At 46.5% G+C, this 144,179-nt stretch overlaps 5 long non-coding RNA genes across 7 annotated transcripts; 3 read left to right on the forward strand and 2 right to left on the reverse strand.

Annotated features, from left to right (window-relative positions):
- Positions 1 to 29,794: 29,794 nt before the first annotated feature.
- LOC311605440 lies at positions 29,795 to 38,663 on the reverse strand. 2 transcript variants are annotated; one of them, XR_014781941.1, is made up of 4 exons: positions 37,577 to 38,663; positions 37,267 to 37,343; positions 32,975 to 33,341; positions 29,795 to 30,687 (listed from the first exon to the last, which is right to left on the reverse strand). It is a non-coding gene; the product is annotated as an uncharacterized lncRNA (long non-coding RNA). The 2 variants fall into 2 exon arrangements; XR_014781942.1 differs by having other exon boundaries at positions 29,795 to 33,341.
- On the forward strand, positions 37,382 to 53,337 carry LOC311605442. 2 transcript variants are annotated; one of them, XR_014781944.1, is made up of 4 exons: positions 37,385 to 37,412; positions 38,659 to 38,829; positions 47,113 to 47,208; positions 50,522 to 53,337. It is a non-coding gene; the product is annotated as an uncharacterized lncRNA (long non-coding RNA). The 2 variants fall into 2 exon arrangements; XR_014781943.1 differs by lacking the exon at positions 38,659 to 38,829 and having other exon boundaries at positions 37,382 to 37,412.
- Positions 53,338 to 61,760: 8,423 nt separating this feature from the next.
- LOC311605612 lies at positions 61,761 to 70,671 on the forward strand. The gene is made up of 3 exons (XR_014782029.1): positions 61,761 to 61,904; positions 62,593 to 62,825; positions 69,836 to 70,671. It is a non-coding gene; the product is annotated as an uncharacterized lncRNA (long non-coding RNA).
- A 2,094-nt stretch (positions 70,672 to 72,765) lies between these two features.
- Positions 72,766 to 88,392, forward strand: LOC311605610. The gene is made up of 5 exons (XR_014782027.1): positions 72,766 to 72,904; positions 73,127 to 73,686; positions 81,838 to 82,003; positions 85,005 to 85,274; positions 87,959 to 88,392. It is a non-coding gene; the product is annotated as an uncharacterized lncRNA (long non-coding RNA).
- Positions 82,876 to 91,192, reverse strand: LOC311605611. Its single transcript, XR_014782028.1, has 4 exons — positions 90,167 to 91,192; positions 88,383 to 88,731; positions 83,669 to 84,517; positions 82,876 to 83,179 (listed from the first exon to the last, which is right to left on the reverse strand). It is a non-coding gene; the product is annotated as an uncharacterized lncRNA (long non-coding RNA).
- Between the last annotated feature and the right edge of the window lie 52,987 nt (positions 91,193 to 144,179).

A 144,179-nucleotide genomic window follows, 5' to 3' on the forward strand; every position in this document is an offset into this window, starting at 1 on the left:
CTCCTTCAGCAGGCCCAGTGGATTTTTATGACAACCTGAGTGTGAAGCTTTCCCGGTGTTAACAGAAATATGGCTGCTTTGCAGCTGGGCCTCCCGTTTAGCCCCGCCTCTGTCTCCTTAACCCTCCCATTATTTGGGCTGTCAAGGTATCAGGAAAAAGAGAGGTAGACCAAGAGACAAGGGAGGGAGATTGGGGGGAGGGGAGAGAGGGGGACCCCAAGGTGCTGTTGGTTTTCATTTCCGCTGTCCTTTCAATCCTGTCCCTAGCAACCTCTAAGCCCTTGTGTGACTGGTGCCTTCCTGCCTCAAAATTCCTAACACTAGTCTTATTTTATCGTTTGAAAACATCACTAACAGCAGCAATTATGTAGTAAGACTGGTTACATAATCACATGAGCCCGGAAATACTGAGACCCGACATTGCATACCTTGCTTACTCGTCACAGCAAGCTGTAAAGAGCTGTTACGGAATTGACACAAGATAAGGGAGACGTTCACTAAGTAAGAAGGAGTGCTGGAGCCTGGATTTGAACCCACGTATCTTTAGTGTAGGCTCTAGGTATATGAGCTCTGAAGCTGAGTATCAGCCCTGGGGCAGGGGCCTAAGTGACAGAACCACAGAATATTAAATCGCATTGTACCTCCTCCAGGTATTTCAGCTTTTCCTGCTTTTCATCTCTGCACACTTGAGCACGTGTACACACACACACACACACACACACACACACACACACACACACACACTTCATAATCACTCATCACCCCTGCCCTCCCCTGATTCACCTGCATTCCACTCTGGCTCTGTCGTTTCTTGTTTACTGTCTGATTTTGGCCCTATTTCTATCAGTCCCGCTCGGGCCTCCTGGTGATGTTGAAACCGCAGGGATGCTGGTAGCTTGGTGTTTCTAAGTGTGAGGCCCAGAGGCGATCCAGGTACACGCACAGGAGGGGCAGAGAATCCAGTCCGAAGGAATTCGGGAAGTGCTTTGTGTGGTTAGTGGTTTAGTCCACGGAGCCTAGAATTTCCCGGCATCCTCTCCCACACAAGATGCTTGACAGAGTGTTCTGCTTAGGAAGGGCCTTTGTGAGGGATTTGCTGACATGTTTTATGAATAAAACTAAGCAGCGTATGGGGCTGGGCATAGCTATGTTTCATAGCAAAGTAAGGAAAGGACCACTGAGTGTCCTGAGAATATCCAGAGGCAGGACTGATCAAAGATAGATAGATATCTCACTTGCAAATATCTTATAAATAAAAAGTCAATCAATGGACGTGGTAGAATCGCGAGGAAAAACTTCCAGGTTCACGACTGAGGCCAAACCGCTCACAGATAGAGCAAGCTCTCATACACACTAACTCCAAAATGCTTCAGCGAGCACAGGCTCTTTGTACAGCCATGGCGTGCCACCAGAAGCGCTCATTCCTTTGAGTGATTTGGCGTTGTCAGGGCCAACACAAAGCATCTTACTGCGGGGGTCACACCGAGATGCAGCTCAAAAGTGATTGAAACCTCAGCCAGCTCCACAGCAGAAGGCTGTGGCCGGCTCGGGGCCAGGAGATATTATTAGCCTGGAGTTTTGTCAGCCCTTAAATTCAACCAGCTGTAGTTCTTTTTAAAGTACCATCCTATTCAAGCTTTTGAATTAAAGAATCCACCATGTAGTGGGATTTGATTACAGACGGAACACAATGTCCCTGGCGCGGTTCCTCCTTTCTTATAGTGAGATGTCCACCACAGCCCCGGACATCTGCAGTCTGTGTCAGCCCAGGGCCTGTGGGCGGATGTGCTTGCTCAGCAAAGATCTCCCAAATTGACTTCTCTTGAGGTGACACTGCTAAGCTTGTAGCTCAAAGCCATCCAAAGAGAAGAAAGAGCTGAACGTGGGAGTGAGAGGAATTAAGACTAGCAGGAGGATGCTAGGGTGTAGGAACAGTGGCTGGAGTGGGCTTACAGGGCACACATGCCTTCCTCTACTACGCGAGGCCTGTGATAATTAACACTTGCTAACACCAACTTCAGGAAAGAACTTGAGTCCCACAAACAGCTATCCTTGGCTTCCATTGCATGCACTTTTTTTTTCTCCTATTGCTTGATTCACAAAAGGAAATTGATGGACTCTAAAGTGGACATTAGAATGACAGGGCGGGGATGGAGAGATGGCGCAGAGGTTAAGAGCACTGTCTGCTCTTCCAAAGGTCCTGAGTTCAATTCCCAGCAACCACATGGTGGCTTACAACCATCTATAATGAGATCTGATGCCCTCTTCTGGAGTGAAGATACACATGCAGGCAGAACACTATATAGATCTAATAAATAAATAAACCAAAAAAAAGAATGACAGGGCGTACAACAGTCCTGTCTTGGGCACCTGCTACACCCCTTTACACATGCTATATAATTCTAGAAGGATGTGTACTATCAAGGTGTTGGCTGTGAGCACTCTACAGGGCAGAGGAAGGAATATTCTAAATGCACTGTATCCTGATTTTTCTTGTTTTTATTAAAAATACCTTCATAAGTGAACATGGGTTAGTTGCTGTTCTAAGTAAACGTTTGGAAAAGTCTATCCGTGTTGCTAGATGAAATGAATTGAGTTATTTACTCTTCAAAAAAATGTGTGTCAAAGGCAAGGGGGATGGAGGTCAAAGGTAGAAGTTGGGGTTGTGTATTCGATAACCAATGAGAGAAATGCAGAACCCTCCTGGGTATGAGTCCTTTGAACTGCTTTGTGAGCAGATCCAGAGTTTCACAGTATTATATGCTCAGGGGATTTTTCCAGACAACACTGTTCTGATATGCAAATGGACTGTAGCATAGCCTCACACACTGCCTGCAGAGGACATTTTAGAAATAAATATGCATTTACTATTAATTATTGCCACCAAATACTCAATTCCACAATATCAGCTGTGGGACAACTGTATGTGATGGATGGATGGATGGATGAATGAATGAATGAATGAATGAATGAATGAGCAAAATCAGTAACAGACATAGCCCTTCCCTGATGAGATTTTTAACTTAGGGACATAGACATAAATAAACAAATAAAACAAATGAAAGATGGAATTCCCTATGAAATTAAGTAAGGAGAGATGCCAAGTTTCTAGCATGATAGTAAAATGCCTGAGACAAGTTATAAAGAAGAAAAGGTTTGCGTTGGCTCACAGTTTGGGAGATTTCATTCCCTGGCCTACTCTGTGTTTTCAGCACATCATGGTGGGAGCCTGTATTACAACAAGCCCATTCATCTTATTTACAGGAAGCAAAAAGAGTGGAAGAGGAAGGGTCCAAAGCGCCATAATGTATTTTGAAGGTATGGTTCCCATGACCTAAAGATCTCCCAATACACTTCTCCCACCTCAAGTCCCACCATCTCCTAACAGTGATTTCCTGAGGACCAAATTTTTAACTTGTGGTTCTCTGAAAAATATTTAATATTCAAATTAAAGGAGATGAAGTGAAATTAACAGTTATCAAATATCCATCCTGTGTACTTTGTGTTTTGTTTCCTCTACTGAATCCCATTTAGTACCCTTAGTAACCTATAGAGCACGGATCACTTTCTCTACTGATAACTGAGCTGAGTTCAGAGACATTAACTTGGTACTGCTGAATGCCAGAGCTAGGAGCCTTCCAGACGCCACAGCCTATTAAGCCTGCTTGGACCCAACACTTCTTCCATGCTTCAGTTAGCAGAGAACTTACAGTGATGACATGGAGTATTCACCAAGTCCTAGAGAGATGGTGTACCCTTGGCGCCCATCCATATTTTCCCAATAACCCATGAAGGTATGTTCCCAAACCCAGGAATCTTCTTGCTCCTCCTCACCCCAACTCTTAATCCTTCTGGGACACTTACCCAAACCTATCCCAAGACCCTTTAGCCTCTGGTCCTGCATTGGTCCAAGGTATCGTATGCACATCCCCGTTTCTCCAGCATCCTCTTAGGCTGCCTCCTAAGAGGCACTGAACACTGCTGCTCAGCCTCTCCCTCTACTTGTTTTCTTTGGAGGGGTGGTTGAGATGATCATATATAGTTAATCTGGTTACACATAGTAAAGCACAGTAGACATGAAGTCAGTGTTAGTACAGGTTATATGGAAGGAAACACAACTGGGTCAACTCAGATGCAAGAGTCACCTGCATGGGCTGGAGAGATGGCTCAGCGGTTAAGAGCATTGACTGTTCTTCCAGAGGTCATGAGTTCAGTTCCCAGAAATCACATGGTGGCTCACAGCCATCTATAATGTGATCTGATGCCCTCCTCTGGCCTGCAGATGTACATGCAGGCAGAGCTCTGTATACATAATAATAAATAAATTTTTTTTTTAAAAAGTCACCTGCATTTGAATTCAGATTTTTACTTTAGCCTTTGATTAGCTGCTCCCTAACTCATACCCATTTCTCAAGTAGTCATTTGATCTTGAGCAAGATACCAAGTCCACCAGTGCTTCAGTTCCTTTATCTGGAAAAGAAGGTAGTGCTCTGTCTTCAGGGCACAAGAAGCACCTGGCATGATGCTAGTCAGTGAGTGGTGGAGCCACAAACGTGGTGACTGCCATTCATCTTCTTAGGAAGTACACAGTTATTGTTCATATGGAAGCATGGCCAATATCCGATACCTCAGCAAAGGCCCTGGGAGTAGCTCTCTCCCTGTGCTCACCAGGGCAAGCAATGGCTACAGTTTAGAGTTCAGGACTGAAAACATCACTCAATATAGCCTATTGGAACAGAAGGAAATAGGCAGCAACAGGAGTAGACATTAGGTATGTGCATAGCGGGGTTTACAACAGACACGGAAGGATTTCCAGATAGAAGAATTTAAAAACTGTTTCATCCATCAATCCATCCATCTGATCACACAATATATACAAGCAATTGGTGGGAATTAGAAGGTAAATATGACAGCGCTGGGGCTGATATGATGGCTCCATGGTTGTAAAGTGCTTGTGCAAGCAGGAGGACATGAGTTGAGGTCTCCAGTGCATATATATATATATATAATTTTTTTTAAAGAAGCATAGTGTATATACTCGTAACCCTGGTACTCAGTATGATACAGGCAAATCCAAGGGGCTCCCTGGCTGGCCAGACAAACCAAAACAGTGAGTTCCAAGTTCAGTAAGAGATCCTGTCTCAAAAAATAAGGCAGGAAGTCACCCAAGATTAATCTCTGGTTTCTGCATATGCTTCTGTACAGGCAAGTGCAGCCTCTATACAAAGATGTACACATGTATTCAAGAGAGGAATCAATGGATGGCTGGGTAGGTGGGTGGGTGGTGGATGGATAGATAGATAGATAGATAGATAGACAGATAGATGACAGATAGGTGGGTAGATAGATATTTGTAGCTTCCAACTGAATGGGAGAGATGTTTTCCTAACATGACCAGCTGTTGCAGTATGAAATAAGCCATGCTGTCATGGTTGGAGAATAGAGGAAAGGGTTTGATATGTGTTGGAATACTACTTTTTAATAATGTTCTTCAGGATGAAAGACATTTTTGAGGCACACAAGGGGAGCGTCCTGGGCAGGTGCTGCTCAGGCTTCGCTTCCCCATGGTGCAATCACCTCAAATCACAACTGGTGGGTCCTGGGGGGGGGGGGTTGGGGGGAGGGAGGAGGAAAATGGCTGGAGTTGAAAGAGACCTCAGGTGGCTGAAGAGAATGAACACGGGAGACAAGCAGCTGTGAGACAGGTCATTTAATGAGAGGAACAAAGGCTACTTAAACCTTTGCGGGGTGGGTATGGGTTTTCAGGGTGAGTGCACATCATTGGCTGGGGCCAAGGTGTTGGGGATCCCTCATTTGCATAAGGAGGAATTCTAGGTGCTGCCCTATATGACCTTATAAGGAGAAAGGAAATTTAACCTGGCTGCCAGGCTACATGACTTCCTCTGGAAGAGGGGGCCAAAGGTAGGGCCACAGGGCTACATTCTCCAAGACATGAACGCCAAGAGATTTCCAGGGTTTGGACACACCTCCATCACACTCTGATGTCCCACAGCTCCCCGACCCCACAGGTAGGGGGACATGTGTCAAAGCCATACAGAAAAGAACCTAAGAATGCTGAGCCAAAGGACATGTATATGGCATTAGATATTGAGATACCCTAATGTGAACGTAAGGTTACATTTCAGCTCAAAATGCTCTGGTTGAAAATTTGTTCATCAGCCAGGCATGGTGGCACACACCTTTAATCTCAGCACTCAGGGAGGCAGAGGCAGGTGGATTGCTGTGAGTTCAAGGCCAGTCTACAAAGCAAGTCTAGGAGAGCCAGGGCTGCTGCACAGAGAAACCCTGTCTCAAAAAATCAAAGAGACTGGGGAAAAGAAAACTTGGTCATTACATGAATCAGTGACCTTTTCCACAGTATTGTTTAAAAAGGCCTACTTAACTTCAAGATAAACTCTGAACTCTACGGAAAATACATCAACAGTGTTTCCTGCTTGCTCCTAGCACACTTCATTCCCAAGGCATCCCAGTCTCTTGCACTCTGAACACATCAACCCATGACTCTCCTTCATTCATGATACAATGACCAGGACACATTTTTCTGCCTTCTCTCTTATGTCCCCAGAAAATATTCTTGTTGACAGAGATAGCTAAATAGACAACATAGATAACTAGAAAGTTCTTCTCCTTCGCCATGTTGTCCTTACTATTTGCAAACCTTTGGAAATGATACCTCTCTCTCTTCTCCAATTAGCCTTTGGGATGACCATTGTGCTCCTGGTGGGACAGTTATAGGCTCCAAGAGGACAGCCTTCAGAAGCCCCTCCCCTGGCCCAGGAGTCAGTGAGGCTGCCCAGCAGGCTCAAGGCCCATATCATTCCAGCCAAGGTCGGCCTGTGGTCATCAGAGTCCACGCCTCCCCCTGCGTAAGTGTGCCACACTGCACAGGTGTGTGGTCCATGTCTGGCTCCTGGTAAGTTGATTTGGGCTCGTAGGGAAATGGCAGGAGTGCTGCAGAGTCAACGGAGCAAGTCCAGCCCGGAACGTAGTCTTAGTCCAAGAAGAGCAAGTCTGTAAGGTGTAGGCAACAGGAGAGATGAGAGAAAGGCTCTGGACTCGAGGTCTGAGGCTGATGTCCCTCCATCTTTCCTTAACCAGCCCTTCCACCCGTGTGAAGCTGCCAGCACACCAGAGCTGACCCCTTCTTTAAGGAACAGACACCAGCAAGACCACAGAAAGCTGCCAGAGCTACAGGACGTCTGTAGGTGCTGCTTCTCAGCTCTCTGGGGACCAAGCTGACCCACTCTCCAGCCAAGACCAAGTTCTTCCTTAGTTCCTTCCCATGCTTACACCTTCGACTTCATCACCAACCCCCCTAGAGCAATCCTCAGAAACTCCACTTCGATAGGCTGGAGAGATGGCTCAGGGGTTAAGGGCACTGACTGCTCTTCCAGAGGTCCTGAGTTCAATTCCCAGCAACTATAGATGGTGCCTCACAATCATCTATAATGTGATCCCGTGCCCTCCTCTGGCCTGCAAGTGTACATGCAGCCAGAGCACTGTATACGTAATAAATAAATAAATAAATCTAAAGTAAAAATAAAAACAAAAACCAAAAACTCCGCTTCAGAAGAATCCCCACCTTCGGCGCCAAAGCTAAGGGCAAATGTGAGGTCAATTTGGAAGAAGACAATGGTAAGGCAGGTGCCATGCACACCAAGGAGCCAGCACCCTCTGGGAGGCATCAACCTAATACTTGCTTTCCTGATTTTTCCTGGCTGCACAGTCACTCTTCCTAGAGCAGAAACAGTGTGCCAACTGGAAGTCTACCTACCCTCAGTAATTTCAAAGAGAAAAGAATTTTGAAGCAGACTTCTTTCTTTTTTTTTTAAGATTTATTTTTCATATACAGTATTCTGCCTGTATATGCCCCCACACGAGATCTCATTATAGATGGTTATGAGTCACCATGTGGTTGCTGGGAATTGAACTCAGGACCTTTGAAACAACAGACAGTGCTCTTAACCTCTGAGCCATTTCTCTAGCCCAGACTTCTTTCTTAAGGAACTTTGAACAGAGCAAATTATAAAGTAAGTAGTTTATGCTTACATTATGCAAAGCAAACAAACTTCTACATTCATTTTGGTGCTGTTGCCTCAAGTTTCATTATTGTACATAACTGAAACTACATTATATAGACAATGTGGTGGCATTATCTTTTCACTTAATATTCAGGGTAGGTGTTTTTCTTCATTTATTTAGAGCCTTCATGGTTTCTAATAGCTGCACACTATACTACCGTGTGTTTGTGTCATAGTTTACTTGAAGTCTGGCTTGCTGCTGATCAAATCTACAGAGAACTGTTTGTCCCCCCCCCACACCCCCGATTGTGAAGTACCCCTTTAGGATAGGAACTGTGTTAGCATCTGCTTGAGTCTGCCTACTAGTGATGTCATTGCTTACCTGCCATGGGGGCGTGACCCTGCCCAGGGCCAAATAAAAGGACAGGCCCTCCTTCCTCATGGTCTCTCTCTCTCTCTACCCCCTTCCTCTCTCTTACTCTGTCTCTCTCTCCCCCCCTTCCCCCCTTCCCCCCCTCCCCTCTTACACACACTCTCTCTCTCTCTCTCTCTCTCTCTCTCTCTCTCTCTCTCTCTCTCTCTCTCTCCCCTCCCCTCTTCTTCTCTCTCCCTGGGGTACCCCTCCCTCCTTTTCCTCCCCCCCATGCTCATTTAATAAACTCTTCTGTAGCATAATATCTGCTGCCTGGTGCCTTCTTACGTCTTCTCACCTTATACCCACTGCGTTACTCTTTACGTATAACATGAGTGCCACATGACTCAGATACGAAACTCAGAGGACCATTCCGTCTGCTCTCCCACTTCCTGCGCTTGCTGTGACCAAGTCTTCCAGACAGCTTCTCAAGACTGCCACCGTTTCCCACGATTCTAAGCTGAGAGATTCCCAGATCTTAACAGTCTCAGGTCTCAGAAGGCTTGGATACAAGGGCAGGTGATTCCAAACTGGATTGTGGTTTCTGGTCATGGAGCAACACTGCTCCCAATGTCTGCTATGGATCAGGCTGTGGACAAACTGAACACCTGGAGAGTCATTGTCTCATGTGCTGAACACAAGTATCCTGCCCGACCTCCTACATCTGAGACATCGTCAAAGCAGCCACCCACAAATGCTCCCGCCCAACCTCAGAAATCATGCCAGCTGGACCTGCATTGTTTCTCCTAGCTGGACCTGCACTGCCCTTCCCAGCTGCAGATGTTCTCAGACCCTGGACAGCAAATCTAAAGCCTGTTCTTCCAGAACCTGGCCAACATTTCAGCCTTTTCAACCCTTTATTGCTGCCCTACTGTCAGCAGGAAGTAGTTAACATGATTAATTGACCCCTTATCCATTTGCAAAAGGTTGAAATGCTGTGCTCCAGGCCCTGGACAAACAGCTCCAGGTTCCCCCAGCACTCCTCGGTCCCTATCTGCTGCAGGACATGGCGGGGGTGGGGGGTGGGGTCATAGCCTGCCCTCCACCTTGAACTTTCAGGGCAAAACTTTTCCTTCCCCTTCGCTATATAATCTGGACATTTTGTTGCTACTGTTTTTTCTATCTCTTTTCTCCCTCATCTACATTTATAACCTTTAACTTACCTTATATAAAAAAACAATCCAACATTCCTCATTTTTTAATAATAGGAAAAGGCAGGAATGTTAGGATTCTGCCGCAGTCGGCCTACTTGTGATGTCATCGCTTACCTGCCATGGGGGCGTGGCCCTGCCCAGGCCTGTATAAAAGGACAGGCCCTCCAGGTGGTGCCTCTGCCTCTGCCTCTGCCTCTGCCTCTGCCTCTGCCTCTGCCTCCACCCCCTCTCACCCACCTCTACTTCCGCTGCTTGCCACCTTCTTATATCTTATCACTTTACACCTTACTGTGTTATTCTTTAAACATTACATAGGTGCCGAAACAAATATAAAACTGGTGCTGAATTACCTTACTATACCTTACCTTACCGCCTTAATTTTTAGCTATAACAAACTGCACACAGGAAATCACCAGGTTAGAAGACAATGTATAGAAAGGCCCATAAGCAGAACTGTCAATTTTACTCCCCTAAGAATTACATATTTACCATTTCACCAATGATGTGTACGTTTTTCAGTCCCTATGACCTACTAATGGTCTAATGAATGATTTAGGACCTAAATATGGTTGAAATTTTGTCATATGGCCTCCCCTGGTTTGTTTGTTTATGTTTATTGATATTTTTCCTTTGACATTCATGTCTGGTGGTTTTAAACTCACTAAGTGTAGAGCTGTTTGAGTTTGTAAGAATGTAAACACGCCCGGCGTGGTGATGCTCACCTTTAATCCCAGCACTCTGGGAGGCAGAAGCAGGCAGAGGTAGTGAGTTGAGGCCATCCTGGTCTACAAAGCGAGTCCAGGACAGCCAGGGCTTGTTACCTTGTTACAAAGTGAAACAAAACAAAAACAAACAAACAAAGAATGTAAATGTCTAAATGTCAGAAGATATTAATTTCCTCAGGAAATATTTAACTGGTTTTTTTTTTCTCATTTTTCCTCTCTTCCTCTCCCTCCTTGCCTCTCTCCCTCTCTATGAGAACAGAGCTCTGTGTATACTAAGAAAACACTGTACTGTGTACATACCTCCAGGCCTTTCTTATATTTTTTCAGAATTCCAAAATTAATTTTCTATAATAAAGAAAACGCTCATATATTTCTTAACATATCTTCTTTTGGGCCAGTGAGATGGTTCAGCTGTAAAGTCGTTTTCCTCCAGGCCGGAAGACCTGTGTTCAAACCCCAGAATCCACATGATTCGAGCAAAGAACTCACTCCGGAAAGCTGTCCTATGACCTCCACGTGTGTATCCCGCCCCGCCCCACCCGGGGCACACAGTAGATAAATAGAGCCCAATAAAGAAAATAAGCTAAACCTCCGCTTTTGTAGCATTGCATTTATAACAAAGAAAGTTGGATCCTTTGATCTTTCAGGCGTGAGATATCGGCAATCCCTTCATCAGCAAATCATTCTGAAGACCACTGCCTGAAGCCGCAGGCACTTATTTTTTCCAGCTCATGTGTCCTCTGGGGATTGGCTGGGCTTTCTTGGTCGGTCTCTGCAGGTGAACAGAGCTTGCTTTGGGACTAGTGAGTCACAAGAATTTTACTAGTCCTGACCCACCACCAGCTGACAGAGAGGGAGAGGAGGGACAGAGGGAGGGGGGAGGGAAAGAAAGACAGCTGGCGGGGGGGGGGGGGGCGGGGGGGGGCGGGGGGGGCGTAAGGAGATCCGGTTGCATCTCAAGTCCCCAAATCTAAGAGGCTCTGTATCCTCAAGGTGTTTGATCATCAGTGAGACACCACGGTGGAAAAATCCTACGTCTGACCTCACGTTAAGGGGTCACGTCAGAACGCAGACACACCAACAGCAGTGCGCGAAATGACCCGCACGCAGGCTATACGAATAAGATCTGTGTGAAATATTAAACACCTAAACATATCCCTCCTCCCCGGAGCTCACTGTGTATCTGAGCGTCTTCTGAAATCAGGAGAATTCAGAATGTGAAACCCTTCTGCTTTCAAGTTACAGTGTATTAGAGGGGATCGATCCGGCTTAAACATTTCGCCGAAGGGAACACCCAGCCGGTTCAGATCAAGGAACTACATAACACAATAATAATAAGACAGCCTCCAGCTCAGATAGGAGATACTAGGGAACTCCAAGAGGGTGAGAGACGGTAGAGCAAGCTGGGCGTTCCAAGCCCTCTTGTTTCTGCCATCAGCAGTCCCTGGGGTCCCTCAGTGCAGATGGCAAATGGGCCCCAGGGAAGGCCTTGCTTTTTTTGTGCCACAGGCTCTGATCACAGTAAGTGGGACCCTGCAGGTGCACTGATAAAAGTGATTCTCCAGAGAGGTTTGTTTACCCTGATGTCTGACTGGTGTGTGGGAACAAAAAGAAGCAGGCAGGAAGCTCTCCTGGGCCTCTCTGCCAGCCCTGACAGCAGGTGCCTAGTGTGGAGCCCTTTCACTGAGACTATCTCTTTCTTCATCTTAGACACCTGCACTAAGAATGGCTAAGGTTGCAATGCTAATATCCCCATCCATTGAAAAACATGTCACAGGCTATAATGCTTTTTCTGGACACTGAGAGAGTTGTACACTAATCATCAAACGCATAGCAATGCCTGCCCGCTCCCTTTTATGGACGAAATAGAAGCTTGGGGTGATAACTGCTTTTTAACTAATTAATTGAAATGTATGTGCAATATATTTGCAAGAACACACTGTAGTGATTTTAAAATAAGATGATAAGATAATAAGATACCAGATGCCACATATATGAGGTTTATTAAATGAGCATGGGGAGAAAAAGAAAAAAAAGGAAGGAGTACCCCAGAGAGAGAGAGAAAGAGAGAGAGACAGAGAGAGAGAGACAGACAGACAGACAGAGACAGACAGACAGAAATAGAAACCGAGGAAGAGAGAAAGGAGGTAAGGGGGTAAGATAGAGAAGATCTGAGTTATGGCACCAATGTAATGATTTAAAATAAGATGATACGATAAGATGCCAGGCAACAGATATTATATTATATGAGGTTTATTAACCATGGGGAGAGAAGGAAAGGGGAGAGGGGTACCCCAGAGAGAAGGGGGGGCGGGACAGAGACAGAGACAGAGGAAGAGAGAGAAGAGAAGGGAAGAGAGAGGGAAAAGGAGTAAGGGTGTAAGAGAGGTAAGAGAGAGAGGGGGCAAGGTAGGCAATGACATCACAGGTAGGCAATGACATCACAGGTAGGCAATGACAACACAGGTAGGCAATGATATCACAAGTAGGCAATGACATCACAGGTAGGCAATGACATCACAGGTAGGCAATTACATCATAGGTAGGCGGACTGACGCAGAATCCTAACACACATGTCTATGCATGGAGAGCAGAGGAAGCCACACGATGTTCTCTCCTATCTCCCACTATTTCATTTCCCTGAGATAGGGTCTCTTGCTGAACCTGGGGCTAGCCTGGCATTGAGCAAGCCCCAGCAATTCTCCTATCTCTGCCATCCATAATGCTGGGGCTACCAGGGCCTTGGGGTCGTGTCCATGCCCAACTTTCTACATGGATGCTGAGGTTTTGAACATACAACCTCATGGTTGCTCAGCAAATGTTCTCGCTCCCTGAGCCGTCTCTCCAGCGCCATTAGGAAGACGCGCTCACACCTGCCCACTGGGAAGACAGTTTGAGTCGCAACAGCTGAAGTTCTTCACGTGACTTTTCTGTAGAGAAGATACAAGGCCCCTGTGTTAGCTCACAAGCTGACCCACTAGTCCACTCCTAGGTTGCCTAGCAGCCTGATGTCATCACCTGCCACCCCTTGGTGTGCATCAGATTCACTTCAGATATAAGGAAGCTGCTTGTCAATTCTCGCTCTCTTCTCTCTCTCTCTCTCTCTCTCTCTCTCTCTCTCTCTCTCCCTCTGTTTCTCTTCCCATCTCTGCGTCTGGGCACCCCTCTTCCTCTGTCTCTTTCCCTACTCTCTTTCTCTGTCCGGGGTCTCTCCCAGTTGCTCTCTCATTGCCTCTCTGTCCATCTCTCTGTCTCTCTCTCCCTCCATCTATGCTTTCCTACCCCCTTCCACCCCCCCACCATCACCCCCACCTCCACCTTCATACAATAAATCTCTTCACACCACAAATGTTCCATGTCCTCTATATTTATATATTATAATACCCTGTGCTCCAAAAATCCTTAGCTAAGTAAGTATGAGTTTATGAAGGTATTGCCAGCAGTGGGCTTCAGAATATGATAGGGGATGGTGTTAGAGAAAGGACCAGGCTCTCAAGAGACCCCTGGGGTAACACTGCCTTCCCTCCTTCTGAGGGAGCAGCCTAGCTGGTACCTAGGGGTTGGGAAGTGAGGCTACAGAGAAACCACCTTTCAACCTGGCTCTTCTCTTCCCTACAAAGCCCATGCTCAGGTCTGGAGGTCAAAGGTCTGCCTTATTACTTGCCGATCTTCCCAGATAGCTAATGGGCTCCTTGAAGAGCTGACTTGCTAAAAAAAAAAAAACAAAACAAAAAACAGAGCTGCTGTTTTTGGAAAAAGCTTTTAAAGCGGGGGGGGGGGGGGGGGGGCTGGCTAAGTGGCAGCTCTGGAATTCGCCATTTACATTAAAAGGGAATTTGATACTCAAGAGGGTAGTTGTCATTTTGGGGGAAAGGTTAAGCCAATTACTGTGTCTGGAGATGAAAAAGATGGGGAGTCGGTTTAATAACAAGCTTTCAGGTCTGTGGAGGGCCACTCCCGAGGAAGATGGCGACCACCTGTCTAAGCTCTAGATCTGAAGAATAGGGCTTTTGTGGCAGGAAGAGCCGAGAGGGGGAAACGGGAGGACAGTTGGGCAGCAACACTCCCTGCTGTGGGCAGACGACTGACCAACCAACCCCCACCCCTGACAGGAAGGCATTAGAAGGTCAATGTGGCCAATACCCACCCCCCCACACACACACAGAAGGCTCTTCCTCTTCACAGCTGTGATTTGATGTCTGGCTGTAGTTCTAAAGGTACGACCCAGGCAGCATAGTGACCTAGCTCTGAAGGTCTTGCCTATGGCTTGTTGAATGAGTGTGGGTGGCTTAACTTCCCTGGACTCTGTTTCCTCCTTTGACCCCCTGTGATAGTTACTTCGCTGCTTTCTTCAACAACAAAAGCGGTTTGACGGAAAGTGTCCAGTCCCAAGGTGCAGTCCACCGCAGCAGGCAAGCCATGGAGGCGGAAGCAGGAGGTGGTCATGTGGTATCTAATGGGTTTTACCTCCACCAATGACATAAGCCAATTCAAGCTGAATTGAGACCAAAGAAAAGAGAGGTCAAGTTTATTTGGGAACAGCTCTCAGGTGGATTCACCAGTCTCAAGGAGTTGGGGGTCAGGGAAATCATCACTCAGACAGGGAGACAGAAGGGGTTTGCAGGAAGGAGAGAGAGAGAGAGAGAGAGAGAGAGAGAGAGAGAGAGAGAGAGAGAGAGAGAGAGAGAGAGAGAGAGAGAGAAATGTGTGGATTATATAGGGAAGAGCAGCCTTTGGGTGGAAAAGTTCAAGGTGGGACATGCCAACCTTACCCTATAACAGGTAGGAACTGAGGGATGCTGGGAGAGCCTAGAGGCCAGGACCACTTTAATATGTTAAATAGGCACCTTAGCTCTTGTCTCGGGTCTGAAACCCAACAGTATCCGCAACCAGGTACTGGACAGCTGAAGATCTGTGCTCAGTTTGTTTTCGCCGGTCCATCCACTCCAGACCCCAGGCCCTGGAATGATGCCGTCCACGTTTAGGGTTGGCGTCTCCACCTCAATTAATTGAATCTAGCAAACGTCTTCACCCAGCATGCCTAGAGGTGTGTCTCGTCAGTAGTTCTAGACCCTTGCAAGTTGACAATGGATGCCAACTGCCAAAAGCCAGGTCTCTGATAACCATCTGCCTTTCCTGTCTCAGAGTCACAAAGTAGGAGCAGGCTAGTGAGAAAGTACACTTTAAACCACGAGGTGCTGAGCAAATGAAAGGAATGATTTTTCCTGGACTAGGTGGGGATTGTTTGGCAAGTGTGGTGTGCACTACAATTTTTCTGCCTGCTCTGGTGAAAGCTGCCAGATTGCTTTGGACCTGACCTTGAGATCGTGTTCCAGTTGTTTTCTTTCAGCCTTTCCCTGCCTGGTCTTCCTCCAACAAGTGTGCTCTGTGCTTACTCCCTGCTGTAGACAACGTGGTGTGGGCTAGAGAGCGAGGGTGGAGTCTTAAAGAATGTGGTTTACTCCTGTCCTGGCCACGAGCTAGGCTCCTCACCAGAGGCATTGGAGACACTCATTACCTCTTTTTTTTTAAAGCTACTCCACTTAAAATTTCAATTTGTTGCCGGGTGGTGGTGGCGGTGGCGCACACCTTTAATCCCACCACTTGGGAGGCAGAGGCAGGCGGATCATTGTGAGTTCGAGGCCAGCCTGGTCTACAAAGTGAGTCCAGCCCAGCCAAAACTACACAAAGAAAGCCTGTCTCAAAAAAAAAAAATTCAATTTGTTGACTTTTTTTTCCCTGAAGGAAGCCAAAATCTATTTCTCTGTAAGACAGCTCAAACCACACACACACACACACACACAAAGGCAGGTAAAATCCATGAGTGATATGGCCTGGGTTAAGGTCGTGAAGGCTGGAGGTGAGCCAGGGGTGTAGTGCCCTTCAAGGACACCCGTGGTTCCCCACACTGATAACTAGCACTGCAGTGTGGTTCAGAGTGAGATCCGGGGCTTGTTGGACACCATAGCTGAAGTTGACTGTAGTCCATCCAGAAGTTACACTTTAAAGAAAGCTGTCCTCTGAATATTGTTGGAGACTAAAATTAGAGGTTTAATTTTAGTATTATTCAGAGGAAGGAGGGGTATTTTTTAATACATTTTTTGAATCTCTTCTAACTTCTTGAGAATTTAATTGTTTATTTACTTATTTCTTAGTAAAGGTTGATGTTTATCTCTTTTTCCCCTTTATTTATTTAATCATATTACAGCTTGATCACAGTCTCATCTTGTGCCCTGTTCCTTCCTTTTCTCCATGGAGGCCCCCACAGGAACCAACCCACCCTGGTACATCAAGTCTCTCCCAGTGTTGCTAGACAAGGCATCCCAGCTAGGGGAAAGGAATGCAAAGGCAGGCGACAGAGTCAGAGACAGCCCCCTCTTCCGTTGTTAGGGGACCCACATGATGACCAAGCTACACATCTGCTATGTATGTGGGGGGGGGAGGCGGGGGGACTGGGTCCAGCCCATGCATGCTCTTTGGTTGGTGGTTCAGTCTCTGTGAGGCCCCTATAGGTCCAAGTTAGTTTACTCTGTAGGTCTTTTTGTGGTGTTCTTGGTCCCTCTGGCTCCCTCAATCCTTCCCCCAACTCTTTCACCAAACTCCCTGAGCTTGACCTATTGTCTGGTTGTGGGTCTCAGCATCTGTTTCCATCATCTGCTGCCTGGGGCCTCTCAGAAGATGATGTTTCTCTTTAATCAACTTTTAAGAAATAAAAGTGATCTAGCAAGCTTTCTTTTTCTTTTTTCTTCTTTTTTTTTTTTTTTTGATTTGAGACAGGGTTTCTCTGTGTAGCCTTGGTTGTCTGGGACCTGCCTTGTAGACCAGGCTGGCCTTGAACTCACAGCGATCCACCTGCTTCTTTATTCCTGAGTGCTAAGCAACCTAGAGGCAGGCTAGCCGGGGCTATTACATGTTAACACTGGGGACTTGCAACTTGTGTCCCCATGCTTATAAGATAAGCACTTTATCATTGAGCCATCCTCCAAGCCCTTGATTCCTTCTTCAAAATTTAAGTTATCATATGAAATGCTGGGAAATACAAAGAAAAAAGAGAGATTAACACCCCACAATTCTTTTTAAGGGCATGCCATCACCCAGTAACTCAAAACTTCCTACTAGGCCCTTTATTTTGAAGCTTTCCAACTCTAATAGTCCCAAGCTGAGGAACAAGCCGTTAACACATAGGCCTTGGGAGACATTCAGACATTCTTCAGACATTCAGATTCAAGCTGTAGCAGTCTGCCAGGACACGCAGCCTTTCCAGTTGTAGTAGTACAATGGGTCCCCCACAACGTGGGGGTTTTCATGCTAGCTGTGGGGAAGTGCCAGACAAACTGGGGTGAGTCCCTTAGGTTCTCTCTTCACAGTCACCTAGCTAACAGGTCTCCTTTTACTCTCTCTCTCTCTCTCTCTCTCTCTCTCTCTCTCTCTCTCTCTCTTTAAAACACTTTTATTGAATGTCTATGATTTACACATCATACACCAAAATCCCTCTCCTCCCTCCAGTAAAATAAAACAAACAAACAAAAAAAACTTGTCACAGAAGCTGTAGTGTGTCACACAGTATAGCCTTTTGTCCACTTATGTTTACTTTCAAATGTTCATTGCTACGAGCCATGGGTCTGGTTTGAGGCCTACACTATTGTTACCGGATCCTCACTGGGACTGCTGTTGCTGTGTGTCAAGGAGATTCTCACTCTCTTTGAATCAGTAGGTCCGGCCCCTGATCCTGTGTCCTCAGGGAAGGGCCCGCTCTCCTGCTCCCATGTCATCAGGGCAGGGCCGGCTTACCCACTTTCTCTTATGACGTCACTCCTTTAAAGTGCCAATTCACTTCCTATTGTATTTCACTGAACAGAACCAAGTCACGTGCTCACTCATAGGGCAAAGAATGGCTCATAACAACCATCACTTATCCCTGCAGGCCCAGGATAATGGAGGAGGAGGTGGAGGAGAGGGGAAGGTTGTGAGTGGGCAACTCGTAGTACACCCCACAAATGCATGCTGGAGGTTTGGGAGTCAGTCCTGGAGACGAGAGGCGCCTCTAGGTGCTACACAGGAGACCATCATCTCAGTGGATATTTTAAATGCAGAAGGAACGACGTGCTTGTGTTAAAAGGATTATGTGCACAACACTAAAAGCAAGAAAGACTTGGTAGATTACTGCAGTAATCCAGACATGGGATACAATCTAAACAGAGACTGTTTGGGCTGAATTTCAAAGCTGTGGGACATTTTTTTTTTACCACGTGATCTAAATGAAGACCGGGTGCTGTGGCCAGCATCGACCCAGACAATTCTCACCTGGGAAGGAGAAAACAGCAAACTAGACATGAGAGGAGACCTGTCCACGTTTCATCCCGCTGCCAAATATTACCTGCCTAGCAAAGCTAACATCTCATGAGATCAGGGTGAGATCTCTTTCTCATTCTTTGGCTCTTCGACATGTCTGACACCAGCTGGCATGCTCCCCTAGAGCCCCCGCATCTACCTGGCGCCAGGTGGGTGTAGACTGGGCAGGAAGCCTTCATTCTTTGTATTTGGCTTTGGGTGGGGGGGGGCGGTGACGACCAACTACAGCAGGATGTGTTGATTCATCAAGTCCACTTCCAGCAGGGATGAGCAATCAGGAGCTTGGCAGGATCCATTAGAAGGCTGGCTTCTCGCTTCCAGGAGTCTTGAGTTAGCCTGTGAAAGATCTTCCAAAGGTCATGAGTTCAATTCCCAGCAACCGCATGATGGCTCACAACCATCTATAATGAGATCTGGTATCCTTTTCTGGTGTGCAGTCTTTACATGCAGACAGAACACTGTATACATAATAAATAAATAAATAAATCTTTAAAAAAAAAAGATTTACCACTGAGATAAAAGCGAAGCCTCCCAAGGCCTTTGTTACTAAAAACTCAGCTTGGTAGAAGCATGGTTTGGGAGTGCTGAATTCTCACTAATGAGCTAGGAGAAATGCTGTACAAGAAACAGTTGGAGAATGGTGCCTTTGGAAGGCAAGAAGAAGTGAGAGAGCAAGCGTTAGCCTTCGTCGTTTCTGTTATACAAGCATCCTACTGCTGTCCTCCTTGGCTCTTCGTTCATCTGACAATGATGCATTCTTGAATGAGACTCTAAGGCTTTAACTACATGCTCTGAGAGGACAGAGGCTGCAGATTCCTGGTCCATCTTCCCCCCCACCCCACCCCCACCCCCCAGTGCACCTCCCAAAGCTAATGCAGCACACAGCATGGAGTACACCATTAAGTGTTGACTTGTATTTGTTTGTGTGTGTGTGCAGGAGCACACAGAGGCCAGAAGGCAACCGTGTCTGCCATCCTTCAGGCTCTATCCACCTTGTTTGTTGAGTAGGGCTTTCTTATCAGCCCAAAAAGATGCATTTCAGCTGGGCTAGCTGGCCTTTAAACCCCAAGGATTTGCCTCTCCCCCATTTTCCTAGCACAAGGATTATAAGCATAATCCTTATAACTCACACACCTCGCATTTTAGATGTGAGTTTTGAGGGTCAAACTCAGGGGTCCTCATAAGCGTGAGACAAGCGCCCTACCGACTGAGCCATCTCCCATCCCCTCTTTTGTATTCATTAAGCCATCCTTTGGTGCCAGTTCGTTTTGCCCACATCAACTTCTGGAACCCCTCTACAACTCCCCAAACCGGTTCTTAGGAGCTCTCTTTTTATTGACGATGAACCAATGGCCAGAACTGAATAGTGAATTAACAAAAGCCATGCATTTAGTGAGTGGCAGAGCTGGGATTCAAACCAAAGGCTGTTCCCGCGGTCTTTTTTTTTTTTTTTCCCCACATAGCATTGGGATTTCCATCCCACAGAATGATGTTTCAAACACAAAGCGCCCCAGTGTTAGTTTAGTTGGGGGTCCCCACCAACCTACTTTATAGACGAGATGAATGTAGGCTCAGAGAGAAGGCCAAGCATCTTAGGGTTTGGCCAAGTTAAATTTGTGCTCAAGTTAAATGCGACCCAGTGGGGGTCCCCCCCACCCCCCCCCACCAGACCTTAAAGCTCTTTCAAGATAAGCTAATTCAGCAAGAGCCTGTCCCCCTGATGGGCTGGACGTGATCTATCTCCACAGCCTTGCTGGATGTCTGCAGAGCAGAAAGGCATGAAACAAACCTCACCCAATAGAAGCTTCCAAATCTGCACGGTTGTTTTCTGGTTCTCAGCTTTAACGGACACAGCCTGCCTCTCTTGACTGAAGCTCGGGCAAGCCTCAAGCTCTTGGAAAGCCCCTGCCAGTTCACCGTTGAAAGCATCTAGCTTTGGATGTAATGTAGACTCTGGTAAAATACTTAAGCTAATAAACGGCTAAAGCTTCCTCCACAGTCCCTGGAAGTACCTCACCGTCTCAGTGTGCGCCAGCCCGCAGGAGAGAGGCTATGTCCGTGGCTTGGACGATCTTACACATGTGACTCTGGCCGGGGGCACTGTGCCAAACTCAGGCCTGCTGCTGCGTTCCCTCGCTCCTCTTCTGTCTTTCCGCGTGCTACCCAAATCTTTATTTGGAGCGTCGCTCTCTGTGTCCCTATATTTTTGGCTTAGAAAATAGATGGCTTGTTCCCATGTTAAGCTTGCAGCCAGAAACATGGAGAGAAACCCCAGAATTCGTTGCCATCTCTTTCCTCATTCTTTTCTCTTTGGGTTGAGTTCCTTTGCTTTTTGCATTGCAGTCCTGATGTGAACATGCCTGTGAGCATCTTGTCTCCAGCTGGTGGCGCTGTTCCGGGAGGACATAGAACCATTCAGAGATGGGGCCAAACTTGAAGAAGATATCTACTCATGGCTCAGGCCCAATGTCTCTGCTTCCTGATCTACCGAGCTAGGAGGGGCCTCCATGGCACACTCCCACTACTGTGGATCCCTCCAGGCCTTCCCTGATTTGATGGCGCAGAACTGTGAGCCAGAAGAAACCCGTTGTCCCCTATCTGACTTCTATCAGGTGTTCTGTCACAGTGACAAGAAAAGTAAACAAAGCACCGTGTCAGATGTACACGTGGGACATCCACCCCTGTCCTGAAAACACTGGCCCTCCAGTGAGGGAAGGGGTCACACACAGCAAGGGCCTGCCATAGATCTGAGTCTTCTGTTTATTTTATTTTAGTTTTTTTGTTGTTTTGAAACTCACTGGAAGCCAGCCGTGGTGGCAAAAGCATGTAACCCCAGCACTTGGAGGCAGAGGCAGATGGATTTCTGTGAGTTCGAGGCCAGCCTGGTCTACAAAGCAAGTCCAGGACAGCCAAGGCTACACAGAGAAACCCTGTCTCAAAAACAAACAGAAGAAACTTAGTGGACTCCTGTGGCCCAGCTAGGACTAAGGTGGTTACCTGTCCTCCTTCTTGACAGTCCTAGAGACCAGAAGCCATCTCTTCTAGAAGCTTCCCTTAACTGCAGCACATTTTTCTTCCCAGAATCCTCAGTAACATATCCCCTAAACTCTCATTGACCTGACTGGGGAGACACAGGTCCACTCTGAGCCCAGACCAAAGGCTGAGAGTTGACAAAGATGTTTGATTCGGACTTGACCCCTTTAAGTGAAATTTTTCTTTAAAGACAGACATTCTCCTTTACAACTCCAAAAGCCAGAAACTCCTAGTAAAAGCTATTTTCATACCGGGGAATTGTGGCTTTTCTTAATCGATTTTCCTCCCGTTTTTACCATAATTGTCATTATTAGGAAGGTGGATATTTAAAACTGTCATAAAGGAGAGAATGGATGAATTTAACCACCAGGCGCTGGATTTCTTGCTGCCTCTTGCTGCTTTTACATTTCAAGCTTCCTCGTTTTCATCTCTTTGGAACTTCCTTGCCGGGCCAGAGGGATCACCTTACCCACGTGTAAGCAGAAAACGATGGGTTCCCACTTATGTCGGGTGACCGACTACGAGTCAAATCCGCTGGAGGCTGATCCAGCACTGATGACTGCCTGGAGCAGCAACTGAAGTCCCCGTGAGACTTCTGAGTCGGCCGGCCCTGTTGGATGTGTGAGCTTGTTGACGGCCCCTATGGACAGCTACCCTGTCCCAGGCGTAGCGTCTGCCTCTGGTTCACACACTGGGCACTTGGAGTACAGTGGCCATAGCAGCCGCAGCTCACAACCGTATAGCAAAAGGACAGAGCGTGCTTCTCTTTCGCGCTTCTTACCGGACTGTGCCGGGGGGGTGGGGGGGGGTGGGGGGGGTTGAGTACCGGAGATGGATGGGAACTGTACCCGGGAAGGATACTTCCCAAAGCAGAAGATCCAACTAACTTCACGTGGAAAGGCGCCACCCCATGCATTAAGGACCTGATGGAGCAGGAAGTCTCACTCCCTCCCCAACCCCGCCCCGCCCCCACCATTACCCGCCTCAGCTGGGATGCCAATTTCCTCTGCCCTTGGGCATTAGGATTCTGAGTTCTCTGGCTCTTTGACTATGGGGACTTTTATCAGTGGCCCCTGACGTCCCTAGGCTTTCTACTTCAGGCGAGGACTCACACCAGCCGTCAGCAACTGTGGTCTCCAGCTTGCAGAGGTACACCGTGAGGTGTCTTGGCACAACAGCGGTCCCTTAATAAACCCCGGCCTTTATGTGTATGTTGTCCTGTGGGGCCCATTTCTCTGGAGCGCCTTGGCTTATGTGTTGCAAATAAAATGAATTTTAGCTAAGCACTTATTTGTAAGTGGTTTGGGGAATGCATATGAGGGCTGTGGTGCCTCTTGGCTAGGCTAATGTAGAGTACCCGTAGCTCACCTGGGGAGCAGGGCTTGGCCTTGGGAGCTGTGGTTTTGAGTATCTCCAAACTTTATGATTTTGAATGTTACTTCTGCACTGTAGATGTCAGCTCTCTCAACTGTGAAGTAGAAAGTGTTGTTGTTGTTGTTGTTGTTGTTGTTGTTGTTGTTGTTGTTAATTATCTGAAAGACATAAACACATCTATCCCCATCTTTTTAATACCTGAAAGGGGGCTGGAGAGATGGCTCAGAGGTTAAGAGCACTCACTGTTCTTCCAAAGGTCCTGAGTTCAATTCCCAGCAACCGTAAGGTGGCTCACAGCCATCTATAATGTGATCTGATGCCCTCTTCTGGCCTGTGGGTGTATATGCAGGCAGAGCACTGTATACATAATAATAAAGAAAGAAACCTTTTTAAAAAAAAAATACCAGAAAGGCTCACATTTCTCTGGTGTGCTTCTTAGTTTTCCCACTTGTGAAATGAAAATGATGACAATTCTAATTGATGCAGAGTTAACTAGATAAAGACAACGAATTGCTTGTGTGCTTATATAAGCACAGGTGCGGGGACTACTTACTTGGTTATACATACATGTGTAGGAGCTAGAGGTCAAATGTCACGGGTCTTCTTGTCATTTTCTACCTGATTCTTTGAGACAGAGTCACTGAACCAGGACCTCATCGGTTCAGCTAGACTGCCAGGCCAACAAGCCTCTCCCCTCCTCCCCAAGGCTGGGACTACAGGAACTGCCTCCTTGCCCAGGTTTAACTTCAGTGCCGGAAATCCAAACTTATTCCCCATGACTTATTTCCTGAGCCCTCCGAATGCCTTTTGTAGGCTGTAGATTCTATAGACCCAGCAACATTTGATCACCAGTGCAACAGTCTGAGAGGATCTGTCTGAGGCACATCGATGAGCCTCAGTGATGAGAGTGCTCCTGAAGTCTTGCCAAGGAGCCAGGTGACACTGCAAAGGGCCTGTGGCTAAAAGCAGAATCCTGAGCACCACTGTTGTCTGTACTCATCCTGAGGGGACTCTGAGGGGCCTCTGCAACTGTGTCTGAGGGGACAGTGCCTGTGGCCCCATGGATAGGGTTCCCCTTCTCAGATGGGGACATGTCTACCTCTGATGCCTGCTGGTGCCTCCTCAGAGTAGTGCCTTTTCTCTTCCAAAGAACAAAAAAAAAAAAAAAAAAAAAAGGTAGGGGACATGGTTTTAAAGACTGGAGTCAAAATTTTCCTCCCTCAAGACTTCCTGCTCATAACTGAAGCCGTCATCTTAAAAATTAGCAGAGCATTCCTTTCACCGCAAGACAACAGCCCCTTTAAAAAAAAATGAAAAGATGATTTCTCTTTTGGACAAGAGTTTATATGAGAGGCTAAGACAGAAAATTTGAGTTTCCGTCCAACTTCAGCAATAGCTTCCCCGTCAGCTTAAATCCCGCCTGTGACTAGGATCAGTCTCCAGTCACTTCAGCAGAGAGCTGTTCAGAGGCAAAAGTTTAGATCAGTTGAAACCAGATCTTCAACCCAATGATTTTCAGACATGTTGTATGCCTCAGAACCTTCTGGAAGGTGTGTTCAAAGACAAACCGTTGGGCTCTTCGCCCAACAGTTTCTGTCAGTAGGTCTGGAACGGTGCCTAAAGTTTGCACTTCCAACAAGTTTCCAACTGATGTCTTCGGTGACTGAGGGCTCAGGTGTGGGGACCACTGCTCTATGCTGAACAGTTTCCCATCTGCTGAGCCTGTGAGGGAAGAAACCATTACGTCTGGAATCACTGCTGCTGCTGCTGGGCTTCTGGGCTTCAGTGTCACGGCTATGCAGTCTGCGAGTCTGCATCTGTTCTTGACTTGCTAACTTCAGTCCATGTAGGAGATTCAAGCCCCTTCTCTGGTTGTTTTTTCTGTGTCCCAGTTTTGATGACACTTTGTGGACTATATTTGCCTCTCTTTCGTTTTCTGTTTAAGAGGCTGCAGAATTGAAAATACAAGTTTAGTGCGGGGTGTCTGTCTGCCTGACTCTGTGTGTGTGTGTGTGTGTGTGTGTGTGTGTGTGTGTGTGTGTGTGTACCTGTGTGTCTGTCTGTCTGTCTGTGTATATGTCTTTGTGTGTGCCTGTGTGTCTATCTGTGTATGTGTGTGTCTGTATCTGTGTCTCTGTGTGTGTCTGCATGCATGTCTGTGTGTCTGCATATATGTCTGTATGTGTGTGTCTGTGTGTCTATCTGTGTATGTGTGTCTCTGTGTATATCTGTTTCTGTGTATATCTGTCTGTCTGTGTGTGTTTGTTTGTGTCTGTGTGTGTGTGTATACCTGTCCGTGTATGTCTGTCTCTCTGTGTGTCTGTGTGTGTGTCTGTCTCTCTGTGTCTCTGTGTATATCTGTGTGTGTGTGTGTGTGTGTGTGTGTGTGTGTTTGCTTGTGTCTGTGTGTGTGTACCTGTCTGTGTATATCTGTCTCTCTGTGTGGAGTGTGAGGCAGCCACTTATACTGTGTCCAATATGAACAGCTTATAAACAGAAATAGACTTTATCTTGGAAAAAGAATCAGCACCTGGTGTGTGGGAAGACTGCAACAGTGGGGGATGGTAGGTAACCACAGCCTCAGCTCCTGAGTTCAAATCCTGATGCTGCCAGCTAGTTATAGGTGCAAATTCAAGCAGGAAGCAGGTAGATAAAGGCTGCTCACCTTTTTGCTCCCCTTGGTCCCCAGCCCACAGAGGATGCTTAAGGTGGCTCTTTCCTCCTCAGCTAACCCTTCCTGGAAATGACATCACACGTGGCTCTCAAGCATCCTCAAAAGAGAATGGGGTCCAAGCGTTGTCCTCAGCTGATAAGGTCACCTCAGCTCTCATTCATATTTTACACAATTTATCCTTTATTCTCTGGACCTTAGATGCCCCCCTCACCCACCCACCCACCCCCTCCTCTCCGCACGTCCTTTTCCTCGTCTTCTTTTGCTTTGCTTGTTTGTTTGTTTGTTTCTCCCTGCTTATTCCTTTCCTGTCTCTCTCCTCCTATTGCAAATAGACACTTGGTGAGTCCCCACAAGCCACAAGAACGCCAATGCTTCCCCAATTCAATGTCCTGGTGCACATGGACTTATTCAAATAGAACATGTTACCTTTTATCCCATGTCACCCCCCCCCCCACCAGAGGGGATTTTAGTCCTGACTTCATGATAAACACCACAGGGCACGGGAAATCACCCTGCTGTATAACCATGTGCTTGCTGAGGACGTTGACTTTGTCATCCATCAATGTAAACAATAAGATGAAGTGTTCAATTTAACTATGATCCTAGTTGATTTACTGTCATTTCTAAGTAATGAGAGGTATCAATTGTGTATCACACAGAATGAAGGAGGCGGGGATGGTGGGGGGCGGAGATCATTGGGGAGGCTCATAGCAAGAAGATCTGCCTACGGTTATAACTAGCCACAAACTCAACATTCATTTTATATCTATCTGTATCTATATCTATAGCTATAGATATATCAATATATATAAATATCTATAGATAGATATAAATATAGATATAGATATAGAAAATTAAGACAGTTAGTTAGAAATTCCATAAGGATATAAGAATTATTCCTAATCACTTTCTCATTTCTAAGCATTTGAATGTTTTCTCTCTTTTCCTTGACTGCCATTCAAATCTTACTTAAGGAGGGTTGTGAGCCTAGGAAAATCTGTGGAGTTTAGTCACTAGAAAAATAGCCAGTGTGCTTTTCAAAAGTTTGCAAAGGAACAAAGGTGACCAGAATCCAGAGATGGAAGTGTGCGGACTGGAGAGGCGCCTCGGTTGGTAGATGGTATGGTATGCAGTAATAAGGACTTTGGTTTGATCCCCAAAACCCATATACAAAGCTGGGCACTCACCAGAGACGCACATCCTTACAATCCTAGATGGGGGGCAGAGCGCAGAAGCAGGTGGATCCCTGGGACTCACTGGCCAACCCACTTGACCTGATCAGTGACCCCAGGTCCAGTCAAAGAACTTGTCTTAATAGTACAAGGTAGGCTGCTACTGAGAAACAGCACTGGAGGTTGACCTTGGACCTCCACATGTACCTTCATACACCCAAAGGTGCATACATATGTCACACACACACACACACACACACACACACACACACACACACACTGGTATGAGCCTTGGAAATAGATACATCTGAAAAAATCCTTTGCTGCTTTGTAGTAATGGGACCTAGAAATAGTTACAATGCTAGTTCATGAAGCCAAGAAAATCAAGAGACAAAGTGTTTATCTGGAGCCTATTCTAGACCTAGGAGTGCTGACTCCGTTTCCTCTGTCTGTCATTCCGCTGTCCTTCTGTCACTTCCTCTCTGCATGAAATGGATTCTAGAAATGCCCAATGGGATTTGAGCCCCAGGTTCTGTGAGGAGCTTACGGACAGAAATTGACTTCATCCCAGAAAAACCAGCACCTGGGTGTGGGAAGACTGCTACAGTGGGGGATGGGAGGTCACTACAGCCTCAGCTCCTGAGCTCGAATCCCAGCTCTGCCAGCTACTTATTATATGTGCAAATTCCAGAGACTTGCTCTCATCCATAAAAGCAAGATGATCATGAATTCTATGGGGTGGCTGAAATGATGCGAACAAAGTACATTATACGTGTGTGTGTGTGTGTGTGTGTGTGTGTGTGTGTGTGTGTGTGTGTACACATAAGCACATGTCATATTGTGGTAAACCAGTACAATGACCCATTGGTGACCAATATAATGTGAAGGGAGGATCCCGTTGATCAAGGTGAATCTCATTCTTGGGTTATGCTGTTGTGCAGGCAATTCAACTGGCCTGCTCTCAGGGCCCTTTAGGGTCCTGACAACATCCTATGTCACCACCTTCATCCTATGTCACCACCTACGTCCTGTGTCATCACCTGTGCCTGATGCTCAGGATATGCCACCCTGGCCCCTCTCTCTATCTTTCTTTTGGTTTCTCTCCCTCTCTCTCTGTCCCCCTGGGGTACCACCCACCTCTCTCTCTCTCTCTCTCTCTCTCTCTCTCTCTCTCTCTCTCTCTCTCTCTCTTGCTCTCTCCCAGGTCTTGCCAATGTGTTCTGCCCCCCTCCTCCCCTCATGTCCCACTCAGGCCCTAATTTCTCTCCCCTTCCTTTCCCCCAAATAAATCTCTTCACCTAAGATCTGTTGCGGGGCATCTCTATATAGCTATATCTATATACTTATATCTATATCTGTATCTATATTTTTCAGCACTTGGTGGGCCTCAGACACATTCAGGCTCTCAAGTTTGAAAAATGAACGTAAGTGAGGCATATCAGTCTGGTCCCCCCCAGCCCCACCATCCCCACGGGAAAAAGCCATGTCAGGCCAATCATGAAGGTCACTGAGTACAGATGTCCCAAAGCCTTTGAAGGCCAGAGCGGAAAGCCTCGGCATCCCACTGGGCAACAGTTCAGCCCAAAGTTCAACCTGCCGCACATCTAAGAGCTCCCTGAGTAGCTGCTCCCTTGTCACAGGGAGCCGAACCTCCTCCGTCTCCAGCCCTGACACAAATGCCACCGTTCACAAGACAGCGGGGACAAAAGGCGTCAATGGGCTGATTGTGTTGAGCCATTTGAAGCTAAAGCGAAAGGGAACTTCAAAAGACGCAGGAAGGCCCAGGGTTCTCCTTTCGGAAGCCAGTAGGTTCCACTGCTGATTAAAAAAAAATCCCCCAATTGGGTGGAAATCTTAGTTTTGAAATTTATGACACACGACGCCTTTAATGTATGTAATGTTTTGCTTAAGCATCTTCTGTGACTCTAGCTGTAAATGACACTGTTTTTTTCAAGGAAGTTTGCCTTCTCAGTACTGAGGCACACACTTTGCCTTCATAAATACATGTATTTGTTTGTTTACAGAGAGAGTCCATCTAATCTTATTCCACCCCTCTCTAAAATTGGCAGAGAATTAGAAGTTGAATTCTTCTTTTTAATTATGCGGAGGATGGAATGTTCCTTGGATTTTGAAGAGAAAAAATGTTTTCTCACCATTACATATGGCTGCACTGAACTCAAGCACTGAGCAAGCACCCAGCCAATGGGCCTCTCTGCTCTCTATGTTAAACTGCACCTTAGCCCTTTAGTTGGGTCACAAGAAGAAGCAGGGACTGTCATTACGTTGGGGAAGTGACGGCTGCTGAGGTTTAGAATGGGGATATTCTAAGTTGCCTCAGCCATTGGATCGCCAGCCAGAATCATGTGTAGCAAAGACGCATCCTTCATACACTGCTCAGTGAGTCGGCCGTGCGGTTTGTGCGTAAAAGGTGAGACAAATGCCTGCCTTGCTCCATTCACCTGGTTTTCAAGGCAGTGAACTGTTTCTGTCACCAGTCAGATTTTAAAAAGAAAGATGCTACCCAAATTGTTACGAGTTCATGAACGCTAACAGTTAATAAAGCTATCACATAGAATTCTTCATCTCCATTGAACTGAAGCTTGTATCGCCGGTATCTTTCCATTTTGTAGGGCAGATGTTCTAGGCTTATCTCACATTGTTCCATGCATGGAGTTAGTTCTTTCTGGGGGAAGCTATGGCTCCTGATAGTTAAAGCCAGCCAGCCACCTGTTGCTTATGGCAACCGAATGAGTCTTTGTAGCTATTGTAATATAGATAAATAGGCCTCCACGCAATAGATTTGGTATAAGGAGATTTATTGTAGAAGGAAGGAGAGGATAGAAAGAAAAAAAGAAAGGGACACCCCTCGGGAACAGGGGAGGGGAGGGAAGAAGCCAAAGAAGTGACACAGAGAGAGGACAGGCAGGGGTGGCAGGAGGCTTATATCCCACACAGGTGATGACATAGGGCAGGCCAGCTGAATTGCTTGCCCATCAACATACTAGTAGCTAGTCATCCTTAGTAAACTAGGGAGTCTGCCGTTGCCTTTTTCCAGGTCAGATCGAGAGCTGTGGGATTTTCGCTTCTCCTGTTCGTATCATATATGCGTCTCCTTCTTCTACACCAAATACCTCGGCTCTTGAGGGCACAGGAGACACTTCATACCTCTCACCACTGCTCACCGGCTTCATCTCACACCGCGGAGAACCAGAGTCAACACTGCAGCTGATAGCTTACGGTCACTGTATTTCTCGGGGCTCTCTTAGAGCAGTGGTTCTCAACCGCCTTGGGCTTGCATGTCAGAGATTTACATGACCACTCACAACAGTTGCGAAATTACAGCTATTGGAGGAGCAACAAAATAATTTTACGCTTGGGGTCAGCACAAATGTGAGGAACTGTATTAAAAGGGCGCGGCATTGGGAAGGTTGAGAGCCACTGCTCCAGAGGAACAGAACTGATAGGAGACACACACACACACACACACACACACACACACACACACACACACATCCCCAATGGAGAGATGGCTTGGGATGTAGGAGTTATTCCATCTACAAGGTGGGATGTCTTCAGTATACATCAGAATCCCGAAGAAGTGGGCTCTGATGCCAATGGAGGGATGGACTTGTTAGTGAGGGTGAGGACAAGCAGGCGAAGAGCAAAAGCTTCCCTCTTCCTTGTCCTTTCTATGGGCTGCCAGCAGAGGGTGTGGCCCAGATTTAAGGTGGTTCTTCCCACTGTTAATCCTGCAATTCGCCAGTAAAACCAACTAAACCGTTTTGGGCCAAACTTAAGGCAAGCGTTTATTAAGTATCAAATGATGACCAAACACTGACTTTGGTCAGGAGCGTTGGCTAGAACATCCTAACTGGAATGGCCCTGAGCCATGCATTGCAGGGCCTTGTAAGGACAACTGATCAGCCACTGTGCTTTCCCATGAGGCTTTGCCATTTCCCAAAGAACTACAATTCCCAGCATTCCAGGAAGTTATCTGGTTCCTGGGCAGGCGGGGCTTATGGGTTAATTTTGAGGAATCGAACCACTTCAAAAGATCTGGATTTAGAGTGGGTCATCCCACTTCAAATGAGTTAATAAAGAAAGATTCCTCACAGGTGTGCTCAGATGCTTCCAGTTTAGTTAATTCCAACCAAACCTAGACATCACAGTTACTTTTTAAAAAAAATCACTTTTTAAAGTGTCGGAGTTTCACTTGCATATCAAATGGAGAAATTCATTAAAAAGTAACACCCCACTGCTCAGCAAGGAAGCCAAATAGTTCATAAATTACCACTGTTTTAGCCCACTGGAAATGGGATGTCTTGTGTGGCCTTACACTACTATGGAGCACTTCTGACGCCTGAAATCAAAATCTCAACACAACAACAAAGTCAAAGAACTTGGGTGGGGTGGATTTCTTATCCAACACTTTTCCTGAACAGAGAGGTTATGGCCAAAGCAGAGATTCTGTGTTCTTTCCTCTGACTATGTATGGCACTTCTGAATAGGAATGGCTTCCACTATCTCATGTGTTCAACTGCTTGGCCCATGGGGCACAGTTAGGAGGCGTGGCCTTGTTGGAGGAAGTGTGTCACTGTGTGGGTGGGCTTTGAGGTCTCCTATGCTCAAGCTACGGCCAGTGTGGCACACAGTCTCCTGCTGCCTTCGGATCAAAATGTAGAACTCCCGACCCCTTCTCCAGCACCATGTCTGTATGCCACCTGTCTGCAGGCAGCCATGTTCCCACCATGAGGACAATGGACCACACTTCTAAAACCGTAAGCCAGCCCCAATGAAATGTTTACCTTTCTAAGAGTTGTGTGCTCATGGTGCCTCTTCGCAGCGATGAAGCCCTGACTAAGACACCGTGGTAACCAGCCTTTGCAATAGCGCTATCGTAGCCAAGGAAATAGTGGGTCAAAGAGAAGTGACCGCTTTGGCTGTTTTAGCGAGCAGAGGACAGAGCTGGGACCTAAACTACTGTGGCTCTAACTTTGAAGTCTTCCCACCTTCCATAAGCTGCTTGCCCCTGTTGCTGTCAGTGGTCAGTTCAGAGATTGGCTGCAGGCCGATGAAGGTTTTATGAGATTCATGATGGCAGACACAGGCCACTGTCTGAACCAACACCCATCTGCACCACTTCTTGCCCTGTCCGTCCACTACAGAGGCTGGAATGGTGACAACATCATTGTCTGCAAGCTCCCTTTACAGATAGAGATGACCCACACTATAGCTATGGTCACGAGATGTGAGTGCTCAGGGATTCAGCCTTCCTGGGAACATGTCTAGAATTTTCTGACTAAAAACAAAAGGGGGAGGGAAGGGCACTTACATCATGTAGCGGCTCCCGCCTCCTACTCTTGCCGTGCGGACTTAATGCCTGTGGGCCCAGTTACCTTCTACAAAAGTGACAAAAAGACTGAGAGACTCATTGGGATCCTGGCCCTGAATTAGGGTTTCTACTTGAGAAGAACAACCAAATAGTCCCCAAGTAATTGAATCCACTGGGAGGTAAGTGTATTGATACCAACAGCCAGTTGTGCTGCTGACTGGTAAACTTGCCTTTCATACAAATCAGAACCCTGGAGGCTCAATTTTTCCATTGTTCTAGGTAGTCGGCAAAGGTTAAACACATTATATTCACTAAGAGAAGTGATTCAAATGCATTTGGGGGGTGAGAAGGCCGCTTAGGTTGGGACCATTTTTCCCCCACTCCTACAACGTTGAGCCGTACATTGCACCTCGCTCGGGGCCGATCAGCAGCTACTGTATTTGAACAGTCAACATTCATGTGGTTTCTGTTTGCTGAAGCATTAGCAGAAACATAGGCTGAAATATATACCACCGTGTAATAGGTCCCAGATGTGCGGGCGATTTGGAAGAATAAGTCTCACCAAAGGGAACCTTCCGTCAGTTTGATTGGCTTTGGTAAGAACTTCAAACCAAGTCGGAGTTAAAATGTAGTGGGATTAAGATCTGGTGCAGTTTGTCTAAACTCGACGAATGGACCCTGAGACTTATTTGGGCCAGGTTCACCTGTGCTCCGAGCTCTGGATGGTTCTGTCCCTTCCTAGTTTTTATCCCAGCTGCAACGACAACCAAAGGGAGGCTAGCAGGCTGCATGAGCTTGGATTCAGCATGGTAAAATTGGGATCCTCTCCGACTGGCTCCGCTTAATGTGTACAGGGCTGCTGCTTCAAGTATTTTTCAAAAGCAACTGTGAGGGCTATAAACACAGGAGGAAAGAAAAAAAAATGACTCTCGAGCTAAGAGTGTGTGGAAGACAGACACCATTTCTGCTAACACTGAGTGGATTGTTGGGGCCATTTTGAATATAGCTGAAGACAGATTTTTCGTTCCTCTTCCTTCCAGTTGCTCAGCGGGTGGCACGGTTGATGTGTCTCTAGAGGAAAGAAGCAAAAATAAATGGCTTGGTTCTACAGAGAGAGCTTAGTCACGAAAAATGCCTGCTGTGCAGACATGAGGATTGGCACCCGACTCCTGGGATGCACATCTTAAAAGCAGGCATGAGGACGCGTGTTTGGAGTCCACGCACTGTGGAGGCAAAGAGAGAGGTAGATGCCTGGCGCTCCCTGACCGGCAAGTGTAGCCTAATCAATGAGTTGCAGGACAGCTAGAGACTGCCTCAAAACAACAGTGTGGACAGTACCCAAGGAATGGCACCTGAGATTGACCTCTGACCTCAACATATTGCATGTATACCTACACACACAAGAACACGCACATATGCACATAGACAAATAAGTGAATGAATGAATGAATGAATGAATGAATGAATGAATGAATTCATATGCTGGAAGGAAAAACAATCTCACTGGTGTTGGGGGTTGGTCTGGGGATGTGTATTCTGATGCTAATTGCTGGCTCCTAAGGTCTAGTTGCTGCCCAGATGAGCACATTCTCACGGTGCTATACTTGTCCTTGTGTAGACATTGCCTTAAAATTAGTCCTGTTTGACCAGTAAAAAGGCAACACCTGGGCAGGGCTGGAAGGGGGCAGGCATGGCGAAGGTTCACAGGCTTGGGGAGAGAAGGCTCTTGGGGGAAGCAGACAGGTACCAGAGGAGGAAGAAAAAGAGGACCGCCATGGGATAGGAAAGAGCCAAGTGGGTCCAGAGGAGGAACCCAGAAGTACTACATAGAAAGAAGTGGCCCAGATGAGCAACACTAGAAAGTATTTTAGGATTATGGATGGGAGGTAGCCCAGATAGAAATTGTTAGAACAGATGGCATGGGATAGAGGCTGAGAGATAATGGGAGGCAGTTTAGGGGGTTAATATCTGTCCTGCCCCAGGTGAAATAAGGCTATTCTAAAATATATCAGGTGTCTGTGTCTTTATTGATTGTGAAAGCAGGTTAGATAACACTGCCATAATAATTATAAGCATATGAATAAACATCTTTAGGCGATGCACTGGGGAATGGAAGATACACATTCCAAAGGGATGATTTGTTTATGATATTCCCTAGTTCTGGGTCAATGTCTAAGTGACCAAGGTCACCTGACTTCTACATAATTCAGTGAATGAGGAGAGGGATGAAGGTCCAGCCAGACTTATCGAATCAAGGCACCCCAGCCATCCTTCAAACCCTACCAAAACCAACTACATAGATTTGCAACCATAAGATCATGCCTAAGGGGTGGCCACAACAGATGCCTGCGATAGTCTTTAGAATTTCCCAAGAGGGAGCAACATATCTGCCTTATTCTCTAGGTTACTTCCTTCTGAGACTCCTGTAGGGTTCTGTGGATTTGGGCTGTAGCATCTTCCCATTGCCTTCAGTCTTGGGTCCTGTGAAAGGACTAGGTGAATAGATAACAACAAAGAAAAGCATCCTCAGATTGCTACATATGCGTTTTGATGGCAGGGAGTAGTCGCTGGCAATATCCCCAGGCCTAAAATGCACATACTGCTCAGAATGCAATCAGTCAGCCTCAGTACCCTCCCATCAGCCATACTGGCAACCCTTCAGGCCCGCAGAGGAAATCTGCACAGCTAACTCTGTTCCAAAAAGGACAGCTTGTCGGAAGGACACTGAGGCCTTGCGGTTGCTATGAAAAACAATTCCATCCTACTTGTGCAGATGTGGATATTGTCCAACAGAAGGGTGCAAAGTGGTTGGGGTAAATCCTGAAACCAAATCAGAGACACAGCATGAACTCATACAGAAAGGCACTCTCCAGACATTGAGGTGAGCAGAATCCCATCTCTGGGGTAACAAAAAGCCTCGCCAGGACAGCGGGTCCCCTACTGAGGTGGTCTGGGAGAGGCAACCATGAAGCACACACAGGCCCAAAAGCAGAGAGAATGTAAAGACGGCCCCATGGGCTTAGACCTGCTTAGGGGCTGGGAGAAGTAAGTCGGAGATATCATGGCTTCCTCTGGGCAGAAAAGTTCTCAGTAGACTCGGCAAGGAGGGTCACAGGGTTCGAGGGAGCTAAGCAGCCATGGTCCTGTCCTCAAGTCCTGGGATTGGGACAATGAGGCCATCCCAAGTCCAACTACCATAGAGACCATTGATGTAGCTTTTTACTCAAGGGGTTGATGTCCCCTTGTCTGTCCCTGCCACCCCCAACCCCATCCTTAAGGTTTTGTCTTGATTAAGTAGAAACAGCCTGGGTTTGGGCCCATGCCCTCGCTGGTCAGAAAGTCTGCTTAATGGCATCGTGCCTAAAAGCAAAAAAATGCCACATGGACCTCAAGACAAAGAGCTCCAAACCATGGCTTCATGGTGTCTCATGAACTCTTGGAAGCAGCTGAGTGGGTCGCTTTCATTTTTTAAATGAGCCAAAAGACCACATAGTTACCAAATGGGAGAGCCCACTCCAGCCCCATCTCTGATGGATATGCAGTACCGTACTGCCTCTTAATGTATACACTGCAGGACCAGGTCAGGCTTTGGAAACTAGCTGTCCCTATGAGAATTCTCCAGAAAAAGGTAGCCAACTGTGCGTGCGTGCGTGCGTGTGTGTGTGTGTGTGTGTGTGTGTGTGTGTGTGTGTGTGTTTATATATATAAGTATACTTGTATATATGTGTGTTTGTATGTATGTATACACGTGCATGTCTGTATGTATATATGTGTGTATATAACATATTTGTGTGTATGTACACTGGTGTGTGTGTGTGTAGCAGGTAGGTCAATCTATCTGTAAAGATGCTTGCTGTAAGGAACTGTCTCATGTGACTACAGAGGATAAGACATCTCATCATCGGAGATTGCAAGCTAAAGAGCCGGAGGAGGAGAAGGTGAGGCTCCCGTCTGCTATAAGCCAGCCAAGCAGATACACAAAATTAGCCATTTCTCTGCTCTGCGTGAAGATGACCCATTTCTGCACGCAACAGCCAACCCTCTCTCTTTCTGACTTAATAATCAGAGGCCATAGTTAAGGCAGAGGGCCCGGCTCTCTTGCTGGCTCTGTTAGAAAGTTTATAGGAGACTTTTGACCTCTTGTTCTCTAACCTTTGCTTCCTAGACCATAGGAGATGACACAGTCTCCACCAGCTGGTGTTTGGGGTCCCGGTCTGTACAGTTTTAGCACAATAATGAAGTTAAGCCAGAGTCAGGACATAACGTCCGTCCTTAGACAAAATGCGCTATCTGTCCACACCTTTTGACGTACTTGCTGAAAACAGCTGCACAGAGTGCAAAAGAACTTGTCACCCAGAGGGACATGAGACCAGCGCTGGACTTCCTTCCTAAGTTGCATGAGCGAGCCTGCTTGCAGAGTGCGGCGGAGAGAAGACTGACAGCTCCCAGCTCAGCTCTCCACTCAGCCCGAGGCTTGTCCATGTTCAGAGAAGCTTGGTAGCCACACACCAGCAGGGGCGCATGGGGAGATGGGTTTTCCGCTTCCTGGTACCACTGATAAATATCCCCTAACTCACCAAGATAGATGCTGCTGCTATCTCGCAGAAATAAAGCCAACCGCTGCTGCTACCAGATCTCCGCGTTGCCTCCGATCACCCTAAGTCATTTCTGGAAATTCTAGGGCAGCTGCACCACAGAAGACGTTCTGCCTATGAAAATCACTTAGGCGGACAACATCTGCCTTCCCTTGGGGAGCTGAACAGAGAGGTATTTTCATGGCTTTCAATTCTGCCTCCGGGGATAAGGCTTGAAACTAGCTTAAGGACTTAGATGAGGGGAAATCTGCACGCTGCAGCTGAGACGTGGGAGCAGGTAATGGACCATCTGGAGTACCCAGCCACTCCAGGGAAGCAAGTGCATTTTCATCCTTCTGAAAACTGGGCCGACCTTCCAAAGGAGGAGGGGGAGGACGCCAGCGGGGCTTTGTGATGCTTACAGCTCAGTTCCGGTGGGGTGGTCCTCGGTCTCAAGCAGGTCTGCTGAGCTCCCGAGATGCCGCTTGTAGAAGCCGCGCTATAAATATGAACAGTAATAATAACATGTGATAGTATCCACGCTGGAGCTCCCCCGCCCCCACTCCAGGTAACTTCCAGCGTTTTCAGGCTTTCTGATTATCCATTCTGTACTTGCATCTGCCTGGCAGTCTACTGTGCTAAACGTCTTTTTCCAGCAGCTTGAATTCCCCGCACTTAACATTTCACTCCCCAAATCTCTGCAAATTCTGTTTTTCTCTTCTTTATACTCACTGATCCTGTGCCCCTGCCTCCACCCAAGCAAATCCAACGCAAGGACAGGCAGGTGGCACAGAGGCATTTTCGAGGTCACGTTTGCTGGGGAGGGCTACAACAGACTGGAGGTCTGTTTCCCTTCAGCGTTGCCCATCCCCTGACCTGATGAACAGGGTGGGACGTTTGGGCAGGGAAATGGGTCAAGGAGGTGGATGCTCATGACTGGTATCATTGCCTTTATTAAAGGGACCTGTTCTAGTCTTTGTTTCTGTTGCTAGGATACAGCGCCAGGACCAAAAGTAACTTAGAGGAAGGAAGGGCTATTGCTTAACAAAAATCCATGTTTCAGCCCGTTGTCAAGGGGCTAGGGAAGAAGGGACTCAAAGCGGCCAGTCATACATATTTATAGTCAAAACCAGAAGGAAAAAACAATGGATCCTTGCTTGCTTTTCTTCAGCTAGATTTTTCTATTTTTCTATACATCAGGGGCCCTGCCTAGGGAATGGTGCCACCCACAGTGGGGTGAGCCAATTAACAATTATGACAATGCTTCCCACAGACTTGTTCACAGGCCAAGCTGACCTCTAAAACGTCACATTATGATTCCCTCCCCCTAGATGACTGTAGTTCATGACAGGTTGATAATAAAAACCAACCAACCTAGGACCTCAGAGCACCCTCTTGCCTCCTTCCCCCACCACAAGGACACAATAAGTGGGCTGTATGCAAGCCAGAGTGGAGCTCTTGCCAGAATGGTCTGGCTTTCAAGCCCCTCAGAACAGTGGAGAACAGACTCTGGTCATTCATGAGCCGCCCAGTCTGTGGTATCGTGTTACTGTAGCCTGAGCTAAGACAGAGGAAAAATGTAATCAAGGTAGTGGCAAAGCAGTAGCAACCCTCTATCACACACACACACACACACCTGATAAAAACAGTACTTGCAAGAACTCGGTACCAATTCCGCCGAGAGGCATTTTGGCTTCTAGCGTTCTGATGGTTCGGGGCCATCAGTGTCAAATCCTGTTTCTCTGTCCTCAAGTGCATGGACTGAAATCTGAATTTTACCTCCACGTAATATGGTTTTCTTCTACCATGAAAAGACAAGAGTCAACAACAACAACAACATGGATTCTACCTTACTTCACTCTTGGAACTCCTTGTTGTCACAATAACTGAGGCCTCCTACCAGCATCTTGGAGGCGGGAAACAACCAGGGATTTCAAGCTTCAGGATGGGTTCGTGCCCCTGACGTATCCCCATATGTTTAGCAGGTGTGTTTCTGTATACAAGAAGAAGCAGGGCCACCATTGTCCTTTTCAAGGTGTCCTTTGTCAGGAGACTGACGTGAGGATGGGTCAGCCATTCTACAAGTGAGGTGATTTCCTCCCAAAAGGTCAACACCTGGAGAGCTGCAGAGGTGGCTTAGCAGTTAAAGCTCATACTGTTCTTGCAGAGACTCTCGAGCTCAGTTCCCAGACGCCAGGTCAGGCAACTCGTAACTGCCTATAACTCCAACTCTAGGGGGGAATCCGATGTCCTCCTTGGGCCTCCTCAGGGTACTGCACTCGTTGCCACATCCCTATACAGACAAACATTTGATTGGGTCAGGGTGGGGAGTCTGGTTTGGCTAACTATATGTGCCCGAGAGAGCATATTTGTGTAAGCAGGTATTTGTACTCACGCGTGCACGTGTATGTGGAAGGCAGAGGTTGAGCGCCTTCCTCAATTCCTTTCCGTCTCATTTCTTGATACAGGGTCCCTCTCTGAGCCTGCTGGGCACTGATATGGCTAGACTGGCTGGCCAGCAAGGCCCAGGGACCCTCCTGTCTCTGCTTCCCCCGAGCTGGGATCACAAACACGTTTGTGCACCGCACCTGAAGTTTCTAAGTGGGTAATAGTGATAGAACCTGGGTCTTGGTGCTTGTGAAGGAAGCACTTTACTCCATGAGCTGTCTCTACAACTGTGCTAAACTGAATTATTTCCTTCCTCCTCCTTCCCACCTCCCCTCCCCCCAACTCCCACAGCCCAGGCCATTCCACCATGCGAGGGACCAAACCCAAGACCTCACACATGCACTGTACCAACTAAACTCCTTGCCCAGCTTGGCCTGGGGCTTACGGGACCCCCTGGACATATGTTCTTTGCTCCTCTTCACCAAGATTATCAATAGCATTCTGAGCTACCATAACAAACAGCACATACTTTGTGTCTGAACAAACAAAACATCTCACAACTCTGGTGGTGTGGGGTCCACTTAAATCCAACATAACTCAAACACCAGGTCGATGACAAAAATGTATTGTAATGAAGCCACTACTGATGGATCAGGGCCACAGAACAGACTTAGGAGCTGAACTGGGACCTTGATGGGACATTGTACAGCATATTTAAAGGATCAAGCCATAAATCGAGGGCTAGAGTAATGTCCAATCATATTTTGACATAAGAGGTTGAGCAAGGAACCATCAATCAGGATAGAAGTAGATCCCTGTGCTTGGGAGCATGACCTAAGTTTGACCCAGCCAGCAAGACTGAGTTGTCCTTGAAATGTCTGGACTCAGACAATGGCATCCTTACAAGTTGTCCCTGAGATGGCTGGACTCAGACAACCGTTTCCTTACAACAGAAGCTGTTTAGCTATTGGGAAGTCCCCAGCTCCCCTAGGGCCTGGAACCTTGAACTTCGTTTCTCCCTATAACTAAATGGGGTCTGAAACAATAATGGTAGAACTTAGTTAAGTTTCTTTTACTCGTTCCCAACATTCGAGGCTGGGTGTCTGAATGGCTGGTGGCAATGCGAACCGGTCTGTCCTTGGATTTGTAGATAGCTGTTTCCTATCTGAGTCTGAACACGTTTCTTCTGAGCATGTCTGTGTCTCCATCTCCTCTTCTTATTGCTATACTGGGTTAAGCCCCTGCAGTCCCTCCCTGCCCTCTGGGACCTATTTTAGCTTTAGAGACCTCCTCAAGCCCTCTATCCAAGTACAAACATATTATGAGGTATTTGGAAGGCAGTACTTCAACACACAACAACAAAATTCAGTACCCAACAAGCTAGCTTCTAAGTAGCACAGACTCCAAATAACCAGTCAGGAGGACCAAAGACCAACAGACCTCATTTAACAATGGCGAGGGTCTCGTCAACAGGTCAGTCTTTACAAACGTATTCTTTGCTCACCCTCCCATCTCTTCAGAAACGCAGGGAGTGGTGGAAACATCCAACCAACTCCCATCACGCAGACTCCATCCATAGAGAGGGCAGGTGAGGAGCGATAAAGATATGGGCCCGTAACAGACCAGATCTGAGTCATGCCTGTACCCTCATCCCCTAGCAGAGACTCTCACAAGAGGCGTGGCAGGGCATAATGGTCTCCTTGGTGGCTTTTCTTAGTTACACCGCTGTGTGCCGTGTTCTTATTCCACGTGGTCGTGTCTACCCACACCGCTCAACTATCCTAGCCCTTTAACTACCCCTGCCTCTTACCATGGCAGCCCCCTAGCAGGGCAGTAACTGAACTCAACTCTGGCTGTCTCAAGGTCGTGCAAACACAGCCAAGAAGCAAGACTGTGGCCAAGGAGAGTCTCTCTGGCTCAGGATACAGCAAGAGGGTCTTTCAGGAGCAGGGCTGACAACTAGTCCCCTCTGTAAAGGCCAGCCACCATGGGTGCCAGCCACAGGCCCTGCAATCATAGTGAGTTAATTGGGTCAGTTTGCCAAATGCCACCGCCTTTAGGAAGGAAAAATGAGAGAGCAAAGCCAATGGGCCCAGTATTGTCTGAAGAAGCCAAAGTGGCCTTTGGAATAGATTAATGGGACATTTGTCTCTCAGCTTCTTAACAAGGGAGAAGGGGAAAGCTTTCTGAAAACCAGAGCCAGCTTCGGCATCTATTCTGGAGGATCAAGCCCTCTCAGTAGGATTGGCCCTTGCCGCTTCCTGTTTTAGCATCCCCCATGGTCTCTCTCCCACCTGGCCTCTCCTTCTTCCTCTTCTCGTCTCTTCCTTGGTGTCACAACCTCCTAGAGCAATTTCTGCCTTTCATTCCCTTTCCACTGCTATTCTGCCTTCCTTTTCCCATTCTGCAGGGATGAGAGAGTGCTCTGCTTTACAGAGAGGAAAAGCATAGACTTGGAGATACAGCCTGGCCTCTGGCCTCTGGCTATTGGTCCTTGCCTGTGGGTTTTTGTTTTTTGTTTTTTAATGTGTGGGAAGGATGTGGAGTGTGTCTCCTCTTTTCAGGGGACAGCGCCTATGTACTTCACTGGTGAAGTCATCCTCCCTGTTGAAGAGACTCTGTGTGTCATGTGTTGCTACCCCCTGTCCCATCCAGAGCAGCAGGCAGAGGATCAGAGCTTGCAATCCCAACCGACACAGTAATTGGTTCACCAAGGCCACAATGCAGGGGCAATTGGAATCTTTCTAGGGATGGTATGGGCCACTAGCTAGAAAGAGCGTGGCTGCCTGTGGTGCCCAGGAGACCTTGTTTCCCCCAGCAGAGGAGATACTTCAAGAACAGGAAACAGTACAGAGCAATATAAAATAGCACACAAATGGGCCAGGTGGATCCAGCTAAGATGCCTGATCAACTCCTGCACCCTGCGATGCCCAGTGACATGAGCCACTGTGGTTTGAAAGGGGGACTTTAGAAGTCTAGCCACACACTGTATAATGGTAGTTCCATCTAGGGAGAACTACGTGTTAACAGCAAAGTCCCCATCATTGCCAGGCTACTGTTTGGGTGTAAGGAGATGTTCACTTGTTTTGGGGGTGCTGGCGCGCCCCTACCAGCCATTCTGCTAGTCACATCCAACTTATATACAGTGCACGTTTCTTGATGGTGATGACAAATGATGATATGACTGGTTCATGTAGTTAACTAAAATTATTATTTTATGGTGTCTTTCTACTTACAAAAGATTTTTCATGTAAAGCAGTCTAACATATACTATGCTAGTATAAACTATATAGACATACACATACTTACATACATATACATATATATATACTTGCAAAAGATTTTTCATGTAAAGCATCTAACATAATCACGCTAGTATAACATGTACTATATACATATATATCCATATACATATATACATATGCTAGTGTAACATATACTATATATATACATATACTATAGACATATAGACATATGCTAGTGTAACATATACTAGCAGCCCTCTAGGCTATGTTCACCACATCAAGATTACATAGAGAGTGTCTATACACCTTGCTTTGTGTGAGTACACACTACAGTGGCCACACAATGATGAAGCAAGACGTTTCTCTCTTTTTAAAAGTAATTTATTTTTATGTGCATTGGTATTTTGCCTGCATGTATGTCTGTCGGAGGGTGTCAGATCTTGGAGTTACAGACAGTGGTAAGCTGCCATGTGGGTGCTGGGAATTGAACCTGGATCCTCTGGAAGAGCAGCCAGTGCTCTTAACCACCGTGCCAACTTACCCATCCTTCAGCTACAGGTGGCTATAGCTTGAGTCTGTCCTGTGTGGCCAGTGGGATCCTGATAAGCCTAGAGGACCATGTGAGGTAACTGTTTTAACTTATGGACACTTCAGCTTCCTTACCCATGGACCCATGACCTTTGCACTTCCAGTCAAGTGGGAAAACCTCCCTAAAAAAAAAAACATGCTCCTCCCTTGCAGCACGCAGAATGCCCTCATCCTCTCATTTCTAGACTTGGGTTCTCTCCTGCTGAGAGCTGGATGACACAGTCCTCTGCAAATCAATAGTCTCAACATTTATCCTTGCTAGGGTTCATCCCTGGACAAATGGATGAGGTGCCTATTTCACCCATCAAAGCAGACTTGGCCACCAGGTTCTCCCAGCATCCCTCAGTCCCTACCTGTTATAGGGTTCTCCTGGCTGGCATACTCCGCCCTTACCCTGAATGCTCCAGCCTAGGGGGCTGTGTCTATCTTCCCTAATATAGTCTGACCATTTTGTTTGCCTGTTCTCTTTGTACCTTTGGGCCTCCTGGGTTACGTACCGCGTTCCCCTCTCTTCCTTCCCCTCCTCATCTCTCCACATGGCCCAGTTCAGTCTGGTCATGACCTCTCCAGACTCTCCCAGATGTTCCTGCCTCTGGCTGTGCTCTCCCACATATCTATATAATACACTTTCTCCTCCCCATACCCAGGAGCAGCCATTTTCTTTCCTTCTTATTTCCTTTTTATTTTTCACTCACTCCTTGAACACAGAAGGGGCTCAATCACAGTTGATCCACGGCCCTACTTTCTTTCCTTGCCTTCTTTCAAAAATGTCCTTTTAGTTTCTTCTTGTACTTCTTACTTCGATTTCCTTTCTGGGCCAAGTTTCTAGTCAGTTTCCACTAACTCTCCTGCAAGAAGATGCTCTTGCCTAGGTACCCACTGCGTGTGCATAAGTTATGGTCGGTGAGTTCCAGCAAGCCTGGCCAAGGATGGGACCACTAACCCACTACACCAACAAGTGGCTAGTTGCCCCAAGTACAGCAGAACCGTGCTGCCTAGAAACTATAGCTGGTGCACAAATTACATCAAGCTAAGGAGGATCTTGGTTTAGCATTGGAGCAATGACCCACAACACTACTCCCGTGCAGATTATTAATTCAGCTCCCCTAAGCTTGAGTGATAACCATATTCCATCCATACAAGAGATGGTTTGTATATTGCTGTTTCCTTCCCCATCCCTATCTCACGTGTGTACCAGGAGCAGTCATGTTAGCACACAGCACAGTGGCAGCCATCTACAAGCAAGAGAGAGAGAGCTATGACCGGAGTCTAGACATGATGGCTTTCCTGACTGTAGTCTTTTGTCCTGCAGAACTATGAGAAAAATAAATCTTTGTGATTGAAACCACCCAGTCCATCGTGGTTTGTGATAGCATCCTGACCTATGTCCCAGTTAGCATACAGTGAATAGATAAGAACTATTGTCACGGGGCTGGAGAGATGGCTCAGGGGTTAAGAGCATCGCCTGCTCTTCCAGAGGTCCTGAATTCAATTCCCAGCAACCACATGGTGGCTCAAAACCATCTATAATGAGATCTGGTGCCCCCTTTTGGTATACAGGTGTATATGCAAGCAGAACATTGTATATATAATAAAGAAATCTTGAAGAAGAAGAAGGAGAAGGAGAAGAAGAAGGAGAAGAAGAAGAAGAAGAAGAAGAAGAAGAAGAAGAAGAAGAAGAAGAAGAAGAAGAAGAAGAAGAAGAAGAAAAAGAAGAAGAAGAAAAAGAAGGAGGAGGAGGAAAAGGAAAAGGAGGAGGAGAACCATTGTCACAGTTGCTTTTGGAGGGACATATACAATATGTCATACTATTTTCTGTTCACAAATTGCTGTTTTACTTTGCTGCTTAAAGGTTTGATTTATAGTGATGGCCGGGGTCTCCTAGAGTTCATTGGCTAGCTGATCTTGCCAGGCTGTGAGGCCCAGGTTCACTGAGAGATCCTGTCTCAAAAGATAAAATGGAGGCACACGCCTTTAATCCCAGGACTCGGGAGGCAGAGGCAGGTGAATCGCTGTGAGTTCGAGGCCAGCCTGGTCTACAAAGTGAGTCCAGGACAGCCAAGGCTACATAGAGAAAGCCTGTCTTGGAGAAAAAAAAAGACTCTCGACATTGGTTTCTGGCCTCCACACACTTGTGCACACATGTGTGTATACACAGACACATTACAGAGAAAGTAAAAGTTATGTATGGTCCCTTCATCCTGGGCCTTTTAGAAACTGTAGCAAGAGGAGACACAGAAAAGCACTAAGGAGGAGAGAGAGCAGCTGCATCCTGGTTCATTTGGTTTAAATGTCATTGGCAGTCTATCTGAAATTCATATTTGTATCCATCTTACAGACAGTAAGAAATGGTTTCTGTTGTTCATTGGCTTTTTTGTTGGGTTGGTTTGAAATGTATGTAGACCAGGCTGGCCCAGAACTCACAGAGTTCCGCCTTCCTTTGCTTCCCAAGCACTGAGATTCAAGGTGTAGACCACCGCTCCCCCTCAGTAAGACCTTCTCAAAGAGCACCACAGAGGTGGCTGGCTCCCTGCATTCCTATGCCAACTATCCCATTAGCTAACCTATCACCTCCTCCGCTTGCCCAACTTTGCTTCTGACTCTCAGAGGAGGGTTAACTCACATCCTTTGCCTAGTTACTGCGAAACTCAAACTAGGTGTCAGAAATGCGTATCAAAGCTCTTGGCTTCTAGCGCCAATGAGTTGGCTGAATGAAAATCCATGAGCAAATTAACTGGGTCCTATTTAATCTACGAGAAACTGTGAGCCGCATATTAACGCAAGAGCGGTGCAGAAGGCAGGGTCTCTTTCCATCAGTCAGAATGCCATGGCTGATAAATTTCATTCACACGTGTAAACGTTTTACAATGCAGACAGCTTTTATTCTATCCCACTAAACTATTCTGGAACTCAAATTCAATTATCTGTGCAAGGCCTAGGCAAACCATAAATGCCACAGCCATGTCAAATGTTGACAGTAGTCATAGTGAGACCAGGGATGGCTCTACAGGTGTTGAGACCTGGAGCAAGGTCACGGTTGGTTCGCGGTCTGCTCTTCCATCCTGATTCTTAATGATTTTTAGACAAGGAACTACACACTTCATTGTAACCTAGCATAAGAACTTTTTTAGCTGATCCTGGTGGTGACTCCAAGAGATTTTGAGAGGTATTTGTTTGGTTGGTTTGTTTCGTTCATTTGCTTTGGTTTGGTTTTTTTCCTGGTCCTTTTTAGTCCTAAAATTTATGATTCTAAAAAGATATTCCCAAAATGGCAATATAGTTTTTATTATACACTAATTTAAAAACTCTTGTACTTTCATATTGTATTTCCAACACACACACACACACACACATACACACACACACACAAAGACACATACACACACACAAAGTATGTGCTATTTCTCACAAGCTCTCAATCAGTTTCCACTCCTGCAAAGCCCCGTGAAAAGATTCCATTTCCCAACTTAGTTCAACCCATTTAGCTAAAACCCTGGGAGACAGATTCAACTTTGCATTTTATGAGGCCTCTTTCCAAGTCTGCCCCGCTGCACACTTAATGGTCTGGATTCTAGAGCGGAGACTCCTGTTGGTACTGAGTCATATATTTTCCCCTCAAAAGAACACATTTGAAAAGTATCGACACTAGAGAGAGAACTCTGGGGTTACAGCACGCTTTCTGAACAGAGATGTTGAGTCGTAGCAGAAAATGTTGACGACTGGCCATAAGCAGACGGATGTTTTCAGTCCTTAGCCTGTTATTTTCACCGTGCATGAGCCTAATTCAGTGTTTAAGTCTCTTGAAGATGAGGGTCAGGGGTAGGTCTTATCCACTTATGGGATTCTGGGGGAGGAGATATTGGAAATGACTCTCCTGAAACTCTTTTTAGGGTGCAATATATCCATAAAAGGGACAAATATGCTATAGAGTTTAAACATTTTTTTTATTACACTAGACAATGTCATCCTGTGGGTGCATGATCCATCCCATAGATGAGGGCCCAGTGAACAAGGGAGACTGAGCATCCATGTTTTTTCTCTCAACAGTTAGTTCCTGAGAGTTCTGGAAGTCAAAATCCTCAGGACATCACAGCAGTGTACCAGCATGGGGCGTTTCAGTTAAGTGTGCCTCCTGGACCAGAGGTGGGACACTTGGAAAAGAGAAGTAGGAAGTGACAAGTAGACTGTCAGAGGGCAAGGATGGGGAAACAGAGAGACGGTGGCATAAAGATGCAGGAGGCTGAGCCCCAGGAAAAAGAGGTGGCCAGTGAGAAGCCCTGGGTGATGGGAACGGCTGCCCCTTACATAAGGTTGTGGCATTTTGCACAATCCCAGAGAGAAACATCAACTTCCAGCATCAGGGGTTTTTCTAAAACACTTTCTCAGCAGACGAACACACACACACACACACACACACACACACACACACACACACACACACACACAAAAAGCTTGAGAAAGGCATGCTTGCATCCCAGTAAACACAGGGCTCTCGTTTGGACTGGGGCTGCAGTAGCCTTGGGACCATGCAGGCTGGGAGACAGGACTGTTGGTTCTGTTTCTTAACAATTAGACTTTATTACACAACCCAGCTATCCTATACAAGAGAGAAAAAATGTTAAGGGAAACAAGAGTAAGCTTTCCGCTGTCTGTTCCATGGGACAGATGCCTAGGTGTCTCTGGCCTATGACGCTGGTCGTCTCCCCATCCACATGCGCTCCTGCTCTGAACCTGCAGCCTTCTCCTGTCCTCTTTGCCTGCTGTCTCTCTCTAACCTGCAAAGGGCGGTCTCCTCCCAGGATCTCTTCTCCCATAGATGTTCAATTACACAATCGTCTGGCTAGAATCTCCAGTCCGGTCTCCTGAACTCTAGACCCAGGATGGTTCCTCCCAGCCTTCAACAATGTCTGTCTCAGTGGGGTATCGATGGTGTTTCTAAGCAGTGGAGCCCAACGCAAGACCCGCCTAGACTGCCTTCACCTGCATGATGTCTACAGTCCTTCCACACAGCACAGTCAGTGTTGCCGTGTAACAGGAGGGCCTGAGTTTGGATCTCCAGCCCCCATTAACTTGTAGTTGCATGCTTGTTGTGCTAGCTCTGGGGGAGTGAAGGAAGGCAGATGGATCCTGCAGTTTGCTGTCCAGCCAGATTGGCCAAATCAATGAGCTTTAAGTTCAGGAAGACACCCTGTTTCAAAAAATAAAGGGACCTGGTCTCCACAAGCAGACCAATGAAGCCAACACATCTGGGCCAGAGGTTGGGGTGGGCTAGAAGGGGGGGGGGGTGACAGCAGAGACCGATGCACCAACCAAGGGCCAAGCATGGTGAGGACCTAGTTTTATGTATAATATATAAGATATAAGGCAATAAAATAATAAGATACTAGATACCAGAGATATTATGTTGTAGAGAAGTTTATTAAGTGAGCATCGGAGGGAGAAGGAAAAGGGGGAGGGGTACCCCAGAGAGACAGACAGAGGTAGAGAGGGAATGAGGAGTAAGAAAAAGAGAGGGAGGGTAGAGAGAGAGTAGAGAGAGAGCCATGAGGAGGGTTTGTGCTTTTATACAGCTCTGGGCAGGGCCACACCCCTGTGGCATGTAGGCAATGACATCATAGGTAGGCAGACTGCGCAGAATCCTAACACCAAGACCCGGCTCAGATGTAGTCCACAGGCAGCCCAGTCTCCTTGTGGCTCCCATAATAAGGGGGGTAGGGCTGGCCCTGACGCGGACTCTGGTGCCCACTCGGTGATCACTTCCCCCTGGCAGGGGTGGTCTTGCTACAGAGGAAGAAGATGCAGGCGGGGTTCAGACGAGACTTGAAAGGCTGGGGTCAGATAACAGGGGAGGAGGGCTCCCCCTTTCTGAGGACTAGAGGAGGGGGGGGATGAGGGAAGGAGAGTGGGACAGGGAGGAGACTACAGTCAGAATAGAAAGTGAATATATTATAATTTTAAAAATTAAATAAAAAGAAATAAAGTGAACATGGGGATGGAGAGACAGCTCATCGGTTAAGAGAACCCACGCTTGCAAAGAGCCTGAGCTCAGTTCCTGGCACCCCCACAAGTGCCCACACGGCGCAACTTATAACCACCTATAATGCCAGTTTCAAGAGATCTGATCCCCTCTTCTGGCCATCCTGGCCACCTTCACGCACACGCTGTACATGCAGGCAAGAACATATGGGTAAATACAAGGAATAATTAGAAACAAGATGAATAATGATTGAGGAAGACATCCCACCACTGACCTTTGGTTTCTACACAGGTGTCCATGTCCATGGGCACACATGAACACATCACACACTCACACATACATACACACACGCACACACACACATACACACATACACATATACACACACATATACACGCATACACACATATACACACATGCATACACATATATACACATATACACACATACACATATACACACATACACACATATACATACACACACACACACACACACACACACACACACACACACACACCAAAAACAAAACCACCTGTTACGTCTCATTCCTTGCTTGTAATCCAAACAGCACTAAGGTTTCCAGGCTCCAAGCTTGGGCAACGCAAAGGGGCCATAGACTAATAGGATGTTACTGGTACACGTTTTCTTTTTTTCTTTTCTTTTTTTTTTAAATTTTATTCTATATTCTATATGGTATGGAGGTGTCAGAATCCCTGGAACTGGAATTACAGAATTATAGAATTACAGGTTGTAAGCTGACATGTGGGTGCTGGGACTTGAACCCGGGTCCTTTGGAAAAGCAGACAGTGCTTTTAACCACTGAGCCATCTCACGAGGCCCTGGTACACGTTTTCTTACAGCTTGTGTGAGGCCCTGTGCAGACTTCAGGAGACCAGGTCTTTCTCCGGAAGGGAAGAAACAGCCACTCTAAGTGTTTGCAGCTGTTCAGAAGTGGCTCTCGCCCAGGACCCAGAGATGTCCTGGTGTTCCACGGCAGCACAGGTTCTCATTTCACTGGAAAGCGGGGCTCCCTCCCCCCCCAACCTCACCGCCCCCAGAATTTGTAATCTAGATTCTAAACCACATGTAGTCATGCCGAACATTTTTTTCTGCGTTTGTCAAACTTTTGTGGCTAATTATCAGTTGGAGTCAGTGTAAGGAAACCTGCCTCTGTGGGCTGAAACTGATTAAAATGCCTGTGCTATCAGCCAGGGGCTGTGGGAAGTGGGCTGCTAGTCCAAGAAATGGGGTTTTTCCTTCTCCTCCAAGGAAAGCACTAGGGACAGGAATGGCAGAAACTTGTGGGAAGTGTGTGCTATCATGCCCGCTTTTAGGAGAGAACAGGATATTTCCTGACTTGTCAACGGGGAAGACTTGGGAGTGGCGCACAGCACAGTACATGACATAAGGAACATCACAAGGACCTAACACGAAGAATAATGATTATAGCTCAAGCCTCTATTTACTCCTCAACAGAAAGTCTAGCATACGAGAACGCAACAGCAAACGCACAGAGGGGGCCGGAAACACACCGAGCATCTTCCTCGGTGTGACAACTTCATCATCGCTCCAGTTTCCTGGCAAGCCACCCCTCAGCTGTCCTAAGGATGAAAGCAAGGATTCTTTACTTTTTCAATCACTGCTGAACCCCAGAGATGTGATTGGCCAGCACCCTTCACCGATTTAGGGTCCATGTTCCCTGTTCCGTGTCAATGTCAAGAACATTGCATTGGCCGCTGTAAAGTAGAGTCTTTCAATACTTAGAGTAGTTTACCTTCCCTGATGTTTGACATGTTGTTCCTGCCTGCTGTTTGATCCACTTTTGGTCTCCAGATACTCCAAGCTGCTCCTCTCCAATTTCCCCTGTCAAGTTTGTTTGCTTATTTGGTGTTTGGTGTTTTCAGTTGTTTTGTGGCCCATCCGTCACATTGCTGTTGGATCTCTTCTTTGTTTCCTCTGAGTTTCCTCACTCAAAAAAAAAAAGGGGCAAAAAGAAGGGCTGATGTTGCTGGTGGAAACGTGAAAGGGCAGCCACTTTAGGAATCAGACGTAACACAAAATTACCATTTGACAATGCATTTCAACCTCGAGATATTTACCAGGGGAGACTGAAAAATAAACGTATGTTAGCCCAATCATTTGTGCACATATTCGGAGAAACCTGACATAGGCCAAAAAGTAGAAACCGCATGATGAATAGACAAACAAAACCTGATATGTCCATACAGGGGAGGCTAAGTCATTCACAAAAAGACATGGAATGCCAGTGCCTGCTGCAGCATGAATGAACCATGAAAACAGGCAGAGCCTGGACGAACGCAGTCACAGTCTATGACTTCACTTTCATAAAATGTCTAGAACTGGAAACTCTACAGAGACGTAAAGTAGATTAGCGGTTTTGTAGGAATGAGGGAGACAGACTTGAGACTACAGCTAAGAGGTAAGGGGCTTCTCTCTGAGTGAAAAAAATAGCCTGCGCTTGACTGTGATGCATGAGCACTCTGCATCGATGCAGAAAGCATTTAACTGGGGGCTGCAGAGATGGCTCTGCGGGTAAGAGCATTGGATGCCCTTCCAGAGGATTTAGGTTTGATTTCTAGCACCCCACATAGTAGCTCACAGCAACCTGTAACTGCAGTCTCACGGAGTCCAATGCTGGCAACGCTGGCCTGTGGTGCACACATATATATGCAGGGGAAAGACTTGTTTGTACGTACAAGATTTAAAATAATTTTAAAAAATAAACCATTTAATTGTTAAGCAGGAGATTGCACGATGTGTGGGTTTCATATCAATAAGGCTTTTCCAGAACAATAGAAGGTGCCACCCCTATCTTCTGAAGAATAGAAGGTGCCTCATGTATTTTGGAGATTTACGAATGCTTGAAGTTGCTATTCTCGAATGTTCTCTAGTTATGCCCAAAGTTCCTTCCACTCCAAGAAGCAGAAACATCCACAAACCACAGCAGTAGCGGCGGCGGTGGCGGCGGCGGCAGCAGCAGCAGCAGCGTGAGAGTCAGAGCACCGCAGAACTCCAGGACCCTGCTGCTCAGTGTGCAGCATCCACCCATGGCTAAGCCCAGAGTCACTGTTGGAGTGAGAGGCTTACTCTGGGCTTCACCGCTAAGGAGCGGTAATTCAAACTAACAGAACCTATAGAGAAGAAAAGGAACTGATGGAAATGTTTGTCCCCTAAAGGTGTGATTGGAATGTGAAACATCCCTCACAGGATTTTTTTTTTAATTTGAACATTGGGTCCCCAGAGGGGCCGTGCTATTTTGAGAGGGTTGGAACCTTTAGCATGGGATGCATTAGCTGATGGCTGGGAGCCGCTAGAGCTGGGCTTTGGAGGGTAATAACTTGGCCTTGCTGACAAGCCTCACCACAGGCTATTCGAGAATATACTGTAGGCAGAGCCCCCATGCTACCATGCACCATGATGGACTGATACCTCCAAAATCAGGAGCCAAAATTAAGCCTCCCTCCCTTAAGTTGCTTTCGCTAGATATTCTATTACAGTGACAAGAAAAGTAACAAATACATCTTCTTTCTGGGTAATTTTTCTTTGACATCTTCTCTTACAGCCTACTGTGAAACTCTGTTTCCATCTGTCTTAGGGTTTCTATTGCTGTGAAGAGACACGTGATCACAGCAACTCTTATAGAGGAAACCATTTCATAGGGACTGACTTACAATTTCAGAAGTTTAGTCCAATATCATCATGGTAGAAAGCATGGCAGCATGCAGGCAGACATGGTACTGATGAAAGAGTTGAGGGTTCTGCATCTGGATCCACAGGCAGCAGGAGGTGAACTGGCTTGAACCTCTGAGACTTCAAAGCCCATCCCTTAGTCACACACTTCCTCCAGCAAAGCCACGCCCACTCCAAGGCCACGCCCCCTAACAGTGCCACTCCCTATGGGGGCCATGTTCTTTCAAACTACCACACCATTTTTAAAAACAACAGCTGCGATTAGCCCCAGGAGAGCCTCCACATGGTGAGGCCTGTTGGTGATGACCTGCTTTTGTAGGAGGAGCAAGTGGAGAGTAAATCATCAAAGCCTGCTCCCTCCCGTGCAGCCCTTTAAGTTGTATAACGTGATTCTTCCCAGGCTATGTGTGGTTTCAGGAGGTGCCACTAGAGAGGTGGGGAGTGTCCGTCTATGCAACTTTCAGGAGATCTTCATCCCAAGGCAGAGTGGGACTTTTCTGTAACGCAGCTATTTTGAAGTTATCCACACTCTCGCACGCTCTTGTGACTAAGCTCAATAAACTCATTAGTTCCTGCACGAAGCCGGACTTGGATGGGTCTGTTGCCTTGGTCATTCGTACCCTATCTGTATAGATGTCTGTTTACGTCTCCCCAGGAAAAGCCACCCAGCAGTGAATAATCCTGCTCGTGAGACTTCGGGCTTGGTGCCTTCTGTTTTGCTGGGCACTAGAAATATTCCACAGAGACAGGCGTTCAAATATGCCGAGAGAAAACACTGATGATACAGCAAGGAAACACAGCAGCTCAGAGAGGTATACCTTACTCTACTAGAAGACAGAGCTGAACAAAGTCAGGCAAAGAACAGATTTGCAGAGTGACACAGAGCATTTATCCCAACAGTCTTTATGAGATTTATAATACAGAGCTCTGAGGGACAAGGAAGCATGCTCACGCACATGTATATCTGTGTCTGCGTACGTGTGTACGCGCATGTGTGTGTGTATGCACACGTGTGTGCGCACGCGTGTGTGTGCATGCGTGTGTGAATCTGTGTGTGCATGCGTGTGCATCTGTGTTTGTGTGGATGTGTTGTGTGTGAGAGAAAAAACTGAAACACAGTATATATGTATGTATATCTTGTGAGTGTGTGTTTGTGGGCATTTGTGTATATACATACACTTGTGTGTGTCTCTCTGGGTATATCTGCATACATCTGCATGTGTGTATGCATGTGTATGTGCACATGTGTATATATGTGTATGCCAGTATGTATGTGTGCATGTGTGTAGGGTGTGTATGTGGGGTATGTGTGTGTACTTGTGTGCATGTGTGTGTGCATGTGATATATGTATCGATCTGTGTGCACTCACATGTGTGCATCCATGTGTATATATCTGTATGTGTGTGTGTTCCTATGTGTGTGGGTGGGTGGGTGGGTGTGTCTGTATGTATGTGTCACATGTGTGTGCGTGTGGTGTGTGTGTATCTCTATATGTATGTGTGTGTGCTAGTGTGTATGTGTGAATGTGAGAGTGTGTATAGATGTGTCTATATGTGTGTATGTGTGCATCAGGGGTGTGCAGATCTGGAGACAGTGTTTGTAAGACGCAGTCGGACAGGTATGTGAAAACCAGACATCACGAGGCTCTGGCTACCCACGTTAAACCGTTTCAGGCCCTCGGCACTCTGAAGCCCTCATTACCACGAGGGGGGTTGGTCCACAGAAGACTTCATCAGGGCCTCAGGGAGACCAGACGGGCTCGTTGCAGATCCTCGGTGTGGCTTGCCTCATTCCATTCCTGAAGCATGACTCAGTGCTTCCACACGTGTCCCCAGAGAGCAGCCCCTCCTCAGACACAGCGAGAGACGCAGGAGTTCTCTGCGTTTGTACAATGAAGGAACTCCAACAGGGCTGCAGAATCTGGAGGCTTCCTGTACAGAGTCCAAGAGGAAGTCACATCTCAGGGCCTACAGGATGCTTCCTCCTGAACTCCGCATTCCCCAGTCTCTCCATTGGCGGTTAGTTGGGTCCTCATCTTTTTCCTGCTCTGACTCTAGATCTTTCTTCGGGAATCAGGCCTCCCTCCTCCCATATTGCTCCAGTTCTTTCCCTCCGTCACGTAGACCAAGTAAGAACTGTTATAACATTTTGATTATTATCCCTTATCTCAACAAAGAAAGATCTATCAATGTTGCCATCTTTATAGAGTACCATAAGAGGCACTGGGGAATATCAATCACATAAATAAAATAACAGCATGTATCTGTAGACTATCTTTAAAATGCCCCCTTAGGATGCAAAGTGAAGAGCAGTCAGGTTGGAGACAGTAGGACTCAACACTCAAAGACCAATAAAGATGGATTACACAAGAAGTGCACAAACTGCACGGAAAGCCTGCCATGCCGCTGCTAAGTGGAGATTGACTTAAACTGACTCCTAATGACTTCTCGCTATACCCATAAGTCATTGCGTCTCTCCGCCCTCATCTGAGAAGCTTCTGCTTGCAGTAGATGGTGATTTACACAGAGACCACAACTGGCCACAGTGTGGAGAATAAGAGACTTCGAACTGATCATCCCTAAAATGAACATATATACATAGATATAATATGTTATACTATATATTATAAATATATTATATTTTTTTTCTGCACACAGGGAGCATTTCAGAAGAGGGGGAAGAAAAAGGTGTAAGAGTCAGATAAGGTGGACGATTGACTATAAGGAAATATCTCCTGGACACAGCAGAGCAACTGCACGTATGAGTTCACAGCAGTTGTGACAGTACGCACAAAACCTGTGAGAGCCCAAGCCAGTCCAAGTCCCGGCACGTAGAGAGGAGATGAGCACGGTATCCTACCCCTAGCCATGGAGTGGCAAGGTCACCAAGTTCAAGTCAGCTGAGAAGAAAGGTTCGTTTTTTTCTAAGGGTTAAGTCGACCATGCACCAGTGAAGGACCTCACATCTAAGGATATTTCGGGGCAGCACAAACTGGTCCTCGAAAAGTTTTGGTTTTGGTTTGTCTTGAAGACATGAAGTTGAGTGGATAGAGATGGGGAGGTGGATGTGGGAAGAGCTGGTGGGGGGGTGAGCGAACCTGCTCAAAGCACAGTGAATAAAATGCAAAGCTGCTAAAGAAACAAACGCAAACATAGACAAGAGTGTGGAGACCTTGAGATCGAGTCTCGGATATAGCAGGAAGGGGCAGCTATGACTGTAACCGGGGCGGGATCAAACAGACTTTGGCGTTAACGCAGATCATTAAAAAATAGAGGTGTTAGCTGGGTGCCGGGATGCACATGTAATCCCAGCACTCGGGAGGCAGAGGCAGGCAGATCTCTGTGAGTTCGAGGCCAGCCTGATCTACAAAATGAGTCCAGGACAGCCAAGGCTACACAGAGAAACCCTGTCTCGAAAAACAAAAACAAAACACACACACACACACACACACACACACACACACACACACACACACACACAAAACAGAGGTGTTTCCCCCTCAAGTAGAATACAATTTGTTAGGATTTGGCATTGTTTGCTGAGTCCATCTCGAGAAGAGATGTGACAGCAGGTAGGAGAGATTGAGTGACATGTTGCTATGCGCTCAGCTGGCATGGGGGTGGACAGGGGGGCTGGCAGGGTGGGACTAGCGGTTTTAGGGGGTGTGGCTCATCAGTTAGGAGCACTGGCTGCTCTTGCAGTGCACCTGGGTTATTCTCGTGGCAATTCACAACAGTCCCAAGTGATCTGACTGCTTCTTCTGGTCTCCTCAGGCACTGCGTGCACACGGTGTACAGACACACACTCAGGCAAACCCTCACACACATAAAGTTAAAAATAATAAAGATAAATACAATTTCAAGCAAATTAATAAGCCAATCTGAGGTGTGGTAGCCGAGAGTGAAATAGACACAAATCTACCAGGTCTCACAAACAAGGACCGGCTCCTCTTAGTCTACTTCCTGGTTACACAACCCAGGACAGGCTTACTTGGCTCTTGATTCTGCAAGGTCCGTGGGCACGGTGCCAGTGGCCTCCAAGAACCTTCCTGCTGCATCGGAGCATGGCAGAGCCAGAACACCGAATGGCAAGACAGAGCAACCTCCCTTGATTATTTCTCTTCTTAGAAAGCTGTTAATGCTGTCGTGGGGGGCCACCCTCAAGATTCCATCTCAGCTCAATGGCTCTACTGTCACACGCATTAACATTCCACACTGGGGATTGAATTTCAGCAGGAGTCTGGGAGGGGGCAAAGATGTAGAGGATGATAACATGAACAACTTCACTTATTTCTACCCTGTTGTTTTGTTAATTTTTCCCCCCTCTAAATCTTTGGTGTTTAGAGTCAGAATATGGAAGGGCCCCATAGACGGGTCTCGTTACTTGATGGCAACTTTCTGTTTTTCCCGCTGGGACAACTTTCACCACTTTGTGCATCCAAATTGCTTTCCAGACACTGAGAGCAAGGCCGCAACCTAGGAAAATAAAACCGGACCTGAACGAGGCGAAGAGCCTCATGTGGCTCTCTCGGTCAGAGGAAGGGCCACATGCCTCCAGGGGCGCTTGTCATGGAAAGATGCTGGACAGAGTCACTCTGCCTTACTGTGTTCCAGTGTCCTCGGTGCCACACATCATCAGAATGTGGTCTGGGCACCATGCGACACTTCATTCCCAGGATGCGAGAAGCAGGAGGCTCTCATAGAGAGTAAATAGGGAACCTGGGGACCTGGAAACGAGCCTTGTCTGTAAGAGTGATTCAGAGCATCCCATGCACGCGAAATGTGCGCACACAGCCAGACAAATACAGTTTGCTCAGCAAGGTGTGAATGTGTGGTGGGGAAAGCCCCGAGGACTTGCTGTTCACTTAGGAGAACAATAGAACAATACAGTAGAAAAATTGATGGTAGCTGAACGCCCACACGCTGACCGCTAATTGTATAGCTTCCGTCTTGAATGTTGACTTGAGATAATTTGTTGTTACATCCACACAGACAGATGTAGGACTGACCATACCCACTGCTGTTGAAAGCACTGGGGAAGCACTCATTTGTTTAATCCAGGTCACAGTTTTCTGATGTTGGCATCCTTATTTTCATCTCAATTTAACAGATGAAAAAAAAACGGGGGGAGAAAAACGGGACTAGAAAAGCTGGGTTTCTTCCTTTGAGTCACCCAGCTAGTAACTGATTCAAACTGCCCTTAGTCACCATAATTTTCTGCCCTTTCACATTCGACCCTGACAGCTGTTCTAGAACTTTCTGGTGCCACAGCTTAGACTTTGAGATTTTTAGAATAGACAGAGAAATTTCCTAGACAGAACAGTCAAAACAGAGCTAAATGGAACCAAACAAAAAACTTTTTTTAAAAAACATAGTTTACAGTTTATTAAAGCTAGAGAGACCTTGGTGATTGTTAGCCTGGTCAGTGCTAACATTTTAAAAATCGTATTCTGTATTTCTGTCATGATTCTGGACTCATGAACCAAAGGCCTTTTTGGAACTGTTTCCCAACTATTGAGCCCAACATGCCCAAAGCCAAAGTTTTATCATCCCTCTCTGACCTCTCTCTCTCTCTCTCTCTCTCTCTCTCTCTCTCTCTCTCTCTCTCTCTCTCCTCTTCCAGGCCTTAAGCCTAGTCTCCTTTTCTCCTACACCACATTTATTCTGCCAGAAATCCTGTCAGTGTTTCTCCAACCCTGACCTTTCATCTGTTACAGGTCACCCTGGTCCAGGGTGCCACCAGATCTGATCGAAGAAGCAGAATCAACAGAATGTGCAAGCGTGTGCATGCATGCATGAGTGGGTGTGTATCGTGTGCACGCGCACATACACGCACACAAGCGTACACACATGAGGACTCGTCGGGAACTTGCTGACATGATTACAGCAGCTTCAAATTCATGATGGCTTTCTATAAGCTGCAGGACCTTAGAAGCCAGTGGCATAGTTCGGACCGAGAAACTGGAAGCTTCCATCCCAAGGAGGCCACTGGCTTATCTCTCCATCCAATGTTAAAGGTTCACAGGACCACTGGTGCAAGTCTCACAGTCACATTGAATACAGTGAATGGGAAAACAGGGTAAAAACTACATTGCTTTCCAGGAGAGAGGTACCCAACTAACTCAACTTGGTACCGTTCATGTAATACCCAACTTAGAGTGGGTCACCCTAAGTAGGAATGCTGGTGACGGTAATGAGAAACACCAGGAGGATCCTGGCCCAGATGTGCAGAGTCTCGCTCTCCAGCTGTGGTGAGCAAGACTTCAACCCAGCACTCAGATACGCCTCAGCCGGTGCTCACCTTATTTCCTCTCCCCGACTCTTAATGCTATCCTCGTCTCCAAATGTGGGTAGTGACGGGGTGGATATGTTCAGATTACTGTTTGCCTAGCTCAGTGCACGGCGCAGGTGGCGCCCTCAGTCAGTCCTCATCCTTGCTCCCTATACTATTAGCTCATCTCTTCTCCTGAAGCTCAGAACTGGTCCCATTCTGAGCCTGCCAGCCTCGGAGGTTAAATCTCAAAGACTAAAGGAAAGTGGGGGCTGGAAGGATTTTTGGAGGGAGTCCAGAACTGTCTGGGCAAGCCAACCCAAATAAGTCAAGCCAGCAAAAAGAAGAAAATGTGCTTAGACCTGAGCTGACTGTCTAGACGGCTGTGATTTTGCACAGGTAGCTGTGTGACCTTGCACTTCATTTGGCCCGTGTGAAACTCGCTCAGAGGCACTTGTCGATGAGTGGCTCGGTTCGGGTTCCCCAGAAACAGACGGAAAATGAAGTCTTCTGTGAAACCAGTTTTCTTGAGATCCTAGGGTCTACTGGACAGGGAAACGGGGGTGTCAGGGGGGTGCGTGAGAGAGAAGGGGAAACGATAAGCGGTGCAGCCAGCAAGTACCACGGGCAACTGGACCTTTACACTGAAGTGTGGCAGTGCTGGTTTAAATGTGAATGTGTCCTATAGGCTCGTGGGCTTGGGAACTTGAGTCCTAGCCAGTAGCACTACTGGGGAAAGGTGTGGACCCTTTAGTTAGGTGAGGTCTCACTGGAGGAAGTAGGTCATGGTGGCCTGGGCCTTGAGGTTTTGTAGCTGGGACCCACTTTTATGCCTGTCCTTTGACTTCTGACTATGGATGGATGGAGTCTGACCAGAATCCTCCCACCACTGCCACTGTGCGCCATGGTGGACTGCATCCCCTCGAACTGTAAGCCACAACCTCTCCCCCACCCCCTCCCCCTCCCCCACCCCCGTTTCTTCCTTCAAGTTGCTTCCTGTCCACTGTGTTTTGTAACAAGAAAGCAACTGAGCCAATGACCATCCCATAATTTTATCTAACACAAGGGAATGGAAGCTAGGACCCTAATCTATCTTCTCCCCCTTTCATCAGTGAAGGGTTGATTTGGAAGTCAGGTATGCCGATCAAGTTCACATCCTCTTAGGCGGAGAACGGCATGTATGTACAGCAGAGTCTTTGGATGTGGAGAGGAAAGTCCAAGGTACATAGGCCAGGCACTGTTCTCCATGTCTCTCTAGGTCTCTGTCTTGACCATCACACTCAACCCTAGATTGTAGACCGACAGCCTTCAAGGCATGCAAGTCAGGAGCCTTGCCAGAGAATGCATCCTGTTGAGGGTCTCTTCAAAATAATTACTGCATGTGTTGGGTGCGTCCTGTGGGCAGAGGCCTAAAATTACCTCTTGTCATTCTCAAAGCACTAGGATGTAGAAATGATGGACATTATCGCTCCTGTCGCACGGATGGATCAGCTGAAACTCACACAGTGAATGAGCAATGAAGCCAATATTTAGGCTCAGGCTATCTGACCCCAGAGTTCATGCCTTCAACTGGTGTCCCCACACAGCCTGTGGCAAGGGTCCTTTGGGTGAGGTGCTGGCTTTGCTGTCTACACTGTGTGTTACCAACCCCAGTGGTCGTTATGATAAGAAAGTGGTTTGCCTAGCCGCCTTTTTGCTTATTTTGAGTTGATCTCATGAGGGAGATGAGGGGGGAAGCAGTTTGGGGAGGAGCCATGGCCGGCCTGACTCTTCTGTTAGAATCAGGAGCCTCCTCCTGTTCAGATGAAAACCCAAGTTGAAAGAAATTAAATAACGTTCCCATGTCTCGCCTCCAGGGGGCGAGATGGAGTCAAGTTGGTGCACTCCAGGCTATAGGGCCCATCGTCAAAATGTCAACCAGAAGTCCTTCTTCCTGGTGCAGGACCAGCTACCTCTTGGGGTGGACCCGTCGTGCCGAACACACATGTTCCACCAAAGCACTTGCAATATCTGACGGCATGCGATTGTTTTATGAGTATGTTCTCTTCCACTGGAACCTTCCATTCACCTTTGAAACCGTAAACGTGCAATGTGTTTAACAAATGCACCAAAATGATCAGCTGACCATGGTGTCGCTTCTCTTTTTAGGGGTCTTAGGGCTCAGACAAGTCTAAATCCATCAGTGCTAGGCTTGACTTGACACCAAAAAGCCTAGAGTCGTATAGGACAGACCCTATTGACCAGGAGGGCTTCTGGGAATATCCCAGAGTGCCAACTCCCCTGCTCCCTACCTCGATCAGCTCTTGCTCCTCCTCGACCCACTGCACACTCTACTTTGCTTTGTCCTGTGCCTTTAAGGCCTGGCATTGTGACTAAAGCTCTTCCTAGCAGCGGCTGGACGGGTTGCCTTTGCCTGGGAACTATCTTTTAACAAGGAACCGCCAAACATCCCATGCCTTAGCTCATCACAATAATAGATATAATAGCTAATAATTACTTAGTTGCTACTATATGCCAGACACTAATTTCAACGTTTTACAAGTTTGAGCCTCGCACTGATTCTATGATGTAAGTTGTTACACTAGACTCACAAACTTGCATCTGGTGTCTTCCCACCAGCCTTTCACTGGTGCCTGAAATCTCAGACAGTGCCCGGCTCAGTTGATACCTGGCTTTCCCAGAAGTAGTACGGTACAGGGAACAGCAGGGGAGTCAGAAGGTAGGAAGGGAAGAGATGGTGACTTGTCACTGTGTCATCAGACCAGCTACTGCTATGGGCCCGTGGAGCTTAGTCTCACAGGGACCCTGTGAACCAACAACAGAGACACAGTTCAGGGTTTCCTTCGCCACAGTGAGGGAACTGGACAATCTTATTAGGTAATTCCTCGTTACCATGGCAAAATACATGACGAAGCCAGCTTAAGGAAGGGAAGATTCTGGTTTGTCTCCACTTTTGGGGTACAGTTCTTCATGGCAAAGCAGCCATGGCAGCTAGGAGTATGAGGCAGCTGGTCACAATGTGTCAGCAGCAGTCAGGAAGCAGACAGACAAGGAGGCTAGTGCCTGGCTCGCTGGTGGAATGGTATTGTCCATGTTTAGGGTGGGTCTTCCCACCTTAGGTAAGTGTGCCTAGACACCCCTTCACAGATATGCCCCCAAGGTTCTGCTCCACGTTGGTCCTGGATTCTATCAATCACAGCATCCTTAAGGGAACCGGCCCCTGTCCTGAAGTGGACTATTCCTGGGGAACTGTGACTCCATAGTGCTCCATCTGGCAGTGGGCCGGGCAGGCCGGCTGTGGAGAAATGCCGCAGGTAAAGACACACAGATGCTGCAGAATGGGTGGGCTCCCACGGCAGGGGTGACGCCCCAGAAGTACGAGCAGTGTCGTCTGCTGCAACGTTCTACCAAATACCTGCGACAGGTGATATGGTGCTGGTGATGGTGGCCCGAGCGCTCGGGATAGTGCTGCTTTGGGGGTGACTGCTGGGATCCCCTGCAGTCCTTGGGATTTGTCGCTGTGCAGGACAGCGCAGGCATTAACCGCCCAGCGTGTGTGATCTAGTCCGCAGCAAGAAGAAACCGCTTCAGAAGGATCTTCATGTTTTTGGTCGCTCAGCCACCACGATGACGCAGCCCATCTTTCGCTGAATCGTCCATCACAGAATGAGAGGGCAGAGGTCACCAACCCTTTTGTGTCTTCTCACTGGTGAAGTCTACCAGGACTCTAACCTTGGTAACGCAAGCCCAATGGAAACTCCGTGAAGAGCATGCCTGGCTTGCGAATGTCTCTTGACGGTACATGTTGAAACTCAGCCAATGCAAATCTTGCCCCCAACTCCCTTCCCAATTTCTGTCATGAACTGAGTGCTCGATATTTCACCAAACTATATTTTTATTACTTTTAAGTCTTATAAAGATCATTTCTTAAAAATACACTCTGTACAAAGTTGGAGAATATTTTTTCTGTTGTGTTTCCAAAATTATTTCTCAGTTTTGAAATCACAGAGCTACAGGCCCCAGAAATCACGTGACCTCACTGCTCTTCCATGTGGGTTGCTCGGGTTGTTTGTTTTTTGTTTGTTTGGTTGGTTTTGTTTTTTTTTTAATTTACATAACACGAAATCAGAAAAGAGCTTTAGCTCAATGCGCTACATGAATGGGGGCTGCCAGAGGGCCTAGGACAAGAAGCTTCTTCAATACAATTTCCTGGAAACACACACACACACACACACACACACACACACACACACATCTATCTTCTTCCTTCTTCTCCCTTTCCTCTTCCCACCTATTTTCTCTTTCCATTCTTCCTTTGGTTCCCAAGTGGAACATTTTTACAGGGGATTGAGGATGAGAGATCTAACATGCCTTGAATTCTGAGACCATGTCTCAGGGAGAATTGGGAAGCTGCTCAAAAAGAAAATCCACAAAGATTGCCTGTGGCTTTGAGAAAATGTGAGCAGCTTGTGGGGTGATCTTGACAGGGAATTCAGGGCAGGGAAGACAAGGGTTCTCTTAGCTTTGCACTGTTGCCCCCACCTGGACCCCTGAGTGGCTGGGGCAACTGACCTTAGCAAAGAGGTGTGATCATGGGAAGCAGTGATATCCTGAGGACAAATGGATTGATGCTCATGCATCATCTAGGAGAGGGCTAGCCTGATCTCGTGCATTATCTAGGAGGGGGCTAGCCTGATCTCATTTGACAGTTATGTTAAACACAGCAAGTAAGAATGTACCCTGTTGGGGCTGGAGAGACAGCTAAGCAGCTGAAAATGTTCACTGTGTTTGGAGAGGACTACAGTTTTCAGGGTTTTTGCCTCCATGGGTACCTGTACACACACACACACACACACACACACACACACACACACACACACACACCTCTCTCTGTCTCTCTCTCTGTCTCTCTCTCTCTCTCTCTCTCTCTCTCTCTGTCTCTCTCTCTGTGTCTCTCTCTCTCTCTCTCTCTCTCTCTCTCTCTCTCTCACCTTTCTTTTAATGTGTTAATTAAAAGGTGTAGCAAACTAATATGATATTAATCTGGCTCACTCCACTGTCAACTCAGTGGTGCTCTAAGCACTCACAGGACCCCGTCTCCTTCCCTCTACAGCCTGCATTCCAGTTCAGAGCTGGACCAAAGATGTTGGAGGTAGAAGTCAAGCCGGGGCCATCCCTCTCAGCAGGTCACCATCATAGTCAGTCAGATACAGTGCTAGACAGGTATCCCCAATGAGTCGAAGCTTGCCCTTGTCACCAGCCAGCTCTTATTTACTCTTCATCTGGTCTTGTTCTTGAGTGCTAACCTCTTTAACAACCACCTGTTCATTCACGGACTCACAGGTCAGTAGCTACCCAGAGGTACCACTTTTCTGCAGATCCTTGCATGAACCAGGGACCTATTGCCGCCCATCACAAAGCATGAATGAATGAATGAATGAATGAATGAATGAATGAATGTCCCTGTTTCAGAAGGTCTGGGTAATGACTCTCTTTATTCCTATTACTCCCCACCACACGCACGCACGCACGCACGCACGCACACGCACACACACATACACACACACACACATACACACACACACATCCCTTCTGTTTTCTGCTCTCTCCCACACCTGTGGAAGGGCTAATTCCTGTTCTGTTCCTTTTGATTCTACTGTCCTGGTTGACCCTTGACTGGTATAACCAACAATGTGAATAAAATTACCAAATAAGTAAGCTAGAATTAGTCATCTGAGGTTCCTGGGTCTGCAGAGCAAAACCAAAGGTGTCTGCAGTGGGAATGCACAACACGGCGACTTTCTACAGGGAAGTGGAAGAGAAGGCAGATGTAAGCAGAATCCTCCAGGTCCTCATTTTAAAAAGTTGCTTCTCTTAAACATTGTTCCAGCATTTATGAGTACCTTCTGGATGGGTTTGCTTTTTGGTTTTTTGTTTGTTTGTTTGTTTTGTTTTGTTTTTTTTAGCATTCTGAAGGATGCTAATGATGCCAGCACTTGCCAAGCACAGACACAATGTAATGGCCAAGACACGGGTTTCATAACCAGCCACCCACGAACCCAAAGTGGACCCACGTGGACCATGAACTTGGCTCCTTCTGCATGGTCACAGGTGACCTCTGACCCTTCTCACTGTAGCCTTTCCAGCTCTGGCCAAGGCACTCACATTTCTGGTTTGATCTGGTTTACAGATTTCCACATGACCTTAACTCTATGCGATCCTCCTTCCCTGCTGGCTACTTTTCATTTCTCGACTCGAAAACTAGCTGGCTTGTCTTGCAGCACGTTCTGCCACTGTCCAAGGACATGCACTCTACACCAAAGACTGAGAAGCTAATTTGTAAAGGCAAAGCACGGATAGGCTTGCAAGCCTTCCATTCCTGAACTACACATACACGGTGAGCTTTCAGGACGTAAATGTTCCACACACGACGTCAAGGATATGGGTGGCTAAGTTGGTTCTACTATAACGACAGAAAAAAAACTTAAAAATTCTATGTTCAGCTAGAAATAGTCTTGAACACACAGCTTTTCTCTTTATTATCTGCCAGTCTTGCGGATGAGGGGGTGGGGAGATCAAAGGGCAATTAATTATTTGTCACGTTTCTGAAATAGAACCCTATATACATTACAGTCCATCCCAGCCATTGTTACAACTTCCTGGTGTCACCCATTGTTTTCTTTAAAAAACAAACAAAGCACACCACAAGAAATGGGCTTTTGCCCTCTGTGGTGGGTTGGAAGACAGACAGAAGCAGATACACTCCCGACTCCCCAATGGAATAGAATGAATACTTGTTACAAAGCAAACCTAGTATGTTGGCTCACATGACTCAGCCTGGGTGGTCCAACAAGTAGGCTGGGAACCCAGCAGCGGCTCAGGCTGAAGTCTACATGCGCTGGGGAAGATGGCTTCCCCCCAAAAGAAATCAGGGTGTTCCCTTCTGATCCTGAGGTCTCTGTGACTGCCTCCTGTTGGGATTTTTTGTCCAGACATCATATGTCCCTGTCTAGAACAAGAGATAGGGTGGCCCAAGGTCAAAGGCCTCATCTCAGAGTACTGGATCTATCTCGCCTCCACCACGTCAGCATCTGTATCAGTTACCTGCCTCATCGCTATGAGGGGTTTATTCAGGGATACAGTTCCTGGGGGACACCGTCCAGCAAGGCAGGGAGGTAAGGCACCACAAGCAGGAGGGGGTAGGTCGCCTTGAGTCCAGTCAGAAAGCTAAGACTGCTCACACTCAGCTCATCCCTCTCCTTACTCAGCCCACGGCATGGCATGGTGCCACCCACATTTCCAGTAGTCTCCGGACTTGAATTAACCTAATCTAGAAAAACCTCTTACCCCTATGCACAGATTTGTTTCCATGGCGACTCTAAGTTCCAACCAGTTGACGCTGAGATGAAGGACCTCCAGCATCCTTTGTTTGGGTGGGGCCATCCAGGCTCAAGAGGCATCTCCTAACTTCCCAAAGACCCAGCTATTCACAATCTGACATGCACGCCGCCGTGCTTAGGGAGCCAAACAACATTGGGATAAATTTTCCCAGACAGCTCTCTGGCTATAGAGCCCAGTTAGAAGGCGCCTGAAAAGCAGTATTATCTAAGTAGGAAAAAAAAATCGCCCTCAGGAGGTTTTCCTAGGCTGTTTAATTTCCTTGCTGACAACAACTGTTCGAACCTTGTACCAAATCCCTTCTCTCCAGTCAAATGCATCTTCTGGCCCAAATCTATACGTAGTTCCTCTGATGCGGCATCGCTTCCACGGCCAAGGCAATGAGTCAGTTTTTAAGTCTTGTCCGATCCAAAGAGATGTGCTTCCAGAAGCCTCCAACAACACCCTTAGGATGTGTAGATGTGTCCAAATATCCAGCTAAGCATACACTAGAGGGGACTAGCATAGAGATATGTTTGTCTTCACTTTAGCTCAGACACGTGAGGGAGGAGGATTCTGTCCAGAAGGTTCTCCAGTCCCTCCCTCCCCCAAGGGCACTTAACAAAGCTCTCACTTCGCTAAGAAAAAAGATAACAAACTTGCGTAAAGAACATGCTGAAAAGGTACCGTGACAAGGAAGAGAGAGGCAGGCTCCAGGTTCAGTTTTATTGTTGTTATCACCGTCAACATTTTTATTTTGCTGTGCACGTGTTATGTGTGCATACGGGCCACGTGTATGGATGTGCATAAGTACACTTGGATGTGCATGTGTGTGCAAACCAGAGGTTGAAGTCATTGTTTTCCTCTGTCTTTCTCCACTACTTAGTGATGCAGGATCTACCAATTCTGCTCAATGACCTTTCCCCTGAGGTTTCTCTGTCCTGGCCTCCTCCAAGGGCTGGGATTATAGGCAGGTTGCCATGCTCACCTGCCTGTTATGTAGGCGCCGGGAATCTTCAGTCTTCACACATGGGCTGCAAAGTGCTTTGCCTACTGCAGTCTCGGTTTCATAAATCACTGACTGAGTGGCCGTGAGCAGCCAGCCAGGCAGCCGCCCAAATTCCAGCTTCTCCTGCTTGCTGCAGTGAGCAGACCTCATGGCACGCTCACACCACAGAGCTAGCCCTGAGCAAGCACACCTGAGGGCGGCGGCTGCGGATGCAGTAATGTATATTGTCTCAGCAACATGTACACACCGCTGAGACCGGGGGACCCTTCCATGCCAGAGAAAATAGGAATGAAGCCGCCGGAAATGTCCTGCCAGCCTGGCTGGCTGTCACTCCACTTCTCCCTGCACTGTCTTGTGTTTGTGCCAGCGAGGTCACATTGAAGCCATGTGTCTGATGAACAGAAGTCGTGCATACAGGGACCCGTCCCCAGACGTGATGCGAGGCTTAGCGGAGGACAAAGGAGGCGGGTTCTTCTTTTCTCAGCAGCTTTGCTCTGAAGTCTCTTTTTCCATCTGTCCCTGCCATAAAGACACTTGTTCACACCCAGCCTGCTTCCTGCCTGGATCCTTGCCACTTCATGTTGTTGTCTGACTTCCTGTCCCCTGTCTGTTGATCCCCACAGCGCCAGAGAGGCAGGGACATGGCTTCTCAATTCCACGTAGAACAGCCTCTGTTCTGTATACCCAGCCTTTCTGTGGAGGGAAGAGGGGAGGGAGTCCTCCCTTTAAAAAAAATTTTTTTTTTGCCTTCTGTACTGAGCCTTGCTTCCTCCATCTTTGCTTCCCAGATCTTGCCATTTGTTTTCTTTCTTCATAACATTTCCGGCTGAAAGCAAACACCCAAAGCATCTGCTTCAACTCCCTGCCCTCCCTCTCCCGCCCCGCCCCTCCCCCCCATTGTCATTTAACATAAATCAGTGTGCTCTCTTTCTCAAAACTAAGAGCCATAGATAATTAAAACTCCAGCACAGGAAAAAAAATGATTTTGAGGTTTGGCACCAAGTCCTGGGAGATCAATGCAGAAGGGTGCGCTCACCCTAGGCGCCCCTGCAGGAGAGTGCTGCACCTCAGGACTGCATGTTCTGATATTTGCTCAAAAGCCACGCAGGAGTCTTGTCTTGCCCTCCTGCACACACACACACACACACACACACACACACACACAGAGAGAGAGAGAGAGAGAGAGAGAGAGAGAGAGAGAGAGAGAGAGAGAGAGAGATCCCGAACCTGGACCCAAATTCCTTTCTTTCTGACCATCTGGTCTCCTCATTTTAGCTTGGCCAAGCACAGCTTGGCAAGTCCCCCCTCCCACTGTGAGGGCACAAAAGAAGAAAAAAGGACTCGAAATGGGCCTGCTCTAGTCCCAGACTTCAATTCTATGCTACTTAATGTGCAATAAACCATCAAAGTGATGGATTCGGGGGATATGTGCCCCAAGTCACACTTGTTCAAAACTAAAGGCAGAAGAGAAAAAAATTGAGAATAAATAATCTTGGTGCTTTGCGGGGAAGTGACTGGAAATTGTTTCCCACCATTCCCCACTGTCATGGCTGGCGGCACTTGCTTTATTTTCAGCTAACCAGACAGGCGCTGACTAGCCGCTGGCTGAACCCCATCACCTCTTCCTTTGTCAGAAGCCCTTTTAGATTTGATACCTGGTGCGTTCTCTCTTCTGATTTGGGATAGAAAGGGAGCAAGAACTTATTCAGCCTGTCGTTGATCTCTAGGGCACACACAATGTCCCTGCCAGTGCTCGAATTTTCCACAGCTTTAAACAGGATGAAGTCCTCTAATGTCATTAAATGTCTGATGGTAAAAGGCAAGTGTTAAGAAAGTGTCCCAGGCAGAGCAGAGGTGTGACAGCAGCCAGTAAGAGGGGATCCAGGTCAGGGATGCAGAGTCCCGAGAGAGGGAACTACTGTTTCTGCAGGGCTGTCCCTGCTTAAGTGATGTTTGAGCTGTTTTAGCTAAGGGCTGAGATGAACAGATTCCTGGAGTCACAACCTGAGGAAGGCTAGAGACCCAGCTGAGGAATCCAGGAAGGATGGTAAGAAGTGAGGTAAGAGGGGGAGCAAGGACCAGGCCATCAGAGTTTGGGGGATGCTTTGGGGTTTTAGTGTGCATGGGAGTAATACACAGTTTAAAGCTGTGTAGATTAGAGCTGATTTATATTGTGAAAGAGTTGTTCTGGCCAAGAAGACATGCTGTTTCCTCACATCCATTTCTTCCCTCTTCTTTATAACAGAAAATCCACACTTTTAGCTGGACACATGGCATCATTAAAGAAAAAAAACTGTATGTCCCGGCTCATTATACCGATAGGCATAAGCCATGTAACTAAGTTTAGCCAGTGGTACGTGCTCCAAAAACTTCAATGCAGCTTTTGGTATCTTTCTCCTTTGTTTTTGCTCCTCATCTACAGCCTGGAATGCAGATGTGACAGCTGGATCTTTACCTGTTATGCTGGACACTGAAAGCAAGGCTCACCTCCATGGATGGACTGGACCAGAGGTCCTTGGGAGCAGAGTCATGCCAGCCCCGTGAAAGCTGTCTCCGGGCAGTCATCTCTGTTTCTGGTGGTTAAGTAGAATCCTAATTGGTGTAATTTTCCTGGCTACCATTTAGAGAATAAAATATAGGGATAGCAAAGGGAAAAAAAAAAAACATAAACGGCTAATCTCTAATTTGTGACTAAGAACACCAAAGGTTGAAAAGTTAAATGAAGCATATTAAGATTGTGGTTTCAGATACTGGCGTGTCTGTATTTAAACCCCACCTCTCAAACATTCTAAATGTGTGATTTCTTAGCTTGCCTGACTGGCTTGCTCCTGGGTGGGGCAGTGATGCCGACACCACCTGCCTCCAATGACTGTGGGTGCCTGAAATGGGCTCTGGAAAGTCAGCGTGGCCTGCCACAGTTGTAGCCATCCACCTTTGGGGATGCCCTCCCTGCCCTCCTCTCTGGACTTACCCCATCCCTGCTCCCGCCATGCACAGTAGACAATGCCAGTCCTTCTACCTGGAGCAGACAGAGGACATCATGGTCCTTTGAGGAAAAGAGGGAAGGCAGAAAGAAACTTCAGGCCGTGAATGGACCTTCCAAGTCCCTGGGTTTGCTTTGCAGGGCGAGATGTGTGTAGTAGCCTGGAGTCCTGAGAGACCTCAGGCAAGGAGGAAGGCAAAGCCCCCTCTGTGGACCACGTGAGGATGAAGATGCTCAGGCCTCCAAGATGCCTGTTTCTGTGATTGCCCTTTCTCCTTTCCTCTTTGCTTTGCCTCCCAAAAACAAAAAATCCAAAATGAAAGCCTTGGTTAGTCACTTAGTGTTCAAACTATTTTTTTTTCCCTTGGAGCGATTTTACATTTTATTGCCCTGGCAGGATGCTCGGACACTGTGTAGGGAGAATTTCTCTGGGTGTGTGAGGGTGTGTGCCCACAATGTGTGAGTGGTATATATGTGTGTGGCGTGTATATGTTGTCTTTTTGTGGTGTATGTAATGCTGTGTGTGGTACATGTTGTATGTGCACATAATGTGTGCATAGTATGCATATGGTCTGTATGTATGTGTGTGCACATCATATGATGAGGTGTATGCTGTATGTGGGATGCGGTGTATGGAGGATGTATGTGTGTTGTATGGAAGGAGTGTGTGTGTATGTGTGTGTGTGTGTGTGTTGTATGGAAGAAGTGTGTGTGAGTGTGTGTGTGTGTGTGTGTGTGTGTGTGTGTGTGTGTGTGTGTGTGTGTCAGGGGAGGTGCTCTGCCTGCCATTCCTCTGGTCTCACTTGCTGGTCTGTGTTGTTTATTTGAGCTCAGGCTTTGGAATGCAAAGCAGCTGTGTGTGTTCTATGTTTCCGTTTTGGTAGCAGATTCTTTTCCTGATTATGCTTTGCTCCGGCTAATATGAAAATGAATTGGCTTCCTCTGACAACAGTAAGTGCAATAATAACAGGAAGTGGCCCAGAATCACCCAATAATAAAAATAGACCAGGAAGGGAAGCAACAAGGCCCGAGAACAGTGTGCTGAGAGACTTTTCCATCCCATCGCACCCTTCTGCCCATCCACCCCCTGGCTCAGAAGCAAAGAAGTTTGACTCAGAGAGCTGCATTCATCTCTGGTGGGGCTGATGGGAGCCTGAGAACAGTCAGCTTTTTTTTCCTTCTTATATTAGAGACTCATAAAACTCTAAGTATCAAGATTTACAGAGAAAAAAACAAGTTTCTTCTCAAAGAGCAACTATATTCTGCACAATACCATTATTTTATTATTTTATTAGCGTTGGTGGGTTGAACTAACACCATACATTGCACTGACGACTCTGATTAGCTCCAAAGAAAACTGACTTGGCCAAAATTCTCTGACTTAGCGAGGCCCTAATTGGTTTGTCCCGGGAACTTGTTTCTCTCTTTGCTGTCTACTCGGGGGCTTTCGAACTGGGATGGCAGGGTAGAGACCTCTCTAAATATTGTCCCCGTTTGTGTTTCAGTGTCTTCTCCTGAGCCTCCAGCCTCAATCTTTATTCTGAAGGCTGCCACGATGATGCTTTTCATGACCGCCCCTGCTGGTCACTGGTGTCACTCTAGAACAGGAATTTCTTTGCCTTTGCAAGCCGATAGCCATGACCTTGGGGTTGCCTAAAGGCGACACATCAGCAGAAAGGAAGAGAGGACATTTCTCTCTCTCCCTAAGCTCCTTCCTCCCCATCTGCACAAACATGGGATGCCTGTGGACTCATTTCCATGACAGACAGACCCTCAGACCAGTTCACACACACATCCCCTGTTGCTAAGAATGGAAGGTCAGAGGCAGAGATCCAGCTTTAGTGTGGGGAACTGTCAAAACCACCAGGGACTCATGGGAACGTGAGCGGGTGAAGAGTCTAGCTACTAGAATTAGTCAGGCATGGATGCACATAAAGCTCTTGATTTTCACGTGTGTGTATTTGTGTGTGTGTGTGTGTGTGTGTATGTGTGTGTGTGTGTGTATGCATGTATGCATGCCTTTGTGTTTAATGGGAGACAGGAACACAGGGCCAAAGCAAGCCAGTAGGAGCATGCTTCGTTGGCCTATTTATCCAGTAGACTTGCTACACTCAATGAACATGTTTGATTAATGGCAGCCTCCCACAGGGTCACACACAGTACTGAAACTAAGCCCCAAAGGGGTCAGCCCTGAACATAAAGGCTTGTTATTAGGTGAGCCATCTGCTCCTGTCTCTGTGGCCAATGAGGTCATCATTAAACCCCGTTAGCAAGTAAGGATAGAAGAGAGGCCGCCGCCCCCCCCCCCCAGAGGAGACATTAACACCTTCATCACTGCCTGTAAATCAGGGCTGCCTCGCTTGTGAGAGTCCATCTGAGCAAACAGCTCCCTCTGGGTTTCCAGCCAGGGATCTTTCTCTTTCTGGAATGAGACGTAGCCATGGTGGCTGTCCAAACACCCTGGCACCTGGCATCAGTGGGTGTTGACATCTTCAGGGGAAAGGTAATGTGGTCTGGGGAAAGCTTTATACCAAAACGTGTGTGTGTGTGTGTGTGTGTGTGTGTGTGTGTGTGTGTGTGTGTGTGTGTTGTTTTCTTCCTAAGATAATAAATGTAGTAGAGAGTTGTTATTCGGATAACAGGGCAGAAGAGAATGAAGATGCGTTATACAGTCCCAATCCCGCCAATCTACAGAGACACTTTGCTCTGACTTGCGTTTTATGTTCACAGAGGCGGCACTGTCCTGGTGTCGGAGCCCTTGCCAGCTCTACACCGCTCAAGCTACTCTGGCCCCTTGAGATTCTCTATACACCCAGGCAACATCCCACCTCATGTCCCCTGCACCGGATGCTCTCTCTCTCTCACCACGCAATCTTCTCCCCAGGGTTCCTCCAACCACAAGCATTCTCACTGGAATCCAGGCATTGTTCAAGTGCTGTGACCGTGGAGACCCTGCTGACAGGAGGGGTTGCCATGGTTAATCTCAATTGTCAACTCCATGAGATCCAGAACGGCCTGGAAGAAGAGGCTCTGGGCCTACCAGAGGGAGGGTATCTTTACTGGATTGATTGACATGGGAAGACCGGCTTCCCCGCAACTGGCACAATTCCTTGGGATAAGAGCCCGGACTGTAGAAAAAGGAGCCCACGAGCTGAGCACCCAAACTCACCACTCAGGTTCCAGCTGCGTCACTTCGCTGCCAGGAGAGGCTACGCCCCCTGAACAACCAGTCGGAATCAACCTTTTCTCCCTCAAGTGGCTTCTGGTATTTTTGTCATAGCAGCAGAAAGGTAACTGACAGAAGCTAAAACCCTTGCTCTTCCTTCTTCCGTCCTGTTCTTTGCTTGCTTTGCTTTGCTTCAGTCCTCCACACTAGCTGGGTGTCTCTTCTTTGTTATCAGTATTTCTCAGTGCAGCTCAGAACCCACGATGGCAGCCATCTTTCAGTGTCTACTACCAAATCCGCATAACCTAAAGCTATGTCTGGCGCTGGATGAACACTTACTAAATACATCCATGTAATTTTTATATTGAAACTTGCGTTCTTTCCTCCCTCCCCCATTAGAAACATCACACAGAGCCTCCAGAATTACCAAATATTATTCCATTGTTGTGCTTTGAATGTGAGATGCCCTCCACAGACCTACAGATTTGAACAATCGGTCCCCACTTGACCGATTTGGGAGTGTTGTGGATATTTTAGGGCAGGGGTCTAGCTAATACTAGGAAACTTCTGGGGGGGGGCACTGAGAGTTTTATGCAGCTCGGCTACTGCCTGTAGCTTTCTGTTTCCTCTCTGCCGTGGGAGTGTACCCAGCCGCACCATGTCGCCACTACCACAAACCAAGTGAATCCAACCACTGGGATTCCTCACCGTGCTGGGCTGTGTTCCTTTAAACTGTAAGCTAAAAAAAAATCCTTCCTCTCCTAAGTTGTTTCTGTCACCAGGTCTAGAAAAGTAACTGATGCATCAGCAGACCTTGGGGGAAAAAAAAAGATTGTGTCATAGGGATTTCTGGGTAAGACTCGGTGATGTGACTGTGAAGGGGACTAGTCAGAATAAGATAAACAAAACAACAAACAAACAAACAAAAACAGACTGTATCCCAAAGAGAGAAAGAGACAGAAAGTCTAGAGATTCACAAAGGCAGCAATGAAAGAGCTGAGAAGCACAGAAAGACAGGTGAGGTGCTAAAAAGAACTCAGCTGAGGCAAACTCAGCTGGAACTGTAGCTTCCTGGGGGCAAGGGGGTGGGGGGCCTGGGGGGATGGGGGGGTATGGGGATGGGGGGATGGCAGGGGGAGAGAAACAGAGCTTTCCTTAAGGGAGCCAAGCACCGCCATTGACAAGAGCCCTGCAGTGCTACCCTCGGCGTAAGCCCCGCAACCCCCTCGTAAGCCTCAAAGCCTGTTGCCAGTCATTGTGGCGAAACAGATGAGTCCATAGCAGGCAGACACCTCACGCTGTCACTCAGTAGAGCTCAGAGGGCCAGAGGCACCATCTTGAGAGGGAACCTGCTGTTTACAGCTGAGCTGTCCTGGGTACCAGCGAAGGCGGAGGGACTATTTTCAGGGATCTTGACTATAACCTACCACAGTCTGAGGATGAGACAGCTGAGAGGCAACCGGGAGATGAGGACCGGGTACTGACACACCAAAAAGTCACTGACATGGAGGGGGCTCTTGACTCAAGTAGTTAAGTGCACATGGGAAGATCTTTCCCTGAATGGCTAGGAATAAGTCTCCTCTGCTAAAATTAACCTTGGAGTTTGCTCGGCATGAACGTGAGGTCACCAAGTGGGTCAAGGCTAGAAGCACCTGTGGTCTGTGGTCCGCTGCCATAAAGCACAAGGGCTCACGACATCTCCAGATGCCTCTCTTCCGCACGATGAACAACAGAGAGTTCGGAAAGTGCAAAGACAGGTGTCCAGCCTCCCCACCCCCAACCTGGATAGATCTCTGAGCTGTGGCTGCTTCTTCAACTCCCAGTATGCTTCTGAAAACACCCTTCAGCTAGAGCCCTAGCTAACCCAAGGGGTAGGCATCATCTGGGGGAGACCAGCAGGTCGGAGAAGCTGTCTCACAGACTGGAAAGCAAAGCGCGCCTCTCAGAGACCTCGATACGCAAAGGAGGATGCTACTAAAAGGAAGAGAACTCAGGTGGGCATCGGGCACTTGACCAGCACAAGACCAGCAGCCCGCACACTCAGCGGCCGTGTCCCCTCGTCCCACACTGACAGCCGACAGTTTCCAATACTCAAAGGCCTAGAAATAAGCTGTTTCACGACTTTATCTGGATTTTTTCCCCCGTTACCATCACTCTTAATTTTTAAAAATTGTACTTTTAGTATTATTTTTACTTTATTGTGCTTTTAAAACTTTGAATGTTTTTTATCTTTTATTCCCTCCTAATAGTCATTTGCTTTTGCGCTGTGCTCATTGCTGGGTGCTGAGCAATCTTTTACCACCACCACCCATTTTTTTTATCTTTTTTTGCCTTGCCCCTCCTTTTTTCTTTCTTCTACACCTTTTTTTTCCTTAAAAAAAACATATTTATTTATTTATTTATTTATTTATTTATTTATTTATTCACTTTACATCCCGATCATAGCCCCGTCCCCTACTCTCCTCCTAGTCCCACCCTCCCTCTTCCCCTTTTCCCCCTCCCCTACTCCTCAGAAAAGGGAGCCCCCCCCCAACACAGCCTAGCACAGGAATCAGGCATGAGCGAATCTTCTTTCCCCTGTGACCTGGCGAGGCAGCCCCACCAGGAGGAAATGATGGAAAAGCAGGCAACAGAGTCCACGTCAAAGACAACCCCTTATGTTGGGACCCACATGAACCCTGAGCTGCCCAACGGCCACATCTGTGTAGGTGGCCTGATCCAATCCACGTGTGGTGCTTGGCTGGGGCTTCATTTCCCACAGTCCCTCTGGGCCCTGGTTAGTTGGCTCTGCTGGTCTTCTTGTGGAGCTCCTGTCCCTTCCGGGTCCTTCTATCCTTAGCCCGACTCTTCCATGAGACTCCTTGCGCTCCGGCCCAGGGTTCGGCTGTGAGTTTCAACAAGTGTTTTAATCCACTGCCGGGTGGAGCCTCTCAGATGACAGACATGCTAGGCTCCTGTCTGTGAGCACAGCAGAGGAGCGTTAATAGTGTCAGGGGTTGTCTCTCTCCCATGATGTGCATCTCAGGTTGGGCCAGGCACTGGTTGGTCACTCCCTCAATAACTGCTCTATTTTTAATCCCTGCACATCTCATAGGCAGGGTAAATTCTGGGTCGAGGTTTTTTTGTGGGTGGGTTGGTGTTCCCCTCTCCACTTGGAGTCCTGTCTACTTAGAGGGTGACCTCCTCGGTCTCCATGACTCCTGCTACTAGGAGTCTCAGCTAGAGTCGCCCCCATGTCCTCCCAGAAGCTTACCCTGTTGAAGGTCTCCAGCTTGTCACAGACCTTGAAAGAACAGTTCTAAATTTTTAATGGAAAAACAAAAAGCCCGGAATCGCTAAGACAGTTCTATACAATAAAAGATCTTTGGATCTTTGGAATTATCTCCATCCCTGGTCTCAAGCTATACCACACAGCAACAGTAATAAAAATGGCATAGTACTAACATAGAAACAGCCTGGTTGAGCAATGGAATTGAATTGAAGACCCAGAAATAAACCCACACACCTACACACACTTGATTTTTGACAAAGGAGCTAAAACCATACAATAGGAAAAACCATTCAACAAATGCTGCTGGTCTAACTGGATGTCTACATGTAGGAAAATGCAGACAAATCCATATTTATCAACCTGCACAAAATTCCAATCCAAGTGGATCAAAGACCTCAACACAAAACCTCACACACTCAGTCTGTTAGAAGATAAAAAATGGGGATCAGCCTTGAACTCATTGGCACAGGAAAACAATTTCCTGAACAGAACATGAACATCTCAAGCTCTAAGATCAACAATGAATAATAAGCAGGACCTCATGAAACTGAGAAGCTTCTGTAAGGCAAAGGACACCGTCAGCAGAACAAACTGACAGCCTACAGACTTGGAAAAGACCTTGCACCAATTCTTCTACACTTTTAGCAGTATTTTGTTGGCTACGATTCCTTAACGATCCTACTTTATTAGGGGTGTATTAAAGGCGTGTGCCTCCCTTACAACCCGACTACCCTAAATAGGAGGGAAAGGAGATTAAGGAGAGCAAGAATGAAACCTTCTGGGTGTCAGTTACATGGGGGCAATTCCCCTGGCGTAATTCTCAGGAGTCTTGCAGATCATCTATCCGACAGAAGAAGCTGCACTGGACCTAGAGGTCTCCACGGAGCTCGCCGCCGCTGCCAAATCCTCCAACTCGCCGCACCACGGGCTGGAACCTATACTGGCTGACGTTTCTTTTAAAAAGAGGAAATTCCATACTCATAGTTTGATACCCATAGAAACACCAGAGATGTTCAAAAGTGAGAGACAGAGAGAGTGAGAGAAAAGATGGTCATATGAAAACAACAGCAGGAGGTGCCAGGAAAAAACCTTGAACTTACCGACTCTGGAACTATGGAAAAATACATTTCTGATGTTTAAGCCAGCCAGTCTATGGTATTCTGCTATCGCATTCCTAGCAAACTAGTAAAACAGGTATAGACAATGACACTAATACTAATACTAATGGACAATGATGCTAAAATATTCTTTAAAATGTATTGGGGGTTGCTAAAATATTTTTAGAACATATCAGAGATTAAACTTTTCTATGGAGACACACTAAAGTAAAAATGGAATTCATTAAATACATATGAATCAGGAGTGAAACATTTATTTTTCCCTTTTTTAAAATTCATTCATTCATATTACATCTCAATAGTTATCCCACCCCTTGTGTCCTCCCATTCCTCCCTCCCTCCTGCTTTCCCCCTACTCCCTTCTCCTATGACTGTGACTGAGGGGGACCTCCTCCTCCTGTATATGCTCATAGGGTATGAAGTCTCTTCTTGTTAGCCTGCTATCCTTCCTCTGAGTGCCACCAGGCCTCCCCATCCAGGGGATGTGGTCAAATATGGGACACCAGAGTTCACGTGAAAGTGAGTCCCCACTCTCCACTCAACTGTGGAGAATGTCCTGTCCATTGGCTAGATCTGGATTGGGGTTCAATGGTGAAATATTTATTTAAGCATGTAATTGATAAGCCATGAGTGTTGGCACCTGCCTCCAATTCTAGCCCCAGGGATGCAGAGACCAGGAGTTCACAGACATCCTGGGCTACACAGTGAATAGAGCTCAACTTGTATCACATGAGACTCTATTATGAAAACAAGCAAACCAAAAATTTAATATATAAAAGCCAAAAGAAATTGACATGGATTTCAAAGGTCTGGTAATTTGGAAGTCTATCAAGGGCACATTTAATCACCAATCTTTTTCATCCCTTTTAAAATCTTAATTAATTTGACTGGTAGTTAGTAAGCACTTATTTTTATAGAAGTTCCTGGGGACCCAGCAATGAGTGAGCTAGATAGCCCAGCCATTGTGGAAGCAGTTAAAGATATGGTCAAAGGCAAGCTCTCTCTTAAAGGAACAGAGATTGAATATTCTGTTTTGTGGGCCATACACACTTTCAGCTACCCCGCCTGTGCCTCTGTAGCATGAAAACAGCCTTCGACAGACAAGTAAACAACTAGTTTGGCTGTATTTAAATCAAGCATTATTTATAAAAATTAAGATACATGCTGCCTTTGACCCAGGGGCTGGAGTTGGTAGCCATCTGCCCTGAATATCACACTGGAAACAGATTTGACCACGTCTGCAGGCCACGCCCCAGGACTCCTCAGCTTATGTGCAGAACTGGATAGAAGTAAGATCCTGAAATAGACAGACCATGCAATCGTTTGCTGCAGATGGCTCCACTGAAAACGCACAGCAGTCTGTTCACCATAAGCTCTGATGCAGAACAAAAGAAACCACCTTTCCATACAAGTCAAGCCCGCACTGCCTGGTGGCCGGCTGTGACTAAGGCTCGCAGAGAGGCTGGCAGCCTCTGGAGCATTACTGTCCCCGGCTGGAGTGTGCTCACGTTTCCTATCCAAGTTTCCAGGGCCTTCGCTCTCAAAACAGCACTTCTCAGAAACAGTGTTTTGTGGCCTAAACTGCATGAGCCACACCCCAAAGGAAAGCTTTCAGGCCACATTAAAACATGGGTGTGTACAATTTCCACATATTTTTATGGAGAGTTGATCCACCTGGGCACAGAAGCAGCCGAAAGCCTTCAATCTTATAATTATAGGCTAACTTAAGCCCTTCCCTTGCATTCCAGAGGGGGGGGGGAAGGGAAGAGAGAGAAGGGAGGAAAGGGATGGAGAGGAGGAGAGAGGAGAACCAAGTTCCAGAATCACTGGGAACTGGGTAGTGATTTGGACAGAATTGACTAACATGGCCTTACACAAATAGTCCCCCAATAGGAAACAGAGACACATGCGAGCTGTGGAGGGAGATTGTCCCTTGAAGACTGAGGCACTCATTTTTGCATCCGACATATAGTTACTGGTTGCTTGCTAAAAGCCAGCTCTGTTTTAGGTACCAAATGAAACCAAATCCCTGCCCCGTGAAGACAGGTCCACCTCCAGAAGAGCTTCCTGGTGCAGGAGACATCTGAGCATGGAAAGGCCCGTACACCTCATGACTCCATGGGAGCCGCCATTGACACAAAGTCTAGAACTGGGATACACATGACTCTTCTGGTCTTCCAGAGTGATTGCATCTAAAATCTTGAAGGACTGCCAGTTGGTAGACACAGGGGTAAAAGGCAGGCAGTCCCATGAGTGGAGATGCTGCCAAGATACCAAAGATCAGACTCTTACATGACTTTGGACGTGGAGCTGCTAAGAGAAGGACCCTTATTAGCTTCATTATACCATCATATCATTCAGTTAGAGAGCTTAAAAAACAACAACAACAAAACATCAGGCCCCTGTCATGTTCCAGGCTCTGCCATAAACCACGATGTAGCAGCGAGCAAGTCATAACTGGTCCTTCGCCTCATGCAAGTCACAATCCAGCACACAAGGCATGTCGAAGCAGGCTGGATCTCTGTGAGCTTAAGGATAGCCTGGTCTACAAATAGGGTTTCAGGCCAGCAGGGGCTACATTCTGCCCAAATAAAGACATAGGTAAGGTGAGCAATTCCAAATCAAGGTTGCCAAGCATTAGGAGAGCGTGCATCTAAGTAGTTAAGAGGCTGTCAGGATGGGAAGAAACGAATACAAACATGATTGAAGGGAATGGGTTTGAGTAATGTAAGGACCAGGCTCCAGTGAGTATACAGACAGCACAAGTCAGGCTTGCTCTTTGTTTGTTTGTTTGTTTGTTGTTGTTTTGTTGGGGGGAGGTCTCAAGGGTGGAGGGGCGATGGGGGCATGAAAGGCCTGGGAAGTGAGTTTGATCAGGGCCTATGATGTGAAATCCCCAAAGAACAGACAAAAACATTATGTTGGGAGAAAAACAAAAAAACAACAAAACAAAACAAAACAAAAAACAGCTGCAAGGACCACAGTAAAAAAGAAATCAAGTTGTGCCCTTGAGGAAAGGAGTTGAGTCAACAAATAGACTTGAATGGACCATTTGTCCAATCAAGCTAATCCTGTAAAGTCTTGATGACGTTGGGGAGGTGGGTTGACCTCAGAGTCCCTTCTGCAGACTGAAGACTGTGGGGTCATCAGTCAATCAACTGGTCAAGCACTGCTGCATACTGAAGGGGACCTCACACCCAACTCTGGGAACATAAACTATTCCTAACTGTCAGAATGTCTCTTCCTTTGGAAAAGCCAAGACAGAGGAGCCGCAGGGAGGGGTCAACTCTTCCCATTGATACACTTGGAAAGTGAAGAGGAGATGCAATGTCCCACTGTAGAAATCATGAGCCAAGGCTGAGTTTGAAGTCATTGCTCTCTGGAGCTGTCTGATGTATACGTCATACATACAAATATGTATCATTTACCTGGGAAAATTAACCTCAAAATACAGTGTACCCCTATGGAGAGTTGAGGAAGGTGTTCCATAGTGAATACCAGCAGCAATGGTAGCTTTGATTTACAAAGAATAACCTCAGTTGCGTTAGCAACCCTCAAACGCTAGCCCACATAAGAACCAAATTAGTTGGCCAGGGTTAGACCCTAAGAGTCTGCATTTCCCACAGATTTTCACAGGTCATGGTACAGGGGACTGTGGGTTTGTAGTCTGTGTTCCCGAGGTCCTGGTACTGTGGGCTGAGGGTTCATTGTCTGTGTTGCCGAGGTCCTGGTACCGTGAGCCACGGGTTCACGGTCTGTGTTCCTGGTATACTTTGAAGCTTTCCAGAGTCTTGCCCAAGTTTCCTAGGCTAACTTCCCTGTCACCATTTGTATTTTCATTGTGCTTCTGACTGCTTCAGAAAACTAAGCTTTCTTACATCTCCAGGACACTCCAGAAGTGTTGCTTCCACCACCTGTGCCTCTGCCTTCGCTGCCTCATCTGTCTGATGAAAGTCATGGGAGGCCAGCTTAAAGACCTCCCGATTCATCTGATCTCTGAACCTGGAATTAACATTTCAGTTCAACAGTGCACTATGCATTGTCCTTCCATGGTAAGTTATGATGCCCCTAAGAAGGGCACCTTACATTAGGCATCCAACCAATAAACAGGTATGGGGTATCACTGGGCCCACAGGTCTGGACCAAGTTACAAATTAAGGTTACGATGAGGATGATTATAAGCTCTACACCTTCCAGGAACTCGTTTCCTAGGAGATAGGACCGTTCAAAGGCAACAAGAGCACAAAGTGGTACCAAATGTTGGCAGGAAAGACACTCACCCCAGTACTGAGTCACCAAAAACCTCTCAAAAGAAATGGTTGCCCTCTGACGTGTAAAGAATGGAATGCATTCAATGACAAAGAGTTTATGAAAATAAAAGCAGAAACTACAAAAAGATGAGCCGGGCCAGAGATGAGAAGGAGCAGAACTGAAGAGTCAAGCTTGGAGAGAAAAGCGACGAAAAAGGACACTGGCATTTGGTCTGCACTGGTCCTTAAATCTCGAAGGCAGCAGGCTTGATCCAATCAGGAGGCAGAACTCACGTGTGCGTTAAGGAAGAGACAGCAGAAGTGACATGTCGATAACTGACCTTTCACACCAGAAGATGCAGACTATCTCCATGGCGGATTCTGGTCCAAGGAGAAAGAGATGCTCATTGGAGCGGAACTGAACTCCCACTTCCTTCTCAAGCCATGCCTAAGATTGAAAGCGTGCCCTCCCTGCGAATGATCTTCCATAGACTCAAACACACACACACACACACACACACACACACACACACACACACACACACACACACACAGTGCTTTTAGGTGCTAAATGAGTTTAGAGAATATTCATATTTATTTATTTAATCACTTCATAGCCTCATCCCAGCCCCTTCCCTTCTACCCTCCCAGCCCCACCCTCATGCACCCCTCTCTTTATCCCCCTTTAGAGAATATTTTCTTCTTACAGCCATTCACCAGACTCTGAACTGTGCAAAGAACGCTGGGCCTTCTTTACGCCAAGCCTCAAGGAAACCCATCCAACGTTCCTAGTTGCAAGAAACCCCAGACTTTTAAAAAAGGGTCATTTGTGCAGTGTCCGCTGTGGTTTTCGTGATGGAAGTTTCTGCACAGCTGTGGTCAGGGTCCTCCCAGGAAGTGATGAGTCAGATGGGGAGAGAGCTGCACCGTTCTTGCGGTACCTCTGAGACGTTTGAGGTGCTTCATGGTACGCATATGCTGCATTCAGACAGATAGAGGGGAGTTTGTGAAATGTTGAATGACCCCTCGTTATGTATTTCTTTAAGAGAAACCAATGGACTCCGTTGTGCCTCTGTACAATACTTGTTTGTATTATTACAGTAGCAATCAAGCTAATAGAAAATGGCATCTATCTTCAGTCTCTTCCACTGTGTTTGTCCATTTGTTTGCTTTGCTTTGGAGATAGGGTCTAATGCAGTACAGGCTGGCCTCAAATGCACTATGGAGATGAAGATAGCCTTGAACTCCTGATCCACCTGACTCTGCCTCTTGGAATGCTGGGACTCCTGGGGTACACCACTACCACACCCTGTCTTTGCAGCTTTAGGGATGAAGGCCAGGGTCTGGGCATGTGAAGCAAACTTCTGTCTTATGAGCTGCACCCCCCCCCCCAGCCCGCATTCTCTTGTTTGGTGGAGAAGAAAGGTAGAAAGTGAGACGTGAGGGGGAACCCCAGGAGATGCTTACTGTTCAGGCACGTCAACGCTCTTGGTGGCGCCCCTTCTTAGCTGAAGTCACTTAGACTTCTGATTGCAGCTTCCGCTTTTCTCCTCATTCGCTATGAGCTTCCCGGGTCCTTCAAAGTGGCATAATCTAAGGCTCCAGGGTCAGCCATGATATTCAATAATTCCCCTTTCTGCTTACTGCCAAATACACCCATAGCTTCTACTGTCTAGCGCGACTTCCTTATTTTTAAACTCCAATTGCACGTTTTCAATTTCTTATGTGGGGTACACTGGGTTGTTTGCCCCAACTCTTCACTCCTTTCCCTTAGAAATGCATCATCCGTAGCCTGTGCCATGTAATTATGTCAGGACTTACTACCTACTACATAGGCAGAGTACATGGTCCTACCACCTCCTGGTGGCTTTGCCGTGTAGCCTGTTTCTGCCAATGGGATGTTAACGGCCATGCAACAGGGAGCATTTATAAGTGAGCTGTGACGCCTGCCCTGGCTCCCTGTCCCTAACGCTATCACTATATAGGTAAAGCATAGACACTTTATGTGGTCGGCCATGTCAGAACAAGACCTCTTCAACCTAGAGGCAACCGGTTAACGGCAGCCACGACCAGATGACTTCAGCTAAACCCCAGATGACCCAGGAGTCTACACGTGAGGGAAATAAAAGTCAATTGTTTTAGGCCAGACATTTTGGCACTTTGACGCTGCAGCGTTGATCAGCATTCCGGAGCTGGCTAACACACGGTTGCAAATCCGCCATGGACCTCCGCCCCTTCCCTTCTTCGGCCACGCTTTGCTTTTCCCTATTGTTCCTTCGTCTTGTGTTCTATGTTTCTCGGACATTCCAGATACAGCTAGTGGATAGAATAAGAAGGAATTCATGACCGGTGATAGATATCAGTCCTTCAAATAAAAAAATCTAGAAGGTACCCATGATTCTTTTCCATTTAAGCCTTCTTTACCCTTCACATTTAGGTTCACCAGTCACACATATAATAAAAAGAAGGACATCGCTTCCTTCTATAGATTCTGGTTCCTGGATGGGCTCTTGTTTCATCCACAGTAAAATAAATGATGCTCTACCCGGAAGAGATGCCAGGAGGGTTTGGCTAAATAGTGAAAGACGGCAAGGCCCCAAGGACAGATGTGGGTGCTAAGAGGGTATGAGCTCCCGGCAAAGGAGAGCAGTTGAGAGTGAAGGAGGGGGGAGGAGCAGGCACATCCCGGAAGCAGGCACATCCCGGAAGGTGGGAAGAGGCAGGAAATGTGAATATCCACCCCTACAAGATCACCAGGAAGCTGGGGCTTTCTAACGCAGTGTGGTGTCGGGTTTCTTTCCAGAAAATGGAAATAAATACGAAATGGCCTCAAAATGGGGGAGAGTTCAGGAAGAGATAAGTAGTCTTGTGATATCAAGCGATGTAGAAGGAGCTGAAGTGTCGCTGCCTTCCTGCCGGCACCCTGACGTGGAGACTTCCAGCGCACATGGCTGACTCCCTGATGTGGAGACTTCCGGCGGACATGGTTCCCCCCCACTCCACCCCGCCCACCCCCTCACCCATGAACCAGTTATCTTCTTGAGATCCCACATCTCTGCAGCCATCTGTCTTGGTAATCTCTGCCTAGAATAACGCCCATGGTTTTGTTTGTTTCATCTCCCCCAAATCATAAAAATATGTTTTAACGTCCATTTGAGAGTAACCTGGGTTCTATTTTGGGGTGAGCAAAAGCGAGATCCAGAATAAAATGTATGCTCTAAATCCACCTTGTGGCCAGTAAAAAGAATGAGAAAGAATCCGCATTTGCAGGCACGGCAGAGGATGGTGTTTGAGTATTGTCCCATATTTAATAGTTTCAGATGCTGTGTTAAGACGCATATGTTACCCCAAAGCTAAAGACTACTTGTTTTTTTCCACCTCAGGAGATATTGGTGAGGGAGCTCCTTGCGAATCAGTCTGTTTTGCTGTCTTCTGCTCTCAGGTTTTTTTTCTCATGCAGCATGTCCATGTGGCTTTGAGCACAAGCAAGATGGTTCTCCTCAAGAAATGAAGATAACCTTCAGTCACTGGGATGAAGCATGTCCCCTGTGATGTTTTGGTTTTCTTAAGTCAATGTGACATCTAATCCTCCCGTAGTAAAAGTCACGGCCTTTTGAAAGTCAAGTACAAACTGTTGAGAGAGCTCACGTGAGCAAGCCACATAAGACAAGCTTTATCAAAGATATTTTGGTGTTAAGGGATAAAAAGAATTTTTGTATGTTTTATTTTGGCGAAAAAAAATTGTTGAAGTGCACATTTTTCCTCAGGAGCTAGCGCATACTTGAGCCTAAACCAGAAGGTTCTTTGATAAGGGGCCAGAAAGAACAGGTAGTATTCAGATATGTGCTGCCCGGGCTTGTGACTTATCCGGGAGCTGTCCTTTGGTGTCCACCATTTCAATCCTGAATCAGTAACAGGAAGCAGTGTCATGGCTGCTGTGTTGCATGGTTTTTGGGGTACCACCAAGCTTGTCTTTGTCTGTACCCCAATGACAGCATCATTCCTTAGGGGACTTTCTGGGCGTTCTCATTGAAACAGGCAGTATATGAAATGGCAGACAAGGCAAGCCCTTTGATTTGAAAGCATTAGTAATACTTCACTCTGGATTTTAGCCACCTCATGTAGCCTGCACATGAACCACAAAGTAATCATTAGCTTTGTGGAAACCATCCTCTTTGGTGGCAGGAGCCCTGAGCACTTAAACGGTACATCCCACTCAATGTCCTGTGTGTGGCTGAGAACAAATCCTTGCAACAGTAAGTCAAGAGAGTTTCTTGCCTCTACTTACTGCCACTAATGAGATTTACTGATTGTTTTCCACTGCCTCATAGTGTTTTCTTTTAGGGCATAATATTTCTGTATCAGCTTGAGGGCATTCTTTGAGTTGCCTTAGCCATAATAAGATAAGGATGTATTTGATTCTAGGAATATGAGTTTGTGTAATGCTGCAAGACCTTCTGTATCTTTGGTGACATTATTAGTTCACTGATTATGTATCTGAAAGCATAAGTTTGTCTTTGTCTTGGAAAAAAAATTAAAGGCTTAACAGTTTGGTCTTTAGCCTTTGTTAAAAGCTACATGAGAGGGCCAGAGAGACGGCTCAACTACTAAGAGTGGCAGTTGCTCTTTCAGGGGACCTGTGCTGGATTCCCAAGGCCCAGATGAAAGCAACTTATGGCAGGCTGTGCATCCATTCTCAAGGGGTTGGATTCCCTCTTCTGGCCTCCTCTGGCACCAGGCATGATGGAGTACACAGACATACATGCAGGCAAAACACATACATGTACACATGCATGCATACACACACAAATAAACCTGAGTTAAGGTGTTAATTGGGTTATGCTCTGCTCAACAAAATGCCAAGCCCCATAGTGGTCTGGCTGCTGGTGTCTAAGCTAACATAACTTGAATATCTATTCATTCATTTGTTTCTTCGTTCATTCGTTCACCCATTCATCCATTTCTTTCTAATGTCATAATGATTTAGCTGTGCTTTCCTCATGATGAAGTTAATGTTGATTCTTCCTGTGACTGTGCTGGGTAGGGGAGGGACTTCCAAACATGGATCACATTAAGGGACAGATCCGGCGGTCTCAGAACACACATACTCCACATTTACACTTGAGTCCTATCCCTTATTTATGTCTGTAACATCGTTTTGAGATGCAGTCATTACATGGCTATTTTCATCACTAACATTTTGCTCAGTAAATCATTTCTGAGCCACTGATCTATTTATGAAAACTATAAATCTGGCCTTGTGGTGCACACCCATAATCTCAGCATTTGAGGGCAACCCAGTCCACACAGTGAGCTCTAGGCTTGAGAAACTCTCTTTAAAAAAAAAAAAAAAGCAAAAAGAGAAAGCCAGACATACTAATGTTTGCCTGTGATCCCAGAACTTGGGCAGTGGACGCAGGATGCCTGGGTGTTCAAGGTCCTCCTTTGCTACTTAGGAAGTTCAAGACCAGCCTGGGCTATATGAAATATCACCTTTAAAAAATTGAGAGGGGGGCGGGAAGAAACTATAGCTAGAAACCACCAAAAAAAGGAGAGGAACTACAGGGTTCAGTGAATGTAAACGGTAATGCTCAAATGAGGCAAAAGTGTACTATTAAGTTAAATGAACAGTAGCAAAAACACTGTTGAAAATACTGTGGCACCTAATTATTTTACATCTCAAACTTGTGAATGACTATGAATTAACTTGAGTCATCATTTTTTTTCCTCCTCTGAAAATCATGACTCTGCTTCCAGCTGCTAACAAGACAGCACTCTGAGAAACACTGGCCCGGAAACATAGCACCCACTGCGCTGAATGAACGCACTGGACTGCCCGATGTGAAGAAACAAGCCAGCGGGTGTTAGCTCACACCACGCTCCGGATGAAGAAATACAGTCTCCTAAAGGCTGGGAACGTTCTATTCGCTCAGACTAAGGAGAGAGTTACAAGCCAGGGATGTCAGGTTGTGTCACATGACCGCCTGTGAGCCAAAGGATGCTGGGAAATAAATTCTTAATTTTTTTCATCTTGAGAGAAAGGAAAGCGGAGGAGAAGGTGCCTGGGAGGAGACAGAGGGACTTACAGTATTATAGTGCTCCTGAAATAAAAGACCCTGTCCAAAAGCAATGTGGTGGCAGTGGGAGAGGGAGGAGCTTATGATTCCAGGTGACAGCTCACCTTTGAGGAAGTCAGTGCAGGAACTTGAGGCAGGCTTGTTTGCTATTCCACGCTGCACTACTTCTGAGCAAGGAACTCAGCCATAGCTGTGCAGGTTAGCTTCACGTCATCTTGACACAAGCTAGTCATAATTGCAAAAAAATGCTTCCATAAGATTTTCCTGTAGACAAACCTGTAGTGTTTTCTTGACTAATGGTTTGTATGGGTTGGCTCAGCCTACCGGAGGTAGTAGCAACCCCTAAGTGGGTTGACCTGGATGATATGGAATAAAACAAACTGAGCAAGTCAGGAAGCAGCACTCCTCCATGGCCACTGCATCAGTTCCTGCCTCTGGGTCATGGACCACAAGCTGCAAGATAAAATAAACCCTTTTGTCCCCAAGTTTTGGTGGTGGTATTTTATCATGGCAATAGAATCCTAAGTCAACAGGCAAACAGTACAGCAGGGACCGTGGAGGACACTGCTTGCTACCAAGGTGGCTTATCCTCAGCAAGTTGTTTTTGTTTTTGTTTTTGTTTTTTTCCCATATAGTTAAGGGCCATCCATCTAGGGATGGTACTGGGTGCTCCTACAACAATTACCAGTCAACACAATCCCCAAAGACATACCCAGAGGCTAATCTGATCTGGACAGTTGCTCCTTGCAGGGAACTCCAGCATATACCAAGTTGACAGTTTAAGCTAATGGCCACGTAGCTACTATCAATGTGCCATGGAAGGGAAAGGAAGAGATGAAGCAGGAGAGAAATAGTCAGGAAAAGAAAAGGAAAGGAGGAGAGGAGAGAGGGTCAACAGGGGGTGTAGGGTGGAGAGATGGGCTACAGATGTCAGAAATGTCATCCAGCTCTGCTGTTTTCTAGCTGTGTGACCGTGAAGTGGGAATAGGTACCCAACAGAGAAGCTATGAGGTAAAAGGGATTCTTCCTAACTCTCCCTGTAGTGATCATGTCAGGTCCTCTGACTGTTCTTACTAGCCACGTGGCTACTAACGGTCTCCATTACCGCTGCATATAAAAATCTGCTTAGATAAGCCCTTCTATCAGCACTAAATTGCACTGGTTTTTTTATTTTTTACAATTCCCTTCATTCCTCTCTTTGCTTTTGATCATGTGCCACCAAGACAGCATTCCAAACGTACATGCAGAATTGTCTGTTAACCTTGAAATCTCATCCATGCATGCAAACAATGATTTACCAAACACCTGCTGTGTGCCAGACACCCTGCCAAGCACCAAAGATACAGTGCTGGGCACTGATCAAACAGAGCCAGGCTCCTCTCTCTATACTGGGGACAGTCAGATTCAGGAGGCAGATGTGACCCAGGCAACCAGAAACAGGAAAGCATAGTTAAGACCTTGATTGATAATTTAAAAACTCCAACAACAGGGACTCTCCTCTTTTAAGAACATAAATGCTTTTGAGAACTCCAGAAGTTGAGTAATTTTGAGACATCTATAAAAGTCACTCCAAAAGAACTTGAAACCCTCTGCTCGCATTTGCATCAAGGACACTTGGAAAATTAATTGCTGTGCCTTGCCGGGAATGTGCGCCTTTGTCTGAGAGCTATATTGTCTGCAACTGAAAATTAATGTAAGATGTTGGCTCCCCCTGCAATGGAACAATGGCCTGGATGCGATGATCGTTCTGTGGTTTGATACTTCATCATCAGCTGGGGGAGTCTCCGCCCCTCCTTCCCTCTCTACACCCCTCCCTCCTCCCCCCTCTCCCCTGTCCCCTGGCCTTTTGCTACCACAAAGAGCAATTAGCTGAAGTAGAAAGGATTACCTCCAGGTGCGCTGTCGGAAGTGGGAATGAAAATGTGGAGGAGCATGAGGGAGAAGCCTCCTTTGGCTGCATGTTTTCAGGCTCTGGGTTCGCCTGGTGATGCCACAGGCATGCTTGGAATCTCAGGACATTGGGACCTTTTGTGTTCCGCTGCAGAGTTCTAGCCTTAAGGGCATTTTTGCTGCGAACAGAAATGGGAGCCGGGAGCTTGTTCACTGATGTGCAAAGCGGAGTGACCCTCTTGGGGGCTTAGCGTAAGTTTTAGAACATGAAAGGCTGGGGTGTGCTGGAGTTTAGCATCTTAGAATGGAATCCAAGGGACATCTCTCAGAAGTGAGGTGATCCCTTGTATAAGAGCTTAAGACTCAGAAGGTAGAAGTTCAGACACAGCGCGCTTGAAGGACGGTCTGTCCAGTCCCCCAAATCTGATGAGAAACAAGCCGTGTAACATTCTTCTTTTCTGTTTCTGTTTGTTGAGAGTTCTCTGAAGTTATATGTTATGGAAGTTAAAACAGAATGAGAAAGAACACTGTGAAAGAAAGACCCTCATTCAGAGGTCTCTCTGGGTGATAACATTCTTACAAGACATCAGTGATCACACTGGTCCCCAAAATTCCCCAGATAGAGTAACATCCAACATGACATTATGATCACAGGAAGAAAAGTGGCAGGTGTCCTCAAAGGGCTCTTCAGGGAGCTAACTCAGGGAGGTTCAGTCTCCCTGATCATTACGTCATAGAAGCATCCTGCCTTGCTCCCTGGTCTTCATGAAAGGAATGTGCTAGCATCTCTCCAGAACAAAACTCCAGTAACAGAGGCCAGGAGAGGAATAGACATTTCCTCTGATGGAGCCTTCTAGAAGCCAATGTTGAAGGACAACATCCTGATGGTTTCTGGTAAAACTGTGAACACTGGTCACAAGCAAATGCTTGTGAGATGGCAGAGGAAGAATTGTCTGAAGAAGTACATAGAAGCTAGGCATGGTGGTGCACGCCTGTCATCCCAGGGGAGGCAGAAGCAGGCAGATCTCTGTGAGTATAACCGCCAAGGCTCCGCAAAGAAACCCTGTTTGAAAGAAAATTTAACTAAATAAATAGAAATGTACAAAACCATCAGTGCCGAAGTGGAAGATCACACCCATTTAACAGTAGGGCTCAAGCCACACAATTCACAGATTAAATTCACTCTGTGCTGTGGATCTAATGAGCGTTGTCCCAGCAAGACTTGCCTTGCCTCAGGCTTCGTTTCCCAGTATGACAGCACTGAAAGCATGGCCTCTGAGAAGCATTGGAGGGACCAGCAAGATGGCTTAGTGGTCAAAGTGTTTGCCATGCAAGCCTGAGGTCACAAGTTCAATGCTAGCATCCAAGTAAAGGCAGAAGGAGAAGGACCAGCTATGCAGAGTTACCCTTTAACCTCCAGTATGCCCGCTATTGCACGCAGACCCCCTCCCCACATCTCCCCACCCATACACACTTCTAGCATGAAGCCCGGAGAACTCTATTCGGGAATGAGCAGACACTCACTCTTGAAATCTCTGCCTCCAAATATGCAACCTAAGTAAACATTCTGTTTCGAAGTAGTCAACGTCAGGCACTGCTGTCATAGCAACACAAGATGTACTAAGACTCTGCCACCTCGCGCTCTTCAAGTGATGAGATGTGTTGGTCAACGTCTTCTCTTTCAAACACTTGCCCTTGTTAGGATTAGGTTTAGAGGCCCCGTATTAGAAAATACGAGACAATAACAGCTTTGCTGCATGTGAAGAACTTTGAAGACAGGCCCTTGCTAATATACTGATTCTATGAGATCATAGGAGGGCCGGGACATTCATCTGGCTCTTCAGACTGCTTTAATAGCTCAAAATGTTCCTGCTAAAAGGGTCAGGACAATCAACTAACTGCCATGGGGCCCCTCAAAGGCATGCCCTGACACCCTAACTCTTTCCGCGGGAATCGAGTGCTATTAGGAGACAAACCTTTGGGAGGTGACTAGACCATGAGACTTAAAGCCCTACAAAGGGAGTTAGTACTTGTCTTAAGGCTTCTTTTGTGGCAATGAAATGCCATGATGAAAGCAACTTGGGGAGAAAAAGGGTTTATTTCAGCTTATACTTGCAGGTGACAGTCCACCACAGAAGGAAGTCGAGGCAGGAACTCAAACAGGGCAGGAACCTGGAGCAGGTGCTGATGCGGAGGCCGTGGAGGCGTGCTGCTTAACTGGCTTGCTCCTCCTAGCTTGCTCAGGCTGCTTTCTTATAGACCTCAGGGTCACCAGCCCAGGGATGGCACCACCCACCATGGGCTGGGCCCTCCCCCTCCAATCACTAATTAAGAAAATGCCCTGGGCTGGAGAGATGGCTCAGTGGTTAAGAGCACTAACTGTTCTTCCAGAGGTCCTGAGTTCAATTCCCAGTAACCACATGGTGGCTCAAAACCATCTGTAATGGGATCTGATGCCCTCTTCTGGTGTACAGGTGCATATGTGGGCAGAGCAATGTATACATAATAATAAATAAATAAGTCTTTAAAAAGAGAAAATGCCCTACAGGCTTGCCTACAGCTGGATCTAATGGAGGCATTTCTCTACTGAAGCTCCCTCCTCTCTGATGAGTCTATCTTGTGTTGAGTTGATTTAAAACTAGCCAGTACAGTGTTCTTACAAAAGAGATCCCAGATGGCTTTTTTTTTAAACCAAACTCCTATTACATAAAGACACAAGGGAAACAGCTGGCTATGAGCTGGGATGTGGCTCTTACTGTACACTAAGACTGACAGCAACTTGAGTTTGAATTTTACAACCAGCACACTGTGAGAAATAACTTTTTATTGCTTATAAAACACGAAGGTTGGACTGGAGAGATGTCTCAGAGATTAAGAGCACTGTCTGTTCTTCCAAAGGTCCTGAGTTCAGCTCCCAGCAACCACATGGTGGCTTACAACCATCTATAATGAGATCTAGTGCCCTCTTCTGACTTGCACTGTATACATAATAAACAAAACTTTAAAAAAAAAAAAAGGTTATGACTGTTTGTTATAGCAGCCTCAATAGACTAAGACAATTAAGGAATAGATAAGAAGCTTTCCAGAATCTCTGTCCACGTGTTTAAAAGCTTTCTGAATATCCTACTAGCATCTCTAGCTACAGGCCACACCCATCCCAAAGAGTGTGGTAGACACATATATAGTTATCGTCAATCACATGAGCTCTGCTCGTAAAGAAAAGGAAAGCTTGGGCGTTGGTAGACAACTGGCAGCCTCTACTATAGTATTTAGTGAAAGATCAGTGGACCATTCAGGTTAGTTGCTGGTACTCACTCAATAAATGTGAGTCTTTAAAATGTACTCCAGGGACTGGGGAAATGGATAGGTGGTTAAAAAGGACCCGAGTTCAGTTTCCAGCACCCACATTAGATAGCTTACAACTACTTGTAACCCTAGCTCCAGGGGACCTGATGCCCTCTTCTGGCCTCTATAGGGACGCGTGCGTGCGCACACACACACACACACACACACACACACACACACACACACACACACACAATTTTAAAATTAAAAAAACGTAATGTACTTCTACATGATCAATAAAATAATATGCTAATTTCAGACACTCACATGTCAGTGCTTGCGTGTCCCACATGAGTGCCACCCATCCAAAACTGTGTGGAGAGAGTTGAGATTAATTGTTTTGATGCTGCTTCTTAGAAAAAATTCTCTCAACCTATAAAGCTAGCCATCATTCAACTATTAAACAATTATTTATCTAATATCTAGACTCCATACTCAGTGTAGGGAAGTTTCAGTCTTCAACAGGTCATAGGAAGGTGGTAGAAGCAGCCAAGGGAAGGTCACATATGGTGTGGTTGCATACAAGCTTTAGGAGTCTAGGGCACATGAAGGGTTAAGAGCCTCAGGAGGATGAATTCTAAGAGTAGATTTGATTCTGAAAACACAGGTGGAGGCGAGGAACAGCCTGGAGTTGGAAGGCCCAGGCCCAGGAGAAAACCACAGTGTCTTAGACAAAGCTGCCCAATAACGCCACAGAAGTCTGAGTCCCTATGACATCACCTCACACATCCTCCAGAGAGGAAATGCCACCCTCTATACACTGGCCTGACTTTCTGAAGTGGTCAACATCATTTCAGGCTAAGCCATGAGAACAAAGGAACAACTGGGGTGGGTGTTTCAAATTTAAAGCAAAAATTAGCTCAAGAACCAAAGTCATGGCACTGTTTTTGTTTTTGTTTTCCAAGACAGGGTTTTTCTGTGTGGTCCTGGCTGCCCTGGAACTTTCTTTATAGACCAGGATGACCTAGAACTCACAGAGATCCGCCTGTTTCTGCCTTCCTAGTGGTAGAGTTAAAGGTTTGCACCACCACACCTGGCCTTATTTAAAGAAGAAATCATCTTTCTTCAAAGGAGAGAAAAGCCTATAACAACATAGGGCAGCAATGCCACAGTAAGAATGCAAACAAACTCCAAGCTGTCCCCCAGAGAGTGACAGTGCATGTGCAGACTTTGTCTAAGTGTCACAGTACATGATGGTGTGATGGAAAACCTTCATTGTCAACTTGGTGAGACTTGGAATCACCATGAAATAGCTCTCTGGGTGTGTCTGTGCAGAATTTTCTATACTATGTGGGGGAAACCTAAATGAAGGAGCATCATTCCATGGCAGTGGGGAGACAGCAAATTGAATACTAGCATCCATTGCTTTCTCTGCCTCCTGCCTGTGGACAAAACATGATTGGCTGTCTCGTGGTCCCGACGTCATACCATCCCTGCCATGAATGACTGTTATCTCCTGGAACTGAAAGCCAAAAACAAACCCTCCTTTCCTCAAGTTATTTGTGTCAAGCATTTTGTTGCAGCACAGATGGCATATTATTTATGTTGCACAGGGACGGTAAAAATATTAGTACAATTAAAAGCACTAACATTTACATTTGAATCCTGGACCCAAGGTAAAAGCGCATTCCTGCATGGCTACTTTGTGCTGTTCCTACAGCCATGGCATATTCAATGAAAATTCTAATTTCAGGTGTGGGATACCTCCTTATGAGTTGTTGGAGGTCCCAGAATTCCCCTCACTGAGAAAAAATACCAGAAGGTGTAACATGGGCTGCTGGGAGAAAAAAGGTAGCAAGTCTTACCCAGCTATAAGCCTTATGAGGTACAATGCCAACCTACAAGGCAAAATGGGCCCATTGGTACAAAAGTGGCACTGCTGTTATGGGAGCAACCAACTGCTTCCTGGTTGGATTCAAGATCCATGCCCCAGGAGGATATTCAAGCCCAGTGTGTGAACCTAGTCAAGTACCCATGGCTGTGGAGGTCATCAGCCTTAGGGGAAACCTACTACCATTTAGCTAAAAATGACACAAATCAAACTGCCTTGCAAATATTATGTTTATACCCAATAAGCAAATGCTACTGTCAGACTTAATCAGAGATGCTTCTCTATGCGTTGAACAGTGGAGGATGCAGAGACTCATTCCTGGTCATTGTGTTGAGAAGTAAATTGTTGAGGACTCGGTTCTAAGTTGAGCATTTACACCACCTCCTCTGAGCCTTAGGGAACGCTGTGTAAGAGGGAACCGAGATCATGTGAAAGCTGGAAGGTAGGGGGAAGGGTTGATAAATGCTATCTTTCAAGCATGGAGCAGCAATGGGGGCTGCACAAGAGTGGGCTGCCAACAGTCAATTGTGGATTACAGAGGGGATCGTGGGGCCCCAAACTTAGCATGGAGCTAATGGATTCTGAGGAAAGGCCAGTCATTGCCTTCGGCTGTGTGCCCACAAGTGAGCCCACCAGGCTCCAATGGATAGTCCCACGCCCAGTCCGAGTTAAAAACCAGCGGGTCACAAAGCTAAATGAAAAGTTAAGATTGAGGAAGGGACTCCCAAGGAAGAAGGGAGGACACCGGGTAAGAGGGAGATGGAGGGGAGACTGATCAGAATGCATTCTATCCATGAATATAATTGTCAAGGAACAAATTCAATCAATAAAGGGGAAAACGAAACTAATAACAGAAACTAAAACAAAGAAGGACCACTTTTGTCTCTGAGTTTTAAAAGCTCTATTTTTATGGATTAAATTTTAACTGTTCATAAATTTTCATGTGCCTGCCTTTTTTAGAATATGGGGGGTTTGTACCTCCCAGGCCAGAATATTCAGAAAAGCAATGCCTTGTTGATCCCCATTTTTTTCTTACATCAAATAAGTCATTTTTATTACCTTCCCTCTCCGATAACTATTTCAAACATATCCTCTCTTCTTAATCTTCCTGCCATTGCCCGGCTCAAGCCTTCTAAACCTTTTACCCAGTGCAGCAATTATCTTTCCAACTGCCTCCGATGCCTTTCCCTTCGCCCAGGCTCATCCAAACGCTGCCACCAGAATATAATATTCCCCAAAGGAAAAAGGGGGTGATTTTTCATCTCTGCTCAAAATGTTCCAAAGAATCCCACAGTTTCACTAAACACCCCCAAATCTTTCCCTTTCAGAAGACTCTCCAAGTGAGGTGTCACACGTCTTCCCAGCTTTATCGCTTCTGCCCCCAACCTGACATTTATGTCCCCACCAAGACAAGTCCCTGGTACCTCTTAGTCTCCTTAACATCTGCATCTAATCTTCCATCAAATCCTTTCACCATGGACTCCGCTCGGCCTTCGAGGCTTCACACAGCTGTAGACAACACGTTATTTCCCTGATCTTTCATCCTACTTGGGACTGAAAGTCCTGTACAGGACCCCACGTGCATTAAGCCCCAGCTTCTGTCTTCTGAGTCACGAAGCTCAGAAGGGCTCTCCTGTGGAAGGCACTAGTAACTTCTCTCTTGCTGTGATACAATATCCTGTCAGAAACAAGTTAGTGAAAACAAAATATTGTTTTGGCTTACAGTTCCAGAGGGGTGGAGTCCGGCGTGTGGGGAAGACACGGCAGTAGGTGGAAAGACATGGCGGCAGGAGCAGGAAGCTGAGTGATCATATTTCATTCCCACACAGGAAGCGGGGAAAGAACAGAAAGTGACGCAAGGCTACAAATCCTCAGAGGATGCCCACAGTGTCTAACTTCCTCCAGCAGGACTCCACTTCTGAAGAGCCCATAACCTCCCAGGACAGTACCACTAAACAGGGACCATGTTCAAGCGTGTGACCCTATGGGAGATGGTTATTATTAAAACTATGGCAGAAGATGTATGGCTACAGTGATTCAAGACTGGCTTATACCTGTCATCCTAGTGCAATTATTAACAATGCCACTTTTACCCGTAAACACATTTAATAAATTTCACCATCCAAATATAATAGCTCATTTGCTCAAGACCAATTTTCTGGGGCTCATTTCTTTTTCTTTCATTTTATTTTTTTCTTTCCCTCCTGATTTCTTATTCAGATAGTAAGCCTGACTATAGTCTTAAAATACTCTTAAGTCTGCTACTCTGCTTATATTGCAAACCAAGATTCTTTTCATTTTACGCTGTATGACGCCCGTCTCATTTCCTGGCCAGCCTCCTCCTCCTCCTCTTCAAGTGTTTCCAAGGTTATCTTTTCTCATACCCGTCACAGCATCAGATAGAAGTGATAGACAAGGGCACAGTATTAACAGGAGGGTTTCCTGACATGCTTCTCCTGACTTCATTCCTCAGGATAATCCACCTTCCCCAAGACAGTACAAGACACAGAAAGGTTCCGGAATTCTGGACTTCAGAGAACTCAAGGAGACAGTGTGGCAATTCTCCAAGTCAAAATACGGTGTCTTTTCTTCAGTTAAAATATCTTTATTCCAAAAGCCCAGATGAAACTATCTTTTGAGTACTAATCATACAGATAGTCCAAGCTCGGAGCGTTGTCTATCCACAAATCTTAGCTCCCTATGACAGAAAGAAGAATGGCTACTTTAACATAGAACAGGTATCGTTTTGTGGATAAGACAGGGTCACAGTAGTAGTTGAGCAGGGATGGAAAGTGGAGGTGCTCTTGTAAATGACTCCTTTTATTGGCTCCTTACACTGAGGCTAAGTATGGGCTCCAAGAGAGGGGCCCAATTGATTAGTGATGTCTGCCTTGGGCAGACAATTTAGAAAGTAGCTACATCAAGATCTGTGTGCCCCCGGGCAAGGGGCTGAGAGTTGCAGAGAGTCTGACAGGTTAATTAATGCTAGGCCAGTAGGTTCGACTCCATGTTATTGATCTCATAACTATAGCCTTTGAATGGAAAGTAACACTTCTTTATTTTTCCAGCTCAGTCAGTAAGTTGTTCAACCATCAACAGCCAAGGACCTGCTCCACTAGACATTAGTACAGTAAAAGCTGATAGAAGTTAGAAGAGGGAGTAAAATGCTTCCAAGGACCTGAGTCTAGATCCTCAACACCTGCTAGCAAGCTGAGGATGGTGGCATGTACCTGGGATCCCCATACTGGGAAATAAGAGCCAACAGATCTCTAGAATTTGCTGGCCAGTCAATCTAGCCAAATCTGTGCAGTGTAAAACCCTGTCTCAAAGCACATGGCGGAGAGCAATTGAAACGAACATCCAGAGTTGAGCTGTGGCCTCCACACAGATAGAAACATATCTACACATACACTAGTACAGACAAACACACACACACACACACACACACACACACACACACACACACACACACTTAAAAAATTAGCCTGAGAAAAGTCTCAAAGAGGAAGGAGGATAGACTCACTCATCTTCTGCTTCCTGGTTTCCTGGTTTTGGTGCTGACTACCCTTACAATTAACAAAACAAGCAAAAGATGAATGAGGCTCTTGTAATAGGCCTTGTAAATGCTTCTAAATTCAGATGTCACAGGCAATAGGGAAGCTCTCACCCTTAACAAGGAAAATCTAATTTTAAAACAGTTTGACTCTAGCTGGCCCTGTCACTGAATGATGTCAGTTTGTCCCCTAGGAGTGAGCATCAGGGCGTGTAGGGAATCCAGTATCTGGGACACATGTGCTCTGTTTAGAATTTTCCAGGAGGGGCTGGAATGAGCCATGACAGCTGTGAGAGGCTTTCAGATAACTATCTACACGTGCCCTTGCCACTGAAGACAGTTGTGTGACCTGAGTCCCAGGCTCTGTGTTTAAAAAACAGCTTAGTGCTAGCTTTGGCATTGAATGTAATTAGCCTCAATTATGAATTTCTTTCCACCGAGTCTCCTGCTCCCTGGATGTGAACCAGTTTGGAGTCTGCAGAAACAATAGGCTAAGTAGCACAAAGTGTGAGAGTGATGACTTTCAACTGCCCTGTCTTTCCACCTTCAAGTCTGATGTTTTTAGAAACTAGCTACAGAGCTTTATCATAATAGCCAGAACCTGGAAACAGCCTAAATGTCCCTCAGTTGAAGAATGGATAAAGAAACTGTGGTACATTTACACCACGGAATACTACTCAGCTATTAAAAACAAGGAAATCCCGAAATTTCTGGACAAATGCATGCAACTAGGAATGGTCATAGTGAGTGAGTTAACCCAGAAGCAGAAAGACTCACATAGTATATACTCACTTATAATTGGGCGCTAGCGCAAAATGCATATCCCACGAAAGTCTTCACTTACCAGGAGATTGGGATATGTGTGAGGACATCCCACTGGGACTCTAGGTAAGACAAATATAGGAGGTGGGGAAATAGAAGAACCCAGAGGGTCCTAGAAACCTACAAGAAGAACATTATGACAGGTAGATTGGGGCTAGGGGGGAGGGTGGTCTGCTCAAACTATTGCACTAACCAAAGACAGTACAAGCAGTAAACTTATGGTTCAGAAAATTAATACCCATATTTACACAGACTGTGCAGGCGCAGATGTAAGTGAAAAGACAAGAAAGACATGGACAGCATCAGTTTGAGTTACGTGCCTTCGCCTCTGGCTTGACCTGAGAACTCATCTGTCTACACTGTCTGCTCATTCTGGTTAGTCTTGGCTGCCATCTGGATGCGGGTCACCGGTTGCATCAGGAGGTGGGTAGTGGGATTACCTGGAGTAGGTTAGCTGAAGTGGGAATGCCATTCTATGTGTGAGTGGTACCATCCCATGGGCTGAAGTCCCAGACTGAACAAAAAGGAGAAAATGAGCCAAGTGCAAGCATTCACCAGTCTCTGCTCCCAGGGTATGGATGCCCTGTGAGCACCACCTCCTGCTCCTAAGGCCATTATCTTAGGCATCATGATAGATCGTATCTCTGAGAACTTCGAGCCAAAGCAAGCCCCTCTTTGCTTACCATGACTTTTGCAGATAGTCTGTTGTAGCCGCAGTGAGACCAGTAAGTAACGCACTGCCTCAGCTCCCAGATGAGGGGGAAGGAAATAGGAAGAGGAGGTTAGGAGTCTGTCTCTACCCAGAATCTCTGAAGTAGGAGGAGTGAAGCATGGAAGGGGCCAGCCAAAGCAATAATGAGTTTCTCTGTTGGGGGTTGGTCTGGTATAAAAGCTGTGTTTTCAGGTGCCCATTTCTGGTTACAGTCCGGACATGCATATTATCATTTTTTTTCTTTTTTTCTTTTTCTTTTGTTTTTGGCTTGGTTGTTGTTGTTGTGGTCGTGGTGGTGGTAGTGGTAGTGGTAGTTTGTTTGTTTGTTTGTTTTGGCTTTTTGGTTTGTTTTTTTTTTTTTTTTGAGACAGGGTTTCTCTGTGTAGCCCTGGCTGTCCTGGACTCGCTTTGTAGATCAGGCTGGCCTAGAATGCAGAGACCTGCCTGCCTTTGCTTATGGAGTGCTGGGATTACAGGGATGGGCCACCACACCTGGCTGAGCATCGCCATTTCTGTGAAGAATCTCCTGCATCAATGTTGTGTGAACATTGCTCCCCAATTATCTCTGGTTAGTTAATAAAGAAGCTGAGAGTTAATGACAGGGTAGAGAAGACAGGGAAGTTGGACTTCCGTTCCCAATCTTGGGATCTCAAGGAGGAACCACAAGGGAAGAGCAGAAGGAAGAAGGAGTAAAGAGCCATGAAGACTGACCTGATGGAGCAGGTTGGATCAGGCTGGACCAATAGGGCAGTAATTTGGGGCCTGTGGCTGGGAAAAAAAACCAGACTAGCATAGAGCGTTAAAATAGTTGACTATCTGCCCAGATCTAGTGCTTTAGAGCTTGTTGAATACATCTAATAGGTCTCTGTCTCATTATTTGGGGGCTAGAGTGGGTGAGTAAAGAGGGGCTCCCAAAATTATACCTCTGTTTTTACATTTCCGAGTCAGTGGAAGAGTCACTTAATGTTCAGATATGCTTCTGGGAAGGAGAGAGTCCCCAAAGACAAATCAAAGATTAGGATGGCTAGGAAGAGCTTCCTGGTGAGATCAGAGCCGAGCTCTGCATGATGGGTAAAAGTCAGACAGGTGTAGACATGGAGAAAAGCTCCTGGGCAGGGGAACCAAAATGCGGGAGACGACAAATGTCCAAGTGAATCCTCTTACCCTAGTTTCCTTTAAACTGGGGAATACGGCAAACAATGTTAAGAGAAGTTGGCTGAGGGTGCATAGTAGGGCAGATGAGGGTGCCCAGTAGGGCAGATGAGGATGCACAGTAGGGCAGATGAGGGTACACAGTAGGGCAGATGTCCCACTGAGCTCCTGGCAGTCCCACAGCTCTCATAGCACCTTTACTCTTTCAGAGTCTTAAGCTATGATGTCTAGGGTTGTGGTTCTTGAAATCACAGCTGCGTCTTTGAGCGAGAGTACTGTGGGCAGAGAGGGGGCCTCTGCAGAGACTGAATTGAGTTCTGCAACTGGAGAAATGAGTGAGACATGCCCTCTACCCAATGTACCTTGAAATACATAAGACACTACAGAGCTAAGCCTGGGATAACAGTACTCACAAGCCCCGTGATCGCTAGCACTGTCAAAATTACAAATGAAAACTGACTGTACAAAATCGAATATGGAAAACGTCAGAGTTACATAAAGTATGTGCGCCCCAGACTAGAGGCATCTGGACCACTGCAGAGTGCCAGTTTCGTGACCAATGCATCATGCAGAATCAAACACTCTATGGGACAGACCCTGAGAACCCACATCTTAAGTCGGCTCCCCCAGAGAATCTAACACACTCTACAATTCTCACTGTATGGAGTCAGGAGTGACGCTGGATGTTAGAAAATTCAACTCTCTGTTTACTCTCTTGACCTCTGGAGGAAAAATAAATAAATATTAAACCTGACTAAGGCGTGTTTTCAGCTTTGAGAAAAGTTCCCAAATAGTAGAGAGCTTCAAGGTTAGAATTCTTTCCTCCCTCCCTAACCTTGTACATAAATAACCAGTGCTCTTGTCTGCCAGTGCCTAGTAGAGGCCTTCACGTGTGATTATTTATACTGTTGAGTACATCAGACAAAATAGAGGACATAAATTACTCATGTGAGGCTGCCTGTCAGTTTTGAGCATGCATGTTTTCCACCTCGGTGTGAAATCAACACAGTACTCTCAGTGGCATCCGTGCAAGAGGAATTTGAAGAGATCTGTCACCCTCAGTTAAGAGGGGGTAGCGATGTCATTTCACTTTATGTGGGGTATCTCCTTACTGTTTTTCCAAACTAACCAGAGTTTTGTTTTGTTCAAAACAAAATGAAAGAAAACTTCAAAAGGGAAATACCAAAGAGACCTCTACTCCGTAAGGACTGGCTCCTGACTGTAAGGAAAGACCAAACTCAAGGTTGCTGGGAGAATCCATGTTGCCTTTCCCTGCACGTGGGCTGCAGAGGATGAAAGCCAGAGTCAGACTTTAAAATGATGGGTGGACAAAGAGGACCAAACAGGACGAGAAGAGGAGAGGATGGGCATGGAAGGGGAAAGAAGGAAAAGAGAGGGAAGGGGAGGAGAAAGAAGCAAGTTAACACTCTGTCTTAGGGCTGGAGAGATGGCTCCCGAGTTCAAATCTCTATAACTTTTATGCATCTAAAAGGCAGATAGACAATCTGAAAGTCTATAATCAGTGGTTCTCACTTTAATACAGCTCCTCATGTTGTGGTGACCACCCTGCCCCCAACCATAAAGCTATTTTTGCTACATAACTTGTGCTGCTTTTATAATTTTTATAATGCTAGTAATTTTGCCACTGTTATGAGTCATAATGAAGATACCTGTGTTTTCTGATGGTCTTAGATGACCCCTGTGAAAGGGTCATTTGACCCCCGAAGGGGTCATGACCCACAGGTTGAGAATTGCTGGCCTATAATCCTAGAATATCCATAGGAGAGTAGAAGATGGAGACAGGAGAATCCTCCAGAAGATCAGAAGCCAGCTAGCCTAGCACCCACAGCACAAGTATCTAGGGACTCAGACTCAAACAAGAAGAAAAGCAAAGCCTGAGATTTGAAGTTGTCCTGGCTCATGAGTACCCGCATTGTCACACAAGTACACACACACACACACACACACACACACACGCACACACACACACACACTCACACACACACACTCACACACACACACTCACACACACACACTCTCACACACACACACTCACACACATACACTCACACACTCACACACTCACACACACACTCACACACACACTCACACACACACTCACACACACACACACTCACACACACACACACACTCACACACACACATACACCTGCTCTGTCTCCTCCCAGTAGCACGTATATGGGTTAATTCTTGGAAGGCTGGAAAAGGACTCACTGTGTTAAAGTAAAAATTCCGAAATGAGACCCAAGGCTGGGCACAAGGAAAGCGTAGGGGTCTCATAAAAGAACTGTGAACAGTTGGTTACCCGAACCCCAAAGAGACCTCCGCTTGTACATGCTTGAGCTCCAAAGACAGAAATCATCATAGCTTAGAGGAACGGCACGATGCTCAGAGGGGGACCTGGCCCTTTCTGCCCATAGAGCACACAAGTGTCATCACATCCCAATGGAACGTTCTAGTTACTTCCTGCCTCTGAGATAAGCATCTAAGCTTTAAACTATTATGTCTGTTATATTGCCCCCAACCAAATCTTCCACATGCCTGAGAAGACGCTCTCACTGTCACCCCAACCCCAACAAACCCAGCCAGCCTTATCATAGTGGAGAGAACTCTTTATATCCCACTGTCATTAAGTAGCTCTCAGAGCCGGCTCGAAAATGGCAGCACATGTCCTTTTTCTCATTTTTTCCATTGGTATGACCCAGGGCCTTGGCTCAAGAGGGCCAATGCATGCGCGTGTGCATGCGTGTGCCTGCATGTGCGTGCATGTATGTGAGAAAGGGTGGGATCAGAGAAATACTTGGGCAGCTTTGGTCTGCATTTGCACTACCCAGGGAAACAGCACAGGGTCTGCCGTGCCCCGAACACCCGAGCACTGTAAACTGAAGCGTTTCCGAGGACGTCATCGTCATCTGATCCAACAGAGTGGCCCCTAGGCTCAGAGGGCTGAATGCCTTTCAGATGAGAGCACTGCCCTTGCAGCGGGGAGAAACCCCTCGTAGCTCCTGCTGTCCTGGATGCTCAGAACAATCCAGCAGAGATTTTCACATCCTAACTGGACTTTCCTATGTGAAAGGGGGCAAATGCATATTTCCTCTCGTGGGCCCACAAAGAGGTGAGGAGACAGAAAACTGGGAAAGCAGAAAATAAAGCTACTTCCTCCCCCTCCCCCACCCCCCCCCACCTCCCCCACCGTTTAGCAGAAGCTACAAGTAGGCTCCTTGCAGCTCCCATCAATTCCTTGGAAAATAAAGTCCTCCCCGCACCTCTGGAATTTTATTTCTTAATCGCTGTTTTTGTAACTCGCCTGTACCTGGGCTGCTTTTTTTTTCTGATGTCTGGGCCTCACAGGGCAGCTGTGGAGACGGGTGCCTGGACCCTCATCAGCTTGAGAAGGAAGATGGTTAGGTTGTAGTCCCTAAATCCAATGCACTCCCCAAAGCAAATCAGGAGACATGCGTTACACTGCCAAGGCATTCTCCGTTGGCACGGACCCAAGGGATGGTCTCCAGGGCGCTCCTGTATTGGAGACTGTGAAAACTAGCAGGAGGCATTTTAAAGACAGTGCAGGAAATTGTCTTTCAAAATCAGCAAGAAAAATAACCTCTGAAGGCTGGCTATAGTAATCTTCTCACCTTTCTGTCTCTCATAAGCTTTCGTTCCTGCCGCCTCCCCTGTCTGCCTCCTCCGCCCCGACCCATATGTGAAGTATACATGTACATAAGTTTCAGGCATGCGCACAAACTCGTGCTGGACAGGAACTGGCATGCGTGCACAACTGCAAGCTCTGGGGATCCTTGCAGGGTAAAGGAACCCAATGAAACTGAAAACAAGAGCTTTTAATCAACACGCCCCGCTTCTCCGCCTCCGCTGTGCAGTAGGCTCTTGTTGCCTCGTTGCAGCGCCCTCATGTGATGCTATGATGTATTTGTATTCTAGACTCGGAGCCGAAGGCTCTAAGAGTGGTTTAAACTGCAGATACGGCTTTTCTCTTTCCACCCGATCTTGAGTGAGCCCATAAGGCTGGAGAGTACAGTGTGAGAGCCAGGCCTTTGCCACCTGCAAGGTGAGTCTGCAGGTAGACATCCTAAGAAGCCCTGAGCTGGGAGTTAAAGCTCTGAAGTCTCGCCTACTAAAACTGAGGTTTTCTTTATCTTTTTAAAAAAAAAGATTTATTTATTCGTATGTATACAGTGCTCTGCCTGCATGTACACCTGCAGTCCAGAGCATCAGATCACATTATATGTGGTTGTGAGCCACCATGTGGTTGCTAGGAATTGAACTCATGACCTCTGGAAGAGCAATCAGTGCTCTTAACCGCTGAGCCATCTCTCCAGCCCAGAGGCTTTCTTTAATACAGAGTCCCCCCCCCCATGGGGTCCAAGGAACACAAGCATTCGAATAATCTCCCCCAAAGTGTCTGTTAGGATGTTAGAGACCCACCACTCTCTACCTATTGTTAACGGAACTCAAAAACCTACATTTTAGATTCTCAGATTGAGTTTTGTGCACGATAAAGTGTGAGCAACCGTCATTATTTTCCCCAGGCCTTTCACTCTATGAGCCGGTAGGGCGACTTCAAGCCCTGGGGTGAGGCAGCGGTTTAAGGACAAGAGGCTCCTGGTGCCTTCCGTTTTTTTCCCATAGAAGGAGCGCCACATACGACCAATGCAAAGAGCCAGCCTGGGTTAACTTCATCTCTTCTGCCTATATTATGTGCATCCCTGAAATAGCACACATTGATGGGGGGCAGGAAGGCTTCTGAAATGAAGAACTCTACCTGGAAACTCAAGCCTGCAATCGGAAACGCAGAGAAGCAGTGGGAACAAATTCTCCTCCAGAGGGCGCCAACTCGGGCTGTGAGAGGAGCATGCGCTTGTTTAACCATCTCATGGCTTCCTTGCTAGGAAATGCTGCTGCTGCTGCTGCTGCTGCAGATGATGATGATGATGATGATGATGATGATGATGATGATGATGATGATGATGCATCTCTGCCTCCTTCTCCTCCTCCTTTCTACTTTCTTCTTTTTCTTCTTCTCTTATCACTTTAGAGCCTGATCCCAGCCCAATCCCTTCTCTCCTCCCAGTCCCACCCCTATCCCTCCCTCTTTCATTCCCCCCTCCTTCTCAGAGAGGGGGATCTCCCCCAAGGGGTATCAACTCACCCTGGCACCTCAAGTCGCAGCAGGACTAAGTGCATCCTCTCCCACCGGGGCCTGACAAAGGCAGCCCAGCTAGGGGAAAGGGATCCGGTGGTAGGCAACAGACTCAGAGACAGGCCCTACTACCATTCTTAGGGGACCCAGATGTTGACCACACTGCTGCACATCTGCCACCTATGTGTAAGGGGCCTAGGTGCAGCCCATGCATGCTTTCTGGCTGGTGGTTCAGTCTCTGTGAGCCCCATGGGTCCAAGTCAGTTGACTATGGGTCTTATTGTGCTGTCCTTCCTCCCGTTCTTCCACATAACTCCCCGAGGTCGGCCTGTTGTCTGGCTGTGGGTCTCAGCTGCTGGATGAAGCCTCTCAGAAGACAGTTATGCCAGGCTCCTGTCTGCAAGCATAGCAGAGTATCATTAATAGTGTCAGGGGTCGGCTCTCTCCCATGGGGTGGGGTCTCAGGTTGGGCCAGGCATTGCTTTGTCATTCCCTCGGTTTCGGCTCCATCTTTACTTCTATGCTGCTTGTAGGCAAGACAGAGTTTGGGTTGAAGGTTTTACGGGTGGGTTGGTGTCCCCTTCCCTCCACTGGCAGTCCCATTAGGCTACAAGAGGTGCTGACTTCAGGCTTCTTAAGCCCTGCTGCTAGGAATCTCAGCTAAGATCACCCCCATAGACTCCCAGGAGAGTGCCCTGTCCCCAAGGTGCCCCCAACCGATTTCTGTTCTCTCTCTCTCAGTCCACCCTCCCCACCAGCTCCTGATCTCCACCCCTGCACCTCCCCATGCCCTCTTCCACCCAGTTCCTTCCATCCATCGGCTTCAGGTGTCTATTTTATTTCCTATTCTGGGTGAGATTCAAACATCTCCCCTTGGGTCCACCTTGGCTTCTTTGGGGCTGTGGATTGTAGCATGGCTATGCTGTTCTTTATACCCTCTTATGAGTACATACCATGCCTAGCCAGAGCAGTGCACTCTATGGTGCAGAGAAGGGAGAGCTGGCAGGCTCAGCAGCTCAGCTACCACCCAGGCCTAGATCCGGGGCTCTGAACTGGACCACCGCAAAGTCTTCGTCATCTGCCAACAGTCGCGATGCGTGAAAAGGCCAGTCCTGCTGTTCCAAAGCTGCAGGAGCCCCATGGCACAGGGCAACTACAGGATAACTGGCAGGAGTCCCCATGAGGATCCAGTATTGATGGCGTCACAGAAGCCAGAGATCTTGAACCAGACCAATGATTCACTGCAATGAACATTTGCAAGTGGAGATGTGTGGACAGAGGGATGTACCGTGGGACACACTACAGCCTCCACATGAGATGTTTTCTATGCTTGTTGTTGTTGTTGTTGTTGTTGTTGTTGTTGTTGTTGTTGTTGTTTGACTGTGTGTTTAATTTGGGGGGGGGAGATTGCAATGGTAAAGAATGGATACGAGAGGATGGGAGGATGAGTGAGACTAAGGTGCATGATCTGAAACTCACAAAGAATCAATAAAAAGTTTAAAATTTTTTTCTACTGAAAATGTTTTATAGTTTTAGTTAAACTTGCCAGCATTAATTCAATTTATCTCCCAGCACAATGTATACGTTAACCTACATATTAAATATTACTATTGGACTGTAAATATAAACAAAAATATATTTAGGTATGAAGAATAAATCCTCCAAAAAAAAAAAGCCTGACTTATAAGCCTGGACTCAAGTCTCTGTTAAATGTCTCTATATCTCTGTCTGTGGTTTGCATTTTCATAGATTGAACAGTGCCCTGGATGAACATTTCCTGATATATATATACACACCCAAGGTTAACAATCAAGTTCATTATGCTTAGAGTTTTATATTTGGTTTCAGAAATGTTTGCTTGACTTAATATCATAAAATTAGTTAACCCAGAAAGTTGTTTTTCTTTCACATTGAGACCCATTATGCATTTTAATTATTATTTTTTAATATGGTACAAGACAGAAGCTCAATATCCTTTTTTTTCCACTTGAAAAGAGCAGAGTTTCATCAAAAGACTTTGTGCATTTTTTTTTGCTGTGTTTTCCCTGAGTTATAGGCCAAGTTCCATGTGTGTGTAGGAGGGGAGGAGCCTCTATTTGTATTCTATTTTGTTCCATTAGCTTGGGTGTGTGTGCATGTGTGTTGCATGTATATGAGTTCTTTCATGTATACATGTGTGTTTTATGTATGATGTGTGTATGTGTTTGAGTTCCTGTGCATGTGTGTGTGTTGCATATGTATGAATTATTGTAAGTATACACACATGTTTGCATGTATGATGTACGCACATGCTTGAGCTCCCATGCAAGTGTGTGCATAAGCGTGTGTGTGTACTCATGTGTGTGTGTGTGTGTGTGTGTGTGTACTCATGTGTGTGTGTGTGTGTGTGTAGGTCAGAGGTCAACATCTAGCATCTTCCCCTATTACTCTCCACCTTACTTTTTGAGATGCTTTCTTTCATTGTACCTGAACCTCACTAATTTGCCTAGTGTCTGTCGGTCAGCGAGCACCAGGTGTCCATCCCTCTGTCTCCCAACTCTCCCAGCCTGGGGAATCACAGGAGCGAGCTGCCATAGTAGTTGGCTTTTTTATGTGGCTCCTTGGAATCCAGATACAGGTCCCCATGCTCTTGCAATAAGCAATCAACCAACTGAGCTGTGCGGGAGTCTCATTTGCCTGTGCCTATGTCATGCTGTTCAATGGCAAGGGTTCCACAATTCTTGGTACCCAGCAGTGTAGGAGGACCAAACCCTTCCTCCTCCTCTAGATTGGCCAGGCTAGCTGGCCCAAGAGAAGCCCCTGCCTCTGCTCCCAGGGCTGGCATGACAGGGCAGTCCTGCATATCAGGCTGCTACGTGGGCTCCCGGGTCTGAACTCAAGTTCCCATGCTAATGACCAGCACTTTAGCCACAGAGTTATCTTCCCACCTTTATTGGTAGTTTTCTATTAATCTATTATGCAGCAGTTTGACGCTGAACGTCATGACATATTTCCCCACATCTTTCAATATGATTGCTTGATGTCTTTTAATCAATGAGTTGAATTGTATTGGTAATTTTCTGATGCTAAGTCAATTGTGATGTGATAGAGGAATGCCTACATACATATAAAATGTAATTATACACTTGACCTCAGATGATATCATGTGCGAATACACTTTCTGGGTACCAAAGCCCCGCTGTTCTATGAAGTTGACGACTGTCTTGTGCGTCTAGTCTGGAAATTTTTATTTGATTGGTGTCAATTTTTCCTAACTGTTTGGGAGAAGATCAGTGAAATCACCGCAGCCTGGACGTTTTTTTGTGGGCAAGTTTGTATGATGAGTTTGCTGTTTCATTGCTTCGCCTAGGAGAACTATTTAGGTGTCTGTGCCCTCTTATGTGTTTCCAGGAATTTATCCATTTTGCCCCTACTTGATAAGTTTATTCACTTAAAACATTCATAAAAACTACTATTGTCTTTGATGCTCCCCTCTTTGTTTATAATGGTAAAGCGTGCCTTGTCTTTCTGTTTCTTATTACTTTTTTTTTCTAGGGGTTTTTCATTTTATTGGTCTATTTAAGGGAGTAAATTTACATTTGCTAATTATTTTCCTTTGACGGGTTCTTTTCCATCTCATTTATTTCTGCCCTGTCTTTATTATGTCCTCTTTTTTGCTTTCTTCTTGTCCAATTTGCTATTGTCCTGCTAATTTTTAGACAGCTTTTGAGCCGTTGCCTCTGGCCTTTTCCCCCCTCACAGTATAAGTACATCTACAGCCTCCCTCACTCTTTCTCTCTCCTCCCACCCCACTCTCTCCAGTGAGAGAAGCAGAGCCAGTGGACCAAAGCCAGGCAGTAGACACAGCACACGCCACCATTGGATTCCAGGTATCTCTTGTCCAGCATGACTTTGACTTGTCTATAGATTAATTAGCAGTGTACACTGAACCTTCCCAGTATTGTTAAATTCCTAGCCTAATCCCTAATTTGTGACTCATGTCTTATACTTCAGCCAATGGTGAATACTATGTAAGTACACCTGGAAAAAAGGAAAAATGTGGTTTTTTTTTTAATTTTAAGGACAATATATAGAATATTTAAATAATTAAATTATAAAATAAATTACAAATTATAAATTATATTAGCATGCTTGCTAATTGTTATGCAGCATGCTTTACCATCCTTCGGCATTTCTCTTTTCAGTATGACCACGAATGTGGTTTATTTGGAGTGTCTACTTAACATTTCTCATGCCCCTTGATTTCTTTTTTTTTTTCCTTGATTTCTTCTTACAACAAAAATATCCCTTTTGTCCTTTTATCTACTTCCACCATCATTTGCATGAAAATTACTGCATCTTCCCTTATTGGTGTTAATAATCTATCAATCTATTATTCTTTCAGCTATTATCTATAACGTATTAAAAAGAATGTTTAACTTATCAAAGTCACATCTTAACTGGTTCGTTGCACAAGCCTGAGAGTATTAATTCACACACCCCTTATTTGGGGCTACTACTGTCATGTATTTCATTTTAATATGTTTTAAGTTCTATAAAACATTATTTTAAAAATAGAATAATTATTTAAATTTCTTCTGTTGCTTTGTATTGACCATTTCCATTACTCTTTATTCAAGCCTGGGTTTTTGTATTCCATCTCCCACTTTAAGAACGCCCGAACTGCAAGGATGTGGAGGAAGGGAAACACTCCTTCATTGCTGGTGGGAGTGCAAACTTGTACAACCACTTTGGAAATCAATCTGGCACTTTCTCAGAAAACTGGTAATAGGGCTTCCTCAAGACCCAGCTATTCCACTCCTTGGCATATACACAAAAGATGCTCCACCACACAACAAGGACATATGCTCATTCATGCTCATGGCAGCCTTATTCATGATAGCCAGAATCTGGAAACAACCTAGATGTCCCTCAGTCGAAGGATGGATAAAGAAACTGTGGTACATTTACACTATGGAATACTACTCAGCTATTAAAAACAAGGAAATCTTGAAATTTGCAGGCAAATGGATGGAACTAGAAAAGATCATCTGAGTGAGTTAACCCAGACCCAAAAATATACGCATGGCATATTCTCACTTATAATTGGATACAAGCTCAACATGGTTGTCCTCTGAGAGTCTTTATTCAACAAGGGATTGGACGAGATGCTGGGACCTGCTGTTGGGACTCCAGGTGAGAGTGGTATGGGAGAATGGGGAGACAGAAGGACCCAGAGAGTCCTGGAACCCTACAAGAAAACGATCAAGGCTGGTGGATCTGGACCCAGGGGGGCCTACACAAGCTACTGTAGCAACCAAGGACAGTGCACGCAGTAAACCTCGACCCCCTATTCAGATCTAGTCAATAGACAGCTCATTTTCCACAGCTGAGTGGAGAGCAGGGACTGACTCTGACATGAACTCTGGTGCCCCCTATTTGACCACTTCCCCGTGGGTGGCACTCAGAGGAAGGGGAAGCAGGCTACCCGGATGAGACCTGATAGGCTGTGATCATATGGTTGGGGTAGAGGTCCACTTCTGTCACAGGCCTAGGAGAGGGGAGTAGGGTGAAAGAGGGAGGGAGCGGGGAACGGGAAGATACAAGTGAGGGGACAACAACTGAGATGTAATCTCAATAAATTATTTAAATTAAAAAAAAAATGCCCAAACTGGGTGAGCTAACGGAAGCCTGAAATCTCAGCTATTCAGAGACTTTAAAAAAAAAAAAAAAGGACAGAAGTTCACAGCCAGCCTGTACTGCAGAGCAAGTTCAAGGCCAGTGTGGTCAATTTAGTGAGTTGAATTTATTCCTACATGTTTAGTTTTTTAAAATTTTTATCATATTATAATTGTGTGTGTGTGCGCACATGTGCGCATGCACATGCACAAGCACTACATGTGTTCAGGTTTCTGTGAAGACCAGAACAGATTGAATCGCCTGGAGATGGAGTTATATCAGGTTGGGAGCGGCCTGACATGGGTGCTGGGAACCAAACTCAGGTCCTCTGGGAGAACAAATCCTTTTAAACGCTGAGCCATCTCTCCAGATTCCATTCACTATAATTTCGAGATGTATAGTCATCACTTTAATCTTTTAATAAACTGCCTTCCTGTGCTGGAACTGCCTTCTCTGTGACCTATGTCCTTGAGCTTACTGAGTACAGTGATTTTTTTTTCCAGTCCACATTTCCCACTTGCCAGTTCCAGGATGCTTTTAGTCCTCTCTTTGATATTTCAATTGGCCTATTTAATTTCCCTGAGTCCCTACTAGTTATTTTTCTCAATGCCAGATTGCAAACAAACAGATTTTAGATGTGGCTCAGGGCTCTCGTTGGCATAATCATCCGTCAAGATAGGGTTCTCTTTACAACCGGCTACAGGTAAGTCACCTCACTCCTATTTGGCAGTGAAATGAAGTTGTGTTTTAGTGAGGGCTAGCTTCTATAGTATAGACGGTCCAGGGGCCTGTACTAGCTAATTGTCTCCATGACAATGTAAAGGGATGGGGGCTAATTGGGTGCTCAGCTTCACAGGGTTCATTCAGCGCATGGTTGTTTGTCCCGTGTGTTTGACAGAGCACCACCGACGTGTGTGGAGGCTCTTCTACAGCAAGCACAACTCTCAGAGTCATGCCCTCAGTGACATGCTTCGTATACAGACCCTCCCAATTTAGCATCATAAATAGCAACTAAACATTGAACACGCAAGCCTGTGGGGATCCACCTCATATTCAAGCAACACTATTCCCGCCCTTGGCCATCTCATAATGAACACTGCTTTGAGTCCATCTCCAAGAGTCCCCATAATCTTAACAGTTCCACCATTGCTCAGCAATTCAAACATTCAAATCCCCTGGGAGAGGGAGATGTGGGCATAAGGTTACTGGGTAGTTTAAATGCTGATTTCTGTCTCAGTGTTGTGTAAACTCTGCTCCCCAGTTTCCCCTGCCCCTCCCCCCCATATGTCAATAAAGCAGCTTACAGCCAATCAATGAGCAGGGAAGATAATAGGGCTGGACTTCTTACTGGTCAGGAGAGGAAGAAATGAGGGGTTCAGTCAGGGGGTTCAGCCACAGGTAGAGGTCTAAGAACGATCAGGAGAAAGGAGCTGGAACTGAGGAAAGCTACAAAGTGCAAACATCACTGTGATGTTTGCTGAGAGAAGACAAAATAACACAGAGGGTTATAATAGACATAAACTGCTCAGGATTGTGGGGCGAAGCTTAAATATTAAACAAATATATTGAGTCTTGATTATTTGTGTGATAGCCGGGTTAAGAAATAAGCTAAGAAAAACAAACACTGTTTTATTAAAAAAATAACTTCAACAGGGAGACACATGGCAAACTGTTTACTGTGGGCCCCCGGCAAAATAAATTTTAAAAAATAGAAAAAGAGGAAAACTCCCAAATTTACAAAGTACAAGGACACAGAAGCCAATGATGCCTTTTTCTAATGTGGGGTGATGGTGGTAGTGGTGGTGGTGGTGGTGGTGGTGGTGATCATGGTGGTGGTGGTGGTGGTGGTGGTGGTGGTGATCATGGTGGTGGTGGTGATGATGGTGGTGGTGGTGGTGATCATGGTGGTGGTGGTGATGATGGTGGTGGTGGTGGTGATCATGGTGGTGGTGGTGGTGGTGGTGATCATGGTGGTGGTGGTGGTGGTGGTGATCATGGTGGTGGTGGTGGTGATCATGGTGGTGGTGGTGATGATGGTGGTGGTGGTGGTGATCATGGTGGTGGTGGGTGTGGTGGTGGTGGTGATCATGGTGGTGGTGGTGGTGGTGGTGGTGGTGATGGTGGTGGTGGTGATCATGATGGTGGTGGTGGTGGTGGTGATGATGGTGGTGATGATGGTGGTGATGGTGGTAGTAATGAGATGATGGTAAGGAAAGAAAGAACATGTTGTAGAATGGCCCCAAACCCAGCAGGGCAAACACTAAACCCAGCAGATCTGTGCCTGGCATCAGAGTGTGTATGGTATTGTGATGTGAGCTCCTTAGGAAGCCCCTCCCCCAATGCTTTGTCATTTGAAGCCCATGAGCTCTGTGTCTTGGGCTGGCTGAACTCGTTGTCTGGGACTTCCCTCGTATACATGTTTTCTGCTCCTGGTATCACTCAAGTCTTGGGGTCTATAGTAAAAGCTAGGCTTCACACTCACGACTTCACGCGGTGCCCTCCCACAGGCGTCCTGCAGGGAATCTAAGCCTGCCACGTGTTACCTAGTCTCCCAGGCCTCCCAGCATGGAAGCCTACTGTGCTTGCAGCTCTTGTGTTATTCATGTCTGCCAAACCAGCACCATATAGATGACGCCGTAGCCTGCTCCAAGCTTGAGAAGTAGCTGGACAGCCTCGAGGCATGGCTACAGCAGCCTCAGAGTGTCCCCGTGGCAAGGCGAGGTGACATGAATCCTATGGGAACTGAGTGTTTGTTCTTTCACATCCATGAGCCTTCCCTGCATGAAAGCCATCTGATTCCCAAGGGACCCTCAAGCTGCCGTTCTTATCCTTTTTTTTTCATATAGAAATCAATATCTAGACTGGTTCCTGAGATTTGTAATAATGAAGAATTTGATTGTACAATCCGTGATCCGTTTCTGTAGAAATCCTACCACCTGCAATCAGGGGTTGGGGTGTTGCTGAGAAACACCCATTGAAACAGGGTCCCCACAGGTTGTCTTTTTTTTTTAGGGGGGCAGTTGTTTCTCAGGTCAGGTTTTGAAAAGGTCCTGATAAAAGAGTTGGAGATTTCTGAGAGATGAAACGCCCTCATCGTGCCGCCCTTGCCAGTGCTGTATGCCGAGCATCTAATGGTATTCATTTCAGTCAAAGACAGCTAATTTTGAAACCTACCATTTTTACAGGGCTGTACATAGGCATTGTTCTGCGCTTGGTTTAACTGTAAGAAAAAGGGGGGAAATCAAATCCAGTAGTTATTTGAACACACTGGCTTTATTTTCTCTTGCAAACATTCTGGGTCAAATACTGTAATCTGGTGAAACTGTCAAGGACCTGCACTACGTCTACTCATGCTGAGACTCCAAAAGTAGGGCAATAACCTCCATTATTTGAAATTACCACATGTGTACTTACCACCACAGCCACAACCCATTCAACAGAAGAAAAAGTAAAAGGAAAGAGGTGACAATCTTTTCTCCTAAGACATCCTCCTGGGAGGCTACACCCGTCTCTTCCTCTTACCTTCCATTGGCCATTCTTACTTAGAAAGAGGATTGGAAACTCCAGTGTATACTCTCTGTGTAGACCAACTCAAATGAGACACATGTATTACTTAGAAAAGTAGACGCCAGATATTAAATGAAAAATAGCAGTGACTACAGAACTTCCCTGTTGCGAAAGAAAGAGCTGTGCTGGGTTCTACAAAGAATATCTCCACGTGACCTTATCTACACCTAACCTGGACACTCTGTGGTGCCATGACAGCCCTTCAGCGATGCTCAGAAGTGTCCCGAGTGATGAGGAAAGAGGCTCAGCGTGGTTAGTAGCAAGTTGAGTGACCAATTCAGAGTTTTCTAATTTGTCCTATTGCCCAACAGGTGTTGTTTCAGAGCACACCAGACACAAGTAAGAAATGTTCAGAGTGGAGACAGAATCAAAGACCTGCCGTGATCCTGTCATCGGCAAAGTCCTTAGCAGATAGGCAGATGCAGAAACAGTTTGCCCTTGGGAGGGCTGAGGAAAGAAAAGAGGTCTTTTCAGAGCCCTGACAGTGGGTCTTGGTAATATTGGTACCTCCTGGTTCTGAGAAACTACACTATCATCTCTCCCGTAGTCCCGTTGCTCTAAAGAAAACAGAGATCAGAACAAACAGATCAATGGTGGACTATCATTAGAGGCTATAGAAAGTCTTAAGGACCAGGGGCAGAGTGGTTTAGGCAAGGACAAATAGAAAACAAGAGCTTTCATTTCTTGGCAGCCAGGAACAAGTCCCTCATCTTCCCTGTGTCGATGGATATCATAAAAAAAAAAGCCAGACTTCTGCTTTTACCAAGGTCAAAAGGATACAATCCCCATAGGCCTAATATCCAAAAGAGGCCTAGCAGATCATCAGGTTAAGCCACTTCTCTGGCCTAATGAGCTCACTCTCCCTCAGCAGGCAATGCCATAGTGGACAGCGAGAAGCCATAATGAGGCCCCTTCTCTTCACTACAAAAGTCCTCAGAGGCCTGGCAGAGAACTTTAATTTCTATATATGCCTCCATGCAGCAATAACGAGGAAGCCACTCCTTGTCGGTGTAAAGACTAGCCTGAGCATCAGCCAAATCTGTCAGTAATGAGGCCACATCTCTCTACCCAACAGCATAGTGTCCAAGGACTCCCGCTAAAAATAAGTCATTTGAATAAGATCTAGACTCCGTGGTAATAGCTAATGTCTGGCTTGCGATTAAAACACCACTCATTAAGCAAAGAAAAGGGAAGCTCTGGGGAAGTGAGGACCAGTAGTCAACAGATGCCGTATGAAATGGCCGAGACAGCAGGATTATCTGAAACTAAACTATATTGAAAACTAAAAAAATACAGTAACTAAGTTTAAAACTGAATGGATGTGCTCAGCTTCAAAGTGGAGGGGACAATGGGAAGGGCTTGGGGGTCCTGAAACAAAAATGTCCCCTGCCTGTTTCAAGGGAAATATTTAAGACAGTTATATTATAAATGGGAATATCCAAAGGGATGTGACAGCAGGCAAAAAGCACCTTCTAAAAAGCTATACACAAATTATTTCTTGAAAAATGCCAAAAAAAAAAATGTTAAAGTAAACTTCAAGAAGAAAGAAAAGAGAACAAACCAGAACACGAAGAACAAAAAAAAAAAAAGTTAAAAATCAGTTTTGACCTTTAATGTAGCAAGAATACACTAAATGTAAAGGGTTTAAATGTTGCAATAAGAAGCAAAGATTGAAAAAAAAAAGAAGCAAAGATTGGCAGGACAGGCTTGAAAACATTGTCTATAGGTAGCTTGCTTCAAATATAATAAAAGGAATAGTTTAAAATAAATGGAAGGAGATTGATATGCCATGCAAACATTAATATATATATATATTTTTTTTAAAGCAGAGTGTCTATTGCCAGATTAAACAGACCTGAGATCAAAGGAAATTACCAGAGACAGAGATGTTACATGTTAAATAGAAACATTATTATATTATTATTTTCTGAATTTCTTTATTTTCTTCCTTTCTTTGTTTCTTTCTTTCTTTTCTTCCTTTGTTTCTTTCCTTTCTTTCTCACTATGTAGCCCTATCTGGCCTGGACCTCACTGTGTAGTCCAGGCTGCCCTCCATCTCACATATACACTTGCCTCTGCCTCTCCAAGGGCATGAACTAAAGGTTCATGCCACCACATCTGGCTAAGTATTAGCCAGAAAAAGTATTAGCACATTCTAGTCATCCACAGTGGTGGCTGTAGTCATGTATGTTGACCTTTTTCACCTCTTCATGCCTTCCCCTTGGTGTACCTCTTTATGCCTTCCCCCTTGGTGTACCTCTTTATGCCTTCCCCCTTGGTGTCACAGTAGTCCCCTTCCTTACCTTTGACAGCCTCTTTTCTGCTTTCATGTCATATACATTTGTGTGTGTGTATATTGTGTCATGTGATAAATACTATAGATTTATATGTAAATGGTGCAGGTACTTAAATAACGTCCATGATCTTCAAGTGTTAGTGTCTTTCTAAGTTTGGCTTATTTTACTTGTTCGTCTCTGGTTTCATCCATTTAACAGCAAATGGCATTATTTCATCTTCTTCGGCTGAAAGGTGACGCTCCATTACACGTGTGTCACGGTTTCTTTATCCATTCACCTGTTGAAGGGACTCCGGCCAGCTAGGAGCGTGGCAAGCAACTCTGGCAGACCTTCCCTCTGCCTTGCTGAAAGCTGCCATTTTCCTATGGGGCACATCCGTTTCCTCTCTATCCAGAGGCGTTCCATTGTCCTCTGGGAGAACTATCCCTGTCCCCTCTCCCTTGCTCCCTTCTCCTGTCTCTCTCACCCTCTATCTCCTGTCTTTGTCTCTTATCCCTACCCTGTGTCCCTCTATAGAAACTAAATCTCCTTTGTGCTCAGATTTTGGTCTTAGGGGTCCTGAGCTGATACTGTCCCTTAGTTGACACCTAGGCTGATCTCATAGCCTGGCTATCATTACAGTAAATGAGTATCTAAGTGTCTCTGTGACATGTTGGCTTAAGGCTCCTTTGGGCCATATACCGGGAGTGGCAATGTCTGGGTCACATGATAGTTGGCCTTTCAGCTTTGTAAGCTGCGTGATTGGTTCCATTTATCTGGACTAGTTTACACCAGCAGTGTGTAAGCGTTTCCCCCACAATCCTCACTAGCACTTGTCATCATCTGTTTTCCTAAAGATGATCACCTGACTGGAGTAAGAAACGATCTCTGTGTAGCTCTAATTTTCATCTCCCTGATGGCTAAGGACGTTGAACTTTTTTTTTTTTTCATGGTTATTGGCCGTTCGTGTTTCATCTTTTGCGCAGTGTCTGCTCATTTCATTTACCCATTTGCTGACTGGGTTGTTTGGGTTTCGGGCGTTCTTTATATATTCTCCATGTTAATCCTCTGTCAGATGTATCGCTAGAGCCATTGCCTATAGGTAGGCAACAAACAAACAAACAAACAAAAAACCGTAAGAATTGTTGGGCTCGTGGACCGTGCCTCCAGAGAAGTTGGTGAGGGATGGAAAAGGAACATGTTCAAACCCCCCCAAAAAAATCAAATTTGAGACTTAAGAATCTCATCCTGAGGACGGAAGGGTGGGACAAAGCTCTCTCCTTGTTTCTGTGCCCGCCTCAGAAACACGTGACCTAGCCCCCAGGTAAATAGAGCGGCCCAAGCAACCTAGCCCTAGCCAATCAAATGCTTTCGTCCTCAAAAACTCCCCACTGCCCATGGTTTAGAATTGTGCCTGTTCACAAAATAAAACACACTATTTCATCAAAGAGCGTCCGAGACTCCTTATTTATTCTGGGGAAAGAAGGGCTCCTCATCTTCCTGAAGAATCCATCCTCGTACCGTACCTTGGGGCTGGACTGCCAGCCAGGTGCCCACAGTGGAACTGCCTCATCATCGCTGCTCACCAGACCATTGAGAGTTCAGTGCTCTTCTGCAGGAGAGCTACTGGCTCCCATGGATTAGCTGTTTAATTCATCCCAGTCAGTTGGGGCCTCTCATATCTCTGAGCTCCTGCGGATTGGATCAGCCTCGGAACCTGCGTTCAGGTGGTCACTGGATCAGGCACCAGTGTTTGCCTGCACCCGCTGCCATTAAGATGGTGGTTTAACGGAAGGGCTGTAAACACTGCGGTATCGCCACTGCCTTGGATTCAGAATTCCGAGTTTCCGCTGCATTCTGGTACTGGCAATCTCATTAAAAGAGTTAACCAAAACACCGTGGGAAAAAAAACCAAAACTCTTTTCACATCCTGGGTGAGATCCGAAGTCTTGTTGCATGGACCTCCTTCTGCAAGCTCCAGCCATTCCTGAGGAAAGCAGAATTCCGTATTCTGCCCTTCATTTCTGTCCTTTTCTGCTTGGAAGCCGCAAGGCTTGGACCTTCCCACAGAAGAAATTCACACTTCCGGTGACACTCGGCAGCAGGGGTGGCAGGAGACACGGAACCACAAAGAATTATAACCTGAGCCAAACCCTTCATTTTTAAAAAATTAAAATTGATTTATAAACTAACTAAAAGTAGGTTGTATGTATATTAAAGACATAAAGCTATCATACTTTTAGAAGAAATATGTCAGGTTTAGGACGTAGCTCTTACTCTAAGATTTATGATTTGTGGTCAAAAAGAAGAAATGGATCATTCAAATTTCATCAAAATTAAAAATGTTTTCTTTAACCACTTTCAGAAGGTGCTTAGTAACAGAGGAGGCTTGTAAAAAAAAAATGATGTGCTGGGGCGTGGCTAGCAATGCACATCAAATGACAATGAGAAAACGACAGTTAATCAGGTGGAAATAATGACGAGATACAGCTCCTCAGATTCCAGGGACAGAAACACCCCAACGCCTTAATGCAGCGTACTGTTAAGAAAGAAAAGGAAGGAAGGAAAATGGGAAAGGGATTACTGTGGACCACACCACGCATATATAACTCATTGCAGGAAGCCAAAGTGAATGTACATTTTCAGGGTAGGAAAAAAAAAAAAAAGAGGCTCCAAATTCCACTGTGCCTCTGAAGCGTACGCTCAGACATGCATACGCTCAGACACTCTTGCCCCCAAAATTTCTGCCTGGAATGTAGGGTCCTGGGAACGGCAGGGCCCACAGAGGGTGTCTTAGATGAATCATTTCAAGAAAAACCCTTCAGAGCTCGGCTTTTGTTAAAAAAAAAAAAAAACAGTTCAGAAGGTTGTGGGGGGAGCGAACACAGCTGACCTTCAGCTTTCTTGTTTTAACTCACTCTCCCGGGTCTCTGCACACGTCAGCCGCCATATTTCTACGTTTGTTACTCGACTGCGTTCTGACCCCAAGCCAACAGGCTGCAGAGGAACTGTTTAAACAGATTACGTCTTCACACAAAGTAAGAGTTCAAGGCTACGGGGACATCTCAGCGGGTGTATTGCTGGCCTCAAACGCTGAGTTCAGACGCCAGGGTAGGAGGTGGGGGAAGGGGAGGGGGTGGGGCCTCCAACAACCAGATACCCAACCGAATGCGAAGATGGTTGGGAGAGGAAGACAAAGGAAAGACGATGTTGACAGGATGAAAACAGACTATGTCTTGAAAAACCAAACCAAAGAAAAGGAAGATGAAAGAAAAGAAGAAAAGAGAAAAGAAAGAGTGCGAGTTGTGGCGGGGACTATTAAAACTCCACATAAGGGCCGGAGAGATGGCTCCGTGGATAAGTGAGTGCACTTGCCGTACAAGCCTGCGGACTTGAGTTCCAATTCTAATCACCCATGTGGAAGTCCAGGCATGGCTACATAAGCACCAGAAACTGCAGAGCTGTGGAAGGCAGAGACAAGAGGATAGCTGGGGCCTGGAGGTGACGGGTACAGCAAAGACCCCAGTGAGTTTCAGTTTTAGTGAGAGAACCTTGTCTCAAGGGACAAAGGCAGAGAGTGGTAGAGTACCAACCTTCTCCAACCTCCACACACTTAGAGTGAATGCACGCATGTACACACACACACACACACACAAGCACACACATGCACACACATGCACACACATGCACACACATGCACACACATGCACACACTCCATAGATTGATCTACCCCACCTCCTTCACTAAAAACACTAAAAATGAGATGGATGGTCATTATCCATCATGTGACAGTCATTATGTATAAAGAGTTTACGTACATATTTCTTAACCAAAAGAGTTGAGCCCTTTGCATTAATTATTGTCTTCTCATAAAAAGGAAATCGACAGTTACACCTCTGCGGTCAAGACTTCATTTATACTCACTCTGTGCTGCCTGTGTCCTGGGCTCTTTCGTTTTGCCCAGTTTTATGCGCCACACACACAGTATCCTCTACTGTACCAATAGGGAAAGGCAGGCATCCAGGCGCAGAATCCAAATCACAACTGCCAGGGCCAAAGCAGAGGGCAGGGTTCTTACCTTGAAAGCTGTGATCCCTGTGGGGTCCCCAACGCAGGAGCATTCAACAGAAGCCTTGCCACCCCCTGCTCCGGCGGTGAAGCTCTCTCCGACTCCATGAGAAGGCTTTGACCTGAACTGTGCAGGGCAAAGGCCAAGGAGATGACTGGTAGACAGTAGGAGAAGCTACCCAGGGCACTCCCTTAAGTTCCTGCAGGGCAGTGGTGTTGAGCTGTACTTAAAGAGAATTCCCCTCTCACTCTGGGGGCCATTGCTCAAGCGCTTATGCTGCCCCCACCCCCACCCCCACCCCAGCACCAGGTCGGGGTTGTGGAGTGCAGCCCTGCTCAGCGCTGATCACATTTTACCCTGTGAGCAATTCTAAGGTATAGAGAGCACCAAGACCCAGGGAGGCCTGGCTAGAAGCCCCAAGCCAGTAAGTGGTGACACTGAGGTTGGAAGGCAGGCTTGTCACCTGAGTCTGACCTTTAAGCCTTTTCATTATGCTGATTCTTTCACATGCACACATCATCCTTAAGGAAGAATGTCACCCAAGGGCTTGGGACCAAATTAGTTTGCAAGAAACCTAAGGCCACGCAGAGCCTTCCTTGGTATGGGTGTTCATTAAGATCTTGGTGTGGGTTCCGTTGTCTGTTATACTCCGACGCTTAGGGACAGGGACCACCTGTTCAATTCAGAATATCAAACATCCACGATCAACCCCTTGTCACTAGATGTGAGGTGTTCACTATGACTATAGTAATACGGGAAGCCCTCAAGGCCATCTGGCTTAGTGAAAGGGACATGGGATTTAAAGTCAGTCACTCAAAATGGCGTCTCATAGCTTTAATTATCCAAATATGATTTGAGCCTCCACTTACACGTCCATTAAATGGGTAGCCCGGTGAGACCTCCCTGGTATCGTATTCTGGGTAAGAAAACTGTGTGAACGGTAAATGGGGCACAACTGTAATTTAACTCCACTCCTCACCTCTGCCGCTTAATTATATCTGCCTCTGATTCACCACTACCTTAAAGTAACCTTAAAAGTGGCAAGAAAGCCACGCCCTCCCCCCCCCACCCCACCCCACCCCTGTTTCCCTATGCATCCTGCCTTTTCCACCTCTCACTTCTCAGCTGTCCCAGGATCCCTCACACCTTCCCTGCACATATCCTCTGGGTCTCTGGAAGATTCCTTGTGCCCTCTTCCTTGCCACCCCACCCCCTGCCCGGCCCAAGGCACCTGGCAGGAAGCTCTTCCCTTCCCACCCTATTCCCTTAGGTGACACGAGGTGCACAGGGGGATTATTTCTCTTGGCACAGGTATCCAGCTGTCAAAGAGACAGATAGGTCTTGGCTGCAGGGCGGGAAGGAAGGTAAGGAAATGAGACCCAAATGGAAAAGGGCCCCTGGCCAGGAACTTGAAGAGGCGGCGAGGGTGTGAAGCGAGGGAATCAATAACAGAAAAAAAAAAGGCAATCACATCTTTACTTGAGGACCCAGACTCACCAATACCCCCCCTCCCCCCCGTTCTTAGCCAGGGGAGCAAGTCCAAGTTACACGCACAAAACAGGGACTCTTGGGAGGAGCGGGGCTGGGGGTGGGTGGGGTGGGGAGGGTGGGAGGGGCCTCTAAAGTGAGAGGTTACTCGGCCTGAAGTCTCACCGCCAATTAATTTTTCATTTGCATCTTCCACCTTCAAAGTAGAAGATGGGATTGTGGTGAAGATTACATCACTGGACACGAGAACATGCTAGAATACGAGATCATCCTACTAGAACAGCCCATGCCTCGTATCAAGCTCTGAGCAGTGTTAGCTAATTGCCCTGTTTTGTTTTGTTTTTTTATCATGACACTGCATCAAAAGCACTGAGAAGGATGCTAGGATGCTGTGATGAAGAAATAAAAGTAGAGGAGAGGGGACAGGGCCTTCTGGGATATTTCTGCCTATTACACAGAGTTTGGGGGAGCTGGGAAGCCCCCCTCGGGCACTAGCCACCACTCCCAAGAAAGACTGGATGAGGAAAGAAAGGGCCAGAGTGTCTGAGGGATGGAGGACAAGGGCAGTAGCATAGTCTTGTCCCCGATTTCTGGACAGGGCACTGGAAATGGAGTTGGAACATCTGCTTTGAACAGATCTGCTATTTGCCAGCTGTCCAACTTTGAGACCGTTGTTTAGGCTGCACAATATTTGTGTTTTGCAGAGAATCAAACGAGGAAAGAGCTATACGCCCGGGGGAGTTAGTCAGAATTCTTCTGTTTGCCCTGGACAGAAATAAACTGGGAAACCAGGTTAAACAAAAGCCGAGATGGTATCAGGCCAAACAGCAGGTACATGTGGCTCGGCTCCCAAGTCACAGGCTCCCACCCCCCTGCCCTCTCCACTCTTAACTTCCTTCTCCTTACCACCTTCTGTTCACCTCCTCTTTCCCGTTCCAGCCTCAGCCGTTGCCCACACAGTTTATCCCACTCCATCTCACCTACATCCCTGTTTGCTTCTGAAAACCCGCGCTGTTTTCTTTCCACGCCCCACCCCCAAGTCCCCCATCAGCTTGGTCCGTGGAAAGACAAACCCTGGAAATAGAAACCCCATCCATCCTTTTTGGTCAGGGCTTTGACAGACTTGCTTAGAGGTTTTCAAAGCCTCGCCCTTTATCTGATCGTTTCCAGTGTTTGTTCCTCCAGCCACTTGGGCTACACACTGTGTTTATATAGTTTGAATTCCAATTCCCTTTCCAGTGAGCAAACACTTAAAATATCAGCTTCTTGGGAAGTCTCTGGGAGGGCAATCAGACCTAGGTTAAGAGATAGGACATTCCACACGGGACACCTGGCCGCACTGCGGAAAGTTGGGCCCCTGCCTTGTCATTCAGCCTTGACCCACTCCCACCGTAGAGGGACACCCTTGTAAACAAGCCCTGTGCTTCCAGCTACTTGCGTCCCCCAGTTCCCCAAGTCAATATTCACCCCCATCCAGTGGAAAATTCTGGGCCATTCTCCATGTCTTGTCTGTCCCTGTGATAGTTTAGCAAAAATATACTGTCCTGGTTGACTTGAACTGTCAGTTTGACACAGCCTAATGTTATCTCAGAGGAGAGCCTCGGCTGAAAAAAATCTGCCTAGATTACATAGGCCTATGGGTATGCTTACATTGATGCCTCGATTGTCAATTGGTGTAAAAAGGCCCAGCCCATTGTGGGCAGCATCATTCCCTAGGAAGGTGGCCCTGAACTGTATAAGAAAGCAGCTGACCATAAGGCAGCCTCCAAGGCAGCTAGCAAGCAGTGTTTCTTTTTAGTTTCTGACATGCTTCCTTCATCAAGGCTAATGCTGTGTCGAATGGTAAGGAGGCCTGCCTTCAAGTTCCTGCTTGAATTCCTGTCTTGACTTTCCTCCAGGACGAACTGTGACCCGGAAGCTGAAACAAGGCCTTTCCTTCCTTAACTTGTCTTTGACCATGGTATCTGTCATAGTGACAGAATCAAACTAGAAGCCAGGTGTGGTGGCGCACGCCTTTAATCCCAACACTCGGGAGGCAGAGATGGGCGGATCACTATGAGTTCGAGGCCATTGATGGTATACAAAGTGAGTCCAGGACAGCCAAGAGAATACAGAGAGACCCTGTCTCAAAAAAGTTAAAAAAAAAAAAAAAGGCAGAATGAAACTAGAACACATACCATATTGTGGCCATGTGTGTCTATTCTTAATTATGACCTCTTTGAGGTTAGAAACTGTTATATTCCCTTCCTCCCCCTGAGCCTTCCATGGAGCCTGGCATACAGTAGGTGCTCAATGGTTGTAAAATGAAATAGGGCATTATCTTCAAGACTACTGCATGAGCAAGCTTTATATTTCATATAGCCCTGCTGGCTGAGCCATCACATTGTTTTTGTTGTTATTTTTATTTTTTCTACTGCTATGTGATACCATAGTTTGAAATGACAATAATTGCTTTATTACCTCTGCCAGTGTCTGTGAGTTAGCAATTTGGGAGCAGCTTGGTCTGCTCTGGCTCTGGGGCTTGCACTGAGATGCTGTCTGCCAAGTGGAACAGGAAGAGCATGGGCCAGGGGCAGCTGCTGGAGAGGGTGGCAGGACAGCACACGAGGGTCTCAGGCCTTCTGGGAGGTGCCTAGGTCTGATCTAGTTTAGGCTCCCTCATAGCAGTGTGGCCTCAGTTCAGCTGTGTGGCTTCCATGGAGACCAGACACTCCAAGTCTGGGCTCAGTACGAGGGCCTCAGTTCAGCTGTGTGGCTTGCATGAAACTTAAAGTCTGAAGGAGACTGTCTAGATAGGCACAACAGATCCCGAGTCGCCAGTTATGATCTAGACTCGGAAGCTACAAGGCAGGCTTCCATTGCCCCCTGTTAGTCAAAACAGTGCCAAAGCCCATCTGATTTCAAGGCAAGGAGACAAATAAAGACACTTGCCACCAAGCTCGATGGCCTGAGTTTGATCTCTGGGACCTACATAGTGGAAGAAGAGGACCAACTCCTCAAAGTTGTTCTCATGACGACACACACATGAGCATGCACATGTGTGCACGCACACACAAAGAAATAGCAATAATAATAAAAAGAAGACATGCGGCTCTCTGCTCCTCCTCTGTTCCAGAGACAGCTGTGTCTTCTCCTGCAGTGCCAGCCTCATCCCTTGACACGATGGTGAAGGTTGGAGTAAACAGATTTGGCTGTATTGAGCGCCTGGTTACCAGGGCTTGCTTCTTCTCTGCCATCAATGACGCCTTCGTTGACCTCCACTACATGGTCTACATGTTCCAATATGACTGCACCCATGGTATGTTCAGCAGCACAGACAAGGCTGAGAACAGGAAGATTGTCATCAATGGGAAGCCCCATCACCATCTTCCAGGAGCGAGATCCTGCTAACATCAAATGGGCTGATGCCGGTGCCAAGTATGTTGTGCAGTCTATCTACTTTGTAAAGCTCACTTCCTGGTACAACAATGAATACAGCTACAGCAACAGGGTGGTGGACCTCATGGCCTACATGGCCTCCAAGGAGTAGGAAGGCCTGGACCACCCAGCAAGGACACGAGAGCAAGAGGGAGGCCTTCGGCGGCTGAGGAAGTCCCTGTTCCAACTCCGCCCCTGACACTGAGGTAGACCCCAGAATAACGGGAGGGGCCCAGGGATCCCTCCTCTCTCAAATAGCTTCAATAAAGTTCACTGTACCTACAAAAGAAAAAAAGAGAAAACATGCATAAGCAATGATTAAACATGAATTCTTGGACTCTTTCCCGTTCTTTTAAAGCAGGATTTAGCATGCTTTCTTCTGGCCCCTTAAACAATCCTACAGTAACACAATCACAGTAGTTTGTCACTGTTCACTCACCTGATCACCTCTCTTTTAGGTGCTGTGTTCTCTCAGGACCTTAAAAGAAAATTTTACTTTATTTTATGGATGTGTGGGTGTGCCTGCTTGTCTGTGTGTGCATCATGTCCGTGCAATATCAGTAGAAGTCCAGAAGAGGGCACCGGAGTCCCCAGGGACTGAAGTTACACGCAGTTGCAAGCCCCGCCAAACGTGGGTCGTGGGTTCTACACCCAGGTCCTCCGTAAGGGAAGCAAGTACTCTTAAGCCCTGACCATCTCTCCCACGCCAGGGCCTTTCTTAACTGTTCCTCCTCTTCTCGGTGCCCAGGACAGTGTTCAAATAATACAGTAGTGCGAACCATGGGAGAGTGATGGTTTTACAAAAATGAGTATACAAAGAAGTTTGAACAGGGTGGGCCAATACTATTCCATATTTTTTTTCCAAAGGGAATAATCGAATCTAACATTCCTGAAGGAAGAATTCCTTCAGAACACACACACACACACACACACACACACACACACACACACACACACACACCACACACACACAAATCAACATTGACCCATGTTTTCACTAGAAATTCCATAAAGACCTGGGGATTCCTTCTCCCTTGGCTTCTGGAGTTCTCTCTAAATTCTCCACGCCAAACAAAGCCTTTGTTGGATTGAGACGGTCTGTCTTGCTCTACTAGGCCAACATCCAAAGGCCGCAGGGCCTCCAGACACAGACACAAACGTGCAGGGTGGAGTCCATGATAGCAAGGATCCAGGCCCAGCTGGAAGACAGCCATGGGCTCTGCTGGAGCAAGAGGCTGCAGGAAGTGGAGGAAGAAGGAAGTCAGCTTGTTGGCAAGCCCCACCCCTCTTCCATTTCCCAAGAGGTCAGGCAAATGTCATCAAATGAATTTTTCCAGACATGAACAGGAGCTCTAATAGGATTCTAAAAGGAGACAGCTCATTATTCACACACACACACACACACACACACACACACACACACTCACCACACACACACACCACACACACACACACACTCATGCACACACACGCGCACACACACACACACCACACACTCTCTCTCTCATGCACACACACACACTCATGCACACACACGCACACACACACACACACACACACACACACACACACACACACACCTTTCTTTTTAAATTGAAACGTCAGAGCTACAGCAGCCTCCCTGGCATGGTCCCGGGTTCTGAGATTCACGCTCTGTAAGGTTCACACTGGCAAGAAAGAAGCCAATCAAAGGACCCAGGCTAACACTCCCATGTGTCCCCCCTGACTTCTTCCAAGGTTAGAGCACCAGACATATCTGAGGGACAGCGTATAGAGTGGCATTTGGTGGCCAAAGGGATTTCGCTACAGTTCGACGACATCCAGCTTTTGCTGAGTCTGGTCCAAATATGTGTTGCTTCTCTCTTTCCGAATAGCCTTCCCAGAACTCAATAGCTCAAGCATTTTGTTTTCCATTCCCCCCCCCCCCCCCGAACATAGCTGGGTTCGGAGCCTTCCAATTTCTTGCTCTCCGCTGCTTAACACACATGGCAATAAAACACAGAGCCATTTTCCATGATATTTAGTTAATGATGCAGTATCTGGCAGCGTCTCCATCGTCAAAGCCATCCTTGGGAAAAGTTCTCATTCAAACACTCTAGAAGTTGTTTTGCACTGGCGGGTCCTTAGACTTGGACATTCTTGGGCAATCTGGATCTTATTTTAACCGAAACTCGTTTATTCTCCTCAGAACAAAAGAATTCCAACAATTCGACGGTCCCTCACCCTGCTATGTCACCAGCCTGAGACTGTCCTGCACTCGGAGAAACAACTCGGTGTGGCTTAGGAGGTCAGAAATAGGACGCTGCTGGGTGGTTGTCACGGGCATCTGTTTTTAATTGTTCTCAGTCTTCATCTGAGGAGCCACACAGCCAGGACTTGAACTCCGCTGTTCTTTACTACTGAGAGCTGTCAGGCCAGGAGCGGCAAGCCCCATACCAGGGGCAACCCACACAGGGCAGGAAGGAAAGCCAGTCTTGCTTTGTTCCGCTTTGCTTATGTTCAGTTCTCAGAATGCAGTATCGGATCATGAGCCCAGATACAAAAGAGCATCACGTGTCCAAGTTGTGCCTGAATCTTTTAGAAGAATTGGAAACTATTATTCTGGATGGGTGGGTTTCTATTGTTTGAGACCACCATCCTAGAGACGAGGGTCTATCCCGACTCATTTATTAGCCCTCATCCTGACTCTGAGGTTTTTGCCCCCCCCCCCTTCCTCTTCTTATCCATCACCCAAACCCCACATCATAAAGTCTCTCCAGCTTTCAAAGCAGCGCCCCAAGCTAAAAGCTAAGCGTCTAGGACAGAGCCCCACGGGGAAAGTTTTGATTCAAACTATAAAATTCCGTAACTAGTCCCCCAGAGGCCCACGGCCATCTCAAAATGCAAAACTCATTCCAAAGTCCTATCTTTCAACCGTCTCAATACTGTTCAAAACTCAAATGCATCTTCTGAGACTCAAGACAAACTATTTGCTGGCTAGATAAAGTTAACAGTGGTACACCTATACACAGTGGAATTGTGTTCAGCCGTAAAGAAGAATAAGCAGTATGCTCAGGATGGAAGATGTAGCTCAGTGGCTAGTATTGCCCAGAAGGCACAGAGCCCTCCCTGGGTTTGGTTCCCAGAACTACTGTAATTGGGGCATGGTTGTACACACTTGTAATCGCAGCCCTTGGTAGGCAGAAGCAGGAAAATATAAATCCAAGGTCATCCTCAGATTTATAGCGAGTTTGAGGCCAGTCTGGGGTATTGAATTAATTAATTAATTAATTAATGAGTACTCAGAAAGTGGATGGAACCAGAGATCATGTTGACTAAAGTGAACCGGACTCATAGAAAAAACAAAAAAACAAAAATAGCACGTGTTTTCTGCCATAGGCTCGCTCACTCACTCACTCTATCAGTGTATCTATGTATATCTATCTATCTGCCTATTTTAAAGTAGAAAGGCATGAAAGTAGAAAGGGGCCAATAAGAGGGAAAGAAGAAGAAGCCTAAAGGCAGCAGGGAGGGATAAAAAGGAAACGCAAATGGAGCCTATGTGACACAGCAGCTGAAGGGGGTCCTGTTTCAGGGACGGAGGGGAACCGTGGAGAGCAGGGAAAGAGAAAAAGGGGAGTTGAAAGGATATATATATATAATACACATATATATGTAATATATATTACATGTATGAAAGTGCCATAATGAAATCTGTTAGGACTTCATATCCTAACTAAAATTAAATTAAAACTATTTCAAAAGAAGAAAGGAGCAGACTCCGCTAGCCAAACAACACATAGTCCCTGTGACACCTACACGCAGTGGTGGCTCTTTCCCAGCATGACCACTTGAGGCTGCAGCCCTCAGGGTGTGGAAGTAATCAGTTCCTGGGGTGTTCCAGAGAGTCACGCAGACTTCAATAACCAGCTACCTCGCTAGAGTGGAAACTTCCTCTCCGCCCATCTCCTCTCCTGAGGCTCAGGGTATCAGATGCAGCCAGGGCCTCACTCTCAGCCACCCTCCACCTTCAGTTTGGTTCCCCATCTTTCTCCATTAAGTCCAGCGGGGAGACAGCATAGCTGGGAGGAAAGGCCAGGAACTGAGGGAAGGTCCCATGCCCACAATTAATTTATACACATTTATTGGAGGACTGGTAAGCAAATCAGTGTCGTTGATGATTTATCCCCCAATTTGCATTGAGCATGCACCTCATAAATCAATGGGGGGGGGGAGAATAGCGTTAAAGCATTGGTGTTAACTGTGAGCAAAACGCAGTGTACCGATTCTCTTAATGAAAAGAATGTGTGTGGTGAATGTGTCCATGTGTTATATTAGATATGGTCCGTTTTAAAAATTGCTTTTTTTTTTCACATCAAAAGTCACGATAGGAGTTTGGCTGAGGACAAAGGACTGTAAATCCACAGTAAGCAGCGAGACTCCTGGCGCTCCTGAGTTTTGTACATGTACCTGACAGGTAGCCTCACCCAAAGGTGTTCTGGAAGTGGAGATGGCATTCTCGGGGTCCAGGCCAGGTTAAATGAATCCAGAGCAAGAGCTATTGCTGACACCGCATCAGAGCGGCGGCGGCGGCAGCGGCGGCATGGAGAACAGTAGTAAGATTTGTCATCTCTCCCTTCTAAGTCCAAGGTAAAGATGCTACTCTTTCTCATGGATGGAATACGGAAACCCAACAATCGCCACAGATTAGGATAGTGGAAACTAGTGGTGCTTTCCTCTCTCCCACAGAGTTCTGAGGGTTCGTTTGGTTTTGCATCAGAAAGCGAGAAAAAAAAGATAGTGTCGGGAAATCACACAGTTCTCCCGGAGGAAGACAAGAACTCAGGGCGATACACCATCGACTCCAATTCTGCTCTCGCCGAACACCAACCCCGTTGTTAAAGTAGATCGTAAGCGATGGGGCTCTCTCTCTCTCTCTCTCTCTCTCTCTCTCTCTCTCTCTCTCTCTCTCTCTCTCTCTCTCTCTCTTTAAGAGGCAGCTTGCTACTTTCATATAGAGATCTGCTTGTCTCAGGAAATGTGTAGCCATCCAATCAATCAACACGTCTAGCCTACAAGAGAGCGGGCTTTCCACTAGGGGAAAAGCGGCTGGCATGGGGGCGGCAGAGCTCTGTGGCTGGCGGGGTTTGGATGCAAGCTTTCAGTCAGGTGGCCATGGGTTAAAAAATCCCAGCTCAGTTAGACACCAGTTGTGTGAGCTGGGGTTGGGTATTTACTTTCCCACGGCCTCTGAATCTATAAAAGAGAAAAGGGGTCAAAATAATACTTGCAACCCACAAGAGGACTTTAGAAATACAAACGGTGATGTCTGGGGAATCAATTATCAGAGTCCCAGAGTCGGTGATTATGTTCAAAACCCGATACAAACCCAAATATAAGAGAAGTCTATAGAAACACAGGTATGGGGGGGCAGGCGGAACACGTGTGCCCTGCTGAGCCACACTGCGGGGAGAGTGAACCTACAAGCATGCCAAGGATCGAGAGATTGCCTGGAGCTTCTGGATTGAAGGTGGGTGATAGAAATCTGGGATCGTGGCTTTGGACCAGAGGCATGAAGAGGAGGATGCAATGCTTAAGCCGTAGGGAGGAGTCACATCCCACGTCGAGGCTCTGTTCCCGGGCAGTCAGATGAGAGCTTGGGGATAGATGGTTTGGGTCTTTTGCAGCTCTAAAGGACAAGGAGCTTTTTTTTAAAAAAATTAACTTTTATTGATAAATTGTGCCCTTTAGAAGTTTCACGTGTGTGTAAAATGTATTCTGCTTATTCCCCCCGTAGCCCCACCCAGTCCCCTCTGGTCTCCTGCTCATAGCTGTCAGCCTCACAACTCTTCCTACTAGTTCCTTCCCCAGATGGGACTTTTAGTTCTGTTTTGTGACGCATGTAGTCTAACCGGGGGCCGTCCGTGTGACCACCGTCTGCATTCACCACTGTTCAGCAGAAGATGACTCTCTACTTAAGGCTGAGAACCCACATTTGTCTAGGAGTATAGACAAAAACTCGGAGGGAAGTCTGACTCAAATGTGAGTTGAGTTTAGTCTTACTGCGTGCTCAGTAGACTGATTTCTTTGGTCTCTCTAAGTCATGTGACCAGAAACCAACAGCCAACAGTCCTCCAGGCTTTCGCACCACGGTTTCCTAAATTCCCAAGAAAGAGCTGTGATTGGCCCAGCTTGGGTCAGATGACTGTTCCTGAACTAGTGATTTCTAAAAGGCAGGATGACATTGCTCCCAGTTAACAGATGTAATGGAAACCCAAGGATTAAATGCTGGAGACAAATCCCACAAAAGCAGGCACTGGGCTGGGCAGAAACATCTCCCACACCCCTTCACGCAATAGTTGGTGTTGATAATTCAGTTATCCAGGGTCACACACAGCAGGCCTATCTGATTCTGAGAAATACTAAACTGTGTCTACAGCTCTGAGAATGATGGAACATCCTTACTATGGACACCCTACACATACCAACATACACACACACACACACACACACACACACACACACACACACACACTACCTGAACGTGAGAATAATATGTCAATATGTCTCTCTAAGCATCCCGACTGATCTCCGGTCTTGGTTTGAGGTGCCAGAGGGGAGCCTGGTTTGAGATTTGAGCCTCCTAACACTGACCTCAATAAGCATCCAAGACCTATGCATTACCTCTGGGAAGCCAGGACATTCTCAGTCCATGGTGGCTTCCAGCGGATGGATTGCTTGACTCTGCACCATTGAATAAACCTGCTCTCAGAAACTGAGGCTTATTAAACAAAAATCCCAGTGCTACAAATGGGCTACCCCCTTATGTGTTGTTGGTCAGGAAGGCCCTAGAGCTTCCCCAAGCCCCCTCAAAAAAAAAACACCCAGTAAATCTTTTGCTGCTTTCTCTTGGTGCTCTACCATAACAAGTTCAGACCCTATTGCTGGACACTACACACCTGGATTATGTGATACAAAAAAAATCAAACTGGGACTGAACCAATAGCTTCCTCCCTCATAGTTCTGGAAGCTACTATGTAGGTTGCTGTGAAGGAAAAAAGTGTGAGTGATCTCACCCAGCTGTAAATTCTACAAGCTACAAGGCCAACTTTCTAAACAAGGTGTGCCCGCTTGTAAGACGGTGACACTACCGTTATGGGAGTAACCAACTGGTTTCTTATTGGGATCGAGACCTGCTTGATGGGGGAGAATCCATGCCTGGTACTTAAAACCTGGTCAAAAACCCATGCCAAGGGCGATCATAGCTCTAGGTAGGAAAACTCCTGTTTTCCTTTCAGAGACATAGGAAAATGTTACCCTCCTCCAGAAATCATTTCAATCCTCCCAGATAGACGTGGCCTTCTGCAGTCTCAGTTTGTAGTCCTATTCAGGCACCACCTAGGCAATTTATTTAAGAATTACTTCCTTAGAAAAAGAATTATGTACTTCCTATCTTAATTGCCCTCAAAATGCACAACATATCATAGATGTTGAGTATTAACAGAATGGAAGGAAAGTGCAGTTTTGTGATAGGCACACTCCAGGCCATCCTCATGTGCAGAAGCGTGCCAATCAAATGTGGCCCTGCAGTTTTTTTTTCTCATTCTCTCCACTGTAAGGGCAGAATAATTGTTCTATAACATGTCAACACTACATCACCAGACCTCAGGCTGTCAGTTCAGAACATAGGACAAGCCTTGTCCAGTTCTCATGATCTCACTGAACAAAATCACAGGGCAAGTGGGCACCACCCTCACGTCTGCTCACTGGTTTAAAAAAAAAAACAGCCAACATCAGGGCTCTGACAGTCCCGTTTTTGCAACCTCAGCCACACTCAAATGTGTGTTGAGTCTGTCATAGGTCATGGCCTCACATTAACCAACCCCAGGAATCCTCAATCTGAGAAGCTGGATTTAAAAGTACATGAAATTTTTTAAATTTTTTTTCAAGTTTTAGATCTGTCATATCCAAGCACTTAGAAGCTAGTTTTTATTGCATTCTTCTATAAGTGTGTAAAACACTGACTATAAGGCCTGCAAAAGATATAAAAGATTGCATGTACAAAGTATAAATAAATAACTGTGGCTATATCTTCATTGAACTATGAACTAACCAGTCACTCTATATAAAATACTGAGCAACCTATGGCCAAAAATACAACTACCACCATGAATATGAAACATACCTGATGTCCCACAATCTTACTAATGAGGAAAACAGGACCATAAGAACATATCAATTAATATCTTAAGATACAAGTGTCAAAAACCAAAACCCGCTGACTGGCAGCGATTTCAGCAGTGTAGTATTAAGGGCAGGACTGTGATCCCGGAACTGACAATACCATGGAGAACCCAGACTCCATGCTTTTTTTTTTTTATTATTCCAGCTGTGGTGCCTGGGCCTGACTGCTCAAGTATGAGCCCCGGGAATCAGGGATCCACTGTATGCTCTTCTTTACATATCTGGGAAGTGCCTGACAGAGCCTGTGCCCTAGAATAAGGGCAACAAAGGAACAAGATGCTCAGTGCGCTACTGCACTCATGGAAATGGATGGTTAAGAGTTATATAATGTAGACTGTCAGGTTTTAGCGATCGTATCCAAAGAAACAATCAAAGTTGTGCCGCAGGACACCAAACCTGTTGCTTGTTTCAACCACGTTGACCCGGCTGTCTTGTTTATTAGAGAGGCTCAGATAAAAATGTTCTGAATCTCTGAAACATACGTAGAACACTTAAGAGACTCTATAGAAACTAGGCAGTAGTGGTGTACGTTTAATCCCAGCACTCGGGAGGCAGAGGCAGACAGATCACTGTGAGTTCGAGGCCAGCCTGGTCTACAAAGTGAGTCCAGGACAGCCAAGAGTACACAGAGAAACCCTGTCTCAGAAAGAGAGAGGGGGGGGGGAGGGAGGGAGACCTGTAAAGAAAGCAATCTCAGCAGCGGAGTTCTAAGTACACACATTCATATGAATAACAGGTAACTTTTTCATGTGGCACCAAACCCAATTTTTTTTGACTTTCCACTCAGTGATCACAATCACCTAATCTGTACGTGAGCATAATAAACACATTTTTGTCTCATTTTTAAGTGGTTTGTGCTATGTTCGGTTACCACATTCAATAGCCGGACTACATGAGCTTCTACCTTTGCCTGCGTCAGCGCTTGCTTTAAGTTATAATAGGAGATTGACTTTGTAAGCTGGACTGGTGCACCTGGGCCACTTCAATTGCCAGGACAGTCATTCGACAACTATTTGCTGGGCATTTCGCGGGTTATAAACTGTTCTAAACACAGAGAAATGTAGCACCAGGTGGTAGGGAGAGCGAGAAAGAAAACGAAGCTGTGGGCAGGATTAGAGTCCCAGGGCAACGGAGAGCAGGGTGTGTGTGTGTGAGTGTGTGTGTGTGTGTGTGTGTGTGTGTGTGTGTGTGTGTGTGTGTGTCCAGCCACCCCAACCTAAGTGCCGTGGTAACAGGCTCATGCCACCGAGCCCAGCTTTTAACGTGACTGCAAAGGACCCGAGTTCAAATCCTCACATTTGCACAGCAGGCACAATGGAGCTCTCCCCAGCCTCAGTCTTGAACGTTTCAGCCTGTAGAGCCAAGAGCACGCATTTGCGTCCTCTGTAAACTACCCAGTCTACAGCATCTGCTAATAGCACGGAATGAAGACACATATTTTCTCCCTAGACCGCTAATGCAGCTGTGGTGAGCTGCAGGTTTTATTCATTGTAAAAGGCATCTGCTATGCCAGTCTCCCTGTCGTCCTCCTATGAGGACTTCAGCAAAATAACTTACGTAACTTACGCAACGTGATCAAAAACAGCGTCTGGCCATTAGCCATACTTCAACGAAAGCCTCACCACTGCCGTTGATCGCTACTGTTACGGCTATTGGCTCCTGGTGTTTATTCAGCTAACAGACACACTCAGTGGGTTAGGCTCTGGGCAATGCCAGGCTAAACACTCAAAACTAAGAGTCATCCCAAGGCAGGCCACCTGCACTCGCAGCCACAGCCATGATATCGCCTCACGCAAGTCTGGCAGCCCTGAAAGGCAGCTAGCTGGGAAGCCAGCATCCCTGGGTGTCAAGCGGAGAGCAGCCTGCCTAAGGCAGGGCACGGGGTGGGGCGGGCGGAGAGAGAACAAAGCACCCTCTTTCCCAGCTCTAGGTTGCAGCTCAGGATTGCACGCCTGATCAGCTCTGAAGTGAAGACTGTTTTCCCCACCTGCTCCCACAGGCCGCTGTGACTCATCCGACTGCACACCTGGGCCTGGGTCGGAGCCAGGGCAGAGGCCACAGCAGGGGGCGGGGGTAAGTTCTGGATGAGGGCAAACAGTTTGGATGAGCATCAAGGGATGGGGCAGCCCAGGACCACATGTCTGCAATGCTCTCCTTCTGCCCTCCTCCCACCAGGTAAGGGATAAGGGAGAGCTGTTGGTTTTTCTTCGGATTGAGCCCAAGAGTTTCATGTTGCGGGAGGAAGATGAATAAGGGATACGGGACCTTAAACTATTGGCCAGTAGGATATAGGAAAAGATGAGGCAGGCTAGGAAGATGTCAGTACCAAGAACTGGGCTCTGAGGGGCTCCGCACGATAAGTCCACAGTTACGGGCAACACGGAGGCTGAGCGCAGCATCTATTCTCTTTCCTGCCTCCGGTCCTTTCATCCTGAAGGAAGCAAATGAAACCAAGCGTCTTTTGCCATTGTAGCACTATGCACAGTCTTTTTTTTTTTTTTTTTTTTTTAGAAACCCACTCACTACGCACCAGGCTCCACAGAGTCTCCCCAGCACGCCCCAGGACCACAGTGTTCGCTTCCTCAAGGCTCAATCGTCCCTTTTCCAGATAGTCCTGACTTATAGGGGTTTCCTCTTTCATTTTTTTTTTCCTCACAAAATGGTTGGTGTGCAAGACCTCCCATGTTAGGTAGGACAGGGCCAGGCAGCAAGGGCTCAACAGTGCGTTGAATATGCGCCCTCACCTCTGGTTTTCCCCTGAGCTCACATCTCGGAGCTGCACTGGACCAGGGAGAAGGGCTCACTGCTAAGCTGTGGTCGCCAGACCAGCTTAGGAACATGTACTCTCTTTTCTCACGTAAAAAAATCAGACTGACCAGTCTTATCCTGCCTACTCACCATGGGGCATTTGACTCGCTTACAACCCCTCACTAGAGGAGCTAATGATAGCATTCTAGAGGCTTATCAAATTCTTCCGGTGTAAAACCAAAGTATTGATCACATGCTTTCTCAGCCACCTCGAAGGAGCTAAGGGCTCCCTCCAGAATGAGGGATAATAGCTCCAGACAGCCATACAGTTTCCTTCAGGTCTCTCCTCCAGAGAATTGGTTTTTGCGGGACTCCCAATTTTCCTCTTACTGTTTGGAAAAACGTTGCGCGAGTATGCGCATGCGCGCGCGCGCCCATAGAGAGAAGCCGGAAAGTTATTTCTACCAACCAGCCTTGGAATTTCACCAGTTTACCCTCATAACAAGCGCCACTGGCTGGGGGTTCCACTCTGGTTACCTACCTCCATAGGAGATATGCCCTGCTCTGAGGGCAGTGAAAAGCAAGCGACAGGGACTCCCGTTCAGGTGGGGGAGGGGAGACAGTTTCTCTGGAGATGACTGAGCTGGTGCCTCCAAACTCTGTCCAGGCCATTCTCCACTGTCTCCCCCATCGTACCAGTGTAGAGCCAAGCGGCTCTCTCGCTTTTGCTCACCCCTATAATTTCCATTCAAGACTTTCCCATCATCTCAAGGAGAACGGTCCCTATCAGGGTGCCTGAGATTGGTTCTTTTTTTCTTTTCTTTTCTTTTTGGTTTTTTGAGACAGGTTTTCTTTGTGTATCCTTGACTGTCCTGGGCTCGCTCTGTAGACCAGGCTGGCCTCGAACTCACAGCAATATGCCTGCCTCTGCCTCCCGAGTGCTGGGATTAAAGGCGAGCGCCACCACTGCCTAGCCAATTCTTTAGAGCTCAGTTTCCTCGCATTTAGTATCCATTAGTGGCCACTGATAGCCTGCCTGGGCAGAGCACTTGCTATTTAGATATCTGTTCAATGTTGTCCTCAGAAACATCACAGGGAAGGCTCACCTAGCGAGTGCTCAGAGAAACTCGGTGAAGTGCATTGCATCCTTCACACTTTATACACGCCAGCACCCACGATTGTACATATTCAGTGCTGTCACTGGCCACACTGAGGTGACGCTTTTGAGGTGACCCCGTACCTCATACATATTTTACAAGACAGTAAAATGGTGACTCGCAGCCACTTCACACCACCTGGTGTTTAGTGATAAGTGTTACTTTTCTTTTGCCTCCTCTCAGGGCATATGTACATCCTCGGGAAAGGACGGTGTGAGTTCTGAGCGGAGGATGGTCGCATTTCCTTCAGTGGGCAAATGCTTACCGTTCTAATTTCTGCTGGTTCTTTAATGTGTTGCAGGGAAATGGAGGGAATACCTGGGGCATCCATGTGTTCGGGAGGCACCGTTTAAGCAAAACTAGTCTTGGTGGGGTTTGGTGGTGGTGGTTTGGGTTTCGGTTTTTGATCTTTAATCTTCCATTTCAATCTCTCTCTGTAAGCGCAAACCACTAAGATGGATGTAGCATTTCCTAAAACTCCTGGTCTTTGATCCTTGAAGACTAAGTTATTTACCATTGAAATGGAAACAGGAGTAATTTGGACAATTGCCTCATTTGCTAAGTAACATTATACAGCCCATGTATTTTAAGACTATATATGTATATACTTGTACACATATGCCTATAACAACAGCTAATAAAAAAAAAGGCTGATGAATTTGAAAGAGAACAAAGAAGAGTCTATTGTTAGGAGTGAGGAAAGTGTATTACAGTGTAATTACAGTGTAATACAGAGTGTATTACAATCTGAAATAAATAATTAGGAAAAGAAAATAATAAATTAAAAAGAGCAACACAGAGAGGATGGGGGCAGCATTGAAACCCATGTGGTCCAGACTGGACTTTACCAAAACACTGTCATTTCCTACCCAACTCACATGGATACTGTGGGGTTCGAAAGGATAACTAACAAGAGCGAGCAGTTAATACTACTGTGTATGGATACCTGTTATAGTATCTGACGTTTAGCGGGGGCTCTAAGTATGTTAATCCTCGGCCTTCCTCCATGTATTTCCTCATGTGTCTTTTCTCAATTATTATCTTCTTCACGGAGCCCAGAATATTCTATTTAACGTTCTCTTCTGAGAGGGTTGTGATGCTCAGTAATTTCGCATAAACAGAGTCTTTGGGTTGTTGGAAACATTGGGTGGGCCCTGCCACTTTCTAGAAGGTACATCTTAGAGGCATACGAATTCAGTGATCCACGTGCAAGGATACAAGCACTTCCAGTCCCACGTAGTCTTTGTGAGGGTTTCTCAGAAGCTGTTGTGAGAGGATGCCCAAGAGAATACTGTTTGTCTAGCTCTGCCAGGGTCAGCCAAATAGTGTCCGGTTCAGGTAATATACCCAGCTCCTCTGTGTCTGCAGTGTCAGCAGAGCCAGCCACATCTTATCAGTAATGAAAATATATGCTGGCCTGTGGGAGCCCTCAGTGGTGCTCCACAATTTTCTTCCTCCTCCTCCTCCTCCTCTTCTTCCTCTTCCTCCTCTTCCTCTTCTTCCTCTTCCTACTCTTATTCCTCCTCTTCCTCCTCCACTTCCTCCTCCTCCTCTTCCTCTTCCTCCTCCTTCTCTTCCTCCTTTTCCTCCTCCTCCTTCTGTCCCCTCCAGGGCACAGGCTTAGAAAACACTTTATGGAGATATCGCTGGAGGCCTTCTCATATGACTGACTGTGGACAATGTTTTGTAAATTGGAAATAACGTGCCTTGGTGGTGGCATAACATGTTCAGAGTCCACGAGACTTGACATTTCTCGTCTAACAGGTAAGGAACCTAGATGCCAGCACTTTATCCTAATAAGAAGTAGGCACGTGTGCGACCTGAAATCAAACCCGCCTCAGCTCTGTCTGGGAAATGCGAGCAAAGGACAAACCAGTCAGTCGAACTGTAGTAGAGACAGAGCGTCAAGCCCTGCTGGAGAAGAGGCCCCTGCAGGAAACAGTAAGGGCAGGAAACGATGACGTGTGATTGATGGATTGCTGGAGGGTCTACGAAGAGGAGTCTGAAACACTAAGGGACCCAGTCCCAGGCTAACAGTCACACACTCTCCGAGTGTTACTTCTTCTAAGAACTCTACCACCTCCTTAAACCGAACACTAGTGGAGAACCCTCATCTTGAAACACACCAGATCACTTTGTTCTCAATGATGTCTTTCTTCATGAACAACTATTTTGCCAGGGCACGGTCTGCAAGGATTTTAGTAGAGCCTAGCGTACCAGGGGGAGGGGGGACGCTGAACCCCAAACCCTTCCAGCTCTCGTTTCTCCAGAAGCTGGGAGTGGAAACGCTGGGGACCGGGGGAGATAGTTTAGTGACTAAGAGCCCTTCTTTCTTTTGCAGGGAACCAGAATTCTCTTTCCAGCGTCCATGTCAGGTGGAGCATAACATTCTGCAACTCCAGCTCCATTGTGGGGGGTGGGGGTAGGGGGGAGCTGACACCCTCTAGACTCCACGGCCACTGCACTCATGCATATATGCCCACACAAACATACACAGATACACACGCAGAGATACAGACGCACGCACCCCTACACAGTTATGAATAAAATAAATATTTGAAAACAATGTGTCTTTGCAAATAAGTCCATGTGAAATTCATAGCACAGAGTCCCCAGAAGACTGACACCTGAGTATGTGACTATAGAACACGCCCCCTGCCCGATGCCAGTTCATTTCTGACAGATACACTCCCAAAGTCCTGTAGACCACATCTACCTTGCAACAGAAACTATCAAGCACACCCAAAGCATAGAACTCAGTACGAAGAGGCCGGCAAGCGTGAGAACAAGAGTCAATATGGCCACGGTGTTGGCGTGATAATATGATTGCGTGAACGGACCTATTGACCAAAAAAAGATGTTTTGGAAGAACAAATGCATAATATAAGCCAAGGGGCCTAAGAGACAACCAGAAAGAGATGCCAAGCCGGAAATGGGCTCCTGTGATTCCAGCCAGGGATGAAGAGATGTGCTCGGGAGCAGAGTAGAAGCAGCCAAGCTTAGGATCTGACGAAAGAAACTTTGAAAACTGAACAGGAGAAAAGGAAACTATAAAGATCACAAGACCCAGTAACTTAGGATGATTACACAGAGGGTAGCAGAGAGAGGTGGAAAAAAATGTATTTGATGTAATAATGTTCAAGACTTCTCCCCAAAGGATAAAATTTCACAGACCCAGGATGCGCAGAGAATACCAAGGGTAGTAAATGCCAAAGCACTATCTATACCTAGGTGTTACAGTGAAACCTCAAATGTTCAAAAGAAAACTATTGAAAGAAACCAGTAGAGAGAAACGATACCTTCCCCATGGGGGAGGTAGGATTGACGTCTGCCTTCTCCTCTGAAACAGCAAGCAAAAGCAAGCTCGGGTGAACTATTCAAAGTGCCCAAAAACCATCCACCATCCATCAACAGTAAGAGAAAAATAAGCACTTCCTCAAACAAGCAGAAGTTGGGGGAATTTGTTGTCATCACATCTGACTTTGAGGAAATGTTAAGTGTTATTTATAGAGAAGGGAAATGCTAGATGTCAGAAAGTGAGGTCTCCATAAAGAAAGAAAACACATCCAAGCACTGAGTAAATGAACAGAGAGCAAAGCCCTTTTTGTTATTATTAACTTACCCAATGAAGGTTTGCTCTAAACAGTAACACTGGGCTTCCCAGGCAGTGCAGTGAGCAAAGACCCTTGCTGCCAAGCCTGGCCACTCAAGTCCTATGCGTGGAACTCACGTGATGGAAAGAGAGAACCAACCCCTGAAAGTTGTCCTCTGACCTCCATACACCATGCACATGAGTGTCCAGGCACACACACACACACACACACACACACACACACACACACACACACACCTATCACAACATAGCTTCCAGTTCCACTAATCACTACCTTATCGGAGAAGCAATCCAGGCCTCATGCTGCCCCACTGGCGACTCTCTGCTGAGGCACCTGGGAAGTTTCCCCATTGTGGACTGGGTGACATCAGCTTCAGGGTGAGCAAGGCTACCTGAGGCTTGTCTCAATGGGAGTGAAGTCTCCCAAAGCCTGGATAGGTATCTGGGGCAGTGGGTAGTGGAGTGGTGCTCCTCCGTCCCAGGCTCTGGTGCTCCTCACAACTGAGGGTTAGTTTCCCTCAGGGGTGTCAGCAGAGTGTTCAGAGCAGCTGGACCACCACAACGACAGTCTGTCGATTGTAGAAAAAGGACTGGTTAATCAATGTTTCCCATTCAGAAAGAAGAGGGTCTGTTTGTCAATCAAAAATTATCAAATCCCAGCAGCTTAGCTTATTTGAAAGAAAAATAAAGGACTGGCCCCCATAGGGAGCTATTTTTACCATTAACGTTGTTTACAGTGTACAAGAGTCCTAAATCCCAGACAAAAATAGCTAAGGTGTCACTGACCCCATCCCCCTCTCCCTCTCTGATTTTACCTCTCTTTGTCATACAGTTAGCAAGTTGATCTGGCATCACAGCAGAAAGGTTTTGCCCTCCGTCAAAGTCTCAGGCATGAACCACACAGAGACCCAAATATTTTGTCTGTCTGTTTTCCCCTCATAGTTGTCAACATTTCCAGTTTTTGTGTTCTTGCTCATATATTCCATAGCGGAAGCTTCTGGCTAAGGGAACAGATCACCAGATATCCCATAATAACCTCAGGTGACAAAAAAAAATTTTTTTTTCAGGCCCCACTGAAGCAAGTGCATTTAGACATTGCTCTGTAGCAGAAAGACTCAGGTCTTTTTCAATTACCGGAGATGGGTCTTGCAGTGTGTGTGTGTGTGTGTGTGTGTGTGTGTGTGTGTGTGTGTGTGTGTG

This window comes from Acomys minous (genome assembly GCF_964271855.1).
Source record: "Acomys minous genome assembly, chromosome: 9".
NCBI lineage: Eukaryota > Metazoa > Chordata > Mammalia > Rodentia > Muridae > Acomys > Acomys minous.